General features: G+C 46.7%; 6 protein-coding genes, 1 long non-coding RNA gene, 1 other non-coding gene and 1 pseudogene across 18 annotated transcripts in view; 5 read left to right on the forward strand and 4 right to left on the reverse strand.

The window, feature by feature from the left end:
- Positions 1–1224: 1224 nt before the first annotated feature.
- Positions 1225–3777, reverse strand: ZNF575 (zinc finger protein 575). The gene is made up of 4 exons (XM_032614214.1): positions 3670–3777; positions 3282–3391; positions 2735–2846; positions 1225–2262 (listed from the first exon to the last, which is right to left on the reverse strand). Exons 3-4 carry the CDS (start codon positions 2814–2816, stop codon positions 1604–1606), a joined length of 741 nt encoding a protein of 246 aa, XP_032470105.1. The 5' UTR covers positions 2817–2846; positions 3282–3391; positions 3670–3777; the 3' UTR covers positions 1225–1603.
- Positions 3778–8709: 4932 nt separating this feature from the next.
- Positions 8710–25041, forward strand: ETHE1 (ETHE1 persulfide dioxygenase). Of its 2 annotated transcripts, XM_032614213.1 has the most exons (8): positions 8710–8849; positions 10319–10463; positions 10627–10775; positions 20981–21110; positions 22787–22876; positions 23248–23364; positions 23593–23652; positions 24975–25041. In XM_032614213.1, exons 1-7 carry the CDS (start codon positions 8769–8771, stop codon positions 23643–23645), a joined length of 765 nt encoding a protein of 254 aa, XP_032470104.1. In that variant the 5' UTR covers positions 8710–8768; the 3' UTR covers positions 23646–23652; positions 24975–25041. The 2 variants fall into 2 exon arrangements, with proteins under 2 accessions (XP_032470104.1, XP_032470103.1); XM_032614212.1 differs by lacking the exon at positions 24975–25041 and having other exon boundaries at positions 23593–23788.
- LOC116744454 lies at positions 9240–9491 on the forward strand (annotated as a pseudogene).
- Positions 24923–44824, forward strand: PHLDB3 (pleckstrin homology like domain family B member 3). 5 transcript variants are annotated; one of them, XM_032614173.1, is made up of 16 exons: positions 24923–25041; positions 25509–25873; positions 26554–26736; positions 26960–27097; positions 30024–30152; positions 30401–30559; positions 31576–31686; positions 31848–31931; positions 32245–32355; positions 38112–38211; positions 38348–38453; positions 38537–38624; positions 38879–38935; positions 42188–42407; positions 43016–43101; positions 44397–44824. In XM_032614173.1, the coding sequence occupies exons 2-16, from the start codon at positions 25640–25642 to the stop codon at positions 44529–44531; spliced, it is 1941 nt and encodes a 646-aa protein (XP_032470064.1). In that variant the 5' UTR covers positions 24923–25041; positions 25509–25639; the 3' UTR covers positions 44532–44824. The 5 variants fall into 5 exon arrangements, with proteins under 5 accessions (XP_032470064.1, XP_032470069.1, XP_032470067.1 ...); XM_032614174.1 differs by lacking the exon at positions 24923–25041 and having other exon boundaries at positions 25076–25873; XM_032614175.1 differs by lacking the exon at positions 24923–25041 and having other exon boundaries at positions 25076–25873; positions 38363–38453.
- Positions 44825–49791: 4967 nt separating this feature from the next.
- Positions 49792–53845, forward strand: LYPD3 (LY6/PLAUR domain containing 3). Its single transcript, XM_032614199.1, has 5 exons — positions 49792–49952; positions 50510–50641; positions 51410–51580; positions 51826–51987; positions 52829–53845. Exons 1-5 carry the CDS (start codon positions 49865–49867, stop codon positions 53332–53334), a joined length of 1059 nt encoding a protein of 352 aa, XP_032470090.1. The 5' UTR covers positions 49792–49864; the 3' UTR covers positions 53335–53845.
- Positions 53846–72022: 18177 nt separating this feature from the next.
- TRNAR-UCU lies at positions 72023–72095 on the reverse strand. Its single transcript has one exon. It is a non-coding gene; the product is annotated as a tRNA-Arg (tRNA).
- A 13245-nt stretch (positions 72096–85340) lies between these two features.
- The window catches only part of LOC116744458, a 66552-nt gene continuing 11626 nt past the window's right edge, over positions 85341–140266 (forward strand). For 3 of the 6 annotated variants that reach the window (XR_004347041.1, XR_004347045.1, XR_004347043.1), the window contains exons 1-3: positions 117613–117743; positions 118245–118318; positions 120666–121240. This is a non-coding gene — a long non-coding RNA (uncharacterized LOC116744458). Of the gene's footprint in view, positions 85371–117612; positions 117744–118244; positions 118319–120665; positions 121241–140266 lie in introns of those variants that run through there. The other 3 variants (XR_004347042.1, XR_004347044.1, XR_004347046.1) reach the window with 3 other exon arrangements.
- On the reverse strand, positions 117504–120638 carry TEX101 (testis expressed 101). The gene is made up of 5 exons (XM_032614240.1): positions 119695–120638; positions 119426–119569; positions 119097–119282; positions 117919–118047; positions 117504–117758 (listed from the first exon to the last, which is right to left on the reverse strand). Exons 1-5 carry the CDS (start codon positions 119756–119758, stop codon positions 117538–117540), a joined length of 744 nt encoding a protein of 247 aa, XP_032470131.1. The 5' UTR covers positions 119759–120638; the 3' UTR covers positions 117504–117537.
- The window catches only part of CD177 (CD177 molecule), a 7593-nt gene continuing 5936 nt past the window's right edge, over positions 138610–140266 (reverse strand). Inside the window, exons 7-9 of the mRNA XM_032614193.1 lie at positions 139727–139912; positions 139455–139589; positions 138610–139193 (exon numbers count right to left, since the gene is read on the reverse strand). Coding sequence (XP_032470084.1) covers positions 138931–139193; positions 139455–139589; positions 139727–139912 — 584 coding nt within the window. The 3' untranslated portion in view covers positions 138610–138930. The remainder of the gene's footprint in view (positions 139194–139454; positions 139590–139726; positions 139913–140266) is intronic.

Consider the following 140266-nt stretch of genomic DNA (forward strand, 5'->3'; position numbering starts at 1 on the left):
ATCGGGAGGCGGACTCTCAGCCACTGCGCCACCAGGGAAGCCCTCACCTACTGTTTTTGTAAATAAAGTTTTATGGGAACACGGCCACGCTCGTCCACATATCACAATGCATGTGTCTGCCTTTGCGCTACAACAGCAGCACCGGGTAGTTGTGGCAGACGCAGTATGGCCTGCAAAATCTAAACAGATCTACTGTCTGGCCCTTTATAGGAAAAGCTTGCCAACCTCTGATCTACAGGTGGGGACCGCCTCCTATTAGCACCTCGTAAGCGCAGGTCTGTTCCTGAGCTCTCAGTGCCCTCCCACTAGCCTATTCCCAAGCCAGCACCACCGTCCTATTACTACAGCTTTGTAATAATTCTTGGTATGAAGGGAGGCAAGGCTCCCCTACTTGTTGTTCAAAGTGGACTTGGCTTCTTTACTTTGTGTTTGCCACTACTTGGTTGGTGTCCACCTCCCTCACTAGACCAGGTCTGTCTTGTTCACTGCTGTGTTCCTAACACCCTGTGCAGGGCCTGGCACACGGTACCTGCTTAATTCATATCTGTAGAACGAAGAGCAGTCCAGTGTTAGCTCAGTCATCCTTGTTTTATAGCTGGAGAAACAGGCTCCAAGAGGGGAACCATCTTTGCCTGAGAAGATGCTTGTAAAGGCCTTATAATACTCCCATTTGGGAATTCCCTGGCGATCCAGTGGTTAGGACTTGGTGCTTTCACTTCCGAGGCCCTGGTTCGATCCCTGGTCAGGGAACTAAGATCCCGCAAGCCACAGCCAAATTTAAAAACCCGCAGCGTGGCCAAATTAAAAAACAAAAAACCCTCCCATTTTATAGATAAGGCATCTGAGTTCAGAGAAGTGACAAGCTTGTCCAAGGCCCTGTGGCTCTTTAGTGGGTCAGGGCTGGCTCCAAAGCTTGGCCTTAAAATTGCTTTTACTCTACTGGTATACACCCCTTGTTCTTGCTTTTATGATTTAGCATATCTTGGGAATACTTCCATGTCAGTACATGTAGAGCTGACTCTTTTCCCCTACAGCTACATCTTCCATTCTCTGGCTGTACTGTAAATTCGTTAGCTGGTCCCCTATTGATGGGCACTCAGGTTGTTTCCCATCTTTGGCCGCTGCCATCGCACTGCAGTGAACATCCTTAATCTTATACCTTTTTTCACGTGCTTATCTATAGGATAAATTCCTAGAAGTGGAATCGTTGACACGAGCATGCGTGCATTTAAAATGTTTTATACATACACTCAGTGGCCAAAGTGGAGGCACTAGTTTAAACTCACAACGTTGAGGAGCGCCTGTCTCGCCATGCTCCTCAGCAGTACAGGGTGCTAGCAGGTGTTTAACCTTTGCCATATGAAGAGGTGTGAAAAACCAGAGCCATCTCCAGGTCCATGGTTTGGGGCCCAGTGCTAACTCTGTGGGTGATGTTTTCCCCTCCCAGAAACGAGTTCCTCCTGCTAAGTCTGAGCCCAGTGTGGGGGCCAACCTCCCTTCCGGCTACCTGGAAGAGGCAAGTCCATACAGCCTGGCTCAGAGATGCCACCTCTTTATTGACAGGGGCTCGCAGCACGGGGAGCCAGTGAGCCAAAGGGAGGGTTCACTCCCGCTCCCCTGGGCTCTCGGCCTGGTGGTGGCTGCGTTGGTGAAGGAGTAGGAGGCGTCTCTGGCCAAACGCCTGGCCGCAGCTGGAGCAGCGATGCCCGGCGGTGACCTGGCTGCCCGGCGCCGTCGGGGGGTCGTGACATAGGCGATGGGCGGCCAGTTTGGAGGGGAATGAAAAAGCCTTGGGGCAGTGCGGGCAAGGATAGGGACGGGCGTCGGTGGCATGGTGCGTATGGCGGTGGGCCGCCAGCTTGGAGGGGTAGCAGAAGGACTTGGGGCAGTCGGGGCATGGGTAGGGGCGGGTGGGCGCGTGGGTCCAGAGGTGGGCTGCCAGCTTGGAGCGGTGGCCGAAGGCCTTTGGGCAGTGCGGGCACGGGTGCGGACGGGCGCCGCTGTGCGTGAGGCGGTGGGCTGCCAGCTTGGAGGGGTAGGAGAAGGCCTTGGGGCAGTCGGGGCATGGGTGGGGGCGGGCGCCGCCGTGTGCCAACCGGTGCGTGGCCAGCTTGGACGGGTACGAGAAGGCCTTGTCACAGTCGGGGCAGCGGTGCGGGCGCTGGGGCGGGGGCCGCCGGCGGGGTCGGGAAGGCGCCCCTGCAGACGTGGCGGGCCCTGGAACCGACTGGCTGGGCTTCTGCGGCGAGCCCTGGTAGGGAGCTAGGGGACAGGAGGGTTGGTGGGCTCCAGGAAGCAGCCAACGCCCTGAGTCTACACCAGGCTCCCCCTCGACCTTGACATTCTAGTGTGTCTGGACACCTGAAGGGTCATACTGAGATTCCCCAAATGGCATGTTCCTGCTTCTCACCCCCTGCCATGCACCATCCTAAGGGGCTCCAAAGGGTTACCTCGCTGGAACCCCAGAGCTGAGGCTTCCCCAAAGCTACTAAAGTGTCCGTTTCTAGTATCTTCCCAAGTGATCACCCTGAAATCCCGCATGTCATCTCCCCTAGAAATGAGGGGTCCCTCCAAGACAACCTGGAGGATTCCCCAGAGCTTGGCGTTCTTGGGGATCCGAAATGGTTATCACCCTGGGCTTTCAAAACTTCACCCTGAGATTCCCTCAACATACGATTCTCTTGGCCCCAGTTCCTGGAGAATGCCCCCTCCTCACAGGTGGAGCCGCCCTCACCTTCTCCTTTGGTCACAGGCTCCTTGCCAGTGGGACTAGGATCGGTGCCCCGGGCCACAGACTCAGCATCCCGCTCCAGCATCTTGCTGGCCCAGAAACCTAGAGGGAGGGCCTAGGGTGGGATAGGGGGCGACGCCGGTGTTTATCAGGCTGTTGGGGGAAGGGCTGAGAGCCTAACAAGGGTCAGTATGTTTAGGAGCAGGGTCTATTTAAGTCTGGGGTCCTATAAGGCGAGGGTGGGCGGAGCCTAAGGGCACAATGGGCGGGGTTATGCAAACGACCCAGAAGCAGTCTATTTGGAACTTAGCCTCAGCGTTTGAGCCTTCGAGCGGAGTGGGCGGGGCCTCTATAACTAACTCCCAGCCGCCCCAGAGCGCGGAGCAGGCGGGGCCTATGTCCAGAGTGGGCGGAACCGGCCGAGGAACCTAAGACGGGGATGGGTGGAGCTATACTTATAAGACCCAAAGTCGGTTGCTCAGCAACTCTGTCCCAGGGGAGGGGCCTACGAGCTCAGTGGGCGGGATTCACATCGAAGGGGTAGCTTTACCCGGCTCTTGGCTTAGTCTCAGTCCATTGACGCCGCGTGAACTGCCTTCTTCTTGTCACTAAATTTCAACCCCTGCGTGGAGCTGGAACCGTGGAGGGTAGAGGGGAGACCTGGAGGAAGACACAGAAAGAGCGTGGCTCGTGTGTTGCGACTCAGAGACCCCCTAATGGACTTCTCCCTCGAGGTCCCAAACATCCGAGCCTCCACGCACCCCTTGGGATCATGGCATTCGGGCACCAATGCACTCTCCCAAGGCTCAGGCGCCCATGCAGCCCCTCCAGAACCTATGCATCAGGACCCTCCCCCGTTCCGGGAGTTCTGGCGATCAGCACCCCCAGTCTACTTCCCGAAGACCCTGGCGTCTGTGCCCGGACCGCTGCCCCCTCACCTGCGGGCGGCTCCTCCCTGGGGGCGGGGCTCCGGCCCCCTCCCTCGGGGGCCGCGGCCACTGCGGCGCTGCCTTCGGACTCTGCACCGCCCGGCGCGCGCCCTGAGATGGGAGGGCAGGGGAGGGAGCGCGCGCTAGCTGCTGGGCCCAGCCTCATTTCCATTCCCTCCTCCTCCGCCGGGCCGGTGCGGGCGTTAGTTCGCATGCGCGGTCCGGCCCGCGGAGGCTGCAGCGGGGGAGACGGGATGGAAGGAGGGGGTGGGTGCGCAAGGCAAGCCAGTTGGTGAGCAATACCGGCTGAGGGACCGGAGGAAAGTGTGCCGAGGCTTGCAGGGCCTACGGTGGCTGACTGGAGTCAAGCACGTGCAGGAGTTAACACGGGGAAACCTAACTCAAGAGATTTCTGAGACAACTTCCCTTTCGTATGTCCCCGTTCTTTTCGAGAATTCCGCTCGGAGCTTGAGTTCCGTCTCCCGAATCAGTTTCAAGAGCCCGCTGCCTATTCTACCCCTCAAGGCACTGGCAAGGAAAGGCTAGCTGTTTCCTCGAGAGAGGGAGGGAGCGGGACGGGTTCAGAGCGAGCTGATGCCCAGTAAAAGTCACGTTATTTGCACAGCGCCCGGCACTCTTCGCTGCTGGGTGATTCTGGATTCTCCGCCCCTCCCACCCTAATGCTACGACCCTGGGGCCGGGAGGGCGGCGGTCTCCAGGTGCCCGGGCCCCCTTGTTCCCTGCTGGAGCTCCTGGTGCCAGGCCCGGGGTGGCTTGCTTGGCATCCTTCCCCCGGGAAGTGATGGTGCACCTTCCCGCCCCGTACAGGAATGACCGTGAAGTGCCCATAAACCACCCCCGCATGGGTGGGTCTTCAGTCTGATAATCCACAAGGTCTGGCGAACCCTGGGAGCCGTGGGAGTTATACGGAAGGATTATTTGGGCTCATTTCCCCACTCACTCCTCCCAGATGATTTTGAAGCTATATACCAGACCTCATATCCCATAAAAATCTTTTTATTACACTTGGTTTGTTTCAGTCAGTACTTAAACAAGACCCACAAGTTGAATTTGTTTGCTTTGACTTTTCAGTGTCTTCACTGACATTTTAAAAGGTTCACTGGTTGCTGCATGGAAAATGGATTACAGGGAGGTGGAGTGGAAGACAGAAGCCAGTGAGGCGGCTGTTATATATTAATTATATTAGTAATTATTAAAAAGTACTATGATAATTATATGATAATTATATTATTATATGATATCGATAATTATATTATATGATAATTATGTTATTAATTACAGCATCTGATATATGTCAGAAGCTGTCTTGAGTGTTTTATATACGTTCATTCATTTAATGCTGACAGCAGTTTTTCAAGAGGAGACGCTACTATCATCTCCATTGTACAGAGATAAAAATGAGGCAGTAAGACTTATCCAAGGTCACTCAGCCAGGAAATAGCAGGGCCAGGATTTGAACACTTGCAGCCTGACCCTGGAATCCATGTAATTTGCATCTATGCTTTGCTGCCTCTTTGACTGGGGCAGAGGGCGTGATGAGGGAAAAGTGGTCTGGTTGGAGAGGTTAATTCATCAGGGCTTAGTAATGAATTGGGAGGAAGTAGCAAGAGGAGGAAGGAGTCACGGATGACGATGAAATAGTGATAGCCACCTCCCTGAGAGCACAACACCTGAGCAATTGTTCTGTGCCAGGTCCTCTCCCAAACTCTTTGTATGTGTGAACTCATTGGATCTTTTCTTTTTTTAATTGAAGTATAGTTGCTGACAATACTATATAAATCACACGTGTAAAATCTAGTGACTCACAATTTATAAAGGTTATACTCCTTTATAGTTATTATAAAATGTTGGCTATGTTCCCCTGTTTTAAGATATATCCTTGTAGCTTATTTTATACCTAGTAGTTTGTACCTCTTAACCTCTTACCCCTATCTTGCCCTCCCTCCCCACACTGGACCCACTAGTTTGTTCTCTATATCTGTGAGTCTGCTTCTTTTTTGTTATATTTACTCGTTTGTTGTATTTTTCAGATTCCACATATAAGTGATATCATACAGTATTTGTCTTTCTTTGTCTGACTTATTTCACTTAGCATAATGCCCTCCAAGTCCATCCATGTTGCTGCAAATGGAAAAATTTCATTCTTTTTTTATGGCTGAGTAGTATTCCATTGTATATATATACCACCTCTTCTTTACCCATTCATGTGATGGACACTTAGGTTGCTTCCGTATCTTGGCAATTGTAAATAATGCTGCTCTGAACGTTGGGGTATGTGTATCTTTTTTTTTTTTTTCTTTTTTGGCTGTGCAGCATGTGGGATCTTAGTTCCCCGACCAGGGATTGAACCCGTGTCCCCTTCAGTGGAAGCTCAGAGTCTTAACCACTGGACCGCCAGGGAAGTCCCCGCATGTATCTTTTCTTAGATCTTCACAGTGAGGGAGGAACTATTTTTAACCACAATTTACAGATGAAAAAAGAGAAGCCCAGAAGAGTTTAGTTTTGAGCCTGAGGTCACACATTTGGGAAGGGTGATACCAGTTTCTAACTCTTAGGATAATTCGCAGCTGACTCTACAAAATCCCCAGAGGGTGTGCACGTCTTCAAGGGACAAGTAAGCGTCTACCAATCCTGCAGAAACAATTAGGAATGGGCCCCAGGGTGGAGAGGTCTTATTTGGGGGACCCTCACAGTAAAGTGTGCCTCAGAGTCCCTGTTTTCCTGGCTTCTCTCTCCCCTGAGCTCCAGGCAATCCCTGCACCTCTCCTTGTTTTAGCCCTGATGTCTGCACCTCTTTCCCCCACCCACCAGACCAACCAGACTGAGGACTCACCTCTGGGTCTCCAGTTTCGCTCAGCTTGAGCCAGACATTCAGGAGACCTCAATGTGAGGAATAACTGAACCAAGTTCTCTCCTTGAGTCTGAGCTTTTCTTTCTGCCTGTTTCTCCCCTCTCTTGGTGTTTCCCTGTTCTGAGAGATTCTGTCCTTCTCCCTGTACATTTCTCCCCTCTCTAATGCTCCCTGCTCCCCACATCTCTTCCCACCTCCACGATCTCCTGGAATCTTCGAGTGTATCTAAGTGACCATATTTCTTTGACAGACACCCCATTTCAATTCTGTATCTCCCAATGTATCTCTGAAAGTCTCTCCAGATCTCTCTCTCTCTCTCTTTGTTATCACTGAGTCTCAGCATCTTCCTTGTCTCTGAGTGGCTCCCTGAGTCTCTCCCCTGATAAAGCCCACCAGGAATATACTAGAAGTCTGGCAAAGTTGGGTTTTATTGATTTGCTGTAGCTAAGGGTAGAGGACTGCAGAGGGAGTACTGGCTGTTTCCCCAAACAGAGGGAGAGTCACAGTCTTCCCTTGGTATCCACAGGGGGTTAGTTCCGGGACCCCCATGGATACCAAAATTGGCAAATGTGCAAGTCCCTTATATCGAATGGTGTGGCACAGTTGGCCTTCTGTATCTGTGACAAAGTGACTTAGATCCTCCAGACAAGAGTGGGATGCCCTACTCTCACTACTGATATGATTCCAAAGAGCAAGCTTTCAGACAGCCCATGACTAGACATTGTCTCAACTCTAGGTCCTTGGTGTAAATGAACAAAAGCCATTTTTAGAGGTTCACATTCCAAGAGAAGCCAAATGATCCCCAACCTGATTTTACAAGATATCGTGGAAAATTATTTTTTTTAATGATTTCTTCCTGGGAAGATATAAACATTCCTGGTAAAATACTTAAGTGATTTTTAAATAAAGTTTAATGGGATAATCTCTTGTTCTTGGACCAGGCACTCAACCAACAGCCCCTCAAGACACTAATGACATTGAACCAAACGTTTTTTTCTTTGTAACAATGAAGGTCCAACCACCTGCTTTTCCTATAAAATGGCCCTGGGGCTATGAGTGTATTGGGGTCTCTTGTTGGGTTTCTCCTTCTCCAGGGAGAGAAGTCTGTGCTTCTCCCAGTGTGTCTCCCTCGCCCTTTGAGTGTCTCCCTGTTCTTTGTTTCTCTGGTTTTTTAAAAAATTAATTTTTATTTTATATTGGAGTATAGTTGATTTACAATGTGGTGTTAGTTTCAGGTGCACAGCAAAGGGATTCAGTTATACATATGCACACATCCATTCTTTTTCAGATTCTTCTCCCATATAGGTTTTTACAAAATATTGAGTAGAGTTCCCTGTGCTATGCAGTAGGACCTTGTTGTTTATCTATTTGATATATAGCAGTGTGCATATGTTAACCCCAAACTCCTAATTCATCCCACCCCACCCCCACCTTTCCCCTTTGGTAACCATGAATTTGTTTTTGAAGTCTGTTTCTGTTTTGTAAATAAGTTCATCTGTATCATTTTTAAGAGTCCACATATAAGTGATGTCATATGATATTTGTCTTTCTCTGTCTGACTTCCTTCGCTTAGTATGATAATCTCTAGGTCCATCCATGTCGCTGCAAATGGCATTATTTCATTCTTTTTTATGGCTGAGTAATATTCCATTGTATATATATATATCACATCTTCTTTATCCGTTCCTCCATCGATGAACATTTAGGTTGCTTCCGTGTCCTGGCTACTGTAAAGAGTGCTGCTGTGAACATTGGGGTGCATGTATCTTTTCAAATTATAGTTTTGTCCAGATATATGCCCAGGAGTGGGATTGCTGGATCATATGGTAGCTCTAGGTTTAGTTTTTTAAGGAACCTCCATGCTGTTCTCCATAGTGGCTGTACCAGTTTACATTCCCACAAGCCTTTAGGAGGGTTCCCTTTTCTCCACACTCTCTCCAGCATCGTTTGTAGACTTTTGGACGATGGCCATTCTGACTGGTGTGAGGTGATTGTTCCTTGTTCCTCTGAGTCTTCCTGTCTTCTCCGTCTCTAAAGTCTCCCCATCGGTCCTCAGCCTGGTTCTGCTCCGCTCCGCTCCGCCCCGCCCCGCCCCGCCCTCGGCCCCAGGCACTTGTGGCCCCTTTAAGGCGGGCCCCGCCCATGCCCCCGCCCCGCCCCGCCCCGCCCCTCCGGGGTTCAACCTTGGGTGTGTTCGGCTTCCGCTGGCACCGCTCCGTCTCCTGCCTCGGGCGCGATGGCGGGGTCTGCACTGAGGGTCGCTGGGCGGCAGCTCAGTCAATACAGCGAGTCTGGAGCCCCCATCCTCCTACGGCAGGTTCGCAGTGGCTGGACCGGGGAGCGAGATTACTGGATCCTGGGTGGCGGCAGGGGCGGAACTCCCGGGTCCTTTAAATCCGGAGAGATACCCGGGCCCTGACGCCTGGGTCTTTGCGGAAAGGGGTGTAGGGCTAGACTCTTGCGTCCTTTAAAGGGGAGTGATCTGGGTTCCAGATCTGGGACCCCGATCTGGGCTTCGGGCTGGACTCTTGCTTCCGTTACGGAAGAGGATGACGGGGACCCAGGTTTGGGGATGGATGAAAGTTGGGACTCATTGGTTCCGACGGAGTAAGGTGCTGGGGTCCCAGACTCCTGACTCCGGGCAGGGGGATTCCTGTAATGGCTGCTAACTTGAAGGCGCTGTCACGTGGAACCTCTTAAGCCTCAGCATCCTGAACTGATAGAATTAAACAAATACCGCTTTCTTTGAAACCTTCAGCCTTTAAGAACCAGTCACCTCAAGATCTCAGCATCATGATCTTAGTTTCAACACAGTTGTTCCCAGTCCTCTTTTCATTGCTTTTGGTGCTGCCTGTTGTTGAAGCAGTAGAAGCCAGAGATGCAATCGCTCTCGTTCTCAGTATTACAGGCATTTATGCTTGTTTGGGTATATGCACAAAGGAGAAATGGACAGATGTGACTTTGAAGGACCTCCTGAATCAAACCTTGCCCTGAAAACCTTTGTGCTGTTGAGGTTCAGAACCCAGTTTTGGTGTCTGAAAGTTCCCAAGAAACAGTAAATAGGGTAGTTTCATAGTCTTGGTTTCCCTATAAATAGGAACAAATTGATATACTATATTAAATGGAAAACAAAACGTTTTCTTCACAACAAATAATGCACTGAAAAATGCCATCTGTAATTTGCATTTGCTAGTTAGAAAGAAGGTCAAAGAAGTGAGAAGGCTGAACTTTGCAAAAGTTATATTTCATAGTTTAAGAATTCTCAATAGGAAGAAGAAAACTCTTGCCCAGAATCCTAGGAAACTGCCACTGTTTAGTTATAATCACTGCCTCCTGCATCACTGAGGAGTCTTTTCTCCATATTTTTAATGGATTTTTGTTTCGTTATCTCCCAAGTTAATATTGTACCTAGATATTAAATACAGTTGGTCAAAAATTAAAATTTATCTCTTGGTGGGGGAAAAAGTTTAGAAAATGTATTCGTTGTACCTAACGTTGAAATGGAGAAAAGATTTAATGTAAAAAAATACTTTATAGTGACATTGAAATGGAGAAGAGATTTAATGTTTAACGAAAACAAAAAATTTTTTATATTAACGGGTAACATCTCCATGGTGAGAAGTACTATATTAAATATAAACCCATTAAGTAAAAAAAAAAGGGGGGGGGACAGGGGCTTCTGCTTCTGGATCTTAGGAAGAGAATGGAGTTGAGGCCTGGACTCCTGGGTCCACAGTAAGGGGGGGTCTGAATCTGTGCTCTCACTTGTCCCCACCCCCTTTCCAGATGTTTGAGCCTAAGAGCTGCACCTACACTTACCTCCTGGGTGACAGAGAGTCCAGAGAGGCCGTTCTGATCGACCCGGTTCTGGAGACAGCGCATCGGGATGCCCAGTTGGTCAAGGAACTGGGGCTACAGCTGCTGTATGCTGGTCCGTTTGGGGGCCGGGCTCCTGGGCCTGAGGGTGCGGGACTGTAGCGTGGAGTGGGAAGCTAGGACCGGGACTCCTGGGTCTGAGGGAGGAGGGGGCTGGGGGCTGGGAATCCTGCGTCCTCTCTGTGCCCTCCTGGACCTGGCTCTCCTCTCTCCCCCAGTGAATACCCACTGCCATGCGGACCACATTACCGGCTCCGGGCTGCTCCGGTCCCTACTCCCCGGCTGCCAGTCTGTCATCTCCCGCCTTAGTGGGGCCCAGGCTGACATGCACATCGAAGATGGAGACCCCATCCGCTTCGGGCGCTTCGTGAGTTGGATGCTGGGTCCCCGAGAGGGTGGTGGCCTGGAGTTTTTGGACTAAAGGGAAGAGGGGCTTGGGGGCCTGGACTCCTGATCCCTGAGTTTCTGTCTCAGGGAGAAGGGTGCCATAAACCCAGGTGAAAAACTGAGCCAAGAGGCTCTGGGCAGATGTGTCTCTGGCCCATCCCTTTAAGTCAACAACATCTATGGCGTTTCCTATAACCTTGGGGCAACTCCTTTGGCCTGGAGTCTCATAAAATTTGACTGGGAGCTGGAATTACAAGGTCATGGCTGAGGGAGAGACCCAGCCCTCTCTTCCCAGAGCCACCGTTGGAGGAAGGCGCATGCAGTTGCCCAGAGCCGGGACTAGGGTGAGGCAAGAGAGGAATCCAGGGCGCAACATTTAAGGGGGCGCTCATTCTCAGGGTGGTGCAAAGGCAGGGCTGGCACCTTCTAGTGGGCGCCTCCTTAAATGTTGCTCCCTATAGGAGCCTGCTTGCCTCACCCTAACCCCAGCCCTGCTATTGCCTCACACAGGAATGGTCTGAAGGTTCCTACCTCCTCTCCTTTCTTTGCCCCAAGCAGAACCAGCAGGTTTCTGGCCGGAAGTCCAACCCAGGGTAATACGATGGGTGAGGAGGGTGCTAGGGTTGCCCTCAGAGGGAGGGGAAACAGCTGGCAGGACGTTTTCCTGATCAAAGTTGCTAAAGACTTAGAGAGTTTGGCTGGCTTTGGGGACAGAATGTCACTTGGACTTGACCTCCAAGTTAGAGGGTTTTGCTAAATGAGGCCAGTTAAACTGAGTCAGATGGTTTGGGGAAATAAAGGCTGTGGGTGGGATCAGAGGATTTAGCTCCACTGGTTACAGCCTCTTTATTTCAAGCCTTTTTCTGGAAGCAGATAAAAAAGAAAATGCATTGTACATTTAGGTACACTGTACATAATAAGCAGGTGCTAACAAGCATTTCTTGGGTTGAGAAGCCTTAGAGGTGTTAGAAATGGTTGGAGTTTTGTGTCAAGAAGAGCCCTTTGTTAAACTGGATGAGTGATGTTGATTCACTGGATGAGTGAATCAACATGGAAGGGCTTAGCTGTGGAAGATTTAGCTTTAGTGCTTGGGTTATTTATTTATTTATTTTTGGCTGCCTTGGGTCGTTGGGTCTTCCTTGCTGCACGTGGGCTTTCTCTTGTTGCGTCGAGCGGGGGCTTCTCTTGTCGCGGAGCACAGGCTCTAGGTGTGTGGGCTTCAGTAGTTGCAGCACGTGGGTACGTGGGCTACTAACCACTAACCTACTTTCTGTCTCTATAGATCTGTCTATTCTGTACATTGCATAGAAATATGGTATCATACTATACGTGGTCTTTGTGACTGGCTTTTTTTTTTTTTTTTTTTTCGGCGGTACGCGGGCCTCTCACTGCTGTGGCCTCTCCCGTTGCGGAGCACAGGCTCCGGACGCGCAGGCTCAGCGGCCACGGCTCACGGGCGCAGCCGCTCCGCGGCATGTGGGATCTTCCCGGACCGGGGCTCGAACCCGCGTCCCCTGCATCGGCAGGCGGACTCTCAACCACTGCGCCACCAGGGAAGCCCTTTGTGACTGGCTTTTGCCACTGACCGTAATGTTTTCAAAGTTCATCCATGTTGTAACATGTATCAGTGTTTCATTTCTTTTTATTGCTGAATAATATTCCGTTGTATGGATAATCACATTTTATTTATTCATTCATCGGTGGATGGACATTTGAATTGCTTCCACTTTTGGCTCTTATGAATTATGCCACTATGAATATTCACGTGCAAGTTTTTGTGTGGATGTATGTTTTCATCTCTCTTGGGTATATACTTAGGATGGAATTACTGGATCATATGATAACTCTGTTTAACAATTTGAGGAACTGCCAAACTGCTCTCAAAAACTGTTATCCGGGGGCTTCCCTGGTGGTGCAGTGGTTGAGAGTCCGCCTGCCGCTACAAGGGACACGGGTTCGTGCCCCGGTCCGGGAAGATCCCACATGCCGCGGAGCGGCTGGGCCCGTGAGCCATGGCCGCTGAGCCTGCGCGTCCAGAGCCTGCGCTCCGCAATGGGAGAGGCCACAACAGTGAGAGGCCCGCGTACCGCAAAAAAAACAAAAAAAAACTGTTATCCAAAGTGGCTATACCATTTTATGTTCCCATAACCAGTTGTGTGAGGGTTCCAGTCCCTCTACATCCTTGTTACCACTTGTTATTATCTGTCTTTATGATTGTTCAGCATTTTGTTTGGTTTTCATCCGAGTTCTTTATAAACCTTTGGAGATGGGCACTTTTTTTCCCCTCTCATTTTCCTCCTCCCACTTAAAATTTTTGAATTGTAACATGCATATTATACAGTAAAAGGGGCATGTATTACACATGTACAGCTTGGTAAATTTTTTTTTTTTTTTTTGGTGGTACGCAGGCCTCTCACCGTTGTGGCCTCTCCCGTTGCGGAGCACAGGCTCCGGACGCGCAGGCTCAGCGGCCATGGCTCACGGGCCCAGCCGCTCCGCGGCATGCGGGATCCTCCCGGACCGGGGCACGAACCCGTGTCCCCTTCATCGGCAGGCGGACTCTCAACCACTGCGCCACCAGGGAAGCTCTCCAGCTTGGTAAATTTTAACATATGTCTAGACTTGAGTATCCACCACCCAGATCGAGATCCAGAACATGCCCATCGCCCCAGAACTCCTCCTTGTCCCTCTTCCTGGCCATTGACAGCCCCACCAAGAGACCGTTCTTCTGACTTACTTAATCATAGATTAGTTCTGCCTGTTCTGGACCTTATAAACAGAAACCAGTGTGTACTCTTATGTCTGCTTCTTTCACTCTACCTACTATTGTATATAATTGTAGTTCTTTCCTTTTTTGCTGTATAGCAGTGGTTGGCCAACTTTTTCTGTAAAGGACCAGATGGTAAATATTTTCAGTTTTGCAGGCCATATGGTCCCTGTTGTAACTACTTAATTTTCCTGTTGGTGTGAAAGCATCTACAGACAATGAATGCATGAATAAGCATGGCTGGGCTCCAGTAAAACTTTATTTATGGCCACTGAAAATTTAATTTCAATAATTTTCATGTGGCATGAAATGTCATTCTTATAAAAGCAGATAGCAGGCCAAATTTGGTGCACCGACCATAGTTTGCCAACCCCTGACGTAGAGCATTTCACTGTGTGAATTGATGACAATTATATCCATTCTCCTTTTGATGGTTGATTCTAGTCTGGGGCTATTATGAATAATGCTGCTCTGAAGATTCTTGTACAAATCTCTTGGTGGACATTACCCTCAATTCCAGGAGTGGGCTTGCCGAGTCTTAGAACTGACACATATTTAACTTTAGCAGAAACTGCCACACAGCTTTTTTTTTTTTAATATACAAATTTATTGATTTTATTTATTTATTTTTGGCTGTGTTGGGTCTTCGTTGCTGGGCGCGGGCTTTCTCTAGTTGCGGCGAGCGGGGGCTACTCTCCATTGCGGTGCACAGGCTTCTCATTGCAGTGGCTTCTCTTGTTGCGGAGCACGGGCTCTAGGCACGCGGGCTTCAGTAGTTGTGGCATGTGGGCTCCGTAGTTGTGGCTCGCGGGCTCTAGAGCACAGGCTCAGTAGTTGTGGCGCACGGGCTTAGTTGCTCCACGGCATGTGGGATCTTCCCGGACCAGGGCTCGAACCCGTGTCCCCTGCACTGGCAGGTGGATTCTTAACCACTGTACCACCAAGGAAGCCCCAAACAGCTTTTTGAACTGGTTTTACATTTTATATTCACAGTGAGCCAAGTTTGTATGGTTTCACTGTAGAATGGATTTACTGTTTTAATAAGCAACGATTGAGATTTGAGCATTCTAGCTCCCAAGAGGGTTGGCGGATTCCGAAAGTTAGTGTTGCCTGTTAAATACAGCGATATAGAGGGGGTGCTGCTCCCCAGGATTCCTTAAACCTCTTAAACATTATGGAGGGCCCTGAAAAGCTTTTGTTTACCTGGGTTCTATCAAGCAATATTTACTGTATTAGTTACATGTCAATTATATCTCAATTTTAAAAAGAAATGGGAAATTCCCTGGTGGTCCAGTGGTTAGGACTCTGTGCTTTCACTGTGGAGGGCCTGGGTTCAATCCCTGGTCAGGGAACTAAGATCCCACAAGCTGCGCGGTGAGGCTAAAAAAAAAAGAAATAAAAAATAAGTATTTAGATACGCAAAACATATTTACTGTATCACAAGTTGAAACGGAGACTTTTTTTTTTATTAATTTATTTTTTTACATCTTTATTGGAGTATAATTGCTTTACAATGGTGTGTTAGTTTCTGCTTTATAACAAAGTGAATCAGTTATACCTATACATATGTTCCCATATCTCATCCCTCTTGCGTCTCCCTCCCTCCCCCACTCCCTATCCCACCCCTCCAGGCGGTCACAAAGCGCCGAGCTGATCTCCCTGTGCTATGCGGCTGCTTCCCACTAGCTATCTATCTACCTTACGTTTGGTAGCGTATATATGTCCATGCCGCTCTCTCGCTTTGTCACAGCTTGCCCTTCGCCCTCCCCATATCCCCAAGTCCATTCTCTAGTAGGTCTGTGTCTTTATTCCTGTGAGACTTTTTTTAAAACACAAGAGTACACAAGCACACATTCCATCAGCTGTCAGAGCGATGACATCATCACGAGTCATGGAGCTTCTGGGAAAACTGCACTGAACTCTCAGGGGAGAATGAGAGTGAGAAAGGGCAAAAGACCTCTTCACACTATTATGAAAATTGTTTCGATCTTGCAGACCCTCAGGGTTCCCTCGACTACACCACTTGGAGAACCATTCTTTTTACAAGATCTTTGTCACATCTAACGACATAGACAATAATTCTTAAATAGTTCTGAAATCCAGCCCATGTTCAAATTTCTCCAAGTGCTTAGGAATCATTTTTACAGCTGCTTATATGAACCAGGACCCGATGGAGGTTCACACATGGCATTTGGCTGTTAGGTCTATTTAGTCTCTTTTAATCTAGAACAGTTTCATACCCTTTCTGCCCCATGACATTGACTTTTGAAGCTCCCAGCCTGTTGTCTTGCAGAATATCCCACTTTCTGGATGTGTCTGCTTGTTTCCTCCTGGTGTTACTTAACTTGTTCTTTGAAAACTTCTCTTTGCTGTTCACTGAAGTAGATTGCAGATATATCTGTATTGGATGATAATAATAATAAATAACTTAATAATAGTTAACAAATACTGAGTGTTTTGTTTCTCACTTAGCATTGTGAGAAAGTGCATTTTCTCAGCATGTATCTCACACAGTTTTCAGAATCAAATATCATTTCCTGGGAGCAGGGAGAGGTGGGACCCGTGGCTAGTGTTGGGGTGTGTGCCCCGTTTATGGAGGACACCCACTAGGGAATGTAGTCTGTCTACTGTAAAGGCTTTTTTTTTTTTTTTTAATTAGAAGCTGCAAATATACATTTTTGAAAACTCTTCCAAATGTTAAGGGGTAACAAATTCAGACTTTTCATAACTACTGAGCAGTCCAAACAAAACATTGCTATGGCTGAACCTGGTTCTTGAGCCTCCACTGTGTCTTTTCTGACAGATAGATCTAATTTTAAAACATTATTATTTTTATAATATAGCAATTATTGTGTTGGGCTTTTTTTTTTTTTTTTTTTTTTGGCTGCATCACGCAGCTCATGGGATCTTAGTTCCCTGACCAGGGATTGAACCTGGGCCTATGGCAGTGAGAGCTTGGAGTCCTAAGCACTGGACCGCCAGGGAATTCCCTGGGCATTTTTAAAATGCTTTACATACATGAAATAATTTAATCTTTATAATAGCCCTATGAAGTGGTGACAGTTATTATGCCCATTTTACAAATGAACAGAGAAGCCCAGAGAGGTGAAGTAACTTGCCCAAGGTCACACAGCTAGTAATAGCAGAGCCAAAATTAGAACCCATGTCACCCGGCTCCAGAGACTGCTCCTAACCACTAATCCATGTGCCCTCACCAAGAGAGAAATATTTTACCTCTGGATTCAGCACTGAAACCTCAGCTTCATGAAATACCACTTACCCTTCCTGTGTACCGGGCACACTGAGATTTCCCACTTTATCCCACTCCTCCCCACTCCACTCTTTATGTCTAGCCCACTTTTTTTTTTTTGCTCATGGTTACGTCCGTGAGAGTCATCCATATTGTCGCATATAGTTATAGTTTGTTCATTCTCATCCTGTGCCTCAGTTTCCTCATCTGTAGAACGGGGACAGGAGTGGTACTTACCTCATAAGGATGTGTGTGGCCTGAATGAGTTCCGTCATGTAAAGTGCTTAGAAGAGAGCCTGGTACAGGAAAAAGGGTAATGAGTGCCAGGCTTCTAAAGAGTAGGTAGATCGGACTGATGGGAGAAGAGGAAATTGCAGGGGCAAAGAGGTGTGGAGAAGTGTGCTATTTTCTGGAAATGACTCTGGGGTTCAGAGTAGCTGGGGAAAGAAGGATGTTATAGGACATGGGGCTGGAAAAGTGAGCAGGTACCAGAGCAGGGGCTGAGGAGCTGGAACTCTGCCCTGGGGGCAGTGGAAGCTGGGGAAGGGTTTTGAGCAGAGAGGGACAAAATTGGATCTGGGTGATAGAAAACCTCCCTCAGGGTCATGTAGGAGGTGGATTAGAGGCTGGTATGCCAGGGAGGATGCTGTCAGTTGGCCCAAGCAGGAGAGGCCTGAGATGGGCAGGATTATGGGGGTTGATAGAGGGTAAATTCTAGATATTCTAGAGAAGGGAAAGATAAACAGGGAGGCTGATAATCAGCAAAGCCACTTGAGACACAGACTCAGTCACTAAGGGCCTAGGGGATCTTGATCTATGTGGCAAGCTGGATTGTGTTCAATTGATATTAAAATTTTGTTCAATTTATACACATAAGACAATTATATATACCATATACCATTGACTCTTGAACAACCTAGGAAGTTAGGGGCACTGACCCTCCCCACATTCAAAAATTGGGGTATATTGGGCTTCCCTGGTGGCGCAGTGGTTGAGAGTCCGCCTGCCGCTGCAGGGGACGGGGGTTCGTGCCCCAGTCCGGGAAGATCCCATATGCCGCAGAGCGGCTGGGCCTGTGAGCCATGGCCGCTGAGCCTGCGCGTCCGGAGCCTGTGCTCCGCAATGGGAGAGGCCACAACAGTGAGAGGCCCGCATACCACACACACACAAAAAATTGTGGTTTATCTTCCAGTTGGTCCTTCTATCTGCGGTTCCTCTGCATCCACAGATTCACCAAACCAGATCGTGTAGTACAGTAGTATTTACTACTGAAAAAAATCTGTCTATATGTCGACTTGCACAGTTCAAACCTGTGTTACTCAAAGGTCAACTGTATATACTCTAACTACTGGTTGTTTACAACTGACGTCCTTCTGATTGGCCAATACCCATGCCATAACTATGGTTAAATATTTTGAACATTACTCCTGAATATCCATCCCCCTTTTTAGTTCAAAAGACTCCCATGCTTTTTGTTTAAAAAAAAAAATTCAGAGAGTATGGAAACATACAAAATAAAAAGTGAAAGATCATCCCTCTACTACAAAAAGGTAATGTTAATTTTGGGGGCCAGGGGATGTGATTTTTCCCACAAGATTTTGCAAGATTTGTGATTTTGCTTTGCACTTGTTTTGCATTGCCCATATATTTCTATTGTAGATGAGTTAGGAAGCTGTTTGGCAGAAAGTAACGGAAAAACCCATACAGTGGCTTAAATAAATAGTTCATTTTTCTCCTATAACAGGAAATTTGGAAGAATGTAGCTATTCTCTTCGATTTGGCAGCACCATCATTTGTGGGATTCTCTTGGCTTTTTTTTCTTCATGGTTGCAAGATGGCTGCTGCAGCTCCAGCCATCACACCTTGTGTTCAGAGCCAGATGAAGTGGAAAGGGCAGGTGCCAGTCCCTTTTATCAGGAAGGGAAAAGCTTTCCCAGAAATCCTCAGGAGACTTATTGAGATCTCATTGGCCAGAGGACTGTGCCAGAGGCCACCCAAGCTGTCAGGGAGGCTGGGAAAGTGCTTGGCGGGGCACACTGATGCCCCAGACCAAATTGGAGATCTGTGAGTGGGGAAGGTTAGAATGGATATTGGGTGTCGAAACAGAGTCTGCACATGGTGTCCTTCAACAATTAGCAGATGACTGACCTGGACGAGGATGCTAATTGGTGGGAGGGGCCTCTATTAGGAGAGGAGGAGTGATATGTGAGTGGGAACTAATCTTTTAAGTGATTGTTAGATCATTGGGATAAAAATTTTTCTGACAGTTGCTTCCCTGAACTGAGCATGGGAATTTAGATAATCGGGGTTCCCTGGATGGTGTTTTTGTGTTCATGTGTCAGGGGTTCTTAACCGCAGAGTCTTTTTTTATATATATATAAATTTATTTATTATTTATTTATTTATGGCTGCATTGGGTCTTTGTTGCTGCTGCAGGGGGTTTTCTCTAGTTGCGGCCAGCGGGGGCTGCTCTTCGTTGTGGAGCGCGGACTTCTCACTGCGGTGGCTTCTCTTATTGTGGAGCACAGGCTCTAGACGTGGGCTTCAGTAGTTGTGGCACGCGGGCTCAGTAGTTGTGGCTTGCGGCCTCCAGAGCGCAGGCTCAGTAGTTGTGGCACACAGGCTTAGTTGCTCCATGGCATGTGGGAATTTTTCCAGACCAGGGCTCGAACCCGTGTCCCCTGCATTGGCAGGCGGATTCTTAACCTCTGCGCCACCAGGGAAACCCGACCACAGAGTCTTAGAAGTGACTTTGAGGAGTCAGAAAGTATGTGCATTTACGATGTTGCTAGACGCTGCTAAGCTGTCCTCTAAAATGGCTATACTGAGTTGTACTCACATCCCAGGGGATGAAAGGGTTTGCCTCAAGCACCCTAAGCAACTCTGACAACTGCCAATCTGTTAGGTGAAAAATAGGGCTTTTAGATATCTCCTTCCCTTCCTTTCTTTTAAGGAAGATCAAACATCTTATCAGATGTTTTTTGACTATTTGTTCCCTCTACCATGAATTGCCTGGTTTTTTCTTTTGCCCATTTTTCTTTGGGGGTTCTTATTGATACTTAGGGGCTGTTTATATATTATGACTATTCACACTTTTTAATACTCTCTTATACATGTGCTAATGTTGTCTCTGAGTTTTTTCGTCTTGTCACTCTGATTTTTGTCTTTTTCTGTAATGAAGTTAAACTATGTGGTCACATCTGTTCCTGTTTTTCCTTGTGGCCTCTGAATTTCCTATCATGCTTAGAAAAACCATTTCTACCTCAAGATTTTATATATATAAATATATATGTATTTATAGATATATATATTCTTCTATATTTCCTTCTAGAATTTTTTGGGTTTTCTATGTTTAGATCTTTCGTTTATCGTGAATCTTGTGTTTTATTTTTTATTATAAAATGACATGTTTTAAAAATACATAAATAAATAAAATGACACGTTTACTGTAAAAAAAAGATAATACAGGAAAAGCCTAAAGAAAAAAAATATTTTGAGTTAATGAGTAAATTTTTTTTTAAGAGATGACATTGTATAAGTTGCTTTGTAACCTGTTTTTTGCACTTACGGGATAGCAAATATCCTTTCCTGCCATTAAATGTTTGTGTATAGCATCATCGAATTTTATTTCATTGACAATTTGAAAGGACTGTTTAGTATTCCATATTTATACTAGTGTGCTTATCTTTTTCTTACTGATTTATACGATCTGTTTGTACATAAAGTACACTGACTACTAGGTGGTCTATTTGTGTTACAAATATATTTTGCCACCATGTTGATTCCCTTTAAGTTTTGTTTACGATGTTGTTGCCATTCAGAAACATCAAGTGTATTTAAATTCAAACCATTGATCTTTCCCTTAATGATTTATGACTTTTGGGATGGATGTTCTTCTCTAACCAGAGATCATGTATTTATTTGTATTTTTGTTGTTGTCACTGTTTTATGATTTTATTTTCTTGCTTTAAGTTTTTAATTTTGGGGGAGTTTACTCTGGAGTGAGGTTTAAGTCCGGGATCTAACTTCAGTATTTTTTTTATCAAAAAGAGGTTATCTAGATGTGACCCTGGGATGGGATGGGGTGGGGAGCTTCTGAGGCCAGTTTCACCATGAGAGTAAAGCCACAGCCTTATTGGTGACTCTTTGTACTCTCCTTCTCTTCCAGGCCTTAGAGACCCGGGCCAGCCCGGGCCACACCCCAGGCTGTGTCACCTTCGTCTTGGATGACCACAGCATGGCCTTCACTGGAGATACCCTGCTTATCCGAGGGTGTGGGCGGACAGACTTCCAGCAAGGTCACAGGCCCCTTTCCCCAGCCCGAGATCTTAGTATGGTTATGTGGGTGCCAGGGTTTTAAGTGTCAGCTGCAAGAATGAATGGATGGATGAATGTTAGACTTTTAGGGGGTCAGGATTAGATTCAAGGAGTTTAGTGCCGGAGTGGAGGAGAGTTGGGTTCAGAGGTTAGTGGTTGGGGGACAGTTAGAGTCAAGAGTGTGTGTTAGTTATCTATTGCTGTAAAGCAAATCACCCCAGAACTTAGTGGCTTAAAACAATGATTAACATCATCTCACACAGGTTTTGAGAGTTAGGACTCTGGGAGAAGCTTAACTGGATGGTTCTTGCTCAGGATCTTATGTGAGGTTGCAACCAAGCTGCTGGCCAGGGCTGACTGAAGGCTTGACTGGGGCTGGAGGATCCACTTCCAAGGTGGCTCACTGACGTGGCCAGTGAGCTCTTGCTGGTTGTTGGCAGGAGGCCTCAGTTCCTCACAATGCAGACTTCTCCATAGGGCTGCTTGAGTGTCTTCATGACATGGCAGCTGGATTGTCCCAGAGGGAACAATCAGAGAGACAGACAGACAGAAGACCTAATTTTTTTTTTTTTTAATGAGCTTGTCTCAGAAGTTAAACTCTGTTAGTTCTGCCATATCCTATTTATTAAATGCAAGTCACTTAGTCCAGACCACTAAGTCAAGGCAAGGGGAATTATGTGTCACATTTTCAAGAGAAGAGTTTAAAAGTGTTCATGGGCATATTTTTAACCCCCCATAAGGGGTTTAGCTGGTGCAGGGAGGGATGTGGAGTTTGATTCAGGGGTTTAGCTGCTGGGGGAAGTTAGATTTGGCAATTTAGCTGCTAGAAGGTTGCTAGATTCAGTGGTTTAATTGCTAGGAGGTGGTGTTACATTTGGGGTTTAGCTGCTGGGGGCAATTAGATTAAGGGGTTTCGCTGTGGGAAGGGTGTTTATTTTCACAATATCAGGGTATGAGATTTGAGTATGTGTGTGAATGTGAGGTGGACACTAGATTGGGAGGATTTAGCTGCCTTGCAGGAGGCCAGCAAGGCTGGACGAGAGAGAAGAGACAGAGCCACAGCGAGCTGAGCTGGCCATGGGTAACCAGATCCCCAGGCTGCCTCTTTCTTCCTCTTTCCTTATCTCTCCATCTTGGTCTCTATCTTTTTCTCTCTGAGGCTCCTAATCTTCCATTTATCCATCCCCAACACAGTCATGAGATCGAAAGATTTAGGCTGAAAGGAAAGGTGGCAGAACGTTCCAGAGAGGTTTGTCCCTGTCCCAACTTAGGACTCAGAGCTTCTTGTCAGAACCATGGCTCTATCCTCCTCTTTGGCCTAATGTCTTCAGTTTCTTATCTTCCCATCCACTTTCCCTGCCCAGAATCCTTTCTTGGCATCCCCAGAGTGAGGGAATTTGGTGCTTCAGGGTCATATCCTAACCTTGTTTACAGTCATGCTGGATTCTCACCACTTCCCAATTCTTTGCATATGCTGTTCCACCTGCCTAGAATGCCCTTCCCTCTCCTTCTCTACCCAATCAAAGGACTACTGGCAGAAAATGAGGGAGACGGTTTAGCTACAGTGATTTTTATCCTCTCCTTTTCCTGAAGGGAAGGGATTTGGGAGTTCCTCTCATCCTGTTGCTCCACTGACCTCTGAGTTTTCCCTCCCCAGGCTGTGCTAAGACCTTGTATCACTCAGTTCATGAAAAGATCTTCACACTTCCAGGAGACTGTCTGATCTACCCTGCTCATGATTACCATGGTGAGGGCTTCCTGGAGGAGGTGTGGGATTTACATAACTTACTATTTGAGAGGGAGCACCAAACTGCTGTGGCTTGCAGACTACAATTCCCAGGAACTCCTCTGGCCAAAAAGATCAAGTGCTTAGGTGTACTGAGTGTGGATGTAGAAACTACAATGCCTAGAATCTAGAAGGCATAGGCTTTCCTGGGACTTCCTTATAGAACTTAGGGAACTGTGGGAAACTACATTTCCCATAGTGCCCATTGAGGTGGGAAAGCAATCTGTTAGTCCTGAGCCAGAAAGGCACCCTGAGGCCTCCTGGGAAATGTAGTTCTGGGAGGCCCAAGGCACTGGACGGCTCAACATTCCTCCCCCTCTCTTGGCCACTAGGACTCACAGTATCCACTGTGGAGGAGGAGCGGACTCTAAACCCTCGGCTCACCCTCAGCTGTGAGGAGTTTGTCAAGGTCATGAGCAAACTGAACTTGCCCAAACCTCAGCAGATAGGTGAGCAGTTGCGGGGGAGGAGGGTGCTGAGGTCTGGATTCCTGGGTCTGAGGGAGAAGGTGCTGGGGATCTGGGCTCCTGGGTCTGAGGGATGGACGGGCCTCCGGGCCAGAACTCTAGTTTCCCAAAGAAGGACTATTAGGATTTCTGGGTCCCCAGTGGGGGCATAGAGAGAGCGGGAGGGTCTGCCTGGGCCCCTTGGTTTCACCCTTAGCTTCTTCCTTTCAGACTTTGCTGTTCCAGCTAACATGCGCTGTGGGATCCAGACACCCCCTTCCTGACTCTCAGGTGCTCATATCCAGTTAATAATGCACTAGGTGGGGTGAGGGGCGCAGTGCCATCACCAGAGCCTCTCTTATCTTCCCCTCCCTTACCAGACTCTCAAGCTTCTTAAATAAAAAAAATATATATATATTTTTCCCTCTGAATCTGACTTCTGTTTTCTGGGGGACCCAATGGGTTTCTGGGCTGAGATGCCTGTGGTTAGTTGTGGTCCCTGGATAGGCCAGGGAGCAAGGCCGCGTAAAGGTCCTGGGAGCCTGGAAGGAGATTTTCTAACTCATAAGATAGAAGCAAACAGATATCTGGGGCAGGGTTCCTCAGCTCCTTGGATTAGAACAGTCTTAAGTTAAACTACTTGCCCCATGAGACCCAGAATAAGGTACTTCACTTCTCCAAGCCTCAGTTTCCTCATTTGTAAAATGGGAATAATAGTAATAATAATTGGGTGTTGTGATGATCCAATGAGTCCATATGTATGAAGTGCTTGGTACACTGCCTGCACAGCAGACTTCCTATCAGTGTTCACTATTACTGTTACTATCATTTGAAATGAGCTCTGAGGCACTTCCTGGCTTGAGCGACAGGATGCCTAATGGTAAAGACCATGGACTTTCGAGAGAACAAATATGGTGTTAACATTAACATGTGTAGACTTCGCGGACACTTGTCCCCCTCAGCCTCAGTTTCCTAACTATAAAATGGAGATAGTAATCCCTTTCTCTACTGTAGGCCGCTGTAAGGATGAAATAAATTAATGCGTGTAAAATGTTTATACTTTATACACATAGCTCCTGATATCCAGTGCTCCTTTCTCACATACCAGTTATTTTCCTGTTTTGGCCCAGAGAGGAAAGGGTCTGGCTGAGACCTTTAACCTCTGCCCTCCACCCATAGCAAAGTGGTGGTGGTGGGAACATACTTCCCCCTGTCTCTGGGCGGGTCTCTGACTCAGCTCAGGGCACCCCCCCTCCCCTTGCCCAGCTCCCCAAACCGGTCGGGGCCCTTCTAAAGGGCTCATTAGAGGGGAGAGGCCCCTATCTCCATTCCTCTCTTCCTTTCAGGATTCCCAGGGTCTGGACATTATACATAGGTGACCAAGGCGCCTGGCCCTCCAGGGGGGAGGAATGGGGGCGCTGGAGGCAGAGTTGGGGGGTCGTCATGCTGGGCTTTCCGAGGGTGGGGCCGGGATGGCCGGATGCCGCGGCAGCGGGCGGGGCAAGCTGGTCGCTCCCTCCTCCCTCGAGAGCTGTTGGACCTGTTGTCCCCATCCACTTCCGGGCTGCTGGGAATGGGGACAGAGCAGCCTCTCTCTCCTCCCTCTTCCCCAGCCACCTGTCTAGTGGGCAGAAACTGCAGCGCCGGAGCGCAGAAGGGAGCGCGCCGAAGCCTGAGCCGGTGAGGGGGCCGGGGCTTGGGTGGTGGAGGGGGCTGGAGTTCTGGAATCTAGCTCCAGGAGGAGCCGAGGATTCAAGGCCCCTGGTTCGTCCAGAGGGAGACCAGGAGCCCCGACTCCTGGATCCCTCGGTGAGGCGGCAGGGGGCCCGCTCCCTTGCACAGTGGGGTCGGAGCTGAGATTACTGGGCTCCAGAGAGGACGCGGCGGAACCCGACTCCTGAGTCCGCGAAGGAGAAGGTGTTGGGGTCCCTCTAAAGTGGTCCAAGGGATTGTGCGGGGCTGCTGGGAGAGTACAAGACTCGACACCTGGATAGCAGGGAGAGGCCGGTAGGGGGCGGACTAGGACCCCGGACTCAAATTCTGGTCAAGCCTCCGGGGGAGTGACGCCCTAGGAGCCATCGAACCCCGCCCCTAGAAACTCCAGGCCGCGCCTCAGGAATGCTCAGTCGCCTCCTTTGAACTCTTAGGCCCCGCCTCTGGAGCGCTCTCCAGAGCTTTCGGGCAGGGCCTTGAGCCCTCCTGGGCCCCGCCCCCACGCTACCGGGCCACGCCTCCCGAACTCCAGGCTCCGCCCACCCGACAGGAGTCCGCAGAGGCCATGGGGACACGGAGCAGCCCGGACGAGGGGACCCCGCCTTCCGCGGTCCCCGAGTGCGACGCGGAGTACCGATCTCAAGGGGCCGCCCAGCCCCGGGAGCTCCCCGAGGACTCCCGCGATCAGGAGGTGCCCGAGGCCCCAGCAGAGCTTCCGAGCGGCCAAGGGGCTGAGCAGCAGACGGAAGAAGAGGAAGAAGTGGGAGAAGGCAGCAGCACGGAGAGCAGCCGCGATGCGGTGAGGGACCCGGAGGGCGAGGGCCACGGGGGGACCCAGAGAGACAGACCCAAACGGGTGACAGAGACACAGAGAGACAGGTATAGAAAGACCAGATAGACAGAGACCCAGAGACAGGGAGACTGAGAGACAGACCCAAAAGAGTTAGAGACACTGAAAGACCAGAGACAGAGACTCAGAGAGATGGGGATAGAGACACAGACAGAAACTCAGAAACAAAGATGCTCAGAGAAACAGAAAGAGAGACAGAGAAACCTTGAGAGACGGAGATACTCCAAGGGAGAAAGAGAAATAGCGATTCAAGAGACGGAAGACAGATACTGGGTCAGGAAGATGAAGCCCAGATAAAAGGGGGAAAGACTCAAGGAGACCCGGGGGGAGAGAAAGAGATGCAGGACCTTCGGAGACGTGACGCCAAGAGTATGGGAACTGGATAAAGAAAAAGAAACACCATCCTAGTGTCGGCTCTGTGCCCTGGGCACTGCGAGCCCCTGGGCCACCTCCCGGGGCCAAGCGATCCCTGGACCTGCACCTTCCCCTCCTTGAATTAAAAGAACTTGGTGGTAGAGTTAAACGCCGACTCAGACCGCCTGAGGGGATGTTCGGGATGGAGAACAGACCTATTTAGTGACTGCAGGGGGCGAGTCCTCCCCAATTGACCACGCCCTCTTCAACCGCAGGTGGAGACTTCGCCTTCCGTTCAGATCTCGGCCACGCCACCCGCAGCCTCTCAGGCTGGGGAAGGGGTGCGAGAGGCGGCGCGGCGGCTTAGAGCCCAGCAGTTGGAGGCACTGACTCGCGTGGCTTTGTTGGAGCAGCGAGTGAGGGAGCTACAGCGTCAGAGGAAGGAACTGAGGATCCAGGTGAGGCTGCAGACCTCTTGGGAATTCTGCCCCCAACTATTGGGGAACCCCACAGGGCCAGACTCCCGGTCCTTTCCAACTGCGGGAGCCCAGCTCCATCCTCTCTCCGAATCCAGGCGTTCAGATTCACAGGTCCCTCGTTCAAACCCAGGCATCCGAGCCCCCAGCCCCCTCCTACTCAGACCCAGGCCTCTGGGTTCCAGGCCTTGTATTCTCTCTGCAGATGGAGGTGGAGGTGACCCTGCTTCGGGGTGAACTGGCTGGGGAGCGAGTGGCCGTATGGCGCAAGGAGGAGCACCTCTGGGAGCTGCTGGGGCAGCAGGTGGACTCAGAAAAGGGCGTCCAAGAGCAGCGGGAACAGGTCTGTTTGCCCTGCTGGGTCTTCCTCCTCAGTTTTCTTCCTTGTTGGACAGACATTCCTTGTGGTGCTTCTGGGCCCTGGGCCCTGAGGTTATCCCCATTCCCCAAACGGGGATCCTTGGACTGGGGGCAGGGCACAGGGAGTGGGCCTATGCCTCTTCCTGTTTCCCTCCTCCCTCCTTGTTCATGACTTTAGGGCCTGACTCACTGGTTCATCTTCCTTTGCCCCATCTCTCTCTGCTCTTTAAATGTCATATTGTGAAAAACATCAAACCAACAAAGATAGAGGAGTCAGACGGGCTGCCAGGTGGCGTGCTCCCCAGCTTCAGCAGGGATTAATCCTCCATTCCTGTTTCCTATCCCCCAATTGGCTTCCCTGTCCCTAGTTTTGAAAGCCAATCCCAGACATCATATTGCCTGTACATGCTTTAGTTCTTATCTTATAGATAAGAACTCCTTTTAAAAAACATTATCCCCATATCATTGTCACACCTGAAGAATTAATAAGTTCTTAATACCGTCTCATTTCCAGTCAGTTTTCATGGGTCCGAGGTTGTCTCAAAAACAGCTCACAGTTGGCTGTTTGAATCTGGTCCCCCAAAGGCCAGTATATTGTAGTTGGTGAAATGCCTTGTGTGTATTGTTTCACATCTAATGGTCCCTGCTTACTGTACTATTTGTTGGAGAAACCAAGTCTTCTGTTCCATGGTCAGTGTGTGACCGGTTGCATGCCTGGGGTGTCCTTTATCTCATTTCTCTTCCTGGAAGTGGGTGGTTGGTTAGATGTAGAGGCTGGGTCAAATTCAGAGGTGCTGTAGTGCTTCCTGTGTGCTGGGTCAGGGGGACATTGTCTCTGGTCCTCCAGACCTCAGTGAGGTCAGTCTGATCCCTTCGTAATAGTTATTTACCTAAAGGCTTTAACATCCATTGGTGGTCATTGCTTGGACCAGCTGGCACTATAGGTTGGAAAATGGTAACTTTGTAATTCTATCAAACTCTCTCTTTGCCCTTATATATTGGAATTTCCTGGGGCTGGGTCCTCAGTCTTCATTTACTTCAAAGAGCCTATATTTCTCCCAGCCCTGATTTCTCTCTCAAAATGTAGACCTACGTGTCCCACTTCCTAGGATACTGGTTCCTAGATGCTCCTTCCTCCCCCAGGACCTGGGATTCCAGACCCCAACCCCTCCTCCCTCTAACCCAGGAGTCCAGGCCCCCAGCCCCTCCTCCCTCAGACTCAGGAGTCTGGCCCCTTCTCATTCACCTTATCCAAAGCTGACCTCAGCAACTCCCTTTTCCACACTGTCCCAGTCTCACTGTCCCTTTGGCCACCAGGTCAGAGTCCTGAGCCTCGCTCTGCGTGCCTCCTTATCTCTCACCCAAGCCTGTCAGTCACCATGTCCTGTTCTTTGTGCTCCCTGAACCTCTCTTTCTAATCTGTCTCCTTTACATCTGCACTGCTCAGACCTTACCTCACTCATTGCTTGGAGGACTCATGAAGGAGCTGGTCTCAGCCCCTCAAGCCTATCTCCCAGAGGGATGATTCCACACCTAGATCCTTTCAATCCTTCTATGACTCCCCATTGCCCCAGGATAAGGGCTCCTCAGCCTGGTGGGCCAAACCGAATGTGAGCTGCACCTTGCCTGCCTTTCCACTGTCATGTCCCACCTGTGCTCCCCATCTCTTCCCTCTACCCCACCTTCTCCCTTCTTGACCAGAGTTTGTCCCTACACTTCCTGTACTTTTCAACTTCCATTCATTTGCTCCATGCTGTTCCCCTCTATCCAAAATGCCCTTCCAGCCCCCTCTGTCTCTACCAGTCTAAATACTCCCTGTTTTTTTTTTTTTCCGGCCACGCCACACAGCATGTGGGATTTTAGTTCCCTGACCGGGGGTCGAACCCATGCCCCCTGCAATGAAGCATGGGGCCCTAACCACTGAACCGCCAGGGAATTCCCAAATACTCCCTGTTTTTTTGAGACTCACCTTAAAATCCTCACATCCAGGAAGCCTAGGATTACCCCAGTAGAAATTGCTCCCCGCGTTCTGGGTTCCCACAGTCTCTGTGTTTCACTGCCCTGATTGTCCCAGACTGTAACTGGCTGTGTCCCCTGCTGGAGCACAGGGCCCAGGTCAGACCCCCTTCTGGGTCCCCAGTATCAATCACCCAGCCTGGATATATTTTGCATTCATTCCCTCATTCATTTTTTTTAACTTATTTAATTGAAATATAGTTGACTTACAATGTTGTGTTAATTTCTGCTGTACAGCGAAGTGATTCAGTTATACGTATATATATACATTCTTCATCATATTCTTTTCCATTATGGTTTATCACAGTATATTGAATATAGTTCTTTGCGCTATATAGTAGGACCTTGTTGTTTATCGATTCTGTGTATAATAGTTTGCATCTGCTAACTCCAACTCCCAATCTATCCCTCCCCCATCTCCAGCCCTGGCAACCACAAGTCTGTTCTCTATGTCTGTGAGTCTGTTTCTGTTTCGTAGATTAGTTCATTTGTGTCATATTTTAGATTCCACATATAAGTGACATCATATGGTATTTGTCTTTCTCTTTCTGACTTACTTCACTTTGTATGATAATCTCTAGGTCCATTCGTGTTGCTGCAAATGGTGTTATTTCATTTTTTTAATGGCTGAGTAATATTCCATTGTGTATATATACACCACATCTTCTTTATCCATTCATCTGTCCCCTCATTCATTTCTTAAACAGCTGTTTACTTGACACCTGCCCTGGGTGGGCCTGTGTAAGTGTGAACCAGTCAGACAGGGTCCCTGCCCTCATAGAGCCAACACCCCAGACAGGGAGGGATTTGAGATCTGGCTGCCCTGGCCCCCGCTGGCCTCTGTTTCCCTCCCTGTGCTCAGGCTGAGGCTAAGAGCCTGGTTGTTCATTCAGGAACAGAGGCATCTGAGCCAGGAGCGGGATCGTGTGGAGGGTCTTCGCCAGAGACTCCGGGAGGCCCAGGGGCAGCTCGACTTGCAGCCGGAAGACCAGCGTGAGCGGCTTCTGCAGGGAGTGCAGGAGGTGAGGGTCCACTGGACCCACTCAGGGACCCGGTGTCCAGGCCACTCAGGACCCAGACATCCAGGCCCTCAGTCCTCTGCTTCCCCACCTACCTAGTAGCTCGGGCTCCAGCTCCCTAACCCCCAGGACTCTAGAATCTGGATCCTCAGCCCCCTCCTCCCTCATTGCCCAGGATTCCCGGCCCCAGCCCACTACCCTCCTGGTTCCTAGGGGTCCAGGCCTCCAGCCTTTTTGTGTTTCCCCCACAGATGAAGGAACAGCTGGATGTGGCCCAGCATGCCTATGAGGACCTGGAATTCCAGCAGCTGGAGCGGGAGAGCCAGTGGGAGGAGGATCGAGACAGTCCCAGGGCCCGGGCACTAGACCCCAAGGTCCTGGAACTCCAGGCCAGCGTGGCACAGCACAGGGTGAGTCGGGCCGGGCTAGCCCTGCCTCCCTCGCCGTTGCCCTCTGTCTCCTCCACTCCCTTCTCTGTCTCCTCCTCTCCCTTCTCTGTCCTCGTGTCTTCCCTGCGTCACGTACTTCAAAATAGTAATGCCAGTTGCATCTACCATGTGCTGGGCACGGTCCGAAATGTTTCATGAATATTGAGTCATTGAATCCTTACAACAATCCTGGGAGACACATCTTAATATTTTTTCCCACTTTATAAGTGAAGAAACTCAAGGTCAAGGTGCTCAAGTAATCTCTTCCAAGGTCACTTAGTTCATAAAGGACAGAGCTGGGATCTGAACCCACTAGATCTTCGCCTCTAGGCTCCCCGCCTCTCAAGCCCTCATCCCAAATGATGCTCTCACTAGTCCTTTCTGGGGGCTTCACATTCAAGGGTCTGACAAGTCCCAACGGAAAAAGCAACATTTTGACTGTATTTAATACAAAGGTTCAAAAAAAAAAAAATACAAAGGTTCCCAGGGTTTTGGATTAGAAAGTTCTAATGTGGGTCTCCTTTTGCCGCCTCTATTTCTGCATCTTTTTCCTGTCACTGTCTCTTTTCCCATTTCTGTCTCACGGCTTCTGTCTGTTTCTGTTCTGTTTCTGTCTTGTCTCTGCATCTCTGTCTTTTGGGGTCTGTCTTGGTTCTTTTCTGTATCTCTTCTGGTTTGTCTCTGTCTTTCCCTTTCTTTCTCTCTCTGTTCTTGGCAACGGTGACTTTCTCTGGGTCTCCGTCTTCCTCGGTCTCTGGATTTTGGATCCTCCATCCCTCCAACTCAACTTCAAGTCTCTCTGGACCCTCCTAAAGGGGAGGAGGACACCACGGAGGTTAACTCTAAGTCCCCCACCCCCTCCCAGGCACCCAGATGCCAGGGTCTCTGTTATGGGGTGGAACAAGCCCCAAGCTCTCAAGGAGGACCTGATTCTGTGGGAACCAGCCTGGGGATCCTGGGGCAGCTGAGTAACCAGGGCTCTGGGGGGTGCCCTGCAGCGCCGGATCCAGGTCTTGGAGGAGCAGCTCAAGTCACTGGGGGAGCAGATGGCAGCTGAGAGCCGGGGGCTGAGCCAGAAGAAGGAGGAGGCCCTTCAGGCCCTGACCCAGGTAAGTTCACCCCAGGCACCTGTCCTACTTGCCTCACTTCCCCCTAGGGCGTCCCATTGCCTCCCTGCACCCCAGGTGTCTCCTGGCATCAGGGAGAGCTGCTGGGATGGCCCTTTCCGACCCTGAGGCGTGGCAGCCCTTGATGTCTTGCTGTCCCCTAGGAACGGAGCAGACTTCTCAAGCTTAATTGCCTTCAGGGAACCCCTGGCGAGGACTTCTCTGAGCCCAGCCAGGCCCTCACCAAGGTATGGGGATTTCATGCACCTGTCAGCCCCCTCCTCCCTCAGACCCAGGAGTCCAGGCCCCCTGCCCCCTTCTCCCTTGGGATCCACGATTCTCAACCCCTAATCCCTTTTCCCCCTGGGACGCAGGAGGTCCAGCCTCCAGGTTCTTCAGGGAACCAGCCATCTCTGCCCATAGTCCTCCCTCACCGAGACCACATTTCAGCTCTCTTGGGACCTTGAGCCTTTGTTTGTCCATCCAAGAAATGGGCTGGCTCTGGAGGCATGGGCCAGAGCATCCTTCCAGTGGCCAGCCACCCCACCTGTTCTCCTACAGCTCCTGTTCACCCAAAAGACAGATCGCCAGTTGCTGGTTCTCCAGGACCCCACTGCTCACGCTGACGCCACCACCTCTTCCTGCCTCTTCTCCGTTCACAGCTCCCTCCAGGTGCCCCCCCAATGCCTCATCACCCCGGGTCTCACTGGTAACTGTGGCTTTCTCTGCGGTGGGCCTGGGGGAGAGGGAAGGCTGATCAAGTGGTATTAATGTTTATCAGCCTCCAGCTTTATTATTCGTTTTCTTTCTTCTGCCTAACACCCCACCCCTCTCCTGGAGAAATGGGACTGTGCCTACCCAGGTGTAAATTTTAAAAGCCACCCAACAGGGCATATTGATAAGAAGGCCTCCTCCCCCCACCCCACTGGCCCCTGACTCCCTCCCCAAAAGCAGGGCAGCTACTTGTTTCTTGAATATCCTTTCTTCCAGATCTTAAAGCCGGGGATCCCAGCTTATTAATGGGTTAAAACATTTATTGAGTATGTTGCTACCAACTTTTAATTAATTTATTTATTTATTTCGGCTGCACCGGGTCTTAGTTGCAGCCTGCGGGATCTTTGTTGCAGAATGTGGGATCTTTTTTAGTTGTGGCATGCGGACTGTTAGTTGCGGCATGTGGGATCTAGTTCCCCGACCAGGGATGGAACCTGGGCCCGCAGCTTTGGGAGTGTGGAGTGTCACCCACTGGACCACCAAGGAAGTCCAGCTACCAACTTTTAAAATGAAATAGAGTAGACAGTGGCAGAGTGCTACGTGTGAGGTAGGGGTGAATAGTCAACGAAAAGAGTTTTGTTTCAGTCGTGTGGATAGGGGGCCAGCGCTTAGAAATTGGGAGCTCTTGTTCTATCATGTAAATTTTTTTTTCAGAAACATGTCTATTAGCTACTAGTTGGCTTTTCTTTTCTAGCTTAAGACTCTGTCGTGGAGATTGTTTTCCACTGATACATTTAGAGCTGCCGCTTCCTTTTCAATGGCTCTGTAATAATGATATAAACAATAACCACCATAATGACAGTTAACATTTGTGGAGTCTTCATAGCGTGCCAGGCACTGTTCTAAATGCCTCACGTGGATTCACTCATTTAGTCTTTGCCACAACCCTACAAGTTGGGTTCTTCTTTCCATTTTGTAGATGAAGAAACTGAGGCAGAAAGGGGAAGTTTCTTAACCAGCTAGCATGCGGCAGAGCTGGGATTTGAACCCAGGCACTCTGTTTTCACAGCCTGTGCCCTGAACCACTCTGAGCTTCTGTGTGGCACACAGTTCTACGTGGAGGCACTGAGCCAGCCCTCCCTCTGAGGAGAGTGACTGGAGTTGTTTTGCAGTTTAAGCAATGCTGTTATGAAGATCCATGTATGTGTGTCTTTGTACCCACAATAATAATAACAAATTAATATCAATTATTATCTAATTAATGTTGTCTGTTATAATATTTAATTGTTTCTATTGTCTAATATAATATGCGACATTATCTTACTAATTAATATTAACAATATTCATATTAATTTTAAGAGCTTAACGTAGGCCAGGATCTGCTCAAAGCTATCTTACGCCTTCGAGCCACATGAAGTTGCTATTATTTGGAGGTGAGAAACAGTCAAATACTGACAGTTTGAAGTGCTTCAACCTAATATATATTATATTATTGTATACTAGTATTATATAATTATTGTTTCATGGATATACAATTCAATAATATACATTACATGTTCATGAAATTTTATGTATATATAATTTTATTTTTTGCTCAGAAGAACCTGCAGAAGTAGGTCCTGTTATTATCTGGGTAAAGGGTTAGCAGAGCTTTTGTAACTTTCTAGCTGGAAGCTTGATAAAGGTGGATTGTCAGCTGTGTTGCCAGGCAACGTGACTTAGGGTAAATATGACCCTTATAAGTAAATTGCATATCTATAAATACTTGGTGGGAAGCTGGGTCCATTCCTATAGAGGTGTTACCTGAGTCATTGGCTCCTGTGTACATGGAACTTCTAAGGCCAGGTGGACCCTATACCCACCGGCGTGGATCCCGTACCCACCTTGCACCTGGGTGTCACCTGGGGGCCAGACACTGACCCCTGGACGCTGGTGGCCGTGCTGGGCACTCTTTTATGTGTTTTGCATGAGGTCACTCGTTGAATCCTTGCATCAGCCATGGCAGGGCAGCGGGACGTTACTCACTTTACAGAGGGGGAATCTCCCTGAGAAGAGCCGTGACTTACCAAAGCCACACACCCAGCTAAGCAGCAGAGCTTAGGTTTGAAGCCAGGCTGCCTGTTTCCACAGCCTGTGCCTTTCGGGAGATGAGGATTTCTCAGGGATCCTTCAGAGCCTAAGTGGGTGACTGGTTAGCACCAGCTCAGAGGGAGCGACCGGGGACCTCGGGATACACGAGGAGTCCAGGGTGTGTTTATTTACTCAGCCAGATAAACCGTAAACAAGTGGATAAATGAATGCAGGGATTAACAAATGACTCCTCCTTGCCCTTTCCTCTCTCTCCCTCCAAGTCCTATTAAATCCTTCTCAAATTCTATACCTTCTTGCCAGGATCATGTGATGACTAAGAGTACCTTGGGTTCCAGTACCTGTTCTGCCACTTCCTAGCTGGCTGACCTTAGATACAGCTCTGTGCCTCAATTACTTAGCTGCAAAATGGGAATGATGACAGCATTCATTGGTTAATGCATTAAAACTCTTAGTGTGATTGATGCCTGGCACATAGCAGGTGCTCAGTAACGTGGGCACCAGTTACTCTGATTAGAGTTATATCGATTGGTATTATTATAATTATCATCATTCTTATTCCACCCACTCCCACCCTCATCTCTGGTTTTAGTGACCCTATACCAGCCTCCTCACTGGTTTTCTCTATTTTAGTTTTTGTCTCCCAATAATTTATTCCCCAAACAACAGCCAGAGTGATCTTCAGCCCTCCTACTTCAGCTCTTCCCACCAAAAGCCTTCCATGATTCCCCCAGTCTCCTCACCATGGCCCACAAGTCCCTGTGTGGTCTGACCCCTGCCCACCTCTCACCATCCCCCTCCCCGTACTGACCGCTCAGCTGTAGGAGCACTGACCCACCAGCACTCCATACTTGTTCCTGCCTCAGGGCCTTTGCACTTGCTGATCCTGCCACCTGGAACACCCTTCCCCTCAGTCTCCCCTGGCCAACTTTTTTTTTTTTGGCCGCCACAGGGCTTGTGAGATCTTAGTTCCCTGACTAGGGATCGAACCCAGGCCCTTGGCAATGAAAGCCCGGAGTCCTAACCGCTGGACTCTCAGGGAGTTTCCCCTGGCCAGCTCTTATCTTTTGGGCCTTAGGTCCAGTGTTCAGAAGGCTGTTCCTGGTCTTCCAGTTGGAAGGTGATCCTTTTTTATATCACCCTTTTATAACACACTCTTCGCTCATAGCAATTTCTGATGATACACTTATTTGTACGATGGCTCATTCAGTTCCTACAATGTCAGCGCCATGGAGACAAGGCTTGGGTCTCTCTGACCCACCTTTTCCCTCAGTGCCAACAATCTAAAGTCTCTCAGCTGGGGAGTGCTGGGAATATCAGTTGAAGGAAGGAAAGAGTGAAGAACCACAGGAACTTGGGACTCGGTTTCCTCTTTGTGAAGCAGAGCGAAACTTTCCCGACTCCCAGGGCTTTTATAAGCTTAAATGGGTCTGCCGAGGGCCAAGTACACTGTTAGGCACTTGATAAATGTTGGTCACTGTTCTAAAAAACGTTTTAAAATAATACAAATCTAGAAAATCACATCCAGGGGGTCCCTGGCGGTCCAGTGGTTAGGACTCCGAGCTTCGACTGGAGGGGAACTGAGATCCCACCACATGCCGGGCGGTGCAGCCAAAAAAAAAAAAAAGAGGGACTTGCCTTCATTAATTATTTGGTTACCCAGGGATATGGTTTTTGTAAGAAATGCAGGGAAAATGCTTGATGGTTTCACTTCATTCTCCTGTCTTCAGAATAGAGTTGGTTCTCCTGCATCCTCCAAGGTGACCAATGCAATTTTTATTTTAGTATTATTATTAACTTGTGGATTACATATATTTGAGCAGTGAGTATCCCTACTGGTGTTCAAATTATGCAACTTATTTATTTTTATTATCCAGGCAGAGTTTTTGCTGTTTTTTTCTTTAAGAAATGATTTCAGTTTTCTGTCTTTATTACTCTCAAATAATTTTGTTTTCATTTTTAGGTAGTTTCTTTTATTTTGAAATGATTTAAGACTTACAGAAATTGCAGGAATAGAGAAAGAATTCCTGCATACCTGTCACCCAGATTCTGTGATTAACATTTTACCACATTTGATATCTGCTTTCTTATTCTCTCTCTGTACACACCCACCCACATACACACACACAGTTTATTATTCTTTTCTGAAGCATGATTCCCCTTTACCCCTAAATACTTCTACTTTTATTACCTAAGGTCAAGGCCATTCTCGTACATAACAACAGTACAGCAATCACATTCAGAAGCTACCATTGAGACAATATTATTCAAGTCCACAGATGTGATTCATATTTTTGCCAATTGTCCCACAAATGTTTTTTTTTTTTAAGCAAAAAACAAAAAAAGAAAAAATATATTTTCTGATCTAGGAACACAGGTTGCATTTGGTTATCGTGTTTATTATTTTTTTTTAAACTAATATTCCTTTTGTTCCAAGTTCAAAGGTCATGGGAGGATATTCAGAGAAAAGACCTTTCCCACCATTGTTTTCATCCACACAGTTCACCTCCCAGGGGTGGCCAGGGTTACTAGTGTCTCCCGTCTTCCCAGAGATCCTCTGTATTTAAACAGTCATGTATATACCTTCCCCCTCTTTTTGTTTTTGTTCTCGTTTTTGCGGTACGCGGGCCTCTCACTGTTGTGGCCTCTCCCGTTGTGGAGCACAGGCTCCGGACGCGCAGGCTCAGCGGCCATGTCTTACGGGCCCAGCCGCTCCGCGGCATGTGGGATCCTCCCGGACCAGGGCACGAACCCGCGTCCCCTGCATCGGCAGGCGGACTCTCAACCACTGCGCCACCAGGGAAGCCCTCTTATTCTGTCTCATATAAACAGCATCCTCCTCCTTTTTATATGCTTTGGAGTTTTCCTCCATGCAGATGATCCCTAGTTTATCCCTGCCTCCTTTTGATGGGCACTTAGGTGGTCTCCGGGCATCTTTGGGGATTAACCTTGAAATCAGGTCATTTTGCACATGTCTGAGTGTCTCCACGGATATAGTCCTAGAAGTGGAATTGGGGCTCAAAGGTACCTATGCATTTGTCATTTTGATTTTCTTTTCTGTTTTTGTTTGTTTTTCTTTTCCTTTCCTTTTTTTTTTTTTCATTGACTTTAAAAAAGGAGCCAAACTGGCCTCCATAACGGTTGTTGCAATAAAACGGCCCCCAGCATTGTGGGAGCACACCTGGGTTTCGCACACTCCCATCAACACCGCGGGCTTTTGGGGTTTTCTTCAACAGTTTTATCAAGGTATATAGTTCACGATTCACCCGTTTAAAGCGTACAATTCAGGGGGTTTTAGCCACCACGTTGTGCAGCCATCACCACGATCAATTTTAGAACATAGTCATTATCCCTAAAGAAACCTCATACCTTTAGCCATCACCCCTCGATTCCCCTCTCCTCCCAGGCCCCGGAAACCGCTAACCCACTTCCTGTCTCCCTGGGTCTGCCCATTCTGGACGTTACACTGTGTGGTCCTTTGTAACTGGCTGCTTCCACTCAGCATCACGTTTACAGTGGCTTTTTGATCTGTGCCAGTGAGATGGTGGTTTTACTTGGCGGTTCTCCGACTTCATGGTGGAGCCTGAGCATCTTTTCCTGTGTGCGTGGGCGTTGTGTGTTTTCAGGGCTCCATTGGCCTCCAGAGGACTGGAAGCCTGCCCCGGAAGAGGGGAGAGAGAGTGAGCCAGAGGGGATCCCCCCGGCCTCTGTCCTTCTATTGTACTGGTGAGTACGTACCCTTCCCCTGCGTAGGCTCTTCCCCCATTAACCACCCCCCTGCAGCACGGGACGGAGGAACCTGGTTGCCTCTGTTGGGGGAGAGGTGGAGGGGATCAGACACGGAAGCATCCCAGCCCCCCAGCCCTTCTCCCCGCAGGAGCCCTGGAGGCCTCGGCCCTCCCGCCCTCAGCCACAGACTCCGGGAGACACCCCCTCTATCAGCTGCTGAACTGTGGCCCCAGAAATAGGTGAGACATCAGGGAGAAGGTGGGGAGATGGGGGGAAGAAGTCGGGCTGCTGTAACCTGCGCGTCTCTGTTCTCTGCTCCCAGTTGTGGGGCCCTCCACCTGGACATTGCCCGTATGGAACACCTCCTGCAGCGGGCTGTGGCAGAGAGGGAGCGGCTGCTCCAGGCCAGGGTGAGACGGCAGCCCCTGCCTCCTCCCTCAGCCCCAGGATCCAGACCCCCGGCCCCTCCCCGCTCAGACCCAGGAGTCCAGGCCCCTGACCCCTCATCCCTCAGACCCAGGATCCAGGCCCCCAGCCCCTCCTCCCTCAGACCCAGGAGTCCAGGCCCCTGACCCCTCCTCCCTCAGGACCCAGGAACCCAGTACGTTTTTCCCACTTATTATTGGTTAGCATTCTCGTTGATGTTTTCTTTCTGCACTCACAGGAAGGGACAAGAAGGAGCACGGAAGGTGCCTCAGACCCCCCTGTACCTGCTATCATGGTCAGTCCCGCCCCTAACCCTCCCCCACCACTACTGCCCTGGTCTGTCTTGCCACCCTGGCCTCTGCCCTGTCTTATCTCACCCTGTCAGTCTCCTCCAACGGGACAGGAAAGTATCCTGGGCTTGGCAAGTGGAAGGGGAACTCGAAAGGCCTAGTTCCTGTTGCCATCAGGGTCGTCTGTATTCGTGGCGTGTCCTCGGGTGACATGCTCCGTTCTCTGTGCCTGGGTTCCCTCTTCTGTAAGTGGGCGCCGGTGTCAGAGTCAGCAGCTTTTGCAGAATGAGGGTAACCACGAGCTGGGGCTTTTAAATATTATTTGAATTTTTGTTTTATTTATTTGATTCTTTTAAAAAACTTCTGATTATAGAAATATTCAAGCGTATTCACAGATAATAAACCTCCATGTACCCACCCACCACGCAGCCCTAGTGATCATCAATATTGAATCTTGTTTTACTTACCAACTTTGTTGTACTGAATACTCACCTAATTCCCACTCTGCAGTGGAGTATTTTCAAGCAAATCCCAGGCATTTCATCCATATCTCATTATGTATCTCCAATAGATAAGGTTTTTTTTAATATAACAAAAATTCCACTGTCATAGTTTATGAGATTATTAATAATTCTGCAACTTTCTGATACATGATCCGTATTCACATTCCCTAATTGTCTCCAAAATATCTTTTTATAGTTGGTTATTTGAATCTGGACCCAAACAAAGCACGCACATTGCATTTAGTTAAAATGTCTTTTAAAACCCTGAGGTAGAGTCCTCCCTCCCTGCTTTAAAAAATGCCATTAATTCGTGGGAAAAGTCACTTATCCTGTAGAATTTCTCACACTCTGGATTTAGCAGACAGCTCCTTATTAAAATTTTATTTCTACCTACACTAAGAACCTGAATACTTTTCGTTATAACAGACACTTCAGAATTGGGGAAAGTGAAGTTCCCCTCAGCTTACCTCCGGAAGTGCAGGTGTTTTCTATCACAGAGAAGCGTTCAAATCTTTTTTTTTAATACTTTCCTACATACACCGATCAAACCATATTTGGTGAATTTATTTTCCTTGTAATCGAGCACATCATTCCCAACTGCTTTTGGTTCTCTCAACCATTTGGCATTTTCTTATTCATTTCAACCCAGTATTTACAGAGGGCCTACTGCGTGCTAGGCCCTGGGTTATATAGCAGTGACCAAAGTGACAATCCCTGCCCTTGGAGAAGCTGGCGTTTAGCAGGGGAGAGAGACAAAAAGCAGCGTCAGTAAGTAAAATAAGTAGCACGTCAGGTGCTGATAAGAGTTCAGGAATAAAATAAATTGGGAAGGGCAGTGGGGCCCTCTGGTTTCAGGCATAAGCTCTACCTCATTAAAAATGAAGCACTCCTGCTGTGTAGTATCATCATTTATTAAACGGCTCTTGTGCCCGTGAGCAAGTGTGTCTCCAGGATTTGCACCTGGAAGTGGAATCACCAGGTCAGGGAGCCTGACAGCAGCGAGCTCATCCGTGAAACAGCCCCATGTGGAGGGTGCTGTGATAACCGCCGAGTTTCAGTGTAGTTTCAGTGTAGGTAAACTGAGGCTCTGAGAGGGGCAGGCGTTCCATGGAGGTGACACGGGTGGGCAGTGGGGGAGCTGACAGCCCCAAGCCCATCCCTGCTGTCCTGGATTGGGGCCCGGCTCCACCACATCCTACGTGGGTGACCTTGGTGAGTCACTTCCTCTCTAGAAGCCTCAGTTTCCTCGTCTGTCAAATGGGGGCAATAATGGGTTGTTTTGCAGAGGCAACAAGATGATCACTTGGCACAGTGCCGGCCACAGAGTGGGACCCTCCATACATGGTGATCAGTAGTAGTGTTACCGTGTGGATTTGGTGAGATGACCCAGTGGGTGCCCTTTTTTTTTTTTTTTTTTTTGCCGTACGCGGGCCTCTCACTGCTGTGGCCTCTCCCGTTGCGGAGCACAGGCTCCGGACGCACAGCCTCAGCGGCCACAGCTCACGGGCCCAGCCGCTCCGTGGCACGTGGGATCCTCTCGGACCGGGGCACGAACCCGCATCCCCCGCATCGGCAGGCGGACTCTCAACCACTGCGCCACCAGGGTAGCCCTGGTGGGTTCCCTTTTAAGCACCCCTTGCCCTCCTGTGCATTCCCCGGCTCCTCCCCATTTCCCCTCCTCCTCATTCTCCCCTGTCTCCATCCAATGAGTCTCACCTCTGTTTCTCGTCCATTCTTGCTTTGGCCTTGCCTCAGTGTTTTCAGCCCTTGATACTCAGAGTGTGGTCCACGGACCAGCAGCATCGGCGTCCCTTTTCCCTGGGAGCTTGTTAGACGTGCAGAACCTCACCCTCACCCCAGACCCCCACCCCGGAATGACTGAATCCCAGTCTGCATTTTAACAAAATCCCTAGGGGGTCCCCTTGCATGCTGAAGTCTGAGGCCTCAGTGTGACCACGGGGATCATACCATTCTTTGCAGGGATCATTTGGGAAGAATAGGTATGATCAGGCTGGGCCTTGTAACAGTAGACACTTTGATCACCTTCATTCTTCTCCCCTTTATGGCCTCCTGAGATGACACTCTGCCTGGGGAGTCCTGGCTCGTCAGCTCTGGCCGTGTGACTTGGGCCTAGTGACTTAACCTCTCGGAGTCTTGGTTTCCACATCTGTAAAATGGGGACAATGATGTACTTACCCCTTGAAGAGAGTTTGAGGGGACACAGAGATTATACCTATAAAGTGTTCTGTTAGCACAGGTAATAATAATAATGGAAACAGTGCTCTCATTTATTGATCACTATCTGGTCCCTGTTTTACAGAGACAGTAGATGAGGGTCCCACCAGGGTCCATCACTTCTCTAACACATCTCCGGTGTTTCAGGGTAAGCGCTAGGGTCAGGAAGCCCTGAGTTTGCCACCCAGCTCTGCCACTTAGAAGCTCTGTGTGACCTCGGGTGGATTATTTCCTCTCTCTGTCCTTCAGGGTGCTCATCTGAAAATGGGCCTCATCGTAGCCCTGACCCGAGGGTGGCCGCGGGGAGTCAAGGAATGGGTGCTGGTAAAGCCCTGGGCAGAGTGTCAGTTAATCACTTTAGCTGTTGGAGATATCATCTCGGTCGTCATTGTTAATGAAAGGCTGTGCCGGGCCTCATACTTGAGCTACTCTGACCAGCACCCCTCGGGGGGCGTCCAGGCTGCAGGACCTGCCCCCCCCACCCCATGAAGTCACTGCCCCCTTCTCTTGCTTTCCCAGGCCCCGCCCACAGCCCCGTCCCGCCCTCCTGACCCTCGGGTCTTGGATCTCCGGCAACACCTGGAACGCTGGGGCCACAACCCGGAAAGCTGCCCGCACATATGGGTGTCTGGGGGCTACTGCCGCGGACCCCTGGTGAAGATGGGAGGCCGCATCAAGACCTGGAGGAAGCGGTGGTTCTGCTTTGACCGCCAGGCCCGCCGCCTGGCCTACTACACAGGTGAGCCCACCCTGGCTGCCTTGGGACCCGGGCCCCCAGGACCCTGGAAGAAACCACAACAGACTTTCACCCCAGAAACCTAGGAGTCCCACCCTCAGCCCCCTTCTCTCTTAGGCCCACGAGTCTGGATCCCCAGCCCCTTTCCCCTTTAGTGATCCAGCTCTCCTCCGTAACGTGCGTAACAGTTTTGTACCACGCTGGCTCCCCAGACCCCATTTTCCTAAGGTACCCTAGAGGAGCACAGTCAGTGCCCAGCCCACAAATCTAGGGTTCCAGGCCCCTCCTCCTTCCTCTCTAGGAGCATCAATGATGCTGAATCTCTCCTTGAGTCACTGCCCTTCTCAGGGGCCAAGGCACTAGGGGACCTAGGATTCCAACTCCCCAGACCTCATTCTCTGGTCTTGTCCAGTCACCACACCAGTCTCCCTCCTAGTCTCCCGTCAACATGCACTCACCTCCCAACCACAGTACTTTAGGGACCTACAGACTCTGCCACCATGTTCCTCACCCCAACCCCAGTCTCAGGACTTGGGCCCAGTGACTCCCCTGCTCCCCCCACCATACACACCTCTCACTGGCTCTGTTTCTCCCTCACCTCCCTCCATCAGACAAAGAACAGACCAAGCTCAAAGGCGTCATCTACTTCCAGGCCATTGAGGAAGTCTACTACGACCACTTACGCTGTGCCTTCAAGGTGAAGCCCCTGCTTGCTGCTGCTCTGCCCTCCTGGTTGGAGCCCCGGCTGTCAAGCCTGATCTTATCTCTGGGAAAGGCCACCCACAGCCCCTACTCCATCCAGTGGTACTCCATCCAGCACAGGAAACCAACAGATCATTTCACTGCAGGGACCAAAAATTAAGAGCTTAGTCTTTGGCTCTCAGCCCACTGATATTTTTCTTGGAACAAAAGTTTTAGAGCAGAAATTTGGCAAACGCAGATGCCAAGTTGAGAATAAATGTCTGAATTGGGCAGGGTGAGGACTGAGGCAGCCTGGGAGCATCTAAAGGAGACGATCATTCGTTAGCATCTGCCCATCATTGCCAAATGGTGATGGGCCCCATGGTGTCTTATCATATTTATTTTTCCCCAGAGAACGCAGGAATTGGAACTTTTATAAAAATAAAAATGCAAAAAAATAAAAATGAATAAAAAATAAAAGTGCAGTGCCAGAAACTGATACAATGTTTAGAAAGCTCTGGAGAGCAACTGTGGCTTTTTAGAGCTTAGGCTGGAATCTGAGCTGTGGGACATTGGGAAAGTGACTTCCATTTTCCAGCCTTAGTTTTCTCACCTGCAGAATCGGCACTCTTTAGCCCATTTCTTCAGAGTTGAGAAGGTTAGAAACAGATAATGGACGTAAAGGATTTACCTAATTCAGGGTTGGCAAGTAGGTACTCAATAAATAGGTTGTAGACACTAGGTTTTTCCCAGTTACAAACCAGGGGGACCTAGATTTCGGGGGGAGGGGAAATTTGAATGTCTGTATTTATTTCTAATATAGGAGAAGGTAGGCTGGGGGATTGGGACATGGGTCCGTCCTCTTTTTTTTTTCTTTTCTTTTCTTTTTTCGGTACGCGGGCCTCTCACTGTTGTGGCCTCTCCCGTTGTGGAGCACAGGCTCCGGACGCGCAGGCTCAGCGACCGTGGCTAATGGGCCCAGCCGCTCCGCGGCATGTAGGATCTTCCTGGACCGGGGCACGAACTCGTGTCCCCTGCATCGGCAGGCGGACTCTCAACCACTGCGCCACCAGGGAAGCCCCCATCCTCTTTTTGAATTCCTCTTGCTCCCATAATTCTAAGCGCCTTCCTGTGTTAATTTATTTAATCCTCATAACCCAACGAAGTAGGTAGCATCATTTAGGAAGACAGATGGGGAAACGTTCAGGGAGTCTAAATAACTTGCCCAACCCCACAAAGCCTATAAATAGCAAGGCTGGGATTCCAACTAGGGTGGACTCATAACCATCTCCACTCCGCTTCTTATTCCAGAGCCCGAACCCTCGCCTAACGTTCTGTATCAAAACCTACGAACGCCTTTTCTACATGGCGGCGCCAAGCCCAGAAGCCATGCGCATCTGGATGGACGTCATCGTGACAGCGGCGGACGAGAACCACGCCCCCTGAGTGAACATACCCTCTCAGGAAGACATCCCAGCGAGGCTCTGCCCCGCACGCGCTGCCTCGCAGCCACGCCCACTGCTGGAAATCCTGGGCCAGACCCTTTGGAACTCTCCCGGGAATTTTGTGGGCTCGGCGGTTCGGCAGGTCTGAGCTGCGCAGTTCTGGGCCGCAGGTGTCTTCCCGGACCGGAAGCCAGCCGCTGACGCTCTGCCCTGGGTGGGAGGAAGATTGCGGGGACGGGAAGGAACTATTTATTGGTGCTCCTGTGATACTGAATTAAACTTGGAGGAAAAACAGTGGTTACTGCCGAGGTTCCCAGCACAGGCGTACGGGGCCCCTCGACCCCTAGGCAGGACATCTGAGTTACGGGTACCTCGGAGAGCATGCATCCTTTAGCTGTTCTACCCTTTAGGAATGGAGACCTTCAACCCCAAGGTCATGGCTGGGAGGGGCGGGGGTGTGGGGAGGCATGCGTCCTTAGTCTTGTGGCAATTTTGTTTTTTCAGTTTGTGGGCCCGCCTGCTTCCACCCTTTTGGACGTGACTGAGCTATTGGCAATTTCTAGGAACTCCTAGGCTCCTGCCCTCCTGGCCATGACATATGTTATTCCCTCTGCCCTTCCCTTAACCACCTAGCTTCTTATTCTTCGCGTCTTAATTGGGATGTCCCCTCCTTCAGGAAGCCCTTCCTGACTCCCTCAGCTGGATCAAGTACCCCCCCTTTGAGCCCTCCTGTCCCATTCCTGAACATCGTGCGTCATCACTGGTGATGGATCTATGTCCTGACGGACTGGGAGCTCCCTGAGGGCAGAGCCAGGGCTGTCCTGGTCATGGCTGTGTCCCCAGCACCAGAGGGCACATTTCATCCCATGAAAGTGGAGAGAAAAAAAAAAAAAAGCTATCCTTTCACCTGTGGGTCTTTATGTAACGTTCCCTTTGCTAAGACACCTTTCCCCACTCCACCCTACTCATCATTTAGGTCATAGCTCAGATGTTTCCTTCTCCAGGAAGCCTTCCCTGATTCTCCCGGCTGAGTCAGATGCTCCCTCTGGGCTTCCCATCCCAGCCCCGATCACTCTGCCTGCTCCTTCCCCATCACAGCTTTGACTACTCTGGGTCATCCGTTCGTTTGATGGGTGTGTTTCCCGTGCTGGGCGGGAGCCCCAGGAGGCAGGGGTTGGGCTATTTCCATCACTACTGAGTCCTTGGCACACAGCAAATGGCCTGTAGGCAAACTAGGTGTTGAGGGAATAAATTGATAAGACGCTGAGGATGGGGCGATGGTGAACGACAGGCATAGAACTTTCCATCATTTACATCTCACCTAAGGTGTCCCCTCCTTCAGGAAGCTCTCCCTGATCCCTGGTGGGCTTCCACAGTCCCCTGAGCTCCCCAACTACAGGACCACTCCCTGACCACTCTAGGCTGTCACTGTGTGGTACAGTTCATTTCCTCCCTTAAACCTCGCTGGAACTAGGCATCCAGTCCCTCTGGTTCCCATCTCTTCAGGACCTGGGTGTCCCATCCCAGGATTCCTTAAGGATCCAGATGTGCTCCTGAAACCCCGGAATGCAAACACTCTAACCCCCAGGCCCTTGGGGACCCGAGGTGTTCCTTGGCCTCTACCTCCAGGTGTGAGGCATCTGGATTCTTGGATCATTTCATCCCTCAGCCCCTCTGCAAACTGTGCCCTTACTGGGGCCAGCTTCACGGGCATGTGACTAGTGCAGTTGACAGGTCCCATGTTCAGAAGAGCCCTCTTGGCTTTAATCATCTGTGATTGCCATCCAGAAATTCTTAATTTTGTATTTGAATTTGTGTTTTGTAAGTGAAGTCTGAAGGGTGTGGAGCTTGAGCTGGGGGGACTGGAGCCTCAGCTCTAAGGAGGTCCCACAACTGCCATCTCCCACCTCCCCAGAATAGGTTCTGTCTGCCTTCCCCTCCCTGCCTCTGCCCTGTGACTTCTGCCATCCTCCAGCCCCGACAGGGGCCTGAGTGCTCACGGGAAATCCAGGCACTTGTGCCTCTTGGCATCTCAGGTGGGGCACGGTGGCGGGCGGCTGGTGGAAGGGGAACCCAGCAACCAGTTTGCTTTAGTTGTGGGGCAGGGTCTCTAGACACCTGTAAGGGTCTGTGCTCGCCCCACCAGTATCCCTGTGCCTGAGGGAAGATGACATTAGACACCGTATGGGGTCAAGAGAGATGCAGGAAGAAAGGAAAAGAGCATTTCTACTTTAGTACATTTCATGACACTCCTTCCTGCCTTTTGAACCAGGTCTCCATATTTTCATTTTGCACTGAGCCCCGCAAATTATGTAGCCAGCCCGGGCCCTGACCCCACCCCTTCTCTGATACATCCCAGACAGCACATCCCAGAAGGAGTGGGTCTGAGGCAGGCTGGGAACATCACTGGGCTCAGAGCCTGCCCTTCCCCAGGGGGACACGAAACCCATAGTGGAAATGGCCCCAGGCTTGTCTAAGGCCCTGGCATGAACTCCAGGGCTGGGGACCCGGTGCCTCCACACTGACTCCTCTGTTCATCTCTCTGGGGAACCAATTCTAAACCTCTTTGCAGTGACCCCTGTGGAGGGAGCTGGGGAGAGTCACAGAGTAGGTTTAAGTAGAGGTCCGGTATTTAAACCTCCCTCTGCTCTCTGGTCCTGGGCCAGGTTTGGGGGGGGGGGTGGCGGTTGGTGTCAGCACCCGGGATTCGGCAGGCCTGAGCAAGAGGAGACTCTCCACCCTGGGTCCCACTCCCTCCCAAGACACCAGATCTTCTGGTCTGGCCAGTTGGGGTTCCTCCCTGAAACTCTCCCACACGGCTGGGACCTGAAGGGCCTCCTGCTCCTGAATGCACAGTAATAATAGAATTGTAGCCCTGCCTCACTCCATCCCTCTGGAGACAGGGGGTTTCAGACCTGTTTGGCAAAGGAGGCAGCTGAAGTTCAGAGAGGGAGATGGAGTTGCTTGAGGTCACACAGCAAGAGGATGGCAGAGGCAGGAGTAAAATTTCAGTCTGTCTGACTCCAGACTTAATACTTTGTCCACTGCCTCACTCCACCATGAAAGACTCTCCTCCCTTTATTATAAAACAGACACCTCAGAGGCTCAGAGAGGTGAAGACACTTAAGTGGGTCACACAGCAAACCATAAGTGAGGCTGGGATTCCAAGGCTGGGAGGCAGGGAGGTAGGGGGAAGTGTTGAATGACTTCACAGCCACTCACTTTCTCTCTCTGAGCTTCAGCATGATGACAAGCAACCCAACCTAGGTGACTGAGGTGCTAGTCATTATTGGCGATGGGGGTGCCCCGTGGGGTCCAGAGAACAGATAAAACCTTTATGAACACAGCCGCTATTTTTCCTGCCATAGGTGAATCTTATCTGTGAGTCAGGAGAAACAAAGCAAGGCTAAAGCTGTAGTTTAAATAATAATATAATATAAATAATACATAACATTGGGTTAGCCAAAAAGTTCATTCGGATTTTTGTAACCTCTTACAGAAAACCCAAACGAACCTTTTGGCCAACCCAATACAAGCAATCACTTATATATGTGGATGTTTAGTCATTCTGTGGTTTGCACAGTGTTCTTGTTTGTTCCTGTGTTCAGACATAGAAGGCAGTGGTCCTGATTGTGTCTCACTCCATCGCGGTCACAGTGTGGCCCCATATGTGTTGGTGCAGGGGTGTAGCAGAGCACCCAGACATCGCTGTGAGCCGCCAGCCAACTCCCAGCCATCAGAGAGAGGCTCTTGTTCTCTTACCTGGGAGGCTGCCCTGCTCCCCGCCCCCGGACTCCTGGCCTTCTCTTGCCCCTTCTACTCTTTTCCTTTTTTACTGAGGCCACAATGGCACTCCTCCCCGACCCTTTTCTTTTGGTAAGAATAGTGTACATTCAGTGAAGTGCATACATGGAAAATGTACAGCGTACAGCTTGTCGATTCTTAACATGTTTGTAGTTACATGTGTAACTACCACCCAGATGAAGATAGTAGGGGTTCCTTACTATTACTCCTTTGGGGCAATGCCCTCCCCAAAGTAACCCCTATTTTGATTTCTATCACCACTGATTAGCTTTGCCTGTTCTAGAACTTCATAGAAATGGAGTCACATGGTATCTTCTACTTGTTTAAGGCTTCTTGAGCTCAACATAAAGTTGAGGGTTTTTTAAGATTTTTGTTTGATGTGGACCATTTTTAAAGTCTTTATTGAATTTGTGACAGTATTGCTTCTGTTTTATGTTTCAGTTTTTTTGTTTGTTTGTTTTTTAGCCGCGAGGCATGTGGGATCTTAGCTCCCCAACCAGGGATTGAACCTGAACCCCCTGCATTGGAAGGCAAAGTCCTAACCACTGGACTGTCAGGGAACTGCCAACATAAAGTTTTTGAGACTCACGTTGGCACCCAGGCCAGTAGTTGGCCCGTTTTCATTGCTGCATAATTCCCTGGGATTAGTGAATTCATTTCTTGATAAGTTTTTGCATCGTTTGCCAGATTGATAGTTTAAAAAGCAAATCTGATTGTAGACCCCGTGAAACATTCTCCATCTTTCTCAGAATTAATTCAAACCCCTCCTCAGGGCCTGGAATGGCCTCTTTTGCCTCAGTTTCCCCCTCACTCCTGAGCTCCAGGTACAGGAGCTTCAGGTACACTGCTCTCCTCTCTGTGTTCGAAGGGTCCATGCTGCTTCCAGCCGAGGTCTTTGCACGTGCTGACCCCTCTGCTTTGCAATGTGCTCTGCCCCCATCCCGACCTGCTTCACTGGCTAAACCTCCAGGTCTTTAAGATCGTAAGGCACCTGGATGATTTACATCCTCAGGGACGCTTCATTGACCAGCCCCCACTTGTAGACGCCACACCTCCTTGTAGCTCCCTACACTTCTTCCTTCGTTGTCCTCGCTGTAAATAACAATTTGTATGATTCTTTGATTAATATCTGTCTCCCCCATCAGACTGTGAGCTCTGTGAAGACCAGCGCTGGTTGTTTAGTCTCCAGCATCACCCGGCCCAAAGCCTGCACTCATTCAACATTTACTGAGTGTTGAATGTTGAGTAGACCCTCTGTGTGAGCCTTATAGCCTCTCCCCACCGCCACAAACACACAGACTTTCTCCTGGGAACTGCCAGGGAACCTTGACTCCCGCCCTTTCACTCCTTGGCAGTGGTGGGTGACGCATCCAGGGGCGGGTGTTGCGCCCCACAGCTGAGGCTGATTTGGCCCGGTTGCGCAAGGCCAGGGTTGCCTGGGGCGAAGTTACTCATCCTGGGCTCACGTAAGAGGACCCGGGTTGGGAGGCGGCACAACTAGGGTGGAAGCCGAGAGAGCAGGACGGAACCATGGACCCCGCCAGGAAAGCAGGCTCCCGGGTAGCGATCTGGACAACGGGCTGGCTGCTGCTGCTGCCTCCGCTGCTGCTTCTAGAAGGTGAGTCTACTGCCGGAAGGGGGCGGAGGGGATAGAGTGGGAGCTCTAGGGAGGGTTCCCCCACCCCATACAGAGCGGGCTTGTGGGAAGGATCTCCCATCCCGGGCAGAGGGGTCGGGGGAGGGGGTGGGATGCGGGAAGGTTCCCTACCCTGGGCAGAGGGGACTGTGGGAAAATTTCTTCCATCCTAAGCAGACGGGGGGCTGTGGGAAGGGATCCCTCACCGAGCTGACTTGAATGTGGGTAAAATTCTCCCATCCTGAGTGGAGAACTGTAGGAAGAAGTCCCCCCACCCCCGTCTATGGCAGGGATCCCCCACCTTGGGCATAAAGGGCTGTGGGAAAGATGCTCCCACTGCAGGCATAGGACATTTGACGGAAAGGGACACAATGTATCTCCTGGCCTCAGACTTGCGGCTAGGTTTTCCTTACCCCGCCCTGGAAAAGGTTGTGCAATAGGATTGCACAGGGACAGAGGGAGTGGGAACGACTATTTCTCCTTTGGGGGAGGAGGCTTCAGTAGGGATAGCTCAGTTCTACCTGCCTCTGTTCCCCCAGGAGCGCAGGCCCTGGAGTGTTACAGCTGCGTGCAGAAAGCCGATGACGGATGCTCTCCGCAGAAGACTAAGACGGTGAAGTGCGCGCCAGGCATGGACGTCTGCACAGAGGTCGTAGGGGCGGTGGAGTCCAGTGAGTGGGGCCTCCGGGTCCTTGCGTACTCCTTTACGCTCCTCCATCTGGGCCCCTCCTCCTTATGGTCCCGCCCCTCCCTCTGAACTTGGCCACACCCCCTTGAACGCAGCCCCATCCTTCCCTTTCAGCCTGGCGTGGGCCCTTCGACACAACCACGCCATTAGGGCTTAGAGGGATGAGGACGGAGAGTTGCGCGTGGGTGGCGTGAACTGGGAGAACCCAGCTCTGGGACCTCGTCTCCTTTAAGGGCACACCCTATCCATTTCCCCTGGACCACTGAGATCTCCCCACCCACTTCTGTCCCTGCCAGAATCCTCTCCACCCCAGCCTCCCCCATCCAATGGGGCCCTTGGTGACGGAGATCCCTCTAGAGGTCTTCTCCTGAAATCCCTAGGCTGAGGCTCCGCCCCTCTGACCCGCCCCTGTCTGCGGCCACAGCTCCTAGGAGGCCCCATCCGTCTCTGATCCTGTGCCTTTTTTGTCGGTCTCAGCTCCTTCTGATGCTGCTTTCTGCGGTTCCGACTCCCTATGGTCGTGCCCCGTCTTAGCTCCACTCTTGGCCCTCCCGCGTCGATTGTGTCCAGTGTCTATCAGCCTGTCTGTCCCCTCAGACTCCTCTCTTTCAGGTTCCGCCCCTCGGTCTGTTGTTCTTTCCCCTCGGATCGGCTCTTTCTGAGGCCCTTGCCCTCCCACCCTGGCCTATCCTCTGGTGCCGGTCTATTCCAGGCCCCGTCCCTCTGACCCCGCCCCCTCCCCTCTCCGCAGTCCACGGGCAATTCTCGGTGGCAGTGCGGGGCTGCGGTTCGGGACTCCCCGGCAAGAATGATCGCGGACTGGACCTTTACGGGATTCTGGCTTTCGTCCAGCTGCATCAATGCTCCCAGGACCGCTGCAACGCGAAGCTCAACCTCACCTCGCGAGCACTCATCCCCGCAGGTCGGTGGGGGCAGGGCCGCAGGCCCAGGGACGGAGCCATGTCTGGGCTGAGCGGCTAGGGGCGGTCACAAGGGGAAGGCGGGAGAACTCCGTAGGGGCTGGGGGCGGGGCCACGCCCTGGGGCGGGATTATAGGCTGAGCTGAGTGTCCGTCGAGGGGCGGAGACGTGGGCTGGAGGGACGCGGAGCAGGGCTGTGCTTCCTGAACTCTCTCGACCCCTGCCTTCCTCCCCGCCCCCCTCGCAGGCAATGAGAGTGACTACGAGCCTAATGGGGTCGAGTGCTACAGCTGCGTGGGGCTGAGCCGCAAGGAGTGCCAGGGTACGGCGCCGCCCGTCGTGAGGTGCTACAACGCCAGCGACCACTTATACAAGGGCTGTTTCGACGGCAACGTCACCTTGACGGCAGGTGAGTGAGCTCGAAGCACCGGGCCTTCACAGGTTGTGGTAGCCTTTCTGAGGCTTCATGGGTGGTAGGTAGCCCTTTACCCAAAGGGTTCCCCCACCTCAGCGCATTCGTGGCTTGTCCTAGAGCATCATGAGAAATGCAGTCCTATTCCCAGTATAGCACGGGAATAGGAATGCTTTTGTCCTAGAGTTTCTGGGGAAATAACAGTTTTCATAGAGGCCTGCCAGGTGCAGAATGGGAGGATGTGTAATGGGAAATGTATTTAAGCCTCCAAGCTTCTGCCCAGGCATCGTGGGTAGTGTAGTTCTGACTCCTTAAAACTCAAGGGTTAGTGTCCCCACTTGTCCCAAAGTATTAGGAGAGATGTAGTTCAGTCTCCTGGCCTCTGCTTCAGGGAACCATGGGACGTGTTCTTCAAATTCCATCCTCTGCCAGGTGTATTATGGCAAATGTAATTCTGACTCTAAGACTGAATTTTGGTGGGGGTGGTGTGAGGGGTGGGGGGAGAGAGAGGGAGGCAATGGTCTTCTGCTCTTTCCTCGTGTGAGAGGTGTTGTATCCCAGTTCAAACCTTTCTTCCAAGGCATTGTGGGACTTGTAGTTCATCCTACACATGTTTCCTCTCAAAGTACTATGGGAAATGTGGTCCACCGTGTGCCAAAGACAGTGGGACAGTGTTTCTCAAAGTGGGGCCCTAATTGAGACTTTGGGTTTAATGGATGCAGAGTCCTTCTGTCCCCTGTTTTGGGTCTTCTTGCTCTTGTCTTGCCCCTAAGTTTCATTCTGGCTGTGCCTACCCCCTCCCTCCAACCACGGACCCACCTGTGTCTCCCTCCTGCAGCTAATGTGACTGTATCCTTGCCTGTCCGGGGCTGCGTCCAGGATGAGTCCTGCACCCGGGATTCGGCGACAGGCCCAGGGTTCACGCTCAGCGGCTCCTGCTGCCAGGGGTCTCGCTGTAACTCGGACCTCCGCAACAAGACCTATTTCTCCTCTCGATTCCCGCCCCTTGTCCTGCTGCCCCCTCCTCCGTCCACCACTCTGGCTGCAAACAACTCTGTCAGTACTTCTGCCCCAGCCCTGGCCTCCACTTCCACCACCAAACCCACCCCAGCCCTGTCCTCCACTTCCACCACCAAACCCACCCCAGCCCCAGCCAACCAGACTTCTCCACAAGAGGTCGAACCTGAGACCTCCCAGGTGGAGGAATCTACCTACGGCCACCAAGACCGTAGAAATATTGGGCAGTACCCCATAAAAGATGGGGCCTCTAATAAAGACTCTGCAGCTCCTTCAGTGGGGTGGGTGGCTCTTCTGTTGGCTGTGGCTGCTGTCACTTTACTATGAACTTCTCTACCTCTTGCCCTACTTCCTTGGCCATGGGTACCCTCCCTTCCCATTACTCCCTCTTCCACCACTGGACTGGGCTGGCCCAGCCCCTGTTCTCCCTAGCTTTTGCTGCACTGGTTTGCGGCTTTGGGACAGAAAGTTACCATTGTATATATCCTGCCAGGGTGTTCCAGCTTTTTGAGGGCAGCAACTGTATCCCCCTCATCTTTGTCTCTCCCTGGTCTTCTCCTGGTGCCTAGGTCAGAGGGAAGTCAGAGCTGTCCCAGAGAAGGTGGGAGAGACAGTGATAAGCTTCGTATTTGCTTTCTCACAGTCAACCTGGAATAGGAGAGATGGGGTCTGAGGGCTCTGCCTCCTGCCCCTGAATCTTTGTGGGAATCATTTTTTGGCATCTTCTTTGCCTTCTTATATAGACTGTGAGCTCCTCAAGGGCAGGGATGGTGCCTTACGCCTCAGTGTGGTCAATGTCTGGCACATAAGGCTTCAATAAAACTTTAATTACTTTGTATAGTGTTTTAAAGGAGTTATTTCTACCTCATTGCTGACCTACCTCAGTATAACCTACCTGAGATATTTCTACCTCCTGAAGCTGAGCTAGGGTGGGAATGCCAAGACTGAAATGGAGAAACTGAGATCCGGAGTCGCAGCCCCGGGGGACGTTGGTTTTGAACACTTTTCACCTCCTGAGGTTTAGCCGTGCTTATGGGTGATCCCACTGGTGAGGGGGAGACCGGGTGAGACCATTGAGCAGTGTGGAGGGGGAATGGTACTCTTAGCAATGTTTGGGAGCAGAGGGGAGCTTTGTTTCACAAGTTCGTACACGGTCCTCAGGCCCCACCAACTTTGCCGTCGTTTTTTTTTTTCTTTTAAATAAATGTATTTATTTATTTTTGGCTGTGTTGGGTCTTCGTTGCTGCGCGCGGGCTTTCTCTTGTGGCGGACGGGGACTACTCTTCGCTGTGGTGCACGAGCTTCACACTGCGGTGGCTTCTCTTGTTGCGGAGCACGGGCTCTAGGCGCGCGGGCTTGAGTAGTCGTGGCACGTGGGCTCAGTAGTTGTGGCTCACAGGCTCTAGAGCGCAGGCTCAGTCGTTGTGGCGCACGGGCTTAGTTGCTCCGCGGCATGTGGCATCTTCCCAGACCAGGGCTGGAACCCGTGTCCCCTGCATTGGCAGGCGGATTCTTAACCACTGAGCCACAAGGGAAGCCCCTCATCAATCTGGTTTCTTAAGAGTCATTGTACAACACGGGGAATATAGCCAATACTTTTTAGTAACTGTAAATGGAAAGTAACCTTTAAAAATTGTATATAAAAAAAAAAAAAAAATAGCCAAGCTTAATGATTAAAAAAAAAAAAAGAATCATTCAGTGGCTTGGCCCCGGCATCCCACCTGTCCAGAGGGCTTGTGGGTGCCGCTGTCCACTTTTGCTTCCTCTTGGGGACTTGGGGCCTGAGTCCCACCACCATCTCCTCCAATCAGATGAAAGCTTGGGCGCCCAGGGAGGAAAAGCCTGGCTTAGGAAGACCCTGGCAGGCTTTGGGACTGCTTGATGGAGGGGAACCAGGTGTGCAGAATGGTGAGATAATAGTAATACTGGGAATTGGCTGGTGGTCCAGTGGTTAGGACTCCCCGCTTTCACTGCTGTGGCCTGGGTTCGATCCCTGGTCCAGGAAATACAATCCTGGAAGCCACGTGGCACGGCCAAAAAAAAAAAAAAAAAAAGTAATACTGCTGATATTACCATTCATAGTAGGGAGTAGTGTGAGTTAATAATAAAATAACAGTAAATAGTGATTATAGTAACAAAATAGGGAATAAGAACCTGAGCAACAAACAATATCAGTATCAGTAATAGTAACTATAGTTATGGGTATGTTAATCATTTAAAAGAGTCTTACCAGATGACCGGCTTGGGCTAAGGTTGTTTGCACCCATCATTTCACTTAATTTTCCATTTAAATTCTCAGATGGGATGATTGGGAAAATGCAGGCTCAGAATGGTAAAGTAATTTAACCCACAGCAAGTATAAATTTATTATGTGCCAGATACTGGTTTAAATGCTGTACTTGAATTAACATATTTAATCTACACACACCATCCTATGAGTTAAGTATTAATCATCTGCTTTTTATAAAGATGACAGGGGCTTCCCTGGTGGCGCAGTGGTTGAGAATCTGCCTGCCGATGCAGGGGACATGGGTTCGAGCCCTGGTCTGGGAAGATCCCACATGCCACGGAGCAACTGAGCCCGTGAGCCACAACTACTGAGCCTGCGTGTCTGGAGCCTGTGCTATGCAACAAGAGTGTCCACAATAGTGAGAGGCCCGCGCACCACGATGAAGAGTGGCCCCCACTTGCCGCAACTGGAGAAAGCCCTCACACAGAAACGAAGACACAACACAGCCAAATATAAATAAATAAATAAATAAATAAATAAATAAAAATTAAAAAAAAAAAAAAAAAATGGAAACAAAAACAAAAAAACACACTAAAGATGACAAAACCAGGCCCAGAGAGGTTGAGTAACTTGCCTCGGGTCACCCAGCTAATAAGCAACGGAGTCCAAATTGGAACCCAGGCAGACCGGCCTTGTAGAGCATGAACAAGAGGGCTGTAACTTTCCCCTCAGCTTAACTAAACTTTAGATAGACTTGTTCCTGCCTCTAAAGCACTGTCCTCCCTCTCACCCTGGTCCCTTACAGAATCCAGATGACCTAACCACAGATGCCCTGGACCTCCTGTTTCTTAAGAGCATTTACTTTAGAAAACTTGTCATTGTAAATTCTTTCTCTGCTCTTTTGAGATGTATATAAATCTGTTTAAAAGCCTCTTGCCAGTTTTACAACCCAGGAAATGTATTTCACAAGGACCTGGGAGCTATCTCTTTGAAATATAAACATCAAAGGAGATCGCACCTCTATCTCACGGTTTCCCTGGAAGCCTGACTTCAATGGGGACCTTTCTCCAAGTTGTGAAACTACCCCCCTTGTCCAGAAGATGCAGGAAAGTTTCCTTTTCCTTCAGGTGAAGCCAGTTCGCAAACGTGACCTACTACCCCCTCAACCCCCACCCCAGTTCGTTCTTTCTTTATTTATTTAACTTATTTATTTTTGGCTGCGTTGGGTCTTTGTTGCTGTGCATGGGCTTTCTCGTTGTGGTGAGCGGGGGCTCCTCTTCATTGCGGTGTGCGGGCTCCTCATTATGGTGGCTTCTCTTGCTGCGGAGCGCGGGCTGTAGGTGCACGGGCATCAGTAGCTGTGGCACGCAGGCTCAGCAGCTGTGGCTCACAGGCTCCAGAGCGCAGGCTCAGCAGCCGTGGCGCATGGGCTTAGCTGCTCCGCGTTATATGGGATCCTCCCAGACCAGGGCTCAAACCTGTGTCCCCTGTATTGGCAGGCGAACTCTTAACCATTGCGCTACCAGGGAAGCCCCCCACCCCAGTTTTTAAAAACCCAATTGCCTTGTGTTTCAGCTGCGTTGAGTTCAGACTGAGTTCTGGCCTCTGTCTCTTTTTGGAATACTTTGAATGAAGACTTCTTGCCTGTCCAACTTGTCCCGTGCAGTTTTTGCTTTGACAAGCAGGACCTGCTAACCAGCGTGTTAACACTCTTTTGAGGTAACTCCGAGTCTGTTTTTTGCCATCTTGGTGGCGTAAGTCAGAGGACTCCGGGGTTTCTGAGGGTGTGGAGGCTGGAAATCCTCCTTTTATCACCTGTCACTCCGTGCGGGTGTTTTCTCATCTTTGGAGGAAGTGCCAAAGTGGGGAAGCAGGTGAGGAAGGATGATATTTTTTGGAAAGGAAAATCAGCTCTTATACAGATACAAGATGAACACGTGTCAAAGATTTCATTTCACTCATTTATGAATGAGGGGACCCATACAATGTTACAGCCAGTTCAAAGGAGAATTCCAAGAACACACACAGGTAGGAGATCGGGAATGCTGAAATAAATTTATGAGTGGATGTTGAACCGGTCAATAACCACAGGGAAATAATCAGCTGTATTCCACCAGGCAGGAATCTTTTGCATTGCTCTCAGTTTACCATCGGTTTAGTATTACTATCATAGTTTAAGACAGTGAAAGGTAGAGCTAACCCAGAAGGGTGTGCTAGACAGGACACCCAGTAATCCCTTCTGCCCATTAGAAAGGCTTTTACCTCTGAAAGCCCCCGGTGTGTTGTGAAGGCCCCGACACAGTCTGTCCTGACACGGCGCCCTGTGAGTTGGGGTAGGGCATTTTGCGAGCACAGATGAGGGACAGAGGAAAGATGCCTTCCAGGTGTGGATCCCATATTGCTGGTGGTACCCCTCTCACCTCCACATCCATGTAGCCGCCTAATGTTGTCCATTTCAGAGACTATGTTGGTTTCCTCGGGCTGCGGTAGCAAAGTATCACAAACTGGGTGGCTTAAGACGTCAGAAATTTATTGACTTATCGTTTGGGAGGCCGGAAGTCCAAAATCAAGGTGTTGGTAGGGCCATACTCCCTTCAAGGCCTCTAGGGATGAACCCTGTCTTGCCGCTTCCAGCTTCTGGTAGCCCCAGGCGTTCCTTGGCATCTTCTTCAATCTCCAGTCTCCGCCTCCTTCTTCACATGGGAGCTCTCCCTGTCTGTGTCCAAATTTCCCTCTTTTTCTGAGGTCATATTAGATGTTAGTCATCTTAACTTGATAAAATCTGCCAAGACCTTATTGCCAAATAAGGTCACATTCATAGGTCCTGGGGGGTTGGGACTTCAACATACCTCTTTTGAGGGGGGCACAGTTTCCCTCATAACAAAGGCACAGTGTAGAATAGAGATTGAGAGGCCAGACTTGTGTCAGACATGTTTAAATCTCAGCTGTGTAACTACTCTATACCTTGTTTTATTCTGAGTGAAACTGAGCTGGGAAATTCTTTCGAAGTCCCGGTTTCCTTATCTCTTAAATGGGGATAATAGTTCTTGCCTTTAGGACTCTTGGGAGACTTGAACTTGTTAATGTAAGTCAAGTACAGTGCCTGGCATATAGTAAGTGCTCAGAATATAGGGAACCAGCAAGATAGTACAGTTAATTCAAAAGCTTGTAGATGAGATGAAGTATATTTAGTCATCGAAAGCAAGAATGCTGAAATAAGATTGAAAACTGAGATTCAAAATGAATTCTGGTCTTACAGGGTGATAAAACCTTAATTTCTGGGGCTTTATTGTTTACTGGGCAGAAACCATTCCATCAGAAAGCATTTGCCTCTTTACCAGACAAACAGCATTTGCAACTTACCAATCTTCTTATCATTTGTAAAGTTAATATCTAAACTTTATAGAGTTTGGGCCCTAATCAATAATAAATAGTAAGACATATTCCTGTTACCCCCAGAGAATCAGATAATCCCTGAGTGGGTCTGTTATATGTGGTTCCCCTTTTATTTTATTTCTAAATTTCAGATCATCATGGCCTAACAGAAGTATATTGTAAAACATTTAAATTACATATGTAATTAAAATTTTTCTAGTGTTCACATCAAACAGGTAAAAAGAGAAGAAGCAATGAATTTTAATAATATATTTTAATGCAAGTATTATTTAAATTTATAGTCAGTATGAAAGCGTTATTCATGAGATATTTTGGGGGGAGTCGTACTAAGTCTTTGGAGTCCCATGTGTATTTTATGCTTATATTACATTTCAATTCACACTAGTCACGTCTCAAGTGCTCAATATCTAAAGCTTTAGAACTTTGTATAAATGGAAATATACTGTATACTGTACTCTTTTGTGTAAGGCTTCTTTCACTCAACGGAATGCGGTGGGTTTTTTTGATAAACTTATTTATTTATTTATTATTTAATTTTGGCGGCGTTGGGTCTTTGTTGGTGCGCGCGGGCTTTCTCTAGTTGCTGTGTGTGGGGGCTACTCTTTGTTGCGGTGCACGGGGTTCTCATTGCGGTGGCTTCTCTTGTTGTGGAGCACGGACTCTAGGCGCGGGCTTCAGTAGTTGTGGCTCGTGGGCTTCAGTAGTTGTGGCTCGCGGGCTCTAGAGCGCAGGCTCAGTAGTTGTGGCGCACAGGCTTAGTTGCTCCGTGGCACGTGGGATCTTCCCGGACCAGGGCTCAAACCCGTGTGCCCTGCATTGGCAGGCGGGTTCTTTACCACTGCACCACCAGGGAAGTCCTGGAATGTGGTATTATCCCAGTTTGTTTATTCATTCTTCTATTGATGGACACCTGTTTCCAGTTTGGGGCTATCATGAATAAAGCTGGTATGACTATTCTTGTATACTTGTTTTTATGAACATAGGCTTTCATTGCATAAACACTAGGAGTGGAATTACTGTGTCAAAGAATGGGGGAATACTTAGTTTAATAAGAAACTAGCAGACCCTTTTCAAAATTGGTTATCCTATTTCACTGTCCTACACTATTTTACTAAAATTAGAATTCCTGTTACTCTGTGTTGTCATCAACATATTGTGTTGTCAGTAGGTCTTTTTTTTTAAGTTGTACTTATTTATTAGAATTTTTTAAATTAATTAATTTATTTTTGGCTGCATTGGGTCTTCGTTGCTGCGTGCGGGTTTTCTCTAGTTGTGGCGAGTGGGGGCTACTCTTCCTTGTGATGCACGGGCTTCTCATTGCAGTGGCTTCTCTTGTTGTGGAGCACGGGCTCTAGGCACGTGGGCTTCAGTAGTTGTGGCACGTGGTCTCAATAGTTGTGGCTTGCGGGCTCCAGAGCGCAGGCTCAGCAGTGTGGCACACGGGCTTAGTTGCTCCTCGGCATGTGGGATCTTCCCGGACCAGGGCTCGAACCCGTGTGCCCTGCATTGGCAGGCAAATTCTTAACCACTGCGCCAGCGGGGAAGTCCCAATAGGTCTTTTAAATTTTATCCATTCTGGTAGGTGTGTTGTGGTACCTAATTGTGGTTTTAATATGCATTTCCCTGAAGTCTAATCTTTTTTGTTTTGTCTTTTTTATTTTTGGCCGTGCTCCACGGCCTGCGGGACCTTAGTTCCCTGGCCAGGGATGGAACTCACGCCCCCTGCAGTGGAAGCACGGAGTCTTAACCACTGGACCACCAGGGAAGTCCCTAATCATTCAGAGTAATTTTTCACTAGTGTGGTATCCAGTGGGATAATGGGAGGAGCTTTGTGGAGCACTGAGAAGGGATGAAATAGGAAAGCAGGCAAGTATATGGACCCAAAAAGTCTAGGCTGATTTCTAGGCAGAATTAAGGGCTCACTGGAGGTTCTATACCACAAATTTAAAGTCAGACCTTTCATCAGGGTTGTGTGATTTTCCTCCAGTGTCAGAGGGAAATCAAAATGGAGTTGGTATTGCTAAGAGAGCTCTCTGGAGCCAGGAGGACGTTAAGGAAGTGTGACTTGTGCACATCTCAGCCTGGGTGAAATCTGATCTTTTGATCAGATCACCTGCCAGAAACTCAAGATACTTATCAGACCCTCTACCCTAAAATGACTCGTGACAGTCTTCTATCTACTTATTGGACTCCTACCCTTAAACACCTTGTGATTCCTTAAGGACAAATATTTTCTGACTCTCATTAGAGTCCGTCACAATTCTCACCAGGCAACTTTTTTTTTTAAATTAATTATTTTCCTTTTGGCTGCACACGGGCTTTCTCTTGTTGCGGCGAGCGGGGGATGCTCTTCTTGCGGTGCGTGGGCTTCTACTTGCGGTGGCTTCTCTTGTTACGGAACAGGGGCTCTAGGTGTGCGGGCTCAGTAGTTGTGGATCGCGGGCTCAGTAGTTGTGGCTCACGGGCTCCAGAGCTCAGTCTCAGTAGTGGCGCAGGGGCTTAGTTGCTCCGCAGCATGTGGGATCTTCCCAGACCAGGGCTCGAACCCGTGTCCCTTGCATTGGCGGGTGGATTCTTAACCACTGCACCACCAGGGAAGTCCCTCACCAGGCAACTTTCAACAGCCTCGTGGCTTTTTGTCTTTATGAGCCCCTGACTTTTTCTCTTCCTTGGAACGCTCTTTTGGGGTTACCTGAATCTGTGTCTCCCAAATTGCCATTCTTAAGACCCCCAATAAACTCTTTTCTTATTTTCAGCCTCCTGCATTCTTTTTTTTTTGGTTGACAACAGCTCTGGTCACTTACATCACTCTGGTACAAGCACTGAGTGGGCAGAAAGTTGGATACTGGCAGACTGCCTTTCTAATAGGACAAAGCCAGGGACTTGAGAGTACGTTGCAGAAGGCGTGATTACAGTGATGAAGAGTGGAATTTAAGGTTGGAAGTTGGAAGCACCTGAGTGATATGACAGACAATTCATTCATTTATTCATTTGTTCAACACATTTTCGTTTAATACTTACCTATGGGTCAGGCATCTTGCTGAGTGATGGGGATATGGCTTTGAACAAGAAGTCATGGTTTATCTGAAAAAGAATATATATATGTGTGTATCTGAACCACTTTGCTGCACACCTGAAGCTATCACAACACTGTAAATCAACTATGCTTCAATTTAAGAAAAAGAATGCCAGAATAAATCCAAACGTGTGTGTATATAAATACATAAAAAATATATATATATAAGGGTATTCCCTGGTGGTCCAGTGGTTAGGGCTCTGTGCTGTCACTGCCGAGTGCCCAGGTTCGATTACTGATCGGGGAACTAGGATCCCACAAGCCACACGGTGCAGCCAAAAAAAAAAAAAAAAAAAGGCATGGAGGCAATATGGTTGAGCGGTTAAGAGCTTGGATTCTGGAACACACTGCTTGCATTCAAATCTTGGTCCTGCCAGCTATCATCAGGATAACTTGGGCAAGTTATTCAGCTTCTCTGTGCCTCAGTTTCCCCATCTTTAAAACAGAAGTGAGTTAGAAATAAGGACATACTCAAAGAATGATGCGGGTGTGTCAGAGAGACACAGGAAGACATCTTAAAGAGGCTTCCTATGACCAAATCTGGAACAAGTTGAAGCTCAGATTAAATAATAATAGTAAAGGATTATAACCCATTGAATAAAACAAGAATCCGTGACTACAAACTGATAGAAAATCAATGAAAATAAATAAAAAGGAGAGAGCGCATTTTTAGAGTAAAAACTTAATGAATGATGTGGAAGGAATGATGGAATCAAAACATCACCATTTGGCAACCTTTATAATGATAATTAATTCAGGCAAGATTCAGTCATAGATGCTGTGATATTGTGATTTATAATAAGAAACATATTTGGTCTTCATCCTGGTTTCTGGCACAGAGCTCCTAAAGCCCTTGGAAATTTCCTAAGTGATGAGAGTGTTAAAGGTGTCTTGATACTCATAACAAACCCCTTTCAACCACACCTGAGTTTATGCTTATGAGGTGACTTTTGGAAAACACCTAAGGATGGGGGATGGTTGCCTGGGGGATCAACCGTGTAATTAGAGGGTTGGAATTTTCAGCCACTCCCCAAGCCCCACCTCCCAGGAGAGGAGAGGGGCTGGAGGTTGAAATCAATCACCAGCGGCCAGTGATTTAATCAATGGTGTCTATGTAATGAAGCCTCCGCCAAAATCCCCAAAAAGATGGGGTTCGGAGAGCTTCCGGGTTGGTGAACACATGGAGGTATTGGGAGGGTGGCACATCTGGAAGCTCCCCACCCCCTCCCGGTACCTTGCCCTGTGCATCTCCTCCATCTAGCTGTTTCTGAGTTACATCTTTTTGTAATAAACCAGTAATCCATTAAGTAAAATGTGTCTCTGAGTTCTTTGAATTGCTCAAGCAAATTAATCAACAGAGCGGGTTGTGGGAACCTCTGAGCTATAGCCGGTCAGTCAGAAGCACAGGTGACAAACTGGACTTGTGATTGGCACCTGCACGTGGGGGGCAGGGGTAGGACTGAGTCTATAAGCTGTGGAATCTGATGCTATCTCCCAGTAGATAGTGTCAGAATTAAGTTAATTGCTTGGTGGTGTTGGAAGGCACATACATCCATACACGTTAAAACTAGTGGGTTCAAGTTTGAGGAGTAACAGGATATTTCCCTGGTCACAAATTATCTCCCCACAAGATACTTATTAATTACTCAGGGGGAAATAGTGACAAAAATAGGAAAAACCTGGCAGCCACCACTTTCACTAAGTGATCAAAGTTAACATCAGTAGTAAGGGAGCAAACAGACATCATGGGCCTCTTGATACGATACACTGAGAAAGGACACAGCATCGCTTCCGTGGTCTTGGGCAAAATGTGCACAGTCTGAATCTAATCACGTGGAAACATCAGCTAAGCCCAGACGGAGGGACATTCTACAAAGTAACCGGCCTCTGCTCTGCAAAAATATCGCTGTCATGGGACACAAAGAATGATGGAGGCTCTGTTACAGAAGAAAGATTTAAAGAGACTTGGAAACCGAATGCACTGCATGAACAAGGAGTTTCTTTCGCTACAAGAGACATGACTTAAGCAGTTGACAAAAATCTCAAGGTCCAGAAACTAGACACTTTATGTTTGATGTTAATTTCCTGATTTACATAAATGTACAGTGATAATGGAAGAGAATGTCTTTGTTTTTAGGAAATACACGCTGATGTATAATTTAGAGGGAGAGTGGTCACCTGCCAGCCTCTTACTCTCAAACTGTTCAGGAGAGAAAAAATATTTCTATAGAGATAGAAAGAAATGTGGTAAAATGTTAACTTTGGGGAACCTGGTTGAAGGGTATATAGGAATTCTTTGTGTCATTTTTGCAGCTTCTCGATAAGCCTGAAATTATGTCAAACACTTCAAAAAGAAAAACAACAGAAAATAGTGATATTATACTAGGCTAAAAGTAAATGAATAATAACATACCTGCCTCAGAGTAGTTGTGAGGATTAAAAGGAGCATATATATCTATATCTATATCTCTCTCAGGATATTTTTAATTTTGTGCTTTTGCGGTGTTTATAATCTCAAAACAAAACTAGACGAGAATGGGGGGAGAATTGCACCATCAGACAACACATGTCAGTCTGGGAATGCCAAGTGCAACAGAGCACTGGCCTTGGCCATTGGTCTTGTGCTCATCTTTCCAGTAACTATTGCATCCTAGCCAAAAACATTCTTTATTATATTAAGATAATGCCATTTTGGAGAGTCTCAAAGATGATATACTAAGGGAAAGACGACAAAAGAGCGCACTCTGTATGATTCCATTTATATGAATTTCAGGAAGAAGCAAACCTAGCCTCAAAGTAGTGTGCTAGCATCTGTGGCATGGGTGTGGGTGGTGCAGTCTTGACCGTGAAATGATATGGGGGAGTCGTCTGGGGTGTAATAAATACTTTATATCTTGATTCATGAAGTCATTACTCAGGTGAATAGAAATATAAATAATGTGTAGGAAATTTATATAACTTTACACTTGATTCAGGTACTTTGTTGTATGTCTGTTGCTCTTCAGTAGACATTTTTTAAAATAAAAAAAATGAGCTAGGGCTTTCCCTGGTGGCGCAGTGGTTGAGAGTCTGCCTGCCGATGCGGGGGATGCGGGTTCGTGCCCCGGTCCGGGAAGATCCCACGTGCCGCGGAGCGGCTGGGCCCGTGAGCCACGGCCGCTGAGCCTGCGTGTCCGGAGCCTGTGCTCCGCAACGGGAGAGGCCACAACAGTGACAGGCCCGCGTACCGCAAAAAAAAAAAAAAAAAAAAAAAAAAAAAGCTAATATCTATAAAACAGGTAAGACAGTACCTGGCATCTAGGAAGTACTCACTGAACGTTATTATTTCTTGTATGATTATGTCTCTGATAGTTTACAAAGAGTAGATATTTGCCAGATAAACGCTTGCTCAGTTTTTAAAAGCAACCATTGTTTCTATGTGCCAAGCACCATGGGAAGCACTTCCCAGGCACAGCTGAGTATTCAGAGCACTTTTTCTTGTAAAATAGTATTAGCATTTTGTTTTCCAACATTTATTATGAAAAACTTCACACCTACAGACAGGTTGGAAAGATCATGCAAAGCACAGCCATTTGCCCACCACTTATTTTTTATTTTATTTTATATTTTTATTGAAGAATAGTTGATTTACAATGTCCTATTAGTTTCAGGTATACAGCAGAGTGATTCAGTTTTATATATATATATATATATTTTTTTTTCAGATCCTCTTACCTTATAGATTATTACAAAATATTGAGTATAGTTCCCTGTGCTATACAGTGGGTCCTCGTTGGTTATCTATTTTATATATAGTAGTGTGTGTATGTTAATCCCAACCTCCTAGTTTATCCCTCTTTCCCCCCACTTTCCCCTTTGGTAACCATAAGTTTGTTGTCTATGTCTGTGAGTCTATTTCTGTTTAGTAAATAAGTTCATTTGTATCATTTTTTCAGATTCCACATATAAGCCATATCATATGATATTTGTTTTTCTCTGTCTGACTTGCTTCACTCCGTATGATAATCTCTAGGTCCATTCATGTTGCTGCCAATGGCATTATTTCATTCTTTTTTATGGCTGAGTAATATTCCAGTGTGTGTGTGTGTGTGTGTGTGTGTGTGTGTGTGTATCACATCTTTTTTTTAAATTGTTCACTTTATTTATTTTTTAAATTCAATTTTATGTATTTATTTTTGTCTGCGTTGGGTCTTTGTTGCTGCGCGCAGGCCTTCTCTAGTTGCGGTGAGCGGGGGCTACTCTTGGTTGCAGTGTGTGGGCTTCTCACTGCAGTGGCTTCTCTTGTTGCGGAGCACAGACTCTAGGCGTGCGGGCTTCAGTAGTTGTGGCACGCGGGCTCAGTAGTTGTGGCTCACAGGCTCTAGAGCGCAGGCTCAGTAGTTGTGGCGCATGGACCTAGTTGCTCCACGGCATGTGGGATCTTCCTGGACCAGGGTTCAAACCCATGTCCTGTGCATTGGCAGGCGGATTCTTAACCACTGCGCCACCAGGGAAGTCCCTATCGTATCTTCTTTATCCATTTGTCTGTCAATGGACATTTTTCCCTCCACTTAGATTCAAAATTTTTTAACTTTATTTATTTATTTATTTATTTTTAACATCTTTATTAGAGTATAATTGCTTTACAATGGTGTGTCAGTTTCTGCTTTATATAACAAAGTGAATCGGTTATACATATACATATTAGTTTTAACTTTTTGTGAGGCCCACTTATGGTACTCCATTTAACAGATGCAAACACTGAGGTACAAACAAGATTAACTTGCTTCCTCAGGGTTTCCCAGAATTAGGATTTGGACCCAGGGAGTCTGACCCTAGAGGGTGCCCCCCAAAACAGCTAGTTCTCATGTTAGGTTTTAGGGGACACAGATGGGAAAGCCGTGCCCCTAACGTCTACATTTCACCATTTAGTGCTGTGCTGTTCAGTAGGTGGCCGCCAGCCACATGTGGCTGCATACATTTAAATTTAAATCATTAAAATTAAATGAAATTTAAAATTCAGTTCCTCAGTGCTCCTCGAGTGCTCAGATAACCACATGTGGCCATTGTATGAACAGTTTCAGACATAAAGTTTTCCACTATTACAGCTGTCCATGGAAATAATCAATAAACAATCTATATAATAGGAATAGAAAATCGTTTTTATTTCAGCCAAACTGAGGACTATAGCCCAGGAGACAAAGATTCAAGAAGCACTTGAAAAAAAAAAAAGAAGCACTTGAATTCTGTTTCGCTGGACTGCAAAATGCAGGAGGCTCATAAAAGCAAAAACCACAAAATTACGTAAGTTGTTTGTCAAGAGTCAAGACTGGAGCTGGCAAGAAGTAACGGTGCTTGTTAAGCAAGGATTGGTTGGGGTCAAAAATGGTTGCTTAGTTACAAGGGGACATCTTGAGACCATAAAGGTACAGCTGGCAGCTAGCAGACACTGTTTTGAGAACGGCTGGTGGTGTCCTTGGGTCTGATACAGTTCAGAAAATTCAAGTTCTCTTTGATGCAGGAACATGTCTGAAATCACATCCACGATGGCCAACTGGCTCCATTTTGAATGCCTGAACCACAGTTACTCCATTTTGATTTTTAAATGCATTCTTTTCTTTCATGGTTAAAGCAGATGTACAATGGATCTTTGATAGGCCACAAAACAGGCTGTTCTAATTAGCATAATTTAAGTTAGGTTAGAAATTCCCTGGTGGTCCAGTGGTTAGGACTCTGTGCTTTCAGTCTCGAGGTCCCAGGTTTGATCCCTGGTAGGGGGACTAAGATCCCACAAGCCACACAGTGTGGCCAAAAAAAAAAAAAAAAAAAAGTTTAAGTTAGGTCATGTATAAGCCAGAATGACTTCCCCATACTTCAATATGTGAAAATTTCTCCCATCACAGCGCTGGATTCTAGTGGGTAAAATGGACAAGACCTATAATTTCAATCCACATGGCGGTGGTGATGTTGGTGAGCATTGGGGTCAGGTTAGAGGGTGTGTCAGCAACAGATTGGGAAAAAATGTAACCAGCTGGGTGTTTCCTCCCCTCACTTTTATCTTTAATCTTTTTTTAAAGGCGTTTCATCTGCCCCCATATGCCTGTTATTCTTTCCTACTCTCCACCCTCCCTCTGACCTACCGTCAGCATAAATTCAGTTGTTAGTCTACTGTAACCCTAATTGCTTTGATCCATATCACGATGAACTTTCCAGTGGGCTGAATCAGAATTCTTTTTTTTTTTTTTTTTTTTTTTTTTTGCGGTTCACGGGCCTCTCACTGCTGTGGCCTCTCCCGTTGCGGAGCACAGGCTCCGGACGCGCAGGCTCAGCGGCCATGGCTCACGGGCCCAGCCACTCCACGGCATGTGGGATCTTCCCGGACCGGGGCACGAACCCGCGTCCCCTGCATCGGCAGGAGGACTCTCAACCACTGCGCCACCAGGGAAGCCCCAGAATTCTTTTTATGCTGGAATCAGTGTCTCTCCTTGTCTTGCTTTAGATTAGGTAAATCCACTCACAGGAAAAAGCTGAATGTGGAGTTCGGGGTGGAAAGATCTAAGTTCATAGTCTATATTTATTACCTATGTAGATTTGGGCAGGTGAGTTCACCTCCTTGAGCCACCGTGTCTCATTTGTAAAATGAGCATCATCGCATGTGCTTCCTAGTGGTAGCGTGAGAATGATGACGATTAGGTCTGTAAGAGCCCTATAGCCAGGTAGAGCGTTTAGTAATTGGTAGCTGCTGTTATTTGCAGACACTTCGTTTTCTGCTTTCTCCACCCGTAATTCTTCAGGGAAATGCATACCTTGTGTGGCACAGAATGCCCCATACAGAAGCAGTATCTGGGGTTTCAAGCCGATGGATTAGAAATCTACAAGGTAGGAGTTCACATGCACTGTCAGGTATCACGGCCGTGGATTGAAACACAAATTGGGACTTGTGGGCTTTCTTTTCTGCCTTGTTAGTTTATTTGAAAACTCTGACAATGCCACTTCAATGAAAACACAGTTAAATGTGTTTAAGAAAAAATCTGATAGAATGTGCTCTTGGCATATAATTAAAGAATACCTAGACTATCCCAGTCCACCCTTTTGAAACAATAATTGTTGAGCCCTTGCAAAGCAATCTCTAGATTCTACCCTGTCCAATAGAACCTCCTGTGACAATGGAAATGGCCTGTAGTCTATGCTGTGCAGTGTGGTCACCGAGCTCACGAGTGCATGTTTAAAGGTGGTTAGTTGTGAGAAACGGAAGTTTCAATTTTGTTTAATTCGAATTAAATGTAACCAGCCATGTGTGGCTTGTGGCATCCATGTTGGACAGCAAAGCTCTTGATCCACAGACTGAGTGTTGGTGCAAGTGGAATGCTGCTTCTTATAATTGAGTTTGATGAACAAACAGTGGTTCCTGGTTTGGGATCTAAGCATTGACATAATTTCTCCAAGTGTGTTATTGGGGACTAGTCTCTGCTTTTCAGAATCAGCCCGGCCATGGACTGGCCATTTAGTTTCTCTGAGCCTTGGTTACCCAATGTGTCATATGAGGGATAATCATATTCCTTTTGCAAGGTGTTGTGAAGTCAGGCTGCAATTCTAAACCAGCTCCACCTTTTCCTGGCTATGTGACCTTGGGCAAATTACTTAACCTTTCTCGGCTTCAGTTTCATTCACTTTAAGATGGGAATGAAAGTTACCTTCCTCATAAAATAGTCGTGAGGATTAAGCAGTATCTATAAAGTACTCAGAACGATGCCTGGGGCATGATACAACCTATATATGTGTTTGTTCTTGTACTATGCTTGTGAAAAGACTGGACAAAAATTGTAGGTCAGGAAATCAATTTAGTAAGTCTCCACCAGTGCTTTTGAGGTCTGTTTCTCTACTGTGTCTCTTGGAATATATTTTCCTGTGTTATGTTAACAATTTATAAAACCATATTTGATATTACCTTTTTAAAAAATTGAAGTTGATTTGCAAAACGTTTCAGGTATACATTCTTTTTTAAAAAATTTTTTATTGAAGTATACTTGATTTACAATATTGTGCTAGTCTCTACTGTACAGCAGAGTGACTCAATTACACACATACATACATTCCTTTTTTTAAAAATTTGTTTATTTTATTTATTTTTGGCTGCGTTGGGTCTTCGTTGTTGCATGCAGGCTTTCTCTAGTTGCGGCGAGCGGGGGCTACTCTTCGTTGCAGTGAGCGGACTTCTCGTTGTCGTGGCCTCTCCTGTTGCGGAACATGGGCTCTAGGTGCGCGGGCTTCAGTAGTTGTGGCGCGCGGGTTCAGTGGTTGTGGCTCACGGGCTCTAGAGCGCAGGCTCAGTAGTTGTGGCGGACACGCTTAGTTACTCCACGGCATGTAGGATCTTCCCGGACCAGGACTTGAACCCGTGTCCCCTGCATTGGCAGGCAGATTCTTAACCACTGCGCCACCAGGGAAGTCCATGTGAGTCTATTTCTGTTTTGTAAAGAAGTTCATTTGTATTAGTTTTTAGGTAACACATATAAGTGATATCATATATTTGTCTCTCTCTGTCTGACTTACTTAGTACGATAATCTCTAGGTCCATCCGCTATTATCTTTTTAAAAATTTTATTTTATTGAAGTATAGTAGATTTACCTGCTATTATCTTTTTAAGCAAGGATATGTTTTGTTTCATGACACTTCTTTCTCTGGAAATATCTCAGAGTTACAGAAAAGTTGCAAGTACTGTACAAAGAAATTATTTTTCCTAAGCCATGTAATAATGAGTTGCCAATATTATGCCCCATCACCTATGGGTGTTTAGTGTGTTTCCTACAAACAGGACCGTCTCCTACATAACCAAAGTACAACCTCAAAAATAAAAAGTATTAGCATTAAAAAATTACTACCATCTAATCCTCACGCTCCATTCAAGTGTCACCAGTTGTTCCAATAACGGCTTTCACAACAAAGGTTCCAATCTAGACTCTCGCATTCCATTTTGTTGTCATGTCTCTTTTGCTTCCTTTAGTCTGGAAAAATTCTTCATTCTTTCCTTGACCTTCGTGACTCTTGTGAACATTAACAGCCCAGTTCTGGGGTAGGATGTCCATGGATTTGATATCTTCTCACGATTCAGATTCTGGTCTGCATCTTTGGCAGGAGCGTCACAAAAGTGGTGTTTAGGATCTTACATCCCATCAGGATATTCTCATTAACGGTGGTGTCTTTCAGGCTCCTCCGCTGTAAAGTTCCTCTTTTCCCCTTTGTGATTAATGTGTTTTTTCTGGGGAGGTCTTTTGGGGTCATGTAAATACCCTGTTCCTTGTCAGACTTTTGATTTACTCATTTATTTAGTCATGTCAGGATAGACCATAGCGTCAAGGGATTGTAATCTATTACAGTCATTGTTTATTTGATGTTCCAGTTGTTTCAGTTTGACCTGTGGGAGCTCTTTCCAGCTGGCTCCTGTGTCATTTTCGCCTGTCCCCATCATTCTTTTTTTTTGTTTGTTTGTTTTAGGAGAAGTTAACTGATTTTTAAAAAAAAATTTTATTGGAGTATAGTTGATTTACACCGTTGTGTAGTTTCGGGTGTGGCAGCAAAGTGAATCAGTTATACCTATACATACATCCACTCTTTTTTAGAGTCTTTTCCCATATAGGCAATTATACAGTATTGTGTGGAGTTCCCTGTGCTGTACAGTAGGTCCTTATTAGTTGTGTTTTTTTATATATCCCATCATTCTTTAAACTTGTGGAGTTCCCTGTGCTGTAGAGTAGGTCCTTATTAGTTATGTTTTTTTATATATCCCATCATCCTTTAAACTTGTGGAGTTCTCTGTGCTGTACAGTAGGTCCTTATTAGTTATGTTTTTTTATATATCCCATCATTCTTTAAACTTGTGGAGTTCCCTGTGCTGTACAGTAGGTCCTTATTAGTTATGTTTTTTATATCCCATCATTCTTTAAACTTTTTTTTTTGCTTCATGGCACAATAAGATGTGCCAGGCTCGCCTAGTACTTTCCCTGTCCCAGTCCTGGAATTAGCCTTTACTCTGGGAAGCCCTGGGCTATTTTGCTGGAGAATGACATGTAGAAACCAAGAGTTGGGAGTTACATGTGGCCATTGCTATTGGCTCTTACTGTACCCAGGCTCTCTCAGAGTGGGCAGAGGTAGGGAATGTACGTGTGTATATGTGTAGATATAGATTTACATCTATATTCCTTTTTTAAAAATTTTAACTTAAAACATACAGATATGGGTTTATTTGTCAGTCTTTTGATGAGAAGCCTAGGCTTTTCTTTTCTTTTTTAAAAAAAATCTTTTGGCCATGCTGTGCAGCATGTGGGATCTTAGTTTCCCCCACCAGGGATCGAACCTGTGGCCCCTGCATTAGAAGTGCAGAGTCTTAACCACTGGACCACCAGGGAAGTCCCCTAGGCTCTTTTTTTTTTTTTTTTAATTTTTATTGAAACACAGTTGATAAAATGTTGTATTAGTTTAATGTGTACAGCAAAGTGATTCATGTACATATATATACATTCTTTTATAAATTCTTTTCCATTATAGGTTATTACAAGATATTGACTATAGTTTCCCTGTGCTATACAGTAGGTCCTTATTGGTTATCTACTCCATATATAGTAGTGTGTATATTTTAATCCCAAACTTCTAATTTATCCCTCTTCCCCCCCACCACTTCCCCTTCGGTAACCACAGGTTTTGTTGTCTCTGTGAGTCTATCTCTGTTTGGTAAATAACTTCATTTGTATCATTTTTTTACATTCCAGTGTAAGTGATACCATACGATATTTGTTTTTTCTCTGTCTGACTTGCTTCACTCGGTATGATAATCTCTAGGTCCATCCATGTTGCTGCCAATGGCAATTATTTCATTCTTTTTTATGGCTGAGTAATATTCCATCTGTGTTTATTTCTACATCTGTCTCTCTCAGGTGAAAGTCATGAGTTTACACTGATAACTTCAGTTCCAACCCAGCACTACAGGGCTTATTCTTGTTTTCTCCCTTTACATAATTGTAGCTCATTTCTCCAGCAGTGAGAAATCTGGCTCCCAGTGCCCTTAATATATTTACTTATTTATTCGATCCCCCTGAAAGTAACCAATCTCTTATGGCTGCCGCTGCCTGCACCCCTGGCCCCCGAGGTGGAGGCCCTGCTCACCACGTTTGGGTCCTGACACCCTATTCTGGGTCCTGTGTGGCCCCTACTCCAACCCCTCTTCCAGACACCTACTTGCTTTGTGCTCAGGAAGGGAAAGGAGAGGAAGAGATTGATGTGTTTAAAATAGAATAGATTACTGTTTTGCTCTTCCAATTTCTACTTTGAAGCTCCTAGCTATTCTTTCCTTTTCTTTTCTGTTCCTTGTTGGAAATGCCAGATTCTGCATGAGTTAAGTGTTCTTTTATTGAACTGGACATAGCTTAAAAATATTTTCAGTGTAATGCTCGCCATAACAGAGGTCACAATGAAGGAAAAGGAGGAGAAAGACGATGAAGAGCAGGAGAATATATTTGCATAAAAAGCAACAGAGAAGGAAATGACGTAATCGCATTCCTGTATTTTTTCCGAGGTTTGATCTTTGAGGTCCCTGGTTTGTGCTTGAGAAATGGATTTCAACATGAGGCAGGGCTCGTTGGGGACAAGGAAGGTGTGACAGGGGACCTGTCACAGGGGAGGCTCTGCCCGAACTGGCCTTGCTGGTTTCTCTTCTTCCCAGGTTTGTGTTTTAAATGAAGGTCTTATTTAATTTTAATTACATAAGTAATACACGAATACCTCCCCGCTGTAAAACATTCGCACAATACAGAGAGAGAGCAAAAAGCCCTTTTGAGAAACGGGAAGTCAACCAGTGACAAAGGGAGGAATTTGGAGGGCAGTGTGGAAATATTTTTCAAAATGACAAATGCACATCACTTTTGACTTGGCAGTTTTCCTCTTAGGAATTTATCTTACAGGCATGGATCATATGGCCAGCATGAGGTCTGCCCAAGTGATATTAACTACAGTAGTGTTTGTAATGGCAATAAAACTAGGAATCACCTAAGTGTTTATTAAAAGGGGTCTGGTTAAGTTAATGATAGTACATTCAGACAGTGTGATGCTCTAAGGGCATTAAAAAAAAAACGAGGTACAGCTCTATGTATTAATCTGGAGAGAGCCTGAAGAGAATCTTAAGTGAAAAATTAAAGTAAGATGCAGAACTGTGTGCTACCATGGTGTAAAAAACATGATCCATGTGTGAATGCTTGTATATGCCTAAAATATCTCAGGAAATCACTATATTTTTGCTTCTGGAAAGGGAATCGGGTGGCCACGGGATGGGGGTGGGGAGGAGATTTTCCCATCCCTCCTGATGCATCCTTTATATCCTTCCTGTGTGATCTTGGACAAGCCATGTGTCTTCTCTGAGCCTCAGTTTCCCCGTTTGTAAAGGGAGGGTCATGACAAGGGAGACTGGAGTTCTTATTCTGGAACTGACACAGCAGATGGGCTGTTAATGAGAGGCCCTGCCTCCCCCCAGTCTGGGTCTTCACAGAGAAGTCACTCCAACTTTCTACTTTATCTGAGGATAAAGAGACGCATGCACCCCAATGACGCATGCACCCCAATGTTCACAGCATCCTTATTTCCAGTAATGCCAAGACAGGGAAGCAACTTAAGTGCCCATTAACAGATGAATGGATAAAGAAGATGTGGTATACATATACAGTGAACTATTACTCAGCCATAAAAAGGACTGAAATATGCCATTTTCAGGAACATGGATGGACCTAGAAATTATTATACGAAGTGAAGTAAGTCAGACAGAGAGAGACAAATATTATATGATTTCACTTATATGTGGAATCTAAACTATGACACAAATGAACTGATTTATGAGACAGAAACAGACTCACAGACATGGAAAACAAACTGATGGTTACCAAAGGGGAAGCGGGGGGGGAAGGGATAAATTGGGAGTACGGGATTAACAGAGGCACCCTACTATACATAAAATAGATAAACAACAAGGATTTACTGTATAGCACAGGGAACTATATTCAATATCTTGTAGTAAACCATAATGGAAAAGTATTGAAAAAATATAAATATATACATATATATATGTATAACTGAATCACTTTGCTGTACACCTGAAACTAACACAATGTTGTAAATCAATTACACTTAAAAAAAAAAGAAGAGTCAGTAGCATTTGCAGCCACCAGTCTGCAGTGAGATGCACAAGGGGATTTTCCTAACTCCTTGGCAGTCTCTGGCGGGTAAGAGGCAAGATAACCCAGTCCTTTCCCAGGCCTCTGCATTCCCAACCACACCCCCGTGCTTGGGTCCCCCTGTGGGTCTCCCCTTCAGGAGTCTCAAGAACCATGATCGTTCTCTCCCTACGGAGACCTCTGTTGAGTGGGGAGTGGGCTCCTGTGGGCTGTCACTCACCCAGCCTAATAAGTGACCTGTGTAGGAGCCCATCTTGGTTCTACATGGCAGGAGCGCCATCGCCTGGTCCAAAATCCTGCTCCTCCGCCAGTCTGTGACTTTGGGCAAGTCCCTGCATCTCTTTGTGCCTCAGTTTCCTCATCCATAAAATGGAAACAGTTCCTACTTCATAGGGCTGTTGTGAAGACATCCTAATTAGCTAATGTGACTAGATCTGCTCTGTCCACTAGGGTAGCCACTAGCCCCACGTGGCAATTGAGCCCTTGAAATGTGGCTGGTCTCAAAAGAAGTGTGCTAGCAATGTAAAATACACACTGCATTTTGAAGACTTAGTATGAAAAATAAAAGAATGTAAACTAAATCATTCCTAATTTTTAGGTTGATCACATTCTAAAATGATATTTTGGATATGTTGGATTAAAGCATGATTAATCTCCCCCGTTTCATTTTCCTTTTTTTAATGTGGTTACTAGAAAACGTAGAATTACATGTGAGGCTCTCACATGTAAGATGTGGATGTTGGGTCTGCACTGGTTTAGAAAAACTTCGGGCAGCCTCACATTAGCTGCTACTCCAAGCGGCCCTCAGAGCTCATTTTTTGTTCCCACAGCTACTGATTGCTTTTCTCCACAGCTTTATCGAGGTATAATTGACAAATAAAGTTGTATACCTTTAAGGTGCACAAAGTGATGATTTGACATACATATACATTGTGAAATGGTTGCCACGATCAAGCTAATTAACACATCCATCACCTCCTGTAGTTACCGGGTGGGTGTGTGGGTGGTGAGAACATTTAAGATCTACTCTCTTAGCGATTTTCAAGTAAACAATACATAGTATTAACTATAGTCACCATACCATATGTTGTTAAATCCCCAGAACTTGTTCATCTTATAACTAGAAGTTTGTCCCCTTTCACCAACATCTCCTCATTTTGCTTGATTGTTATTTTGATTGTGTTTTGTTGGTTGGTTGTTGTTTTCGTTTCGTTTTGTTTGTTTGTTTGTTTGTTTCGGCCGCACAGCATGTGGGATCCTAGTTCCCTGACCAGGGATTGAACCCGCAACCCCTGCATTGGAAGCGTGGCCTCTTAACCACTGGACCACCGGGGAAGTCCTGGTTGGTTGGTTTTTCCTATTTTTTACTTTTATGTTTCTTTAAACTTTTTAGTTTATATTGGAGTACAGTTGATTAACAGTGTTGTGTTAGTTTCAGGAGTACCACGAAGTGATTCATTTATACATATACATACATGTTTTTTTTAATTAATTAATTAATTTATGGCTGCGTTGAGTCTTCGTTGCTGCGCGCGGGCTTTCTCTAGTGTCAGTGAGCCGGGGGGGGGGGGGTGTGTGCGGTGCTCAGGCTTCTCATTGCAGTGGCTTCTTTTGTTGCGGAGCACGGGCTCTAGGCACGCAGGCTTCAGTAGTTGTGGCGCACGGGCTTAGTTGCTCCACAGCATGTGGGATCTTCCCGGACCAGGGCTCAAACCCGTGTCCTCTGCATTGGCAGGCGGGTTCTTAACCACTGCGCCACCAGGGAAGCCCCATCTATTCTTTCTCAAAGTCTATTCCCAATTAGATTATTACAGAATACTGAGCAGAGTTCCCTGTGCTAGGTTGATTGGTTTTTTAGAATAAGAAATTTGGAGAGATCGCCAGCACATACAGAATTCTGTGTGACTCTTGAATATCTCTCAAATCTGTTCATGTCTTCTGTTTCTACTGCTTGAGTCCAGGCTTCCTCTTCTCTTGCCTGCTCCCTGCTGTTCTCTCTCTTTTTTTAAATTTAATTAATTAATTTTATTTTTGGCTTCGTTGGGTCTTTGTTGCTGCACGCGGGCTTTCTCTAGTTGCGGCGAGCAGGGGCTGTACTCTTCATTGTGGTACACGGGCTTTTCATTGCGGTGGCTTCTCTTGTTGCGGAGCACGGGCTCTGGGTGCACAGGCTTCAGTAGTTGTGGGTCGTGGGCTGTAGAGCGCAGGCTCAGTAGTTGTGGCTCGCGGGCTTAGTTGCTCTGCGGCATGTGGGATCTTCCCGGACCAGGGCTTGAACCCGTGTCCCCTACATTGGCAGGTGGATCCTTAACACTGCGCCACCAGGGAAGTCCCCATCAGAGGACTTCTGAGAAGTGGGACGCTGTCTCTTCCGCTCTCTTCCCTTCATTTTTCTATGGGGGAGGGGGGGAACTTCCTTCTGACCCAAGACTTGACAGTTGTCATAATAATTCGTTCCTGAATGCTGCAGGGAAGTGGCTGTGGTTTCTGTGGAAAGTCCCAGAGAAATTCTTATTTTCTTGGCTCCTGTAACCAATTCAACCCAGATTTCTTTGCTGAGGCCACCATCATCAACTTTTATTTTTACACTTTTCCAAACCTTTTTAATGAAAATTTTCAAACATAGAGAAAAGCTTAACTAATTTCACAGTGAACACTCGTGTACCCATCACCTAGATTTGACCATTCCCATTTTACTCTGCTGTTTGCTTTATCACACGTCCACCCGTCTTTCCATCTCTCTGTCTATCCATCACTCCCTCTGATTTTTCTGATGCATTTCAAAGTCGATGTCACCACTTCCCTCTCAACGCTATCGCATGTGTAGCTCTGTGCCAGCCAGATTCCTATCGTGAATCAGAAACTTACCATCATTTAGAGGGTTTCCTTGCACCCCTTCTGGGTCCGTTTCTGGGTTTCAGAAAGGAGTAGGGGAGATAGGAGTAATGCAGTGGAAAGATGGGGGCTAGACCTTGAAGGCCCTCGTAGACCATGATGAGGAGTTTAATAGTAAGATCACTACTCTTGACGATGATGGTGATGATGATATACTGGATATTTTTTGTTTGCTCTTTCAGGTCCGCTCTCCACCTTTCCCTGTCATACTCTTGGGAATAGGATCCAACCTTGGGAGGCTGATCACTATGGACTACCATGGGCTTTCTTGACCTCCAGTTTCCTGTGGGTTGGCCAGTGGGGACACTGACAAGAGATTGGAAGGAGGGGTCTTTATTTCCCCAGCTCCCTCCCTGATACGGCGGTGGCCTCCAGCTGACTGTGTCTTTCCACCCAAGGCCACAGCTCCTGTCTGGAGGTCCACTCCACACACATCTGGGTTCTTTCAGGCCTGGGGGTAATCAAAGCTCCTATGTCTCTAGACCTGAAGTACTGCACCACCCTTGTGGTTTCCCTGCGCACTGCTCCATCTTTGGAAATAGTCTTTTATTTTTTTTAATTGAAGTATAGTTGATTCAGAATATTGTGTAGTTTCAGGTATACAGCCAAGTGATTCAGTTTTGTGTGTGTGTGTGTTTGTGTGTGTATGTGTATTTTAGATTCTTTTCCATTATAGGTTATTACAGTATATTGAATATAGTTCCCTGTGCTATACCCTAAATCCCTATTGCTTATCTGCTTTATACATAGTAGTCTGTATCTGTTAATCCCATATTCCTAATTTATCCCTCTTCCCCCTCCCTTTCCCCTTTGGTAACCATAAGTTTGTTTTCTATGTCTGTGACTCTGTTTCTGTTTTGTAGATAGATGCATTTGTATTATTTTTTTAGATTCCACATATAAGTGATATCATGTAATATTTTCTTTCTCTGTCTTCACTTAGTATGACATTCTCTAGGCCCATTCATTTTGCTGCAAATGGCAATATTTCATTTTTTTTTGTGGCTAATAGTAAATAATCATTTTATTAAACTCTCCCCAGTCGATCAGTTCGGATTTGCTGTTTCCTGCTTAGACTCTGAGTGAGGCAGCAGCTAACTGTGCTGAGAACATCCTAAGAGACATTCTTCCAAGAGCTTTATAGGAAACAATGTATTTTTTTAACATCTTTATTGGGGTATAATTGCTTTACAATGGTGTGTTAGTTTCTGCTTTATAACAAAGTGAATCAGTTATACATATACATATGTTCTCATATCTCTTCCCTCTTGCGTCTCCCTCCCTCCCTCCCACCCTCCCTATCCCACCCCTCTAGGTGGTCACAAAGCACCGAGCTGATATCCCTGTGCTATGCGGCTGCTTCCCACTAGCTCTCTACCTTACGGGAAACAATGTATTTAATCCACCTGATGACCCTATGGAGAAACAGAGGTCTGGAGAGGTGGTCTCTAGCTCAGCGTTTCAGAACGAGGAAGTGGCTGACCCACGATTTGAACCAGCAGGAATCTGAACTGCTAAGAGTAACTAACTGGGAGCCACTGTGGGAGTTTTAAGCCAAGAAGTCAGGTTGGTGTTTCGAAAGCGCCCTCTGGTGGCTGAGAGGAGCACTGTCAGCTGAGTTAGCATCTACCCTGTCTCTGCAGAGAACTTCTATTTGGCTAATGTGTCGACAACATTCAACTAAATCCTGCACCGGAGACCCAGACAAATGGACTCTGCCTGGGTTCCAGGATGTCTTCTTGGAGGAGGTGACGTTGGAGCAGGGCTTTAAAGGACAAGTAGCAAAGGCCTGAGAGAATCCGCCTTGTTCTGGGAAGAGGGTGCAGCATTGTGTCCGGGAAAGCCCAGTGATGAGGCTAGGGAAATAGGTCAGGACTCATTTGGGAAGGTACCTTGGCTTTGGGACTTTGTCCTATAACTCACTTTGGAGCTTGCGAACCAGCAAATTTCAAAGACAAAATTAGAGGTCAGACATAGGGTGGTCAACTTTTTATTCTGCCAGTTTGGACTTAAAGAAAAAAGATAGGGAGAGAGAGAGACCATTTTGTTAATTCTAAAAGCATTTATTGAGCACCTACTGTGTATTAAGGAATGTTCTGGGGCAGGGTCTGAGTTCGTTTTTCCCACTCTTGTACCCTCAGAGTCTAGAGTCACGGAAAGTCCCTAATAGAAGGAATGAGTAAAATTAAAGGCATTTGCTAGGGTAAGGTCAGTGTGGGAATAAGCTGCTGGGAACGAGGTCAAGGTGTGTGAGGCTGTAGATGAGCTTGGAGATAGAAGGGAATAAATTTGGAAGTCTTCGGTCTTTAGATTATTATCAGTTTTAAAACTAATTCATTTTATTTTTACGGTTATTTCCTGTATTCTGGGGATTTCATAAATAAATATGAAAGAGATTTCCCTGGTGAGTCTCTTTCTTCTTAGTTGCAGCAGGGGCAACCATGCCATGGGGATTTTCCTCTTAGGGACTCCGGAACCGGGAGACACTGCATTTTGTGGGTGAAAACTCCAGCGGTAGAGTGAAAGCTGTCACCTGCTGAACACTCGTCATGACCCAGGCGCTGTCCAGAGCTCTGTCCACATATTAACTCATTTAATTGTCATGACAGTAAAATGCAAAGTCCTTACTCTCATGATCCCGTCCCTGCCCCGCTCTCACACATTACCTCCTGCCACTCATATAACCTCCTGCCTCCTGCTTCCTGCCTTTTTCACTCCAGCCTGCTTCCCATTCTTCCTACACACCAAGCTCATGTCCACCCCCAGCCCTTTGCACCGGCCATCCCCTCTGCTGGGAAAGCTCTCTCTCCATCTTTGGACGGCTTCCTCTCCTTCATTCTCATGTCGGCTGGAGCGTGACCACCTTATGAGAAACAGCATTTCTTCTTCCACACCCCCAGCCCTCCAGCCCTCTACTCTGCTTTACCCCTCTTCGTAGCAGTTCTCTCTTCTGACATCCTATTGTACATGTATCTGTTTTTTATGCAACTGCCCCACATGAATGTCAGCTCCATGAGGGCGGGAACTTTGTCTCACCGACCTTTCCTCCTCACCCAGAGCAGTAGGAGCTCAATAAACATCAGGACCCTGAGTGATGGAAACAATCTGTCGAGGTAAAACTGCTATCATCCCATTTTACAGATGAGGAATCAAAGGCACAGGGAGGTTAAGTCACTCAGTTGACAAACGGCAGAGATGGGATTCAGATCCAAGCAGCCCAGCTTAAAGACTGGACCAGGGACCTGCAGGTTTCCCATATCATTTAGCTTTTGCTATAATAATGCTGTGTAACAAACCACCCCAACTCTCAGTAGCATTTATTTAGCTCACGAAGTTTGTGGTGGGCAGTTTTAGGCTGGGCTTGGCTGGATGGTTTTCCTGGGCTCAGCTGTGCTTACCCACATGTCCGGAGATCTGGTGTTGGCTGATCTAGCCTGGTCTTGGCTGGGGTGTCTGGGAGACTTGGTTTTGCTCCACATGTCTGACCTTTCCAAGAGGCTAGCCCAGGCTTGTTCTCATGGAAGCAAAAATACAGGTAAAAATGTACCAGGCCCCTCAATTAAGTCGTAGGCTGGAGATTGGCACTCTGTCATTTCCAACTCATTCTGCTGGTGAAAGCAAGTCACACAGCCAACCCAGAGTCATATAACTACAAAGTTACATGGTGAAGAGCATGGATACAGGAAGGGGTGAGGAACTGGGGCCAAAAGTACAATCTACCATAGTTCCCATCAGCTGAAAGATCTTGGGCTCTGCTCCCCAGCAGGAGAGGTCAGAGGCCATTTAACAGAGGATCCGAGGGAGCTCCCTTTTCATGCTTCTTTGAAGGAAACACTCAGGGTCAGGGTGGACAGGGTTTGTGTGGGGGGAAGGGAACAAAGTAGTAGAGAGTGGATGGGGGAAGAAGCTATGGTGTCTGCATTTCTTGTTTGGGTGTGGCTGTCTAGAGGAAGCTGGCTGGAAGCTTGGAAGGCATCCACGTTATCTGGTTGAGGAGTGAGTGCTTTATTTGATCATAGTCATGGCATTATCTGATTTGAGGTTTTTCATCTAAATAGATTAATTTAGATCTGTTTATCTATCAATCAATCACACATTGGCTATGTTTCTCTGAATTTTTGTCTTTGGCTCAGTGAAGCCTTGGTTTGTAAATAATGGTGCAGATGGGGGTTTCATGCATCCTAAGATCTTTTGAGTCATTTCAAAATCTTTCCTCCTAGTTCTTGTGTAAGCTTTGGGCTTTGCAAACCCGCCTTCCATGCTGCATGCCGTGCAAAAGCCACTTAATCATCACAACAGCTCTATATAGCCAGACTATGATTATTTCCATTTGACAAGCCAGGAAGATTTAGTGGTTTCCACAAGCCAGTTTCCCAGAACTTTTACTGCTTGTAAAAATGATTGGACCCAGATGATTCTAGAACTTCCCTGGATACAAAAAGCGAGGCTGGCTACGCTGTCACCTGCAGAGTAGAGACAGCTGTCCTGGCACAGGGGCATGAGGCAGGGATTCAGACACACTCCTGTTGCAGGAGGGGGGACCCCTTCCAGGGCTCTTGGCTAACACTCGGAAATGAACTGTCCAAGGAGACACACGTGCTGATAAAGCAAGAGACTTTACTGGGAAGGGGCACCCGGGTGGAGAGCAGCAGGGTAAGGGAACCCAGGAGAGCTGCTCTGCCACGTGGCTTATAGTCCCGTGTTTTATGGCGATGGAATTAGTCTCCGGGTTCTCTCTGGCCAATCACTCTGACTATAAGTCCTTCCTGGTGGAGCTCGCATCACTCAGCCAAGATGGATTCAAGCGAGGACTCTGGGAGGCTGGTAGGACATATGGACTGGAGTCTCCTCTCTCCTTTTGACCTTTCCTGAATTCTTCCGGTTGGTGGTAGCGAGTTAGTTCCGCATTCCTTACCAGGACCTCCTGTTTAAGAAACTCATGCAAATGGTTACTGTGGTGCCTGGCCAGGATGAGCAGTTTCAGTCAGTGGTTCCCGTAACACTCCCATCTCTCCAGCACCACAGGATGTAGAATGGCGGGACTGGTCTCTCTGCAGCTGTCATTCTTACAGTAACTGTGGGTGTGTGTTTTTCCTGGTTCCTGGTCTGGAGTAACCTTCATATCCTCAGGGCTCATAGGCTTTGAGAAGCTCAAGTCCGTAATAACAGTGATCCTTTTACAGCTCACCTGGCAAACCCAAACTCAGTCTTCCACATTTGGTCCCTCATGGTGCATTTGGAGTGTTAATTAATTTGCCCGTGTTTTACCAATCAGAACTCAATTTTTTTTTCTTTTTTAAAATGTATTTATTTTTGGCTACGATGGGTCTATGTTGCTGCCCTCAGGCTTTCTCTGGTTGTGGCAAGTGGGGTCTACTCTTTGTTGCGGCGCGCGGGCATCTCATTGCGGTGGCTTCTCTTGTTGTGGAGCACAGGCTCTAGGCTGCAGGCTTCAGTAGTTGTTGCACGCGGGCTCAGTAGTTGTGGCTCGCAGACTCTAGAACACAGGCTCAGTAGTTGTGGCACATGAGCTTAGTTGCTCTGCGGCATGTGGGATCTTCCCGGACCAGGGCTCGAACCTGTGTCTCCTGCATTGGCAGGCGGATTCTTAACCACTGTGCCACCAGGGAAGCCCAGAACTCAGATTTTTTGGTTCTTGATCTCAGAGCACTGAGAGACACAGGTATGTCCCAGCCACTCAGAGATACTATTCTGGCCCAGAGCAAAGAACCTGGTCTAAGTGTTGGGTCTTTGCAACGCTGAAGATGCTCCCAGCTCTCCCCACTCTTATCACTGCATCCCTAAGGGCTTCTTCAGCACTGACCATCGCACCAGGAACAAATGTCCTATCACCCAGCGTGGAGCTGGAAGGACTTTATCAGTCCCACACTCTGTCACCCTCAGCCTGTGCCCATCAACCTCCTGGGAAGGCTGCCCATTTGTTGGGACAGCCCAATGATTAGAAAGTGCTTCCAGACAGGGCCTTGAGGCAGCTGGCCTCTTGCAGCTTGAGTCCTGAGGGTCCCACATTTCCCAGCTGCCTAGGGGCAAGCTTGGCATCCCCAGGCTATACCCTACTCCTGGCTTTCTGTGTCTCTCACAGTGGAGCCAGACTGCTGGGGTTCAAATTCTCGCTCTGCACTAGTAAGCGTGCTTTAGCATCTTACTTAGACTTTCCTGTGCCTCAGTTTCCTCATCTGTAACATGGGGCTAGTAAAAGCACTGACCTCACAGTGTTGTGAGGAAGAGGTGAGTGGACCCATGTAAAGTGCTTCAAACCCTGCTGTGGTCGGAAGCCCTCCATAAATACTGACTGTTGATACTTTAACTATTCACAATGCATCATACTCTACCAGGCACATTGATACTCACTCCTTCACACTGTGAAGGGGAAAGATTCGGGGCCCAAGGTGGCTGGGTGTGAAATGCTGAGTCTTTATTTATCCATTCTACCGTCTACAGGCATTTGGATTGCTTCCACGTTTTGGCAACTACAAATATTGCTGCTAGGAACATTCTTGTAGAGGTCCTTTGGTGGACATACCTATGCACTCCTGTTGAGTACCTAGGCTGGGCTGGAAGTGCAGGGTTAAAGGGTATGCATATGTTTAGCTAAATACTGAGAAACAATTTTCCACGGTACTTGGATATGCTTACTGAATTTTGAGAATTCAATATTTGAACCATGAGATTGTATTTCCTGTTTGAATAAAGAAAATTCAGACGTACAACTTGCAAACACCACCAAGTTGCCCAGACATTGCTTGAATTGAGTGTATCAGTTTCCAATTGCTGCTTGTAACAAATGACCACAAACTTAGTGGCATAGAATAACACAGGCTTACTTACAGTTCTGGAGGTCAGAAATCTTAAATAGGTCTTACTGGGCTAAAATCAAAGGCCGTCTTCCTTAAAGAGGTTCTAGAAGAGAATCCACTCCTTGCCTTTTCCAGTTTCCAGAGGCTGCCTGTCTTCCTTGGCTCTTGGCCACGTCACTCTGATTTCTGCTTCTGTGGTCACATCTCCTTCTCTGACTCTGATCCTCCTGCCTCCCTCTTATAAGGACCTAGGTAGTCACACTGGACCTTTCCTGATAATCCAGGATAATCTTTCCATCTCAAGATCCTTAATTTAATCACACCTGCAAAATCCCTTTTGCTATGTAGGGTCACATAGTCACAGGTCCCAGGGATTAGGACGTGACATTTTAGGGAGGGCATTATTCTGTCTCCCACACAGAGGCACACAAGTTTGGTACCTACAGAAAGATTCGTGAAACCCTCTGGGCCACAGATTTGGACCAGCACTGGCTGTGGTGGCTATGAGTGGGCCATCAGGTTCTGGAAAAGAACATAGAAACCAGAATGGCATCTCCAGTTTAGCCAAGCTCCCCATACCCAGTTGGTCTCTGAAGAAGTGGGATGCCAGGTCTTCCCTTATTGGTTACTGAGGTTTCATCTCTTGATATTATTCAATTAATGATTTTGAGCTCTTCTTTTTTGCCAGGTAATGTTCTAAGAGCTTCATGAAGACTAACTCATTTCACACGAACAGAAACAACCACATCACAAGGTATGTAGTACTATTATTTCCACTGTATAAATGAGGCTACTGGGGCACAGAGAAGTTAAGGAACATTCCCAAAGTCACACAGCTAGGAAATGACAGAGCTGGGATTCAAAACCTAGCTTTGAAAGGGCTACAGTCCTCTGTAGTGAGGCCGGCATCATTATACAGCATTCCCACCCTAGGCCCACGCTCTCCTTTCCTGGAGCACACAACCCTCCACCACCAGTGATACTTCTAAGTGGGCAATGTCATCTTCAGCTGGTTTTCCCTCCCAGAGACTTGGTCAGAGAGGCTTGGGGGAGGAGAGAGAGCCACCTTGTGGTGAGAGTGGGAATCTAAGAACCTGGGCCCAGTTCTCCATATGTGTACTCCACCTGACCAGTCCTGCATTCTGGCATTTCGTGTCTTGAAAGTACCAACATACCAGTCATTTATTCTATTCTATTTATTTAAAATTTTAAAAATTTAAACTTTTTATTGCAGTATAACTTAGAGGACAAAGTGTGCAGCTTGATGCATTTATATTTGTATACATATGTGTTCATTCATGTCACTGCCACCTAGGTCCAGATATAGAACATTCTAATCATTCCAGAAGGTTCCCTCGTGCCCTCTTCCAGTCAGTACCACCCAGGGGTGACCACTTTCTGATTTCTCTCACCCTGGTCTTTCTCCTTACATAAAAGGAATCATTCAATTATGTACTCTTTTGTCTTCTTTCACTCAACATTGTGTTGTGAGATTCAGCCATGTTGTTGCATGTAGCAGTATTGTTATTTTTTTAATTGCTGTGAAGGGAATTCCCTGGTGGTAGTTAGGACTCGGCGCTTTCAGTGCTGTGGCCCGGGTTCGATCCCTGGTCGGGGGAACTAAGATCCCGTGAGCGGCACGGTACAGCCAAAAAAAAATATTGCTGTGAAGCATTTCATCTTATGAACGTACCACCCTTATTTACCCAAGTCTATTGTTGATGGACATGTGGGTTTTTTCCAGTTTTTAGCTATTATGAATAAGAGCATCCTTGTCTATGGAGATATGCACTCATTTTTCTTGGGTATATACCCAGATGTGGAATTAACGAGGTCATCGGGCAAACGTATGTTAGTCTCAGTAGGTACTGCCAAACATTTTTTTTCAAAGTGGGTACTGGTATTTTTCAACTCCACCATATAATTTTTTTTTTTTTTTTTTTTTTTGCTGAGCCATACAGCATGCAGGATCTTAGTTTCCTGGACCAGGGATAGAACCAGTGCCCCCTGCAGTGGAAGTGCTGAGTCTTAACCCCTGGACCTCCAGGGAAGTCTCCTATTATTTCTGTCTTTGAAAATGAGTCAGGAATCTGAGTCATTTGTCTTGAGACATGCTGAGAAAATCAAAACACTGCATTAAACGTTTGTCTTGAACAAAGTCTGCTCATTTCTGACTAGTTCCTTCCCTTGTTTGGAAAGCCGCCAAGGTAATTTATTGTTGTTTTAATTTGCATTTCCTGGGTTCCCAGGGAGGGAAATTGAGCATATTTTCCAGTCTGCTAGCACACTAGATCATTTATGGGTAATGCCATTGTCTGAAGACCTGGGTCCACCACTGAGGGGCACCACCCCAGAGGCACCCTTCACAGTGTTCTGCTCCACGGTACGTCATTTACATGCACCGCTGTAGACTGCAGTGCTAAGGCCCTGCCTCTCTTCTGCTAGGATAATTTTTTAAAAATTCAAACTTGCTTTCCCAAGTATCCCATCTGGATTTAGCACCTAAATTTGAACACTGGAGGAATAGTGAAGTGGCCGAGGACACCGTAGGGAAGACAATAGTGACCAAAGTCATTGGATAAATATTTACTGAGTACCTATTCTGTTCCAGGCACTGTTCCAGTCACTCGGGCTACCTCAGGGACAGAATAGACAGAAATCCCTGCTCATGTGGGACTTGTTTTCTAAGGAGGGAGACACTAAATACTGTAAAGGTTGACATATGATGGCGATGAGTGCAAAGGAGAGAAAACAGGTGGGGAAGAGGGAGTGCCTGGGTTGGGGAAGATGGTTGCAGTTTTATATAGGGTGGTCAGCGAAGGTCTCCTTGAGAAGGGGACATTTGTGTGAAGACCTGAAGAAGGCACCAGAAGGAACAGCAAATTTGAGGTAGGAGTGTGCCTGGTGCCTTAGCAGAACAGGAAGGAGGTCAGTGTGGCTGGAGTAGAGGGGGTAGAGGGGCCCAAGGCATGTGTCTTAGGGGAAGGGGTCAGAGAGAAAGGGGTTGGTATAGAGAGTGTAGGACCTTGTAGGCCGTTGTAAGAACTTTGACTTTGACTCTTAGCCTTTTTTTTTTTTTGGCCTCACTGCGCAGCTTGGGGGATCTTAGTTCCCCGACCAGGGATAGAACCTGGGCTTCAGCAGTGAAAGTGCCAAGTCCTCACCCCTGGACCGCCAGGGAATTCTCTAGACTTATTTTTAAAAAGGATCTCTCTGGCTGCTGTGTTGAGAATAGAAGGGGATTGGGGAAGAGCAAAGGTTGAAACATAGAGACCATTGCAATAACCAAGGTGGGAAAATGTGGTGGCTTGGACCAGGGAAGTAGCAGTGGAGGTCATGAGAAATGGTCAGATTCTAGAGGAAATTTGAAGGTTTGGTATGCTAATAGGGTAGGAGAGGAAGATCAAGCATAGCTCCAATGATGTGGTTTGAGTAGCACACTTAAAAAAACTCTTGGGGGGCTTCCCTGGTGGCACAGTGGTTGGGAGTCCACCTGCCGATGCAGGGGACGTGGGTTCGTGCCCTGGTCCGGTAGGATCCCACGTGCCGTGGAGCGGCTGGGCCCGTGAGCCATGGCCGCTGAGCCTGCGCGTCCAGAGCCTGTGCTCCGCAATGGGAGAGGCCACAGCAGTGAGAGGCCCGCGTACCGCAGAAAAACCCAAAAAAACTCTTGGGGACCTACCTGGTGGCACAGGGAACAATCCACCTGGTTGAGAATCTGCTAGCCGATGCGGGGGACGTGTGTTCGAGCCCCGGCCCAAGAAGATCCCACATGCCGCGGAGCAACTAAGCCCGTGCGCCACAACTACTGAGCCCGTGCACCTAGAGCCCGTGCTCCGCAGCAAGAGAAGCCACTGCCATGAGAAACTCGCGCACCAGGACGAAGAGCAGACCCCGCTCACCGCAACTAGAGAAAGCCTGTGCGCAGCAACAAAGACCCAACGCAGCCAAAAATAAATAAATAAAATAAATAAATTTATTTTAAAAAAAAAAGTAACTCTCAACTTAAAAAAAAAAGTTTTATTTTCGACGATTTCAAACATATACATAAGTAGACAAAAATAGTATAGGAAACCCTATGTAGCTACCAATGGGCTTCAACAATTTTCAACTTATGGTCGTTGTTATTTCTTCAATGCCCCCACCTCTCTCCATCCCATATTACATTGAAGCAAATCTCAGACTTTGTTTCATGAAATTTGTAAATCCTTCAGTGTATTTCTTCAAAAATATGTCCCCCCCCCCTTTTTTTGTTTTTTTAAATTGAAGTATAGTTGATTTACAATATGTTAATTTCTGCTGTACAGCAAAGTGATTCAGTTATACATATATATATGCACGTTATTTTTTATATTCTTTTACATTGTGGTTTATCACAGGATATTGAATATAGTTCCCTGTGCTATACAGTAGGACCTTGTTGTTTATCCATCCTGTATATAATAGTTTGCATCTGCTAATCCCAAACTCCTAATCCATCCCTTCCCAAACCCCCTCCCCCTTAGCAGCTACACGTCTGTTCTCTGTGTCTGTGAGTCTGTTTCTGTTTCATAGATAGGTTCATTTGTGTCATATTTTAGATTCCACATGTAAGTGACATCACATGATGTTTGTCTTTCTCTTTCTGACTTACTTTACTTAGTATGATAATCTCTAGGTCCATCTATGTTGCTGTAAATGACATTATTTCATTCTTTTTTATGGCTGATATTCCATGGTATATATATACACCACATCTTCTTTATCCATTCATCTGTCAATGGACAGTTAGGTTTCTTCCATGTCTTGGCTATTGTAAATAGTGCTGCTATGAATTTTGGGGTGCATGTATCTTTTTGAATTACAGTTTTGTCCAGATATGTTAAGCCCCCCCTTTTAAATAAACATGCCAGAAAAATATTATTATACCTGTTAACAGTTGGCTCTCACAAAGACCACAGAATGTCAGTAGTGCCACAAAGGGGAAAATTAAGTAAGGCTACTTGAGATGGGTTTTTCAAAGCAAGGAAATGGATAAGATTAAGCAACGATTATGGCACAATAATGCAGGGTTGGTGAACACAACGAAACAATAGTCTTCAAACAAGCCTTGATAAGCAAACTGTAGTGTAATAAGTGAGCAATCTGTAATCCTGAAAGCGGAGCTGTTTGCCCAGGTGAACAAACTGTTTGCTTAGATAAATTGGTTCGCATGCATTTCCGGGGGTAAATAATGAATTATTTATTCTTTTTCAGACTTATCCTTCTAGGCAAGACTTTCTTGGAACAAACCATTAAGTCATGTTGAAATGCATAGTTTCCGTTCTCATGTCTAATAGAATTTAAAATACCTCGTATGGTTAAATAGCCAATCAATGAATAGATTTCCTTACCTGTCTCATGAAAATATCTTTTCTTGTTTTTTCAAGTCAGGATCCAAGTGAGGTTTACACATTGCACTTGATTTTGTGTGTTTAAGTCTCTTTGAAGCTGTAGCTTCCTTCCTGTCTCGTTTTATTCCACTAAAATTAACTTTTGACAAAGCTAGGTCACTGTCTTTCAGAGTTCCTGCAGTCTGGATTTCACTGATCGTATCCCTGTGGTGTCATTTAACATGCTCCTTTGCCCCACAAATCCCCTTTTACTTTGTAGTTAGAACTACTGATCTAAGCTGTTCAGCCTAAATAACTATGGCAAACAGTGGGAAGATGGCAGAGTAAGAAGCACTAGGAATCTGTCTCCCCACCTGGACAACAGTTGCACTGGCAGTGTCTGTCTGATATAACTGTTTTGGAACTCTGGAGTCTGTTGAAGGCTTAACAACTTCCAGAGGAAAGCTTGATGGTAAATTGCGGTTCATTTCAGTCAATCTCATCTCTCAGCACAGTAGAAGCTACCCATCCAACACCCCCAGCCGTGTGACAGGCTGCTATGTTGTGTTCCAGGAGCAATTTGCATGCAGCTTGTGGGAGCTAGAGGGCAGCAAGGACCCTGTCCTCCAAATGTCAGGGATCTGTGCTCTGATCACTGATTGCCGCTTTTTTTTTTTTTTTTTTTTTTTTCGGTACGCGGGCCTCTCACTGTTATGGCCTCTCCCGTTGCGGAGCACAGGCTCCGGACGCGCAGGCTCAGCGGCCATAGCTCACGGGCCCAGCAGCTTCGCGGCATGTGGGATCTTCCCGGACCGGAGCACGAATCCGTGTCGCCTGCCGGACTCTCAACCACTGTGCCACCAGGGAAGCCCTGATTGCCGCCTTTGATCGCAGACAAAGAGGTGGGCAGCTGAGGTTGTTGCACCTTCCCCCATTGTTGTAAGCCCCTCTCTCTCCAGCTAAACTGACTTCCAGGTGACTTACCTGGCTGGTACCTTTTCTCCCCCATTCATTTTTACTTTTTCCTCTTTTGAGAGCCAGACATTAAAAACAAGGACGTTGAAAAACAACTACACATATGGGGAAAATTAGGAAGCGACAGTGCATATCCAAGAAGAGGCTCAGAAAAGACCTGAGAAGAACTTAAGTTTACACCTCAGGCTGATCCTCTGCACAGAGACAGCCTACAACAATCAAAAAAAAACCCAACAGGGCTTCTCTGGTGGCGCAGTGGTTGAGAGTCCGCCTGCCGATGCAGGGGACACAGGTTCGTGCCCCGGTCCGGGAAGATCCCACATGCCGCGGAATGGCTGGGCCTGTGAGCCATGGCTGCTGAGCCTGCGCGTCCGGAGCCTGTGCTCTGCGACAGGAGAGGCCACAACAGTGAGAGGCCCGCATACGGCAAAAAAAAAAAAAGTAAAAAAAAACCCAACAACCTGAAACTTCCATGAAAACAATAAAAACAACAAACCCTGGGGGAGGGGAAGAATCTGATGTCCAGAATTACCACTTCCTTAGATTCAAATGTCCAGTGTTCAACCAAAAAAAAATCACAAGGCATACAAAGAAACAGGAAAGTATGGCCATTCAAAGGAAAAAAAAATTAACAGTAACTGTCCTTGAAAAAGACCTAATGGCAGATATATTAGACAAAGACTTTAGAACAACTGTCTTAAAATTCTCAAAGAACTAAAGGAAGATATGGAGAAAGTCAAGAAGACAATGTGTGAACAAAATGAAAATATCAATAAAGGGATAGAAAACCTAAAAAGAAACCAAAAAGAAATTCTGGAGCTGAAAGGTACAATAACTGAAGTGAAAAATTCAGTTGAGGGATTCAAAGGCAGACTTGAGCAGGCAAAAGAAAGAATTAGTGGGCTTGAATATAAATAATGGAAATTATCAAGTATGAGATACAGAAAAAAAGATTGAAGAAAAGTGAGCACAGCCTAAGGGTCCTGTGGGATACCATCAAGTAAACCAACACACGAATCATGGGTGTCCTAGAAAACGGAGAGAGAGAGAGAGAGCACAGTGAGAGAATATTTGAAGAAATAATGGTTGAAAAATCCCCAAATTTCATGAAAGACATGAATATAAATATCCAGAAAGTTCAACAAACTCCAGGTAACATGAACTCAGAAAGAGCTGCCCTGAGACACATTATAATCAAACTTTCAAAAGACAAAGAGAGAATCTTGAAAGCAGCAAGAGAGAAGCAAATCATCACATACAAAGGATGCTCAATAAGATATCCAGAAAATTACTCATCAGAAACTTTGGAGGCCAGAAGACAGAGGGTCAAAGGGCTGAAAGGAAAAAAACCTGTCAACTAAGAATTCTATACCCAGCAAAATTGTCCTTCAAAAGTGAGGGAGAAGTTAAGACATTCCCACATAAATGAAAGCTGAGGGAGTTCCTGACCACTAGACCTGCCTGCAAGAAATGCTCAAGTGAGTCCTGCAGAGTAGAATTAAGACACTAGATAGTAACTTGAAGCTGTATGGAGAAATAAAGATCTCAATAAAGGTAAATACATGGGCAATTATAAAAGCTAGTATTGTAACAATGGTTTGTAACTGTGCTTTTTGTTTTCTACATGATTTAAGGAACTAATACATTTAAAGAGTAAAACCCCAATTATTAGTAAAAGCTAGTATAACTGTAACTTTGGTTTGTAACTCTAAGTCTTGTTTTCTACCTTATTGAAGAGACTAATCCATTACAAATAATTATTCGTTTATTTAGGGGGCACACAATATTTCAATATGTAATATTGTGACATTAATAACCTAAAGGGGGTGGGGATGGAGCTGTAAATGAACAGAGTTTTGTGTGTTATTGAAGATAAGGTGGTATAAATGCAAATTAGAGTGTTATAACTTTAGGGAGTTAAATGTAATCCCATGGTAACCACAAAGAAAACAGCTATGGAATATACACAAAAGGAAATGTGAAAGGAATTTAAACATTTTACTACAAAAAATCAACTAAACACAAAAGAGGACAGTAATGCAGGAAATGAGGGACAAAAAAGCTAAAGAGCATACAGAAAACAAATAGCACAATGACGGAAGCATGTCCCTCCTTATCAGTAATTACTTTAATTGTAAATGATTAAACTCTCCAATCAAAAGATAGAGATTGGTAGAATGGGTAAAAATATATGATCCAACTGTATGCTGTCTACAAGACACTCACTTGAGATCCAAAGACACAAACAGGTTGACAGTGAAAGGATGGAAAAAGATATTTCATGCAAACAGTAAAAGGGAGTGGGGATGGCTATATGGTATCAGACAAAATAGACTTTAAATCAAAAGTTTATAAGAGACAAAGAAGGACATTATATGTTAATAAACGGTTTACTACAGCAAGAAGATATAAAATTATAACATATGCACACCTAATGACCAACTATCAAAATATATAAAGCAAAAATTGAAAGGAGAAATAGTAATAGTTGGAGATTTCAATACTCCATTCATGCTAATGGATAGAACAACTAGACAGTGGATAAGTAAGGAAATAGAGGACTTAACACACAAAAAAACAACTAACTCTAACAGACGTATACAGAGCGCTCTACCCAACAACAATAGAATACACGTTATTCTCAAGTGTACATGGGACACTTTCCAGGATAGACCATAAGTTAGGTGGCAAATGAAGTCTCAACAGATTTAAAATAAAGATACGTACAAAGTATTTTTCTTATCTGACCATAATGGGATGAAGTTAGAAATTAATCACAAAAGGAAAACTGGAAAATTCACCAAGTTGTGGAAATTAAACAACACTTTCAAACAAGCAATAATTCAAAGAAGAAATCATGGGGAAAATTAGAAGTAGTGGAAGCAATACTAAGGGGGAAATTTATAGCTATAAATGCTTACATTAAAAAATAAGAAAGATACTAAATCAACAATCGAACTTTACAACTTAAGGAACTAGAAAAAGAAGAGCAGACAAGCCCAAAGCTAACAGAAAGAAGGAAATAATAAATATTAGAGCAGAGATAAACAAAATAGAGAATAGAAAACAATAGAGAAGACCAATGAAACCAAAAGTTGGTTCTTCTAAAAGGTCAACAAAATTAACAAACCTTTACCTAGGTGGACTAAGAAAAAAGAGACTTAATTTATTAAAATCAGAAATGAAACTGGGGTTATTACTACCGATTCTACAGAAAGGATTATAAGAGAGTATTGTGAACAATTGTACCCTAACTAATTGGGTAACCTAGATGAAACGGACAAATTCCTACAAACACAAAACCTACCAAGACTAAATCATAAAGAAAGAGAAAATTTGAAAAGACCTGTAACTAGTCAAGAGATTGAATCAGCAATAAGAAAGATCTCTCAACAAAGAAAACCCTTGACCTGATGGCTTCACTGGTCAATTCTACCAAATGTTTAAAAAAGAACGAATACCAGTTCTTCTCAGACTTTTCCCAAAAAAATTGAAGAGGAGGGAACACTTTCTAACACATTCTGTGAGACCAGCATTAATCAGATACCAAAGCCAGACAAAGATACTATAAGAAAAGAAGACTACAGGCCAATATCCTTATGAACATTGATTCAAAAATCCTCAAGAAAATGCTAGCAACATAATTTATCAGCATATTAAAAGGACTATAAACCAAGGCCAAGTATGAGATTTATTCCTAGAATGTAAGGATGGTTCACCAAATGAAAGTCGATCAATGTAATATACCACATCAACAGAATGAAAGAAAAAATAAACACACATGATCATCTTAATGCAGGAAAAGCATTTGACAAAATTCAACATCCTTTCATGATAAAACACTCAACAAACTAGGAATAGAAGGAAACTACCTCAACATAATTAAAGTCATATATGAAAAATCCACAGTGCCATAGTCAATGGTGAAAGACTGAAAGCATTTCCTGTAAGATCAGGAACAAGGCAAGAATGTCTGTTCTCACTGCTTCTATTCAATATGGTACTAGGGAAGTTCTAGCAGACCAGTTAGGCAAGAGAAAGAAATGAAAGACATCCAAATTGGAAAGGAAGAAGTAAAATTATCTCTATTTGCATATATGATCTTGTATGTAGAACACCCTAAAGATTACACACACAAAAAAAACTTTCAAAAAAAAAAAAAACCTTTCAGAGCTAACAAATGAATTCAGCAAAGTAGCAGGATACAAATTCAACACACAAAAGTCAGTTTCATTTCTATACGTGAACAGTGAACAATCTGAAAAGGAAATTACAAAAACAGTTCTATTTATAATAGCATCAAAAAGAATAAAATACTTAGGAATTAACCAAGAAAGTGAAGGATTTGTACAATGAAAATAACAGAACATCGCTGAAAGAAATTAAAGAATGCTCTTGGCATTCCTTGGCTTATAGCTGCACCACTCCAGTCTCTGCCTCCATCTTCACATGGCTTTCTTCTGTGTGTGTGTGTGTGTGTGTGTGTGTGTGTGTCCCCTCTCCTCCCCTTATAAAGATACCAGTCATTGGATTTAGGGCCTACTGTAATATTCAGTATGACCTTACTTAACTGATTATGTCTGCAAAGAACTTATTTCCAAATAAGGTCACATTTTGAGGTTCTGAGTAGACAAGAATTTTGGGGGGACACTATTCAACCCCACACAGCTACCTTGAGCAACTACTAATATCAAACTCATTTATGAATCCCTCCAGAATCACAACTTGGACTATTTGAAAGAGAGAGAGAGAGAATGCATTTCACTGCCGGGAAATATTTCATTATGCAATAACTTTCGGTGTTCTTTCATCTGAGAGGAAAATTCCTCTTTTCTCTTACGTAAGTGCTTCTGTCACTCAACTCCTTCCCATCCTCCAAAGCTTGACAGAGTGTTTATCTCTGGCTTTGATAATGGTGCAACTCACAGGACTTTATGATATTTGTTTCAAAAACATAGGGCAAGGGCTGTGGAGAAGTATTTCTCTGAGGCCTGACTTAGGGTTTTGGATTGTCCTGAACCATTGCTGAGTGCCAGATCTGTGTGTGTGTGTGTGTGTGTGTGTGTGTGTGTGTGTGGTGTGTGTGATGTGTGTGACACTCTAAAATGTGCCCTCTTGCCTAAGTCTTGCCCAAGAAAATTGTGAATGCTATTCTAAATTTAAAAAGCTAAAGAGGCATAGCAACCAAATGCAGTGCATGGACCTAGATTGCCTTTTAGTTAAAACACAAATAAGCTTCAGAAGACATTCTTGGAACATTTGGGAATGTTCAAACAAAGATACATATTCAATGATATTATGAAACTATTGTTAACTTTTTGTTATTTTTTAATATGATTATGATAATCTTGTCCTCTCTTGCCATTTTATTTTTATAATGCTTACTGAAAGTGGTTTCTGCTACCAGGGATGGAAAACTTCTTGCAAGTAACAGCCGTATTGTTTTTAAAGTAATGAAAGTGAGATGTACATTTTAATGAAACTTGTGTAGAGATTTGGGTTTCCAGAGACTTAATTTTCTTATATGTGATAATGGTATTGTGTCTCTATAGAGGATTGTCCTTATTCTTGGAAGATGCATGTTGAAATGTGTAGGGGTGAAAAGTCATGATGTCTAAATTTACTTTCAAGGATTCAACAACAGTACAAGTGGCAGGGTGGGGAGGAAGAGAGAGCAAGCAAATATGGCAAAAAGTTAATAATTGTTTGACCTGGGTGGAGAGTATATGGGTATGTGTTGTTCTATTCATTAAACTTTTCTATGTGTATGGAATTTTTTTTTTGGCACGCAGCTTGTGGGATCTTAGTTCCCCAATCAGGGCTTGAACTCGGGCTGTGAACCTAAAACTGCTCTGAAAAAAATAGTCTATTAAAATTTTTAAGGGGAAAAGTAGCAAAAGATTTAGAATTTTTGAGGACTTGATGAGTTCTCAGAGGGTGAACAGAGTTTTGATTGGAATGACCAATCGTCGTTTATGAGATGAGCACATGTGGGCACCATACACCTCCTGATTTTATGTAGTGGGCAATGATGCCTGCCCTCCCAGGCCTGAGATGGGGGTTGAGGTGGGAAACATCCCTCACACATTAATAATAGAGAAGAAACACCTTGAGAATGTAAAGGTTTGTGCTTTTAAAATTTGTTAAAATGTGTTGTACATTGTTACTGAACTTGGAATTGGGTCTGCTCACCCAATGCACAGCAAAGCCAATGTACTGACGCCAGGTTGTGGTGAAGGAAAGTACAGTGTTTATTTGCAGGGCACCAAGCAAGGAGAATGGGCAGCTAGTGCTCAAAAGACCTGAACTCCCTGATGGCTTTCAGGCAAGGTTTGATTTGTTTTTTTTTTTTTTAATTTTTAAATTTTTTATTTTATTGAAGTATAGTTGATTTACAATGTTATGTTAATTTCTTCTGTACAGCAAAGTGACTCAGTTATACATACATACATATATATAATATTATATATTCTTTTCCATTATGGTTTGTCACAGAATACTGAATATAGTTCCCTTTGCTATACAGTAGGACCCTGTTGTTTATCCATCCTATATATAATAGTTTGCATCTGCTAATCCCAACTCCTAATCCATCCCTTCCCAAACCCCCTCCCCCTTAGCAACCAGCAGTCTGTTCTTTTTTTTTTTTTTTTTTTAATTTATTTATTTATTGCGGTACGTGGGCCTCTCACTGTTGTGGCCTCTCCCGTTGCGGAGCACAGGCTCCAGACGCACAGGCTCAGCAGCCATGGCTCACGGGCCTAGCTGCTCCACGGCATGTGGGATCTTCCCGGACCGGGGCACGAACCCGTATCCCCTGCATCGGCAGGCAGACTCTCAACCACTGCGCCACTAGGGAAGCCCCCAGAAGTCTGTTCTTTATATCTGTGAGTCTGTTCCTGTTTCCTAGATATGTTGATTTGTATCTTATTTTAGATTCCACATATAAGGGATATCATATGGTATTCGTCTTTCTCTTTCTGACTTCACTTAGTACAATAATCTCTAGGTCCATCCACGTTGCTGCAGATGGCATTATTTCATTCTTTTTAATGGCTGAGTAGTATTCCATTGTATATATATATACCACATCTTCTTTATCCATTCAACTTTTTTTTTTTTTTTTTTGCGGTACACGGGTCTCTCACTGTTGTGGCCTCTCCCGTTGCGGAGCACAGGCTCCGGACGCACAGGCTCAGCGGCCATGGCTCACGGGCCTAGCCGCTCCGCAGCATGTGGGATCTTCCCGGACCGGGGCACGAACCCGCGTCCCCTGCATCGGCAGGCGGACTCTCAACCACTGCGCCACCAGGGAAGCCCTATCCATTCAACTTTGATGGACATTTAGGTTGTTTCCATGTCTTGGCTATTGTAAGTAGTGCTGCTATAAACATAACGGGTGCATGTATCTTTTCAAATTATAGTTTCTTCTGGGTATATGCCCAGGAGTGGGATTGCTGGGTCATATGGCAACTCTATTTTTAGTTTTTTAAGGAACCTCCATACTGTTTTCCATAGTGGCTGCAACAATTTACTTTCCCACCAACAGTGTAAAAGAGTTCCCTTCTCTCCACACCCTCTCTAGCATTTGTTATTTGTAGACTTCCTAATCATGGCCATTCTGACTGGCATGAGGTGGTACCTCATTGTAGTTTTGATTAGACAAGGGTTTTTAAAGGCAACTTTAGGGATGTGGGTTGCAGGGTACCTGATCAGCTGGTGGACATTCTTCTGATTCGTTGGTAGTGAGGTAACAGGATGTTTGGGGCATCAACATCATCAACCTTCTGGGCTCAGTTAGTCTGGGGTCCATGTGCTTGTAGTTAGCAGTTTCCATCTGGTGAAAGTCTGGTTTCTGTAAAAAACCAGTAATATGCATCAGACATTGTTATCTATGTCCTTTAGCGGGGAACTAAAACTCCTGTGACTCTGCTATATGGCTGACCTATTGTTTAAATTGTTACCAAGTTCCTGGCCGAACAGTTTTTCTTTGTTACTACATGTTCACATTTTCCTAATCATTAACTCTTTTTCTTTTTTTTTTTTGCGGTACGCGGGCCTCTCACTGTTGTGGCCTCTCCCGTTGTGGAGCACAGGCTCCGGACACGCAGGCTCGGCGGCCGTGGCTCACGGGCCCAGCCGCCCCGTGGCATGTGGGATCTTCCCGGACCTTGGCACAAACCCATGTCCCCTGCACTGGCACGCAGACTCTCAACCACTGCGCCACCGGGGAAGCCCCAAGATGCTATTTTTAAAAAAACAATTCTACTGCTAAAAAGCAAGAACAACAACAAAAACTAGCTCAGCTACTTTACTGTGTGACCTTGGGCAAGTTATATCAACTCTCTGAGGCTTCATTTCCTTTTGTATAAAAAAGTTAATAAATAATATCTTGCTCAGAGGATTGCAGTGGGATTGAAAAGTTGAGTATTAAATGGATAATGCCTGTAAAGCTCTTGGCATATTCCTGGCTCATTGTAAGTGTTCTGTAAATGTTAGCTGTTATTGCTGTCACTTTTAGTTCTGTGAGTCAGTGACACCAAATTAAAAGTTCCCCCAGCTGATGGAGGAAAAACTGAATCACGTTCTCTCGCGCTCCTGATTTTGTGTGATGTTTGTGTTTAATCTGTTGACGGAATTGCTAGATTTTCTAATTCTGAGCCCACATTTCTTTCCCTAGAAAAATTCAACTTGGATATGGTATAGTCATCTTTTAATATACTGTGGCATTCTCCTTTTCCTGATGATGTAGTTAGTTATGCAGAAAATCCAGTAGACAGTTTTTGTTTTTAAAGGGAGGTGGAATGAGAGAATTTGTGAAGGTGGCTTTTCTCCCTCTTGGAAACAAAAGAAAGTGAACTTCCTCCAGCTCTTTTGTCTGAATCTGGGTATTTCTCTGCATTTTGTTTCTTGGTTTATTGCTTTTCTCTACATCAAAGGCTTCTCACTAATTTAACAGAATTAGATATCCCGAAATGCCTATTGCTTCCTTCTCTGCACATTCTCTTTTGTGTCGCTTTGTTTCATTCTTTTATTGGCTAATATTTCTTGATTTCAAGAGCGTGTCTTTACCTTTAATCTGGTTAGAATTCTCTGCAGAAGAAATCATCTTTGAAGTGTCTCTTTTCTTTCCCTCGCTTAGGGTCGCTGTCCTGTGACTTGAAGGTCCAAATTCGCTCTCCCCCACCCTTCCCAAGCCTGTTTGATCACAGGTCAAGTAAATACCACTGGAGAAGAAAGGATTTATTTATTGAGCACCTTGTGAGCGTGTAGAATCCCCACCAATATCTTGCAAGGGGAGTTGGCTGCTCCCATTTACAGAAGGGAAAACTGAGGCTCATAAAGGATAATTTGGGGGGGTGCAGGATTGAGTTTGGAACAGATATTCTTACAATTACATCACATTATCTCTTTAGTGGTTGGCATCTCCATGGCTTGAATCCATCCTGAAGGGTAGCATAGTATAGATTTAGGATTTGGAGTCTGATCTTCATTTTCACCTTCAGTAGCTCTTACATCCTGGGAAATTTATTTCACTTTTTCTGAACTTTTGCTCTCTTATATGTAAAATGGTGCTATTTTTAGTCCTTCCACTAAAACTTGGTGAGACTCCATTAGGTGATTCAGTGTAGAGTTCTCACCACAGTGTTGGGTACATAGTTAATATTACAGCTCTTCTCTCTCTCCCGTTTCCTTCCTCTTCCCCCTCCCTCTCCCCTTCCTCTTTCCCCTTTTCTCCATCTCCCCACTTTCCTTGCTCTCACCCTCCTCTTTCCTTTCCATCTCCTCTCCCTTCTCTCCTTCCATCACCCGTCACCTCCTCTTCTCCTTTTATTCCTCATCACTAACCCCCTTTTCACTTTTTTTTAAATTAATTTATTTTTGGCTGAGTTGAGTCTTTGTTGCTGCGCGCGGGCTTTCTCTAGTTGCGGTGAGCGGGAACTACTCTTCGTTGCGGTGCGCGGGCTTCTCACTGCGGTGGCTTCTCTTGCTGCAGAGCACAGGCTCTAGGCATGCGGGCTTCAGTAATTGAGGCTCACGAGCTCTAGAGCGCAGGCTCAGTAGTTGTGGCGCACAGGCTTAGTTGCTCCGCGCATGTGGCATCTTCCCGGACCAGGGCTCGAACCCGTGTCCGCTGCATTGGCAGGCAGATTCTTAACCGCTGTGCCACCAGGGAAGCCCCTTTTCACTTCTTTTATTTTGTGAGGCTGCTAGTTTCCTTGAATAGGAGAAATAGTTAATAGGTGCATTCCTGGAAGGATTAGGTGTGGTTGGTGTTGAGTAGAAAGGAGTAACGGTGGTGCAAGGGAGAGAATATGATCAGCTGAAACAGATCCAACGTCCAATGAAAGTATCAGTGACAGAGTTGACTCAAGTTAAGGCAAGCAGCAAGGATATCTATTTCTTGTGTTAGGATAGGGGTAATAATTAACGAACAAGCATGGTATTTCCTTGAAGATAAGAATGTGTCAGGTCCCATGCATTTGCCAAGGGAAAATGGCAAAAAGGAAACAGGGATAACGCTATAGAATTAGCTTTCCAGTTTTGCATATTATCTATAACTTTTTACTCCTATAATGAGAGGACTAATGTGGAAATCCCACAGTACACACAGTGAACTTGGATCATTCAGGTTTTTTTAAATTAATTAATTAAAAATTTTTTGGCTGCGTTGGTCTTCGTTGCGGTGCGCTGGCTTCTCATTGCTTGGCTTCTCTTGTTGCGGGGCATGGGCTCTAAGCACCTGGGCTTCAGTAGTTGTGGCGCACGGGCTTAGTTGCTCTGCGACATGTGGGATCTTCCCGGACCAGGGATGGAGCCCGTGTACCCTGCATTGGCAGGCGGATTCTTCACCACTGCACCACCAGGGAAATCCCGATCATTCCGTTTTGAAACTCACATCAACCCATAATATTTGCGTTGTCACACTAAAACATTTCTACTGTATTCTCCTCCTAAAAAAAAAATCAAACACTGAAATTCCACTAACCTGAGATCCCCAATGAATCTTTTCCTAGAATCTTTGAGTGTTAAAAATAGCCTCTTGTGGAATTCCCTGGTGTGGTCCAGTGGTTAAGACACCGTACTTTCACTGTGGAGGCCCAGGTTCAATTCCTGGTCAGGGAACTAAGATCCCACAAGGTGTGTTCTGTGGCCAAAGAAAATGAAAACAAAAACAAACAAAACAAAGAAACACCACCTCTTGCTTTCTGTGAAAGCCTGGACTCACTGAGAAATTTATGCCAGGCCTGAGAGATAGAAATAGATATAGAGAGAGATAGAGATGAAGGTGGGGTGTGTGGTGGGGGGAGAAAGAAAAAGGAGAGCTCAGGTGGTTTTTTTCTTTCTTTTTTTAGTGTGGGGTGTGGGAACAGAAACAGTGAGAGTCATGGCAGATACCCAGTGTTAGGAGGAGGATGGAGGTCTGCAGGTTGCCAGAGAAGTGGACCGTTGATTCTATCCCTTACAGTTCAGTAGTACCCGTAGGATCATCAGGGAAATAGCCATACTGTTCTGATCATCTTCTATTCAGCCCACCTGAAACGGTATGAGAGGACCAAATAAACAACACCCAACACTGCACAGTTGAGAATGATAGCAGTATATAAGCCACATATATTCACAGCCTGGGGGAAGAGGACATTGCACACCGCACAGGGCCACCCAGGGGTTGCACTTAGGTGCAGAGTGAATAGACAGGGGCTGTAGGAAGCAGGCTTTGTAGTAATGAGGAGGAGGCGTGACCTGGTTCTCTTAGTTTGATGGAAAAATCCAGTCGTGAAAATTCATGAGGTTGATGCAGGGGGGGTAATATGCATATAGATTAATCCCTGGGAGGTGTCTAGGACTTTGTGATTAGTATCAAGAACATTCAATCTCTAGAAGAGAAGAACTCATTGTCCTGCCGACTGAATGATAGTCCAGGCCGTGGGACACAGTGTAAGCACCGAAGAAACTTCCTTTTATTCTTGTTTTTTAAAAGAGCTTTACCGGGGCTTCCCTGGTGGCGCAGTGGTTGAGAGCCCGCCTGCCGTTGCAGGGGACACGGGTTCGTGCCCCGGTCCGGGAAGATCCCACATGCCGCGGAGCGGCTGGGCCTGTGAGCCATGGCCGCTGAGCCTGCGCGTCCGGAGCCTGTGCTCCACAACGGGAGAGGCCACAACAGTGACAGGCCCGCGTATCGCAAAAAAAAAAAAAAAAAAAGAGCTTTACCGAAGTATCATTTGCGTACTGCTCAAAAATCCACCTGTTTGGTGTATACAGAGCATTGCAGAAAGAAATTAAGAAGCCCTAAATCAATGGAAAGGCATTCCATGTTCATGGATGAGGAGACAACATTGTTAAGATGACAATACTCCCCAAGTTGATCTTGTTATTATTTCTGCTGCTTTCTCTCTTCTCCTTCTGGTAGTCCCGTGTTTGTACGTTGCTAAACCTGATAGTGTCCCACAGGTCCCTGATGCCCCGTTGAATTTTCTTCATTCTTTTTCTTTCTTTTCTTCAGATTGGTTAAAACTCTACTGATCTAGCACCGAGTTCATTGATTCTTTTGCTGGCTCAGATCTGCTGTTGGGCCCCTCTAGTGAGTTTTTTAAATTTTTGTTATTATACTTTCAAACTCCAGAATTTCCATTTGGTCCTTGTGAAAAAAACAATTTCTAACTCTCTCTTGATATTCTCTATCTGATGGATCAATATCATCAAACTTTCTTTTAAATCTATGGCATGGCTTGTTTTTAGTTCTTTGAACATATTCATAATACACTCTTTGGAGTCTTTGTCTGGTAAGTCTACCATCTAAACCTCTGAAAGACAGTTTCTACTGACTGCTTTTTTTCCTGTGTAAAGTACCCTTTTCTGTTTCTTGGCATATCTTGTAACTTTTTGTTGAAATTGGACATTTTATTTTTAACTTTTAAAAATATTGAGGTATAGTTGATGTACAATATTATATGAGTTTCACGTATACAACATAGTGATTTACAATTTTTAAAAGTTATACTTCATTCATAGTTATTATAAACTAGTGGCTATATTCCCTGTGTATACATAGTAGTTTGTGCCTCTTAATCCTCTGACCCTGTTTTGTCCTTCCCTCTCCCCACTGGTAACACTAATTTGTTCTCTGTATCTGTGAATCTGCTTCTTCTTTGTGATATTCAGTAGTGTGCTTTATTTTTTATTTTTAAAATTATTTATTTATTTATTTTGGCTGTGGTAAATAAATAAATTTATTTATTTTGGCATCATGTGGGATCTTAGTTCCCTGACCAGGGATCGAACCCCTGCCCCCTGCAGTGGAAGTGCCAAGTCCCAACCACTGGACTGCCAGGGAATTCCCTCTTAGCTCACTTATTTTTTTAAAGGTAATGGGGACTCCTGGGATGGTGGAGTTGTTAATATATTTTAATATGTTTTGTTTATTTGGTTGCGCCGGCTCTTAGTTGCGGCAGCCAGGCTCCTCAGTTGCAGCATGCATGTGCGATCTAGTTACCTGAGCAGGGATCAAACCGGGGCCTCCTGCATTGGTAGCATGGAATCTTAACCACTGTGCCAGCAGGGAAGTCCCTTAGCTCACTTTTAAATTGGGTTATTTGTCATTTTATTATTGAGGTGTCAAAGTGCTTTATATATTCTAGATACAAGTTCCTTATCTGACACCTGACCTGCAAATACTTTTCTCCCATTCTGGCAGTTTTCATTTTCTGAAAATTAAAGTATAAATTTTGATAAGGTCCAATCTGTAAACAGCTTCTTTTGTCATTTGTCCTTTTAGTGTTATAAATAAGAACTAATTTCTTAACCCAAGGTCTTAAAGATTTACTCGTATTTTCTTCTAAGAATTTTATAATATCAGCTCTTAAAATTAAGTGTATGACCCATTTTGACTTAACTTTTGCATATGGTGTGAAATGAGGTATCCAACTTCTTTATTTTGCATGCAGATATGCTTGTTTCAGCACCATTTGTTGCAAAGATTATTCTTGCCCCATTGAACTATCTTAACATGTTGTTGAAGATCAACTGCAAATGTGAAGGATTAGTTCTGGACTTTCAATTAGAGTTCAGTGACCTAAAAAATAAATAATAATTATAAGGTTCATTTTTTTCTTTTTTTAAATTGGAGTATTGTTGCTTTACAATGTTGTATTAGTTTCTGCTGTACAGCAAAGTGAATCAGCCATATGTATACATATATCCCCTCTTTTTTAGATTTCCTTCCCATTTAGGTCACCACAGATCATTGAGTAGAGTTCCCTGTGCTATACAGTAGGTTCTCATTAGTTACTTATTTTATACATAGTAGTGTATATATGTCAATCCCAATCCCCCAGTTCATCTAAGGTTCATTTTTTTTCTATAAATTATTTTCCATTTTTTCTTTGTCATAGCAGGTGATATTGAATATGTCAGTTATTTAGCATGTATTGTCTGAAATGTGGTAATTTTTTTGTTTGTTTTTGGTAGAAGCATCTCTAGAGATTGGTTTTAAATCTTTTTCTGCCGATGCTTTAGTAAAAGGCTAAAGATTTATACAGTCTGAGAACCTGCCATTTCTCCCACTTCCTCCTCCATTTCTCTGCCAATGCTTTAGACTTTTCAGCATTCTTCAACTAGGAATGCATGTGTGCGTGCATTGTGCAGGCGTGTGTGTGTGTGTGTGTGTGTAATCTTGCCCTTTTTCAGTTGTGTAAATTCAGTGCCATGAACAAGTATGTGGGGACTTCCCTGGTGGCTCAGTGGTTAAGAATCTGCCTGCCAACACAGGGACACGGGTTCGAGCCCTGGTCCGGGAAGATCCCACATGCTGCGGAGCAACTAAGCCCGTGTGCCACAACTACTGAGCCTGTGCTCTAAAGGCGGCAAGCCACAGCTACTGAGCCTGCGCTCTAGAGCCCATGAGCCACAACTACTGAGCCCACGTGCCTAGAGCCCGTGCTCGGCAACAAGAGAAGCCACCGCAATGAGAAATCCACGCACCACAACGAAGAGCCAACACAGCCATAAATAAACTAATTAATTAATTAATTAAAAAAAAAAAACCAAGTATGTGAAGGCTTTGGGATTACATTTCCCCCCAGGGTAATATTTCCTTATAATCTGTTCAGAGAGTCAAAAATGAAAACTTCTTTGGAACCACGAGAGACGATTTTCTGGTCCCCATTAACTGCATAGCCCTTACAGTGTCCTGGTTTCCTTTTATTTATTTATTTTTATTAAATTTTTTTAATTAAAAAAAATTTAATTTAAATATTGATTTTTAGGTCCTGGTTTCAAGTGAGGCTCTGCGTTACTGGCTTTAAATCACAGGGGACAAATATTGTACCTCCTCCCTGCGCGGTGATTAAAAGTCTGTGTATCTCTTCCCCAGATGGTGACTGAAAGTCCATCACCAGGTCCCATGGATTTATTAGATAGGCACTGGGTGTTTCTGACCAGGATAAAATTTAGTGATGAGTCTTTGAGGCACTTCATTATTTCTGACACCTGTGAATTTAACCTTCTTTGAATGAGGCCCAGTTAGTGAGGGAAATGATATTCTTCTAAAATTCCTGTTTGTTTTAAAAAGGAGAGTAGTCCTTTAGAAAAATGCCAAGGATGTGTTGGATTCCGTACTTAGGACTGAGGCCAGGGCAAACGCAGTCCATCCTGTCCTCCCCAAATTACAGTCCCCCAGGGAAGATGGACAGTTTAATTGTAAGTAAAGAAAGGATGAACTGGAAAGACACGATCGGGACTCCTTATACTGGGGAGTCAGAGAATAGCTCCAGGAAGAAATAAAATCTCAGCTAAGTCGGGACGAGACAAATCTTTTATGACAAGGACCAGCCCTCTATACCCTCTGGGACCCTCCTCCCACCCTCACCTCAAGTCCCACCACCGAGGCTTCAGCTGTCAATCAAGCCCCCAGGAGGACAATTGTGATGTGTACTTTTTTAAAAAAATTTTTTAACATCTTTGTTAGTGTGATGTGTATTGATGTTCCATCAGGACCCCGAGGAAGGGAAGGGAAGACAAGAACATCCTGACTGATTAACCTGAGCACGCTGAGACCCTCCCATTTGATACATAGGTTTCTTTGTAGGGGGAAAAAAAAAAAAGACCACACCTGCAGAGAAAGTGGTTTATCGATTGGATCCCCACACAGCGGGAACACGGTGGAGATGCAGGGAAAGGATTTCACCTCTGTCACTCAGAGTATCGCCTTCACGCTTGAGATTTCTTGATTTTCTTCACTGAGGTTTCAGAGGCTTGATTGCATCCATGGCCACGGGTGGATGCGCTGGACAGTAATTGAACACAGTCTTGGGGTCAGCGTTAATGAGTCTGTTTTTCCAGTCAGTCCCATGGAGAGCAAAGGTCTGTTTCTCCTTTGCTCTCTGCTCTTCCCATGTCGACTCCTGCTGTCTCATGCCTGCTCCAAAGACTGTGCTGTCCTCTCTCTGCCCCTCTCTCACCTTCTCTTGCCACTAATCCTTCCCAGATCCTCTTCCTTGCATTTCTCGTCCTGCAAACTCTCTTGCTTCTTCCCTCTCAGACTCTCCTCTCTCCATCTTTTGCCTTTTGCCTTTGTCGCTTCCTCTCTTTACATCTTTTCTCCCCTCTCTCCTCTTCTTCCTCTGTGCCTCACTCTTCCTCCTGTACATTTCTACCTCATCGTATCTCTCCACCTGCCACATCCTTCCTTCTCACTGTGGCACCTGACCCCACCTCTTTATCCAGCTCTGTCTCTTCCCATCCTCCCCGGACGCTCTTACCTTTTTTATTGCTAGCAATACCTCCAAGCTCTGTCCTGGTCAAAGTTTGGAGAGAGTGAGCACCAACGCCTCCAAAAAATACTCCCAGGGGCTTCCCTGGTGGCGCAGTGGTTGAGAGTCCACCTGCTGATGCAGAGGACACAGGTTCGTGCCCCGGTCCGGGAAGATCCCACATGCCGCGGAGCGGCTGGGCCCGTGAGCCATGGCCGCTGAGCCTGCGCGTCCGGAGCCTGTGCTCCGCAGCGGGAGAGGCCACAACAGTGAGAGGCCCGCGTACCGCAAAAAAGAAAAAAAACTACACCCAAGACAGTTAAATCTCCTGTATTCCATATCCCACTATTTTCTGGTTGTACCAAAACCAACCAAACAAGCAAACAAAAAACAACTAGCAAATGATTGTATGCTTTTAAAAAATTACACTTAACAAATGGGATGAGGTAGGATTCCTCTTTCTTTTTTTGGCTGCGTTGAGTCTTTGTTGCTGCGTGCGGGCTTTTCTCTGGTTGCAGCGCGCGCGGGCGGGAGTTACCGGTGCGCGGGCTTCTCATTGCTGTGGCTTCTCTTGTTGCAGAGCTCGGGCTCTAGGCACACGGGCTTCAGTAGTTGTGGCGCACAGGTTTAGTTACTCTGCAAGAGGGACCAGGGCTCGAACCCGTGTTCCCCGCATTGGCAGGCGGATTCTTAACCCCCTGCGCCACCAGGGAAGCCCGGAATTCCTCTTTCTTAAAAATGTTTCTAGAGCTACTAACAACTTGCATTTACAAAGGAGTTGAAAAAAGTATTCCTCTGGAATGTACAAGAAGGGAAACAGGGAGCACTGATAAGGCATGGTATATGATATTAATCAGACTTCTTTTTCTCCTTCTTCATCAGAGCCTGGATTCTCCTTGTTTTTAGTTTCTCCACTTTCTGCAGGTAACTCTTTAGTTTCTTGGTTAGGTACTTCAGCCTGTTTTCTCGCTGTTCCCCTTTTCCCTTTTGTTTGCACTTTTTTTTTTTCCTGCCACCTTTTTGATTTCCTTTCCACTTTTGCAGCACCAGGTTTAGCAGACCACCCCTCTCATCTCCTCCTGGGATCCTCCTTCATAGTCTTGGGCATCATGGCTGTGGGGAGGGTGTGTGCCCCGTGCCTACCGGAAGGGCACGCTGAGGTCCTTCCCAAGATGGGCTGACCTGGCCGCTGTGCTTCTCCCACCACCCAAGCTGCTGGGACCCTCGGCCAAGTAGGGTGGTGGGAGAACCAGATGGAACTGCATTGGACTTGTTATTTATTTTATTTTTTTGCTTTGCTGAGCAGCTTGTGGGATCTTAGTTCCCTGACCAGGGATCAAACTCATGCCCCCTGCAGCAGAAGTGTGGAGTCCTAACCACTAACCGCCGGGGAAGTCCCTGTTACTGATTTTTAATGTAATTCCATCATGGTATGAGAACATAACTTCTATGACCTGAATCCTGCCACATTTACTGTGACTAAAGTTTTGGTCCAGAATATGGCCTATCTTGATAAATGTTCCATGTATACTTGAAAAGAATTTGTATTCTGCTCTTGTAGAGTGCAATGTTCTATACATGTCAATTATGCCAAATTGGTTGATAGTGTTATCCAGTTCTATTATATACTTGCTGATCTTCTCTCTGCTTGTTCTCTGAGTTACTGAGAGAAGGGAATTGAAATCCTGAACTATACTTGAGGACTTACGTTTCACTCTGCAATTCCTTCCGGTTTTGTTTCGTAGATTTGAAATTCTATTATTGAGGGCATCCATGTTTAATAGTTGTATCCACTTAATGAACTGACTTGTTTTTCATATGAGATGATCTTTATTCTTGATAGTGTTTTTTGTTTTTTGTTTTTTTTTTTTTTGTGGTACGCGGGCCTCTCACTGTTGTGGCCTCTCCCGTTGCGGAGCACAGGCTCCGGACCTGCAGGCTCAGCGGCCATGGCCTTGGCGCTCCGCGGCATGTGGGATCTTCCCGGACTGGGGCACGAACCTGTGTCCCCTGCATCGGCAGGCGGACTCTCAACCACTGCGCCACCAGGGAAGCCCTTGATAGTGTTCTTTGATGTGAATTACACTTTGTCTTATATTAAAATAGACATTCTAACTTTTCTTTGAACTACTAGCATGGACATGGTGAGTTTTACTTGTTTGGTGCTGGATCTTTTTTGTCTACCTATACGTATTATTGAGTTTTGTTATCAAATTCAGTTTAGCTCTTTGGAAACAGTTGGATCCTTTCGGTCTTGCTCAGGAATTACTGCCCTTTGTTGCTTGATGTCAGGTGTCTTGAAAACAATGTATTTTGTCTAGTTTTTGTTTGTTTCATGTAGGAGGATAAATTTAGTCCCTGTTACTCCACTTGGAGCAGAAGTGGAAGTGTATCATTTTATTTTTAACCTATCTGTATCATTGTGTTTGCAATGATTATCTTGTAGACACCGTATAGTTGGTTCATGTTTTAATTTTTTTATTTTTAAAAAATATTTATTTATTTATTTATGTATTTTGGCTGCTCCAGGTCTTAGTTGTGGCACTCAGGATCTTTAGTTATGGCATACAAATTTCTGAGTTGTGGCATGCGGCCTCCTCAGTTGCCCGACCAGGGATTGACCCCGGGCCCCCTGCACTGGGAACGTGGAGTCTTACCCACAGGACCACCAGGGAAGTCCCTATTTTTAATCTCTTCGATGATTAGTCTTTAACAATTTAATAATTGGTCTTCCATGGTGTTTTTAGCATTGTTCTAGGGAGTGTAATACTCATACTTAACTCTTCACTGTCTACTTAGAATCAATATTTTGCCACTTCAAGTGAAATGTAGAAACTTTATGATTGTATAGATTCCTTTACCCTCTTCCTTTATGTTATAGTTGTTAATGGAAGAGGCATTTAATTGAGATTTCACGGTTGGTACAGTATTTCAATGGCATTGTGACAACAAGGAGGGAGACAGAAAGAAAAAGTCATTAGAGGTGAGATGGTTAAGGGTGGAGACCCAGTTACTGGGTAATAAGAGAAAGGATGGAGAGGAGGCAGTGACAAGGGTGAAGTTATCAACTGAGGACAGGACTTTTTACAGGGACTGGTTGATGCTGACAACAAGGAAGGGTACCATGTGATAGAGTCTGATTCTGAAGGCATAAAATCAAAGCAGTTGGGAGTAATATTGGACTAGGACCAGAGACTCAGCTTCCTCGTGCTAAAAACACATATTGAAGGCTTCACCGGTGATGCAGTGGTTAAGAATACTCCTGCCAATGCAGGGAACACGGGTCCGAACCCTGGTCCAGGAAGATCCTACATGCCGCGGAGCAACTAAGCCCGTGCACCACAACTACTGAGCCTGCGCTCTAGAGCCCGCAAGCCACAACTACTGAGCCTGTGAGCCACAACTGCTGAAGCCTACGTGCCTAAGAGCCCGTGCTCCGCAACAAGAGAAGCCACCGCAGTGAGAAGCCCTCGCGCTGCAACGAAGAGTAGCCCCCGCTTGCTGCAACTAGAGAAAGCCTGCACACAATGAAGACCCAATGCTGCCAAAAATAAATAAAAATAAATAAATTTATTTTTAAAAACCACACATATTGAGATTTTGATTTTGGCTTAGGATGTGGGAGAACATGGACGACCTTAACTTCTGCAATAACACCAAGAAATATCTGGACATTATAAAATGTCACACATTGGAAAATTAAAGAGAAATGGAAAGGGAATTCCCTAGCGGTCCAGTGATTAGGACTCTGCACTTCCACTGCAGAGGGCACGATTTCAATCCCTGGTCAGGGAACTAAGATCCCACAAGCCTCAGGGTGTGGCAAAACAAACAAATGGGGCTTCCCTGGTGGCGCAGTGGTTGAGAGTCCGCCTGCCGATGCAGGGGACACAGGTTCGTGCCCCGGTCCGGGAAGATCCCACATGCCGCGGAGCGGCTGGGCCCGTGAGCCGTGGCCGCTGGGCCTGTGCGTCCAGAGCCTGTGCCGCGCAGTGGGAGAGGCCACAACAGTGAGAGTACCACAAAAAACAAACAAATGAACAGACAAACCCCCCAAAAACAGAGAAATGGAAATGGATACAAGAAAGCCCCTCTGGTTACCATAGAAGGGAGCCCTTCATAGGTGACTGGCAAGCCATGGCAGCTTCCTGAGGCAAATCCTGGGTCAGGGAGTTGGGAGGCGGAGGAGAATATCTGTCAAAGACAGAGAGATTTTACTGTGTCCACAGGAAGCCAGTTGATTTATTGGTGACAGCAGGAACAGATGGGATGGATTGGAGTCTGGCAGACCACCAAACACAAAATTAGTTTTCTCAATATAATAATTCTCTCCTCCATCTCTACTCCAATTTTATCAAGAAAAGGTAATTTAAGGTAATACTGAAAAACAGAAAAAGTGTTATCAGTTTGTGCTTTTTTTTTTACAGCTTCATTGAGGTATAATTGACATATAGTACACTGCATTTTTTTTTGCGGTATGCGGGCCTATCACTGTTGTGGCCTCTCCCATTGCGGAGCACAGGCTCCGGACGCACAGGCTTAGCGTCCATGGCTCACGGGCCCAGCCGCTCCACGGCATGTGGGATCTTCCCGGACCGGGGCACGAAACTGTGTTCCCTGCATCGGCAGGCGGACTCTCAACCACTGCGCCACCAGGGAAGCCCTGCACATATTTAAAGGGTACAATCTGATGATTTTTGACATATGTGAACACCCCAGAAACCTCACCATTACCATAGTCAAGATAATGAATGTATCCATCACTCCAAAAGTTTCTTTGTTCTCCTTTGTAATCTATTCCCCCCTCTTTCTCCATTCTAGATAACCACAGATCTGCTTTCTGTCACTGTAGATTTCACTTTCGTTCTCTGAAGTTTAATATAAGTACAGTCGTGCAGTGTGGACTCCTTTTTGTCTAACTTCTTTCATTCAGGATAATTATTTTAAGATTCATCCACGTGGCTGTATGCATCATAGTTCATTCCTTTTTTTACTGAGTAGTTTTCCATCATAAAGGTATGTCATAATTTATTTTTACACTGTTGATGGGCATTTGAGTTGTTTCCAGTTTTTGGCTATTATAAATAAAGCTGTTATGAACATTTGTATAAAAATCTTTGTATGGACATATACTTTTGTTTCTTTTGGGTAGTACCTGGGAAAGGAATGGCAGAATCCTATGGCAAGTGTATGTTTTATTTTTAAGAAATTTCCTAAGACTGGGAACAAAGCAAAGTGTCCACTCTCACTACTTTTATTCATTGTACTAGAAGTCCCAACCACTATAATAAGAAAAGAAAAGAAAGAAAAGGTCGACATGCTGGAAAAAAAAAAAAAAAAACTGTCCCTATTTGCACATGACATGATTGTCTACTTAGAAAATCTCACGGAGCCCACAAAAAAGCTCCTAGAACTAATAAATGAGTTTAGCCAGATTCAACACACAAAAATCAATTGCCCTTATTTTCTATGCCAGCAATGAAAAACTGAAATTTAAAAGTACCATTTACAATAGCCCCGTAAAGGTGAAATAAGTATGACTCTAACAACATATGTTCAGGACCTGTATCCTGAAAACTGCAAAACTAGAATTCTCATCCATTGCTAGTGGGAATAAAAAAATGATACAAGTGCTCTGGAAAACAGTTTCTCAGTTTCTCGTAAAGTTAAACACACTCTCGCCATATGACCCAGCAATCCTACTCCTAAGTATTTACCCGAGAGAAATACAATTTTATGTTTACATAAAAACGTGTACCCAAATGTTTACAGCAAACACTCGTACGCAAGTGTTTACTTTATAACTGCCCCAAACTAGAAACAACCCAGACGTCTTCAATGAGTTAATGGATAAACAAACAGTGGTATGTCCATACAATGTAATAATATTTCTCAATTAAAAGGAACAAGCTGTTGATATACACAACACGGATGAATCTCAGAGCCATCATGCTGCGTGAAAGTAGTTGGTTTCGAAATGTTCCATTCTGTATGAGTCCATTTCTATGACTTTTTTGAAAAGACAAATCTGTAGTGATGAGAGAACAGATCAGTGGTTGTCAAGGACTTGGATGAGGGGGATGTGATTACAAAGGAGTAGAACAAGAGAGCTTTTGAGATGAAGAAACTGTTCTGTATTCTGACTGTAGCATTGTTCAGTTAATTAATTAATTAATTTTTTTGGCCATGCCAAAATTGTTTTTGGCCACACGTGGCTTGCAGGATCTCAGTTCCTCGACCAGGGATTGAACCTGGGCCACGGCACTGAAGGCCCTGAATCCTAACCACTAGGCCACCAGGGAACTCCATGCCTTGTTTAATTTATACAAGTGATATTTCACTGCAAAGGAAGTTTCTTACTTTTTAAAAAAACGTAATGCAGGGCTTCCCTGATGGCGCAGTGGTTAAGAATCTGCCTGCCAATGCAGGGGACGCAGATTCAAGCCCTGGTCCGGGAAGATCCCACGAGCCGCGGAGCAGCTAAGCCTGTGTGCCACAACTACTGAGCCCATGTGCCACAACTACTGAAGCCCACGCGCCTAGAGCCCGTGCTTCACAACAAGAGAAGCCACTGCAATGAGAAGCCCGCGTACCGCAATGAAGAATAGCCCCTGCTCGCCGCAACTAGAGAAAGCCCGCGTGCAGCAACGAAGACCCAACGCAGCCAAAATAAATAAATAAACAAAACACCCCAAAAAACTCATCTCCCACTCTGACATCGCTGCCCCAAACGAGGATGTGCCCACCTGGCCACTATAACATCATTGACAAAAGAGAGGAATTTTCAAATTCTTCCTTTGTGCAGTGCCCATCCTTCTTAGACTTCTACCTCTTTTCTTGTCTACTCTCTAGAACTTACTTTTTTTTTCACGTCAGCACCAAGTTTCAGGTAGTTGGCTACAGTTGATGGTGGTTAGTTTTGTTGTTGGAAAGGGGTGTGTGTGCATGTGTAGTGGACTTTGGTTCACTTCAATAAGCAGAAGACCCATAACCTCAAGTTGCCAGTCACATCTTATGGGTGCTGTTAAGTTGTAAAGCTGTTGGAAATAATGCCTGTCCCTGAAGTGCTGCTACCTTGACAGGGGAGATTATACGTTGTGTGGGAAACTGTAAGATATTGAAGCAAGGCTGGCAGATGTGCTGGGGCTATGCTGAGGGAGATCAGTGGGTGCCAGAGAAGTCAGAAAAGGTCTGCTGGAGTTGGCAGTGAGATGTCTACTGGAGCCCTCTGGGGTGGGTAGGTGGGAAGAGGAAACGGAATTTCAGAGAGGAAAGGACGTGAACACAGGCAGCCCTGGAGGGAGCAATGAATATCACGTGTGTTGATGGAGGCTAAATCCGGGTGGGTGAAGCACACGTATGGCAGGGTGATATGACGCTATTACTGTTACCTCCCCACGCCTCCATTCTTTGTACTAATTCTCTTGTCCCTTCTCCTCCAGTCAGTCAGTAGGCCTTTTACCCTAGAAATGCAAAGAGCCAGAAGTACCTTCATGTTCAGCCCTGAAGTTTCAGAGTAGGCTATGTAAATTGAAGTTGATGTAATTCCAAAGGCCCAACTTTTGACTTGTTAGACTTAGAATTTTTAAGTTTCAGTCTAAGAACGAAGGCTTTATGGCATGGTTGTTTTGTTTGTCGTGGGATCTCAGTTCCCCGACCAGGGATTGAACCCCAGCCCTGGGCCCTCGGCATTGAGAGTGCAGAGTCCCAACCCCTGGACCGCCAGGGAATTCCTATGGCCTGATTGTTGGAAAAAGAAAAAGTAGGTTTGAGAAGAATGTGTGATAGTGGTCTGTGTATGGTGGGTGATAAATTGTAGGGTCTAGGCCGCATCTCGTTCTCAAGTACCTTGGGAGAAAGCAAGTCTCTACGAAATTATCTTTTCTCCAGATCTTCAGGAATTTCATCACCTATATGGGATTCCTAGGCTGCTTTAGATTCCTGAAGGACCTCGGTGGGATCTGAGAGCAGTTGGAAGAGGCCCCGAAGTCGCTAAGAGGGATGGCAGAGCTTACAGGGCCTGCGCGGAGCCCGTGAATCCCCAGACAGGGTTGAAGATTTCCCCGTGGAAGCCAGCAGGAATGGAAGCTGAGAACCCAGGCGTCAGTGAGAACCTGGACATGAGCAGCATGACAGGTGAAAACTAGACAGTCACCTCCTGCCCACCAGCACTATAGCAAAGCCCTGGGTGAGGAGAGTGGAAAGGAAAACAGGCCCTGAATTGACTGAACTTAGGTCTGAAATGACTGAGAAAACCCTGGCGTGACTGAGTTTACTCAGACTGGTTACCCCACTAGGTAGAATGGGGGACTGTTATAAACAAAATCATCATAAAAAATAATATATTTAAAAACAAAATTGTCATAAAAAGAAATGATATATTTAAATAGTTTATATTATATATTTAAAAATTAAGAAGGTCGGCACACGTGAGTTTGTGGACTGAGAAATTTGTACGTGCTGCATAAAGCTCTTTGGCAGATGATAGATATAATTTTAAAAATACCAAAACAATTCACAGGCCAAATTTTTAAAAGTTATGGCTCTCCTCCATTTACTCAGGAATGTCTTCTGCAACTGTCTTCAGTGCCATTAAGAAGCCAGTGTCCTATGGGAAACAGCTACTTGGCTTTTTCGGTTCGTTTTTTGTTTTTGATTTTGTGTTTTACCTCAAATGGTATTTACCAGTCAAGGCTCTGAATGCTTGTAATTTCCCAAATTTATATGTCCCCTCATTAAGTTAAAGTTTTATTTGTTGGTGTTTCCGCTCCCTCTTTAGAGAGATTCACCAAACTGACACAATGGAGAACTGGATGCCTGGGAACAAAGATAACGTAGTAGCTGGAGTGGGCCTTTAACTCAAAGAGTTAGTAAGAACTAGAGAACTTTCTAGAAAGAACTTGGCTGGACTATACTATGATCAGACTCCCCTGTCCTTTGTGGGAGGGGTCAACAGTTTGTATTAAAAGTCTCTCCTCCCACTCCCAGTGCAGTTTATTGTATGTCAGTTAAGCCTCAATAAGGCTGTTTTTTAAAAAAATGAGAAAAAGTCTGTTCCCCTTTACTCTACCTTTGCTCTATACAGCTCCTATATCACTGGAGTATTTTACAATAACATAGACTTCACGTATTCTTGAATAATAAGTTGAATAAATAAGCATAAGAATGTGAAAAAAGAATCTCCCCACCCAATAGTTTTCACCAACATTCATCAGACCCTACTGAACCCCAGGTCCCTCCTAAGTTCCTTCTGTCCACTGAGGAGGCATTACGTAGTCAGCAGAGAGGGGAAGGAATGATGTAAAGTGGGCAAGGGACAAACAGGATAGAGGGAGATGGGGCCACTATAATTGAAGAATTTAGAGTCTGATTTTTCTCATTCTGCCACACCTCCCAGGGAAATATTAGAACCCCAAGGCAGGTGACGTTGGCCCTACAATTGGGTTGGGAGCGTTCTGGAGGAGGACAACATTAGCCTCTTGTCCAGCTAGCAAGACAAGGAAACCTATTAGAGTGAAAGGAAAACCAGACTTTAGGTCAAAACATCAGAGTTCTGGTCCTGGCTCTGCCCATAGCTACGTAAGTGTGAGAAATTCATTAAAGTTTTCGAGATCTTTGATTCCCTTTCTGCAAAATGTGTAGGTTGGAGGAGGTGAATTTCAAGGGCCCTTTTAGCTCAATAATGCCACTTCTAGTTCTGAGGCATACACACATCACGGCAGAAACTTTATTAGAAATGTCAGATGCATCCACTGGGACTGTTCTTCAGGCTTCCACCTGCCCCTCAGCTTGCGGATGACCACTCAGAAGAGATGTCCCGTGACCCGGGACCCGAAGCACCTACTCAATGGACAAGCGCTTGCAGCGACAGCGGCAGCAGTAACTCTAACCTCCAGACTGAAGTGTGAAGCCATGCGGCCCCACTTTCAACCTTTCGGGGAGAGACAGACCTGAGTGGACACGTTTCCTTCACCCACAGGGGCCCTATTGTAAAGATCCCAGACATCAGCCTGCAGCCATCTGCGGATGTACAGCCTTTGATCTCCAAAGGTGCGCTGAGGTCTCCTGTGGAACAAGGAGGGATGGGGAGACACATAGATGTTTTAGGAAATCAGAGGGGAGTCCACGCCTCCCTCATTCCTGGAACCCTGAGTGTCAGAACCTCTTGTGTTACACTCAGATGTCTGGTTTTCCAGCCTCTGAAACCATCAGATGTTCAGTTTACCTCCAGTGACCTGAAGTTTTCCTTGATAGCATTGATTTGTATCGTTGGGGCAGGAAAGGGAAGGAGCATTCAAACAGGACCCCAAAGCCAGACAGGTTGGGCAGCGGAGGTCTGTTGACCCTCTGGGAGCTGAAGGGGGAGAGAGAGGGACAATTAATGGCGTGTCCGCCCCTGAGTTGCCTCCCCTTGCTGCCTTCTCTTCCTCCAGTCTTTCCTGCTGATGCCTCTCTACTCAAGGACTGTTACTACCACCTCCCCACCCCTCTCCAACTGATTTCTGTGCTGTCAGAACCCCATCCAACATGACTTCCAAACTCTGTGCTTAGGTGTGGAGATACAGATATGAAAAGGACACACAGTTCCTGCCAGCTAGGATCACTGCCTTGAAGGAAACAGACATGTAAGTAATTACCATACAATTCAGTAGGCATTGTGTCCAAGGTCTAGTGGCAAAGAAATGGAGGACCACCTAAGTACCTAAAATAATTTTGGTGAGGTATTTTCCCAGAGCCGACGCCTGAGTGGAGACGGAGGAAGAACAGAGGTTAGCTATGTGAAAATGGGGGAGGGGGAGGAGGGAGGGGAGCAAGGGAAACAGTGAGGACCAAGGGCTGGAGGTGTGAGCCGGCTTGGTGGATTGGAGAATTGTGAGAAGTTGTGTTGATACTCAGCTGGTAGGCACAGGTGGGACTGGACTGTTTTTTGTAGCCAGCATCCATTCTGAGTGGTCAGTACCATCTCCACTGTTAAATATTTTGAATCCTAGCCCCAGGTAGAATACAGTAAATGAGAGAAGGAAGAGAAGGAAATGAGCTGAAAAGATAGGCGGGGCCAGATTTCTATAGGCCTTGAGGACCAGCGGGGGAACTGGGCTGTGGTCACGCGGCAAAGGGGGAAGCGATGCTTGTTAGATGGGTGATGCCACCACGCTGCTCAGACACCTCCACTGACATTGCTTAATAGACCCCAAACCCCATTTACACTCCAGACTTCACCGATGTCCCTCTGCTCGGAGCAGTGTTTCCAGACCTCAAGGTAACAATTTAGAAAAAGAAAGACAAGCCAAAGGTCTGAGGTCCTTTTGTGTATGGCGCTCTTGGACCTAAGCAGAGGAAGCCCCGTTGTTTCAGGGCTGTATGGAGTTTCTCTCAGCACCCATCTCTCCCCTCTCAGGGTACCGTCAATCTCTTCTGTCCTCCATAACTCGTGTAAGTCCTCTTTGTTGTTGCAAAAGGAGTCCTCACAGTAGTTACTGTAGGAGACTGCGACTAGGCCAGGGGCTGGCGTGTGCTGGATAAAAGTTATTGCCGGTGCCCCGTCTGAGGTGCAGCCCTTAGTGGCCAAAATTGCTGTCCTGGTCCCTTCTGTGAGACAAGAGGGAAGGAAAGTGGATGGGGGGCAGCGCCTGATGTTTGGCCTGGGGAAGGGGGAACTGCGTTAACATGGCCATAATCACCTTCCCCCCTGCCCCTGCCCCACCAGCCCAACGGCCTCTTTCTCATTTTACCAGCCTTAATCATCAGCACGGTTTCCTGGCACAATGCCCCATTGTCACAAGTCTCAGCTTTGTCTGTGGTCCAGTTAAATGTCTCTACTGGATCCGCTTCTAAGCCCACGAATGTACTCTTTTGACAACGCAAGTTTTGTGCCACTGGGGAGAAAATGAGATAAAGATAAGCACATGCCCTTCTCTGCGGGGCCCCAAACCACTCCTTTTTCACCAGAAATCCATCCTCCGTGACCCAGCTGCTCTCCCGCCACATCCCCAATACATACAGATCAAGGTCGGGGCTCCTAGGAGAAAGAGGAACAGTAAAACCTGGAAACGACAGGCTCCCATGGCTTCTCTTAGAGACGTTTGCGATCAGGATCTGTGATTTGATGGAGAAGAAGCTTTTCAACCACATGGAACGAGATTAAATCTAAGTTCTGGCAACAAGTACTGACTTCAGGGCAGAGTTTACGGGTATATAAAACGATGATCTCGGGCTTCCCTGGTGGCGCAGTGGTTGAGAGTCCACGGGTTCGTGCCCCGGTCCGGGAAGATCCCACGTGCCGCGGAGCGGCTGGGCCCGTGAGCCATGGCCACTGAGCCCGTGCGTCCGGAGCCTGTGCTCCGCAACGGGAGAGGCCACAACAGTGAGAGGCCCGCGTACCGCAAAAAAAAATAAATAAAACGATGATCTCTAAAGTCAGTCTGTCCCGATCTAGCTTGTGAGTTTGGGCAAGTTAACTAGTTAACAAGCCTCAGTTTCCGTAGCTGTACTTCTCAGACTCAGCCGCCTATACCAAGGAGCTCAACAGCCCCATACCCTCCAACCTCTGGATCCGTAATCTGGCCCAAAGGCCCCTTCTCCCTCAGACTCTGGGGTCCAGGTTCAAACCTACGCTCTTTCGCGGCCCAAGAACCTCAGTCCCCAGCTCCCAACTTCATCAGAACCCAGGATTCTGAGATCTAAGCCCTGTTCTACCTAGGGATCTAGGAGTTTGGGTTCAGTCGCCTTTTCTGTCAGGACACATGATTCTGGGCACCCAGCTTCTCCCCCTCTCCGACCCAAGAGCGTAGGGCCCCGGCCCTCACCGCCCTCAGCTCCAGGAGTCCCGCACGCCCTGCCCACCCCCCCGCCCCCCGCCTCTCTTTCCTCAGGACCCAGGAATCTGGGCCCCCAGACACCCTTTTACTCTTTAAGGGACCAGAATTCCTCCTGGCTTCTATATGATCTCACAAGAATCTCCTTGTGCTGAAGGAACGCCCTGGAATGCTCCACTCGCCCAGCCGGTCCTCCGAGGCACGGAAGGCGGGGCCTGCTTCACCGGACAGATCACTCGAAGCTCCATTGGTCGATACGAAAGCATCTGGTGAGCTCATTGGATGAGCCTGGAGGAACGCCACACCCCATTGGCCTATCCCAGGCTGTCTTGCTAGTACGCATGCGCAGGACGCCGAGTGGGTGGCAAGCTGGGGGACCAAGAACTCGCTGGTCTTTGCCGCGCTAGGCCTGCAGGGCGGGGCGGGTGGTGCATCCCCGAATGGCCTTGCTTACACTTTTCTGTCTTTGGGTTATAGAATTCCTACTTCTCCAGCCACACTAGGAAGTCAAACCCTTGGCTTTCACCCACTGAACTTTTCTCCCTGTCCAAATTGCCTCGCATGTTTCCAGCCTGGCCCCTGACCCAGCACCCATCCAGTGGCCATAGCCACTGGAAGTCAACTTGGCCTCCTCACCTGTCACTTGCAGTGGTTCCTGCTTAGCCCAGGCCTCATCCTCTGAACACGTCATGGCACCAGCCTCCTCCGTGACCTTCTGGAAGGCTGAATAGGGTAATACGTGCTTTAGTGTTACTTCCGGCACCCCTGAATGACTGATTGCCATCGTATCTAACCCACGTGTGAGTGTCAGTACCATGAACACGTTGTGTCACTCAGATTTCTTGTTCGTGGCTGGAAAATCCTATTTCATATATATATATATACACACACACACATATATATATATGTGTATATATATATATATGTATATGTATATAAGCTTTGCGATGTAACATGAAGTAGAGATGTCCTTTGTTCTTTCAGACTTGGTACTGTTTGTGTGAGTTCTATGGTATAAATGAATATTTATTTTTAATAGAGAAAAATGCTGCAATAAGAATGGTGTTGGTAAAACTCTAAATTTTGTGTAAAAATATATTAAGAGTTTTCAATTGGGGACTGCTAATATTAATATTATTATTAATATGGTTATTAACATAAATATTAGGAACAGTTCATATGTACAGTAAGAGAGAGTTCTGGTCCCAAAGACCCTGTCTCTCAGGACCCAGGACTCTGAGCCGCCCTCCCTTCTTCTTGGGACTCAGGCCTCCAGCACTCACCTCCTCTGAGCTGTAACAGTATGTGGTTTTCCCGGGTCATTGTGTACCTATAGGTGTGGTGCAAGGTCTCAGGTCTTGGCCACAATTGCCAATGCAGGACCAATGGGTTAGGGGAAACTGGAGGGCAGAGAGGGTGGTAGGGAGCTGCACAGACACCTGCTTCAAGCTCCAGAATCTTGTCTCAGGGCCCTCATCCCTTCCCATGCTTCTGACTGGCACTCACCCTTCCTCTTCTGTCCTAGCCCCAAAGCGGGCTTCTAGCACCTGTAGTGAAGGTCATCTTAAATAATCTCTTGGCCTGTTAATTAGTTTGCTGAGGCTGCCGTAACTAATACCACAGATTGAGAGGCTGAAAGTCCAAAATAAAGGTATCAGCAGGGTTGGTTCCTCCTGAGGGCTGTGAGGGAAAGATCTCTTCCAGACCTTTCTCGTTGGCTTGTAGATGGCTGTCTTCCTCTTGTGTGTTCACATCACCTTCCCTCTATGCATGTCTTTTTAAAATATATTTATTTATTTATTTTAATTTTGGCTGCGTCAGGTCTTAGTTGTGGCGCCTGGGCTCTTCGTTGCAGCCTGTGGGCTTCTCTTCTAGTTGTGGTGCGCGGGCTTAGTAGTTGCGGCTCTCTAGTTGCGGCATGTGGGCTCCAGAGCGCGTGGGCTCTGTAGTTGCAGCACACAGGCCCTTTAGTTGTGGCTCACATGCTCCGTAGTTGTGGCGCATGGGCTTAGTTGCTCTGCGGCACGTGGAATCTTAGTTCCTCTACCAGAGATCGAACCCACGTCCCCTGCATTGGAAGGTGGATTCTTAACCACTGGACCCCCAGGGAAGTCCCCTTCTATGCATGTCTGTGTCCAGATTTTCCCTTAGTATGAGGGTACCAGTTGGATTAGGTCCAACCCTAATGTCCTTGTTTTAACTTCATTACGCCTGTGAGGATCCTATTTCTAAATAAGGTCACTTTCTGAGGTAATGGAGGCTAGGACTTCAACATGTGAATGTGGGGGCAATACCACCCATAACAGCCTGTTAGACTTGTGTTACAGATGAAGCAGTGAATAGCGCTCCAGGGGTATCGTGCTACCATTTGGTAATTTCTTCTGTGTTAACGTCATTCCTGATGCAGCCTTTGCTTCCCACAGAGGCTACCTTGATGGCTGGTGAGGGAGGGTGTGAAGATGCAAGACTGAGGGGGTATCCCCGGAGCGAGTCAGGGGCTCAGAGGCTCACTCAGGGATTCCAAATAGGCCAGAACAGTGTCCCTGTTAACACAAGGTATATATAGTGCATCCCAGTGGGTCAGTTTGTAGGGGAAACGCCCCTTTTTACCCAAGCGTGCCCATCTGATTCTATTATGAGAAGAGTAAGGATCAGATATAGGTTCAGTTCTTGGGGGGCTGTAGGATTTCTCCTGCCTTCGGGCTTGCCCTGTCTTTGACATCTTTGAGTGATTCCACATCAAAGCATCTGGGAAGAAAGTGCCCCCTTTCTCAGCCTGTGTCTGTCCCTCCAAGTCACAGGCTTGGGAAGGTGATTCTTAAGTCACACTCCAGGTGACCTGGCCATAGAGTCCCTCCATCTCAGGTTTAGAAGGAACCTTGGAAGTGTAAGACCCCTTCCTCTATTCTTCTCCCCATTTCTGTTTATATACCTGTAGGGACCTTTCACCACCACCCCTGTGGGAGAAGTGGCCCTGCCGTTTTGGTGTGAGAGAAATCCCTAGATCTTTCTTAGCCTCAGCTGATCTCTTTTCCTTTCTGAGCCTCAGTTTCCTCATCTGGAAAATGAGAAGGTTAGTCTAGAGCAATGGTTGGCAAGTTATTTGTGACATTGTATGGAAAATAAAATGAAAACAAAATGAATCGAATGGCTCACCTATAGTGAGGACTTTTTTTTCTTTTTTAAACACTAACGGGGCCGTCATTGTTCACCTGGATTATTGCAATACGTGCTGCCCTTGCCCCACTTCAGTCTATTCCCCTCTTGGTATCAGAGTGATCTGGTAAATATAAGTCAGATTCCCGTTTTACCCCAAGAGAGAGTCTAAGTCCTTACGATGGTCTCTAATGCCCTACTGTGTCCCCACGTCCTGTTCTGCCCTCCCTCATTCGTTCTGCTCCGCCCACACTGGCCTCCAGGCTGTTCCAGGAACGCATGGCCGGCACACACTGGCCTCAGGGCCTTTGCATATGCTCCTCCAGCTCTCTGAAACCATCCACCTTACACCCACTTCCTCCCTTCATTCATGTCTCTGTTATAACATCACTCTTTGCTGACTCTTGTTTAGAAGAACAGCAGCCATGTCAGTCTCTGACCCCTTGCTCTGCCTGAGTTTCTTCTGAGCACTTATCATTGCCTGACATATTATTTGTCTATATTTATTTCTATGTTCATTGACTACTTTCCCCAACAAGAAGGTAAGCTCCACAAAGGCAGGGGGTTTGGTTTTGATTTGTTTATTCCCTGGTGTATCCCTGGCATCTACGACAGAGCATGGTAATAGAAGGGGCTTGTTAAATAAATACACATCACATTGGGGAATGAGGCTCAAGGAGATGGTGACGCTCAAAAGCTGGGACTAGCACCCATGTCTCTGATTCAGACACTAGGCTTTTAACTGCTGGGCTCTTCCTGACTGTGCCGACCCACCGTTCTCACTGGGACCACCACCCCTTATGGGGACAGTCAAGGCCACTCATGTTTCAGCCCTTCAGTTCTACTTCAGTATGGGCTCTTGCTGTGGCCTATCTTGAGCAATCTATATGTGCTTGTACCCCGCCCTCTCTGACCCGCAGGCCTTCACAGGAGCTGTTCTATCACCCTGGGATGCCCTTCTGTCCTCTACTTATTCCCTGACATCGTGCGCACCTCCCCCTCTGTCTCCTGGTCTTCCTGATGCTCAGTAAATATTTGCTAAACTGTTGATGTCCAAAGTGTTTTGTCTATGCCTTTGTATTAGGAATTTTTGCTTCATGGTACAATGGCTGTGTGTGTGCGTGTGTGTCTGTGTGTCCATGTGAGTTTGTGTGTACGCTTCTGTACATGTACATGTCCGTGCCTCTGTGTGCATGTGTGTGTCTGCATGTTTCTTTGTGTGTACATGCCTGTGTCTATGTGTATGTTATGTGTACATGTATGGCTGTATGTGTAGACCATGTCTGGGTGTATTTATATGTGTGTCTGGTTCCTTCCAACTGTGTCTCATCCATCCCTGTGTACCCAGGGATTGTAAATGCTTGCTACTATATAAAGCTCCTATAAACATTCATATAAAAAGACCTTGTTTGGACATATATTCTCATTTTCTAGGGTAAGTGTAGAACTGCTGGGGCATAGGGTAGGTGCATAGTAGGTTTTATAAGGAATTCCCAGACCTTCTTCCAAAGTGGTCGCACAGTTTTACACTTTCACCAACAATGTAGGAGAATTCCGGTTGCTCCACATTCTTGCTAACCCATGGTTTTGTCAGACTTTTAACCATTCTAGAGGGTGTGTAGTAGTATCTCATTATGCTTTTAATTAGCATTTCTCTGATAATGAAAAATGTTGAGTAACTTTTCATGTGCTAATTAACTATCTGTATACCTTTATTAGCAAAGTGTCGTTCAAATCACTGGCCCATTTAAACCTGGGTTATCTGACATGAAAGGATGCTCAACATCATTAATCATTAGAGAAATGCAAATCAAAACTACAATGAGGTATCACCTCACACCGGTCAGAATGGCCATCATCAAAAAGTCTACAAACAATAAATGCTTTAGAGGGTGTGGAGAAAAGGGAAGCCTCTTGCACTGTTGGTGGGAATGTAAATTGATACAGCCACTATGGAGAACAGTATGGAGATTCCTTAAAAATCTAAAAGTAGAACTACCATGTGACCCAGCAATCCCACTACTGGGCATATACCCTGAGAAAACCATAATTCGAAAAGAGTCATGTACCACAATGTTCATCGCAGCACTATTTACAATAGCCAGGATGTGGAAGCAACCTAAGTGTCCATCGACAGATGAATGGATAAAGACGATGTGGCACATATATACAATGGAATATTACTCAGCCATAAAAAGAAATGAAATTGAGTTATTTGTAGTGATGTGGATGGACCTAGAATCTGTCATACAGAGTGAAGTAAGTCAGAAAGAGAAAAACAAATACCGTATGCTAACACATATATATGGAATCTAAAAAAAAAAAAAAAAAAGGTTCTGATGAACCTAGGGGCAGGACAGGAATAAAGGTACAGACATAAAGAATGGACTTGAGGACAGGGGGAGGGGGAAGGGTAAGCTGGGACGAAGTGAGAGAGTAGCATTGACATATATACACTACCAAATGTAAAACAGATAGCTGGTGGGAAGCAGCCGCATAGCACAGGGAGATCAGCTCGGTGCTTTGTGACCGCCTAGAGGGGTGGGATAGGGAGGGTGGGAGGGAGACGCAAGAAGGAGGGGATAGGGGGATATATGTATACATATAGCTGATTCATTTTGTTTACAGCAGAAACTAACACAACGCTGTAAAGCAATTATACTCCAATAAAGGTGTTAAAAAGAAAATGGAGTTATTTGCCATCTTATTATTGCATTATAAGAATGCTTCATGTTTTCAGTATACGTGTTGCAAGTATTTTCTTTCAGTCTGGGACTTGTCTGTTTACTGTTAAGAAAATGGTATCTTTTGAAGAGAAGAAGTTTTTCATTTTGAGAAAGCCCAATTTATCAGTTTTTTTCATGACTCATGTTTTTTGGTGTTCAGTATAAAAATGTCACTTACCCTAAGGTCACAAAATATTTTTTTGCTATGTTTTTTTCTAGAAGATTTATCATTTTGCCTTTGCATTTAGGTTTATGATCCATTTTGAGTTCATTTTTGTGAATGGTGTGAGGTAAGAATTGAGGTCTATTTTCTCCCTAAATCCACCAGTTCTAGAATCCTTTGTAGAAAAGATTGTCCTTTCTCATTAAATTACTTTCATACCCTTAGATGAAAATCAATTGATCATATGCATATACATTTCTGGACTCTACTCTGTTCTATTTAACATATACATCTAGATAATACCACACTCTGTTGATCACTGTATTTTTTTAAATTTTATTTATTTATTTTTGGCTGCGTTGGGTCTTCGTTGCTACACGAGGGCTTTCTCTAGTTGCAGTGAGCTGAGGGGGGGCTACTCTTCGTTGCAGTGCACGGGCTTCTCACTGTGGTGGCTTCTCTTGTTGCGGAGCGTGGGCTCTAAGTGCACGGGCTTCAGTAGTTGTGGCACGTGGGCTCAGTAGTTGTGGCGCATGGGTTTAGTTGCTCCGCAGTATGTGGGATCTTCCCGGACCAGGGCTCGAACCCGTGTCCCCTGCACTGGCAGGCAGATTCTTAACCACTGCGCCACCAGGGAAGTCCCAGATCACTGTGTTTCTGTAGTAGCCTTAAAATCAGGTAGTGTAAATCCTCCAACTTTCTTCTACTTTTGTAAAACTGTCTTAGCTATTATAGGGCCTTTCCACTTCATCATAAATTTTAGAATCAGCTTGTCAGCCACTACAAAAGGCTTGCTAAACTTTTGATTGGAATTAGAATTTTATTTTAATTGATTTGAATTGCATTGAATATGTACGTCAATGTGGCAGAATTGATATCGTCACAATATTGAGTCCTCCAATCCATGAACATGATATCTCTCTTCACTCATCTAACACTTCGTTCACTTCTGTTTAGCTATACTCACTAGATTTCAGTGTACAAGTCTTCCACATATTTTGTTAAATTTATTATTTGATATTTTATGTGTGTAGATGCCTTTGCAAGTGGTATTTTTAAATACTTCACTTTCCAGTTGTTCATTGCTAATATACAGGAATATTTAAGAGTATAGAATAGAGAATAATATAGAATAGTTAAGCTCTGTTAACATGGGTATAGGATAGACTTTACTCTAGGGCTGGTTTAGCTCTACTCATAAATTATAACTTTTCTGGGGTCTCCACTGAATGTCCTATGTGTTCAACAAGGTCTCTCTGCCTGGTTTATTGAAATTGGAATGTTTTCTCTTTCCGTGTGAGCTTTGGACATTGTTCCATATATAGCCCCCTGGAAGGTTATTTTAAGTTTGTTTGCACGCAAACTCACAAGCTTAAATAAGGGGTTTTATCTCTATTCTAAATTGCCTGTATCTGCTCACTTAACCCTGATCAGGGAGACACGGCATTTTTATTTGTGTGTTTTAAATTAATTTTTGGCATTGTGAAGATGGCCCTAACCCACCTCTAAATAAAGTAACCCTAAGCGGGCATTTTAACGAGAGTTAGTGTGGGTTTAAAATGTTAATTATTGATGTAAATAAAGTAAATCTTCCTTTGGGTTCAGTTTTTTTTTTTTTTTTTTTTTTTTTGCGGTACGCGGGCCTCTCACTGTTGTGGCTTCTCCCGTTGCGGAGCACAGGCTCCGGACGCGCAGGCTCAGCGGCCATGGCTCACGGGCCCAGCCGCTCCGTGGCATGTGGGATCTTCCCAGACCAGGGCACGAACTTGTGTCCCCTGCATCGGCAGGCGGACTCCCAACCACTGCGCCACCAGGGAAGCCCTGGGTTCAGTTTTTAAAGGCATCAGTAACTCAGTAAAGATTCTTAATAGTGACAGTGACAAAGAGGTGAAAGGGGAGTCGATGATTTCATTCACATTTGCCCTCAAGTAATTAAGATCCCAAAGTGGTCAGAGGTTCTTTGACTGAATGAAGTGTTCTCAGGTCCCTGAAACTCAGGGAGCCGAAGAGAATTCTGCAAAATGCCAGGCCTCTGTGTCAAGAGACAGCTACAGAAAACAGAACCACCTCTTCATCTGAAAATCTGTTATAGGTGATGTATGGGGCAGGTTGTTTAATGGCTACAAATTCCTCCCATCCCTTTTTAAGTGTCTTTGCTGCTCTTGCCATCCAAAGGCAGAGTCTTGTTTCTCCATCCCTTAACGCTAGGTGGCGCCACGTGACTTGTTTTGGCCAATGGGACATTAGCAAACACGAAGCGCTCGCACATTGGGGTTTCCCCTGTTTTGCTGCCTGGAGACCATCACTTAAAGAAACATGGATTAACACTGGGCACGAGAAACCACATAGAGAGGCCTAGCTCACAACCAGCACCAACCGGCCCGGTTCTAGTTGATGACCCATAGAATTGTGAACAGATCAAATGGCTGTTGTTTTAAGTGACCATTTGTGATGGTTTGGAAGGTATCAGTAGATAACTCACATAATACGTTGTCGCAAACCCGTGTCCGTTTGTGGCTAGACCTGCGGAAAATAGCGTTAAAGAAAAATCTCATGTGACAAATCTCAGATGTGACCACTGAATGTTATTCTTGCTAGCGAGGCCGAGCTATTGGACAGGTTGGGTGGAAGTCAAATAGAATGGTTTAAAAGGAAGTACAGATAGGAGCTTCTATTCAACTTAAGCCTGAATTTGGCATTAAAAATTAGCAATCGGTTCTTGGCTGGGGTCATAACATAAATTTGAGTTTCCTAATTAATCTTTCTCATTGGAAAGTTTTTAAGAGGTACAGGGGATTCCCTGGTGGTCCAGTGGTTAGGACTAGGTGCTTTCACTGCCGAGGACCTGGGTTTGATCCCTGGAGGGGGAACTAAGATTCCGCAAGCCTCGCCCGTTTGGCCAAAAAAAAGGTACAAAAAGTCAGACCAAATATATGCCTCTGGTCACCTGAGCTGTACAGTTTGTCTCATCTGATTGGTCAGCGGCTGGTGCACATCATAGGAAAATTTTGTCTTTTGTATACCTGGCTCCAGTTTCTTATTTTGTGTTAGCTTTCAGTGGCCCGCACCCATTGCTTTTTCTTTTACCACTGTTCTTCCACCAGGAGAATCCAGCCTTCTTGTATCTTGGGAACTGTAAGTGTTGGTCATCTTGGGTGACTTCTCAAGCCATAATAGGGAGACCCACGGTGCCGATGGCGTCAGTGCTCACACACCACACACCTTGGATACTGAGGTACACATGCTTTGGGCAGTGACCAAACTTGGTCCCCTGCTCACACACCCAGAGGTGAGGGCTCCCTGACAGGTTCAGATCTGGAAGGGAGGATAAGAATCTATTCTTTAAGAATCGAGAGCTCAGGGGATCCTTGAGGGCTCTCAGGGCAGGGTATGGCCAAGCCCACGTGTGCATACTCCCCGGCTCTCTCTGGGGTGTGCGCAGTGCTGTGCTGGGACTAACTCCACCCGGTTCATGAGAGCCAATGTTGACATTTTCAGGAATTTTGCAAGCCAGTTGCTAAACGCAGCCACTATTAAAAATTAAATTATGTCAACTTACAGCTAAATTATATTAAAACAAAGGTAACAAATACTCAAAAATCGTCACTTCCTAAATTATCGTTCTACATTTCACTATTATCTATGTTCTGTTTATAGATTATAGATATTATATTTGTATAGTAGAAATAATGGTTGTTCATGGGCATTTCTTCCCAACCTCCACGGGCAGGGACATCGTGGTAGCTTGAAATCAGCCACAGTGGGAGTATTTATACTATGGGCATTGGCAAATGCTACAGATCAGAGCTTTTATTTCTCCCTTCAGGGAAGCAGTTGTTCAACATTTACCAGCACACCACGAGTGTGCATGGCCTTGTGTTCAAGCGTAGATTTATGTAGAAGGGAGCTCTCTCCCCCTGTTTCATTATTGAGCCTTTTCATACCAGTTATACATCTATGAAGTGCATGGCACCCCCTAGATGTAGAGCATTTGTGCAATGCACAGCATGACCTGTGCAATGGTCACGGTGGTCCTGACTCTTTGTTATATGTTGTCACAGTGATATGTTTAAAATACATGAGGGAGTTCCCTGGTGGCCTAGTGGTTAGGATTCTGGGCTTTCACTGCTGGACCCAGATTCAGTAGCTGGTCAGGGAACTGAGATCCTGCAAGCCATGCAGCGCAGCACCCCCCAAAAAGGTTAAAAAAAATAAAATGTTTACTCCCAACTCCTGCACAATCCTTTGTGGTTTCCCTGGATCCAACCTTAACAGTTGTAAGCAGTACTTCCTTTAATAAATTCTACTCAAGTTACCCAGTTTGGGGATACCATTCATTTCCTGCTGGGACCCTGACCAACTCAGTAATTAGAATAAGCAGTGTCACCCAGAAAGAGACCAACAAAACTGTATTCTGGGATTAGGTTTCCACCACAGGGAAACCCACACAGAGAGAACCACCTTGATGGGGCACAGGTGAGACGAGGCCTATGGAAATTTCACAGTTGCTCAAATTGTTGCCGAGTCCAAGCTCGCTCTGCTTGCCGCACAACGGGCCAGTACATCAGAGACGAGGTATTGAGGCAAGGAATACAACTTTATTTGGAAAGCCAGGAGACTGAGAAGATGGTGGACTAGGGTCCCCCCAAAAACCATCTTATCAGGGTCTGGATGAGGCAGGAGATAGATGGGCTCCTGGGGAGACATTTACAACTGGCCTCTTGTTCACACTTCCTGGGGTGAGAAGAAGATGGGCTCCAGGCGAGACATTCATTCCCAGCCCCCTGTTTACATTTCCTGAAGCAAGAGACAAACGGGCTCCAGGACTACATATTTATGACGGGACCCCTGTCTATATTTCGAGATCTGCACCTCAATATAAAAACCAGCAACAGAAATAGGGTAAATAACTAGACATTGGACATTTTTATGGCAGGGACAGAGTGGGACTAAACCCTGTTAAAAGATCAAGAGGGGCTTCCCTGGTGGCGCAGTGGTTGAGAATCTGCCTGCTCATGCAGGGGACACGGGTTCGAGCCCTGATCTGGGAAGATCCCACGTGCCGCGGAGCAACTAGGCCCGTGAGCCACAACTACTGAGCCTGCGCGTCTGGAGCCTGTGCTCTGCAACAAGAGAGGCTGCGACAGTGAGAGGCCCGCGCACCGCGATGAGGAGTGGCCCCCGCTCTCCGCAACTAGAGAAAGCCCTCGCACAGAAACGAAGACCCAACACAGCCAAAAATAAATAAATAAATTTAAAAAAACAAACTAATTTGACTTATTAAAAAAAAGAAAAAGATCAAGAGGTCATACATTTCCCATCCTTGGGGCAAGGGAAACATTGCACATGCGCAGAAGGGCTCCTTGGGGGTCAAAAAGGAGGAGGCACCACCCCATAATATGTGATGCTAAGGCTGTCCACCGGCCTCTGGGCTGGAATCCATCTGGGAAAAATGTTGTGCACACGTGTTGGGGAGGGTCCTAGGACAGGTCAGGTGTGGAAAAAGAAACCAGATAATTGGCCAGAGGTAAACAGAGACCCGGAAGAACTGCCCTGTATAAGTGACTTAACCGCGTCTCTACTGCGCTCCTTCTCATTGGGGGAATGTCCACACCCTTTCTTTCCGGGTGTGCATCTCTGCCTTGCTTCTGTCTTAACTAAACAGTTTCTCTGTGTGCTCTCCCACCTGTTGTTGTGCTATGTCTCTAATAATAAACTTTGTACCTGTGTTTACAGTTTTTGCCTCCGTGAGATATGCATTTTTCACTGAGGGCAAGAGCCAGGGGGTGTGGTGGCTAGGATTCCTGGTTTCATCCAGGCAACCCAGGTTCAATTCCTGGGCAGGGAATTAAGATCTCGCTTTACACCACCACTCACAGCTGCCTCTCCGAGATCTTGGATGCCAGTTTCTTTTATAGAATCAGAGAGGGAAGTAAAGTAAAAAGGCAGAATAGAGAGGGAGAGGTGGGGAGGAAGTAAAGTAAAAAGGGCCATCAGTCTTGCAAAACATCTCCTGGAATGGCCATCCTTGGGGAGAGGACGTGTTAATTTCTTTCTTGCAGCCATTTACAGGCGGGTAGTGTTCCCTGAGGCAGGCCATTATGTATGATTATAATAACAAAAGCAAGGAAAAGCAAAGCCTAAAGTCAAAGAAACAGATCTAACTTGGAGTGAAAATTGGCTCTTCCCTGTTACAAGATTATCACTGGTGGTAATGGTGAAAGAAGTGCAGGTGGAGAGCAAGGTATTGGGAGTCGATGTGGGTGTGGTACTTGTTGTTACTATGGCAGCAGTGGTGCCGAGGTTGATTGTGGTCAGCTGGTTTCTACGGATGACCCTAGAGAGCAACTGAAAGATGAGACTGTCCAAATGGAAATGTGATGGACACTCAGAAAGCTCCCTTAGCAGAGCGTCCCTTGTTTCCTGTAGTCACAGGGCACATACGGCTGAGGACAAGGCCCAAAGTCTGAGTGAAAGTGTTACAGAGTTGCACTGCCAGGTAAATGTTCAACCCTGCCACTTTGTGCTAAGGAAAAGGCGCTGGGGGAGAAGACAGTGTGACCCTCATACATGGGACAGGGTCCCCTTATAGGGGACTGCTTCTCCTCCAGACCCACAAGAGTGAATTTCCAACGTCGTCCAGAGAAGCACGGGGCTTGGTCCGGCATGGGCATGCCACACACTGAGAGCGTTACAGGACCTCACCAGTCTGTACTGGCAGGAGTCCTGGAGCATGTGTGTGAACAGACTCTGTGCCGGTTATCCATCTCTTGCCTCTCAGCTCCAGATCCACTCTTCATTGCCCTGCTGGATCTTGCAAGCATTTTTCATCGTCTTCCTGGCACAATGTTAGGCTTTGCCAGTAGAGGGAGCTAAACGGACACTGCAGGAGGGAGAGCTCGTCTTCCAGCCCCAGGTATAGAGGTTGCTTCCCAGATCTGCTTGCTATTCTCTTGTCTTTTAAAGTTCTCTTTACCCTTCTTTACCCGTTAGTAACCCATCCCCTCTTAATCCTCATCCCCTGTTACTAGTTAATGATTTTCTTTCTTTTTTTTTTTTTTGGTTACGCCGAGGGATCTTACTTCCCCGACTGGGGACTGAACCCAGTGCCCCCTGCAGTGGAAGCACGGAGTCCTGACCCCCTGACCACTGGGCCGCCAGGGAATTCATTAATGATTCTTTATATTAACTGGGTTCGATCCCTGGTCGGGGAACTAAGATCCCGCATGCCACGTGGCCAAAACACCCAAAAACCAAAACCAAAATACTTTCCCCTGGGCTTCCCTGGTGGCGCAGTGGTTGAGAGTCCGCCTGCCGATGCTAGGGGACACGGGTTCGCGCCCCGGTCCGGGAAGATCCCACATGCCGCGGAGCGACTGGGCCCGTGAGCCATGGCCGCTGGGCCTGCGCGTTTGGAGCCTGTGCTCTGCAACGGGAGAGGCCACAGCAGTCAGAAGCCCGCGTACCGCAAAAACAAAACAAAACAACAAAACGTTCCCCTTTAAAATTGGTGCGTGGTTCCTGATGCCTGCCTGGACCCTGGCTGATACACATTCTAAGGGTGTGAGACCAGATAGGACCAGGAGAAAGGTTTCATGGGGCCAAGTTCTTTCACATGGGATATAGAATTGCAGGTGTGGGTTCAAGCATCTGGGAATATCATTATGATCCTGCTAGGTTAGTGAGTTCCTGTCTGGACTCAATGCTAGAACTTCTGCAGCGTATTGGAGAGAAACAGAGTCCCAAGTTTGGGGATCAGGGGAAGCTGGAAACAGTCCATCTTGTGCAGCCTCCTCAGTCACCTCCTTATCCTGTCCCATGGGAAGGCATCGGAGGAGGGCACATCGAGAGCGCTGTGGTGGCAGAAGAACCTCTGAGGCAGAAGCTGCTTATGGGAAGGCTGGAAAAAGGGGATTTGGGAGCCGCCAGGTGGTGTCACTGGGTGTGCAGGACAACGTGGCCCCAACCACTGGGACAAGCCACAGAGCAAAAATGTCATCAGAGTGTTTTGACAGGTGGGGATCCATGGCAAAAGCTAAATGACTGGGGGTCCCTAAAGGTGCAGGGAATCTTCTAGCTCTGACGGGAAGAGATCTTAGGTCACCATGACAGGGACTTCTTATCCAATTCCCAGACAAAGCCAGTTCGTAGACCTGGAACCCCGTGAATGAGCAAGGAGGCCGGGCCCGTTTGAGAAGGACCCTGCAGTGTAACCATGGGTGTAGGCGGTGAATCTTCCCCCAACACCAGAAAGACTGGTTGCGGGGGGCGGGGGGGGGGGCGTGCATGTATCTGGAGGACTTGGGTGCTGGTCAAAGGGAAATAAATGCTCAGACCTTGTGAGGATTACTTGGATGATAGCTCTGGATGGGTGCTTATTGCCACCGTGAGCCAGGTGAGGGTGTAGACAGACTTTCGGCTCAAGTCCCTTTCCCAGTGGGCTCCAGAGGACCACAGACTCATCCTGTTATTTATGTCATCCTAGAATGTATAATAGGAACAGGTAACTGGAAAAGCCCTCACATAGGTTCCCTGACCCATGGAGTGAGGGCTGTTATGGTAAGAAAGACCGCCTGGTGCTCCTGAAACTATTATCACGCCCACCAAGATGGTAAATCAGAAGCTATAATGCACCCGTGGGGGAATTTCTGAGATTAATGCCAACACCACAGCATGAGAGACGCAGGGACCTAGGTGGCTATCGCATCTCGGTCTAGAGCATGACGACAGTTTCTGGCAAATATAAGTGGCAATGATAATTGCAGCTACGGTTCTGGTTGTGGTTTCTTACAGATCTAACAATTCGTTGTTCTGTATTCGTTGGCAGAGATAATCAGAAGCATTTATATTTCAGGGACAAGAGGACACCTTCACTTTCTGGCCTCATGTCTTGGTCAACTCTCCTCCCCTCTTGTCCCGGAGGGACCTTGATCGTCTGATTTTCTACAGAACATCACACTGGTCCACTTCATCGATGAATTTATGTTATTTAATCAGACAGTGAACAAGTCGCAGGCGCCCTTGATGATAACACACGTGTGCCACAGGGTGGAGGATAAACTGTGCGTCATTTACTCCCCATCCCATCACACTGGTGTAAGTCCTCGGGGACTATAGGTCTGGGGCATGTCTCAATATTCCTTCTAAACTGAGAGACAATTTGCTACACCTTGTGTGGCTCCCTTTACAAAAAAGATCAGTCCTTTAGGAGTTGGCTGGGGGGGTGTAGCACATTTTGACATCCTACTCCTACTCATTTGTGAGGGAACCCATAAGATGGCCAGTTTTGACTGGATCCTAGAGCAGGAAAGGACTCTGATGCAGGTTCAGACCGGAAACCTAGCTGCTCTGAACCTCGGGTCATCTGACCCAAGAGACCCAATGTCCCTGAAAGTTTCTGTGACATAAAGAGATAATAGGATATTCATAGCGCAGAGCCTCGGGGTTTTGGCGCAAAGGTATGTCTTCTTCTGCAAATAACTAACCTCCATCTGGGAAACAGCTCCTGGCTTATTGCTGGGACCCAGTAAAGTTTGAATACCTGACCATGGGACACCAAGAGCGTTGTGACCTGAGCTGCACATCACATACTGGGTGTAGTCAAGTTACCAAACCATGACGTTGGGCACGTACAGTAGCATCTGCCATCCATGGAGAAGGTGTGTATGAGGTCAGGGCACAGGTGGACGCCCCAGCAGGTGGCCCAGACACCCATGGCACCCGCTTCTCCTGCCTCTTCCCCCACCCACACCTATGAGCTCATGGGGATTCCTTGGGATCTGTTTACAGGGGGATTGAAGGCACAGACTAGGTGTACGGATAGATCTGGAGCGTGGGCTGGCGCCAGGCAGAAGTGGGTAGCGGCTGTGTTAGCATTTGCACGTGTGGTCCTGAAAGAGCGATGCAAGGAAATCCCTCAGGCGGCAAAACTTCAGGGGTCCACTCGTGGGAGGGAGGGAGGTCCTCAGGTCCACTTCGGCATGGACCCGTGGTGAGCCATTTGGTGAAGGACTTGGTAAGAAGAAAGGTATCAGATGAAGACGGGGGGATATGTGTAAGGTCCTCTGGGGATGGGCACAGAGTGTGAAGATGTTTACGTCCCACACGAATGCCCACCAGAACCCATGCCCTGAGCATGGGTACCCTTGGTATCCTGTGGACAGTGTCAGGCGGCTTCTCTCCCATCAGTGCTTGCACACTGGGCCCAGGTGCAAAGTGGCCATGTGGGTGGTGGAGGCTCCACATGCTAACAACAAACGGGCTAACTCTCCCCGAGGTGACCTGGCTGTTGACTGTACTCAGTGCCCAAACCACCAGAGGCAGAGGCCAACTCTAAGCCTGTTACGGCGTCTTTCTACAGCAGGACCACCCAGGACACACCCCACCCTCGAGCGGACTGAGCTCTCTCCCCACAGGGATAAATACACACTGTGGGTTCTGAGTTGCCTTCCTCGTACCCAGTGCTGCTGTCAACCCTGCCATTTGGGAACTTAGAAGATGTCTGTTCTACTGCTACAGTATCCCATGAAGTATCGCTTCCAGCTAGAGGACATATTTTAAGGCAAAGGAAGTGAGGCAATTAACTCCCATCCATGGAGCTCACTGATCTTCCAGGTGCCCCACTACACAGAGACAGTTGACTTATCGGAAGGGTGGAATGGCCGTGATGGTTGATGAGGGCACCGGGTGAGAGGAGGTACGCTGCCACCCAACAGGAGATGCTGTATGTCTTGAACCAGTGGCCAGTCTATCGTGTCACCTCTCCCAGAGCCAGAATGCAGGGGTCCATGAATCAGGGGAGGATAAGGGAGTGTCCCCTCCCACTAGTACACCTAACAACCCGCTTAAAGAATTTTTGCTCCTGGTCTCTGTGACCTTGGGCTTGGTGTGGGTGAGGAACCCCATCAGAGCTCTAATCAGAAGCCAGGACTGCCCCCATTTTGTGCTCCTTGCGCTGCTGAAACAACAGGCAGAGACGAGGGCCACTCTGCTGATGGCCAGAGGGAACCTGACCACCAGAGGGAGGCTGGGTTGCTGGATCAAGGAAGACTATGTTTGGAAGCCAGGGGACGCGTTGGCGGTAATATCTCCTTGGCCGGTGGCCCTGTTCAGCAGAAAGCGGCCAAGAGCCAATAAAGACAAGACCATTGAACACTTACTTCCCTTAAGAATGAAGATTTGTGTCACACCAATTGTCCCGAGGAGGTGTTGGCAGGTGGTAAGAGAACGTAGAATGGGTGGTAGGAGAGGGCAGCTCTGATCACCACCAGCTACACAGTCAGGACCTTTTCGTCTTCGTTACATGCTGTTTTTCCCCATCTTCCTCTCACTGTGGTACATGAAGAACTGGTCGTCTAACGCTGTGGGTGTGTGACCCATTATCGTTAGCACAATATGGTAACGGATGGGAGTTGTGTCTTCTGTATTGAGGACTCTGATTTTCATCGGGACAAGGGAAAGGGGTGACTGTGCTGGACACTTTCTGTTTCCTTCTTCAAATTCACTCTCTCAGCTTCTTCCCCTGCCCTGCGCTGTGGGGACTGTCAATGGGATCTCCTGCCTTCCAGGTGGGTTCAGTCAATGGGGAGACCCAACAGGAGACCAGAGGGCGGACACTGAGTGAGGTTGGGGTATTAATTCCCCAGCTCCCTCCCTGTATGTCGCTGCGGGCTGGATGGGTTTTCAGCCTGGGATCAGAGATCCTGTCAGGCAGCGTTCTGTAAACACCACCCGCTCCAGATCCTAGTAATGGTCATGACTTCTCCTCAGTGTTTCAGGCCCAGGATGATAACAGCCCCAATGATATCAGCCTCAGGAAACCGTGCAAAGCCTCTTGTTTCTCTGCTTCACACAGACCCTTAAGTTATTCAAGTGGGGTGAGCCCGCTGTTGGCGCTGAGGCCCTGGCTACTGGGATAGAAGCCTCATTGGTCCCGGTGCACCTTCGCCTCCCAAGTCATGGCGATGCCCAAATGCTTTTACTTGCGGCAAGCTGAAGACTCTGCCGCCGCCCAGTGGGGTCCAGTGGGGACGTGGACCAGGTCAGTAAAGGACAGCCTGAGATGGTCAATCTGTCACCGGATTCCTCTCCTCCCTCATGCCAGATCTCTGGGAACCCTCCCCTCCCCTCACTTAGGGAAACCCCAGCATCTGGGGGAAAGGACAATGTCTTTATTATCACACACACGGGGCCACTGCTTGAATGTCCACCCTCCCGCAGGGCAAGTTCAGCTGCTCCGAGGCCCCGTCATCAGGTCATACAGTACGTGAGGTGGGTGTGGGTGATAACTCGTGTAGAGGACTGGGAAATAATTCCGTGTCCAAGGCTGTTTAGTTATGAGGTCAGAGGGAGGGTTTGGGCTAGGGGGTCAGCAAGGCCTAAGAATCATGGGGAAATGGGGTCAGCAGGGAGGGCGCCCCACACCAAAGGGCTAGGGATAGTCCCAGCCCTGCCACCCAAGCCAGGTAGGGGGCAGGGGCAGCTCCATCTGGCACTAGGGTAGGGGCAGCTCCACCTGGCACTATAGCCTCATCATGGTCCTCAATCACAGAAAAGACCCCGATATTCTGGGTGCCGTTCAATAAGGAGCTGGAAGGTTGGGCCACGCAGCCCTGGATGTCCACTGGGGAGCTCAGCCCGCCTGGAGAGCGAATATGAGTCAGAGAGGGCTCAGGTTTCCTCAGCTTAAATTCCTAAACCCTAGGAGTCCTAGACCCTCCCCCCGTCAGACCAAGAGACTAGGCTCTTAGGCCCCTCCTCCCTCCGACCTAGAAAATCTGGGTCCCCAGCCCCCTCCACCCTCAAACGCATAAGCCAGGGTCTCAAGCACCCTCCCACCTCGGGACCAGTGAATTGAGGCCCCCAGCCCCTTCATCCTTGGGACCTGACCTTCAGCACTCACCTCCCCTGAGAGCAATGTAGCCCTGGTAACAATGGCTGGTGCCCTTAGGACACATCACAGTATCAGAGTTTTGTGTGCAGGATCCAAAGACGGACAGACAGGTGGGACACTGCAGGTCTCCCGGGGCAGGGGCAGCTGGGGAGCAGAGAGAAAGTTGGGGGCGCACAGCTCTGCTCTTAGCTCTTAGCCACCCTCCTTGAGCCCCAGAGTGTATCTCTGGGGCCCCATCTCTCCCCACCCCCGGTCCCACCCAGCCCGCTGGGGTCCCACACCTGGACGAGGGAGGGAGTTCAACAGGACACTGCTGCTGGCAGCCGAGTTGCACTTGTCGGAAGTGCAGAACCGGGCAAAGGAGGCGACGAGCACTCCGGGCGGCCCCGAGTGTATGGAGATAGCCTGGGAATCCCGTGTCCTGGCCTTGCTGCAGCCTTTGCTCCCCACCAGGAGCGATCTGAGTCCTGAGGGGTGACAGAGTGAAAGCTGGGTGGGGGGACGGGAGACTCGGAAGGCGGCAGAGCCAGGGGTTCCTCGGTGCACAGCAGGCAGAGGCGGGATGCGGGTCCTCTGAGGACGGGAGCACAAGTCCCGGTGAGTGCACGGGGAAGACCGGGGCCAGAGCCTGGGTCCTCCCCCAGCTCTGCCACCTCTCAGTTCTCGCTCAAATGTCACCTTCTCACTAGAGCATCCTCAGAGAGCAAATTACCACCTTTACCTCACTCTCCCTACCTCCTTTCCCTGCTGGATTAATTTCCATAGCTCTTACCTCCATAGGCATATCTTACTCTTTTTTTTTTTTTTTTTCTGCTTCCCCA

This window comes from Phocoena sinus, chromosome 19 (assembly GCF_008692025.1).
Source record: "Phocoena sinus isolate mPhoSin1 chromosome 19, mPhoSin1.pri, whole genome shotgun sequence".
NCBI lineage: Eukaryota > Metazoa > Chordata > Mammalia > Artiodactyla > Phocoenidae > Phocoena > Phocoena sinus.

Bases quoted from the DNA above. Each gene is read 5' to 3' on its own strand.
- ZNF575 (XM_032614214.1), bottom strand. From the start codon at position 2,816: ATGCTGGAGCGGGATGCTGAGTCTGTGGCCCGGGGCACCGATCCTAGT. The intron at 2,263-2,734 runs GTGAGGGCGGCT...CCTGTCCCCTAG, and splicing joins GCCTGTGACCAAAGGAGAAG to CTCCCTACCAGGGCTCGCCG.
- PHLDB3 (XM_032614173.1), top strand. From the start codon at position 25,640: ATGGGGACACGGAGCAGCCCGGACGAGGGGACCCCGCCTTCCGCGGTC. The intron at 30,560-31,575 runs GTGAGTCGGGCC...GGTGCCCTGCAG, and splicing joins CCAGCGTGGCACAGCACAGG to CGCCGGATCCAGGTCTTGGA. The intron at 31,932-32,244 runs GTATGGGGATTT...GTTCTCCTACAG, and splicing joins CCAGCCAGGCCCTCACCAAG to CTCCTGTTCACCCAAAAGAC.
- LYPD3 (XM_032614199.1), top strand. From the start codon at position 49,865: ATGGACCCCGCCAGGAAAGCAGGCTCCCGGGTAGCGATCTGGACAACG. The intron at 49,953-50,509 runs GTGAGTCTACTG...CTGTTCCCCCAG, and splicing joins TCCGCTGCTGCTTCTAGAAG to GAGCGCAGGCCCTGGAGTGT. The intron at 51,988-52,828 runs GTGAGTGAGCTC...TCCCTCCTGCAG, and splicing joins CAACGTCACCTTGACGGCAG to CTAATGTGACTGTATCCTTG.
- TEX101 (XM_032614240.1), bottom strand. From the start codon at position 119,758: ATGGGAGCCTGTCGTTTCCAGGTTTTACTGTTCCTCTTTCTCCTAGGA. The intron at 119,570-119,694 runs GTATGTATTGGG...TTTTCTCCCCAG, and splicing joins AGGAGCCCCGACCTTGATCT to TGGCACAAAACTTGCGTTGT. The intron at 117,759-117,918 runs GTAAACTGAACA...CTTGTTCCACAG, and splicing joins AAAACTTCAGGTCACTGGAG to GAGACCTCAGCGCACCTTTG.
- ETHE1 (XM_032614213.1), top strand. From the start codon at position 8,769: ATGGCGGGGTCTGCACTGAGGGTCGCTGGGCGGCAGCTCAGTCAATAC. The intron at 22,877-23,247 runs GTGAGGGCTTCC...CTTGGCCACTAG, and splicing joins CCCTGCTCATGATTACCATG to GACTCACAGTATCCACTGTG. The intron at 23,365-23,592 runs GTGAGCAGTTGC...TCTTCCTTTCAG, and splicing joins GCCCAAACCTCAGCAGATAG to ACTTTGCTGTTCCAGCTAAC.